The sequence below is a fragment of the Giraffa tippelskirchi genome, chromosome X, assembly GCF_054371585.1.
Source record: "Giraffa tippelskirchi isolate mGirTip1 chromosome X, T2T-mGirTip1v1.2.pri, whole genome shotgun sequence".
Taxonomy (NCBI): domain Eukaryota; kingdom Metazoa; phylum Chordata; class Mammalia; order Artiodactyla; family Giraffidae; genus Giraffa; species Giraffa tippelskirchi.
Genome location: NC_137289.1, coordinates 95,415,945 through 95,532,636, shown reverse-complemented (window position 1 = coordinate 95,532,636; position 116,692 = coordinate 95,415,945). Strand labels below are relative to the sequence as shown.

General features: G+C 41.3%; 1 protein-coding gene, 1 long non-coding RNA gene, 2 other non-coding genes and 2 pseudogenes across 6 annotated transcripts; 3 read left to right on the top strand and 3 right to left on the bottom strand.

Annotated features, from left to right (window-relative positions):
• Positions 1-24,270: 24,270 nt before the first annotated feature.
• LOC145537005 (uncharacterized) lies at positions 24,271-28,702 on the bottom strand. Its single transcript, XR_014076126.1, has 3 exons — positions 28,324-28,702; positions 27,361-28,215; positions 24,271-25,195 (listed from the first exon to the last, which is right to left on the bottom strand). It is a non-coding gene; the product is annotated as an uncharacterized LOC145537005 (long non-coding RNA).
• Positions 28,703-31,135: 2,433 nt separating this feature from the next.
• Positions 31,136-108,789, bottom strand: LOC145536998 (uncharacterized). Of its 3 annotated transcripts, XM_081567381.1 has the most exons (6): positions 108,667-108,789; positions 101,708-101,958; positions 98,314-98,486; positions 59,806-59,932; positions 48,318-48,413; positions 31,136-41,963 (listed from the first exon to the last, which is right to left on the bottom strand). In XM_081567381.1, the coding sequence occupies exons 4-6, from the start codon at positions 59,837-59,839 to the stop codon at positions 40,255-40,257; spliced, it is 1,839 nt and encodes a 612-aa protein (XP_081423507.1). In that variant the 5' UTR covers positions 59,840-59,932; positions 98,314-98,486; positions 101,708-101,958; positions 108,667-108,789; the 3' UTR covers positions 31,136-40,254. The 3 variants fall into 3 exon arrangements, with proteins under 3 accessions (XP_081423507.1, XP_081423505.1, XP_081423506.1); XM_081567379.1 differs by lacking the exon at positions 98,314-98,486; XM_081567380.1 differs by lacking the exon at positions 98,314-98,486 and having other exon boundaries at positions 108,687-108,789.
• LOC145537247 (U6 spliceosomal RNA) lies at positions 50,480-50,583 on the top strand. Its single transcript, XR_014076278.1, has one exon. It is a non-coding gene; the product is annotated as a U6 spliceosomal RNA (small nuclear RNA).
• On the top strand, positions 51,299-51,370 carry TRNAG-ACC (transfer RNA glycine (anticodon ACC)). Its single transcript has one exon. It is a non-coding gene; the product is annotated as a tRNA-Gly (tRNA).
• Positions 83,741-85,625, bottom strand: LOC145537000 (protein fem-1 homolog A-like; annotated as a pseudogene).
• LOC145537004 (ribosomal biogenesis factor-like) lies at positions 104,848-105,149 on the top strand (annotated as a pseudogene).
• Positions 108,790-116,692: the final 7,903 nt, after the last annotated feature.

Below are 116,692 nucleotides of genomic sequence, written 5' to 3'. Positions count from 1 at the left end.
TGGAATTGGGGGAGAGACGATGAAGGGCTGAGTATGGGAATGGGTTGATGAGGGGCAGAGTTGGGGTGAACAGGGAAGGGCAGAGAGAAATGGAAGTATCCAATAGAATGAGTTACTGGAGAAGAAACAGGTGAATGTAAGCAATGCCAGGGAGAATGGGAGTGAGTAGCTTGGGCAGACAGAGGGTGGATATTGGAAATGTGGACCAAGTAGAGTAAATTGGGAACAATATGCGGCACAGTGGGAATGACAGTGGTGAATGGGGCAGAGTGAAAAGCAGTCAGGCTCATGGCAAAATGGGGCAGAATGTTTAGTAAGTGCATAGAGGAAGAGTGTGGGTGGGCATCGTGTGGCAGACCACCAGACCAGGCGAGTGCTGGGTGCTATATATGGTGAATGAGGGGGATCTGTGGAGTTGGGCTGTAGGGTCTCAGAGTCTCAGTGATGCAGAAGCTTGTGTTGATGAGAACTGAGGGGAAGAAGTGGGAGGTGGTCTCAGGAGCTTCCCCAGGCCCCCCATTGGTGACCACAGGTATATGCGATGGGAGCAGCCTATGATCAGGACACACAGCTCAATGAACAGTTCCTCCATGTCAACAACATGCAGAGAGGGCAAGGCCCTCTGACAAGTGTATCCCTGACACCTCCCCCAAATCGACTTGATATTCACATTCCTATATTTCAGTAACTCGTGTTTCTTCCATAATAGATTTCATTTATTCTCTTTAATGCATCCTACAAGCTATTAACTTACTTGCTGACTATATTTAACACATCTTAGGAATTCTGCCTGTGTCAATATAAACATCAAGGAATTATGAAAAAACTCTGACAGTAAAGTTGATAATGTGATTAATAAAGGAGAAAAATATAATCACCTCTATAGATGTAGAGAAAGGACCTCATAAAACTCAACACCCTTTCCAAATATAAATTATTAACAAACTAGGACTAGAAGAGAACTTAAGTCTGATAAAGGTGTATTAAAAGAAACCGCAAAGACTTAATGGTGATATGGCAAAAACTTGTCTTGAGACAAGATATCTGCCAAGCCCACTCCTATTAAAGAATGTACTGGAGGCCTTGGGCAGTGAAATAAAGCAAGGAAAAGGAGTAATGACTGGAAAGGAATAAATAAAACTCTCAGTGTCTGCACATGACATGTACACACAGAAAATCCCAAAGGACCTACAGATACATTCTGAATAAGTGAATTTAGCAAACTTGCTAAATATAAGCTGAAATTACAGAAAGTGTTTATATTTGTAGTAGCAGCAAACAACTAGAAAACTGACACCACGGCTTCAATTTTGGGGAAGAGAGAAGCAACGGGGCCATATAATGGAAGTCCTTGAAAGTTTAAATTTGGATGGGGTGGGATCTGACTAAAACACAGGGAGAAAACACCTTGAGGTTTCTCACAAGGATGAGAGAAGCAGAAGAAATGAAAGTCACAAAGGTAAGGACAGCTCTTGAAGTGTCTGTGTAAGGAAAGGAATTGATGAGAGCTGGAGAGAGGGCAAGTGAAAAGACCAGGGAAGGGGAGAATGATCGAGAAAAGTTTGATTCAGCCAGAGGAGGCAGGGATAACATCCTGAAGATATGGCAGGCAGGCAGCGTTCTTTTTTCTTTTTATATGTTGATTTTATACTATTTTAAAAATTTTGGTTGCACTGGGTCTTTGTTGCAGCACATGTGCTCCAGAGCACACAGGCTCTGTAGTTGCGGCATGTAGGCTTAGTTGCCCCACAGCGTGAGAGATCTTAATTCCCCAACCAGGGGTTGAACCTGAGTCCCCTGCATTGGAAGATGGACTCTTAACCACTGGACGACCAGGGAAGTCCCAGGGTTCTTTCTCAAAGCTAAGCAAAGAGTAGGGGAGGATGCATGGAGAGGTCATTTAATCTAAGGAACTCCTATCCATGTCCTACATCTTCTCCTTTGAGGAATACTGTTGGCATGTCTGTAGCACGTCAAAGGAACCTCTTCCTCGCTAGCTGGAATCTTCCATCCACCATCCATCATCCCCAATCTTTCTAGTTCTCACTCACCTATGCAATTTTAGATTTTTCTCTGTGCTCTTCTTTCCCAAACATGAAGTCTGGTTTGGTAACTTGATACCCTGATAAGAGGACATGATTCAGGATTTAAGGAACCTGCTTGGGCTTGGGGCCCTCTGAAGACTGAGGAAGGGGCAGTTTCAGTGACTACATAATAAAGCTGCTCAATTTTATCCTGGCAAAGGCTGCCTGCCTATTTCCCTTGAAAGGTGAGAAAACAAAATACCCACTCCAGGGTCTAAAAAGGATGAGAACATTTCACTCCTGAATATGTTCAGCACTTCAGGGGTAAGAAGATCCCACATATCTTTTCCTCATCAGCCAGGGATGATGTTTCTTCACAAACCAGCCCCTGTACACAGAGGGTGGCCAGGGGAAGTGTTGGGTATCTTGGCAGGGGTCCCCAGTCTGACATATAGGGCTACAGGCCCTACTGGTTGGTCCTTCAAATTTACTGAAGCCTGGGACAATACTTCGTTCTACCCAGCCAAAGTGGTTTTACCTTTGGTTAGCAATTTAATCTACTGCTTTAACATTGCATGCTTTCTACCAGCCCTGTTATAGAGGAGATGAAATTCCCATTCAGTGTCATGATCTTTTGCCCCGTCTTTCACATTGTGACCTTTGAAACGAGACACCTGATCACTGTCTAGTTGATGACGGTATCTATTTGGTACTCAGTTTCTTTAATCCCTTAATGGTGGCAGCCTGGTTTGTGCAGTGACAGGAAAGCTTGGGTTAGGCCAGACACAGTGTCCACACAAACCAAGGCATTTTTAGAACCCTTGCTCAGAGGGAGGGAGTCAATATTATCAACTTGCCAATCCCTCACCACTTGGGAACTCCAGTGGATGGCCCCAGACCCCTTTGACAGCTGCCTTGGACATTAGGTAGAACACACAGGACATGCTGTTACTGCATTAACCAAGTCACTGCATTTCAAGGGCAATCCAGCATCTTTGGCAATATGCCATTCCACCTGGGTGCTATGGTAATGGCTTTTCCTGTGCACTCAATCAGTTGCATCTACTGAAGGGTCAGTTACTAGGTCACATACCTGAGCTAGGGCATCAGCTTCCTGATTGCCAAGGAGTGTCAGTGCCTTGTGAGCTGGGATCTGGAAGACAGTAAGGATGGACTCAGGCTCTTGCAGGTGAGCCCAAATGTCTTCACATATCCTGACTCCACAAGGACTTATTCATGATTATCTACCCCTCAGCTTTCCATTGTGCAAGTCATAGAGTTAACCCCTTTAGAACAGCCCAATTGTCAATGCAAAGGACTAACAGCCAGGCATCATGAGTGATCACCAGCTGAACTGCTCTGAGTTCAGCCCACTGAACACTTCCTAAGGAGCATATGATTTAGTCAGTCTGGGGCAAGGCCAAGGAATCTGTATTTCTACTATACTCAACTGTATTGCCCTCATGTCACCAGCAAATTAAACCAATATTATGTGTGTTAATATCCACTTAATGACAGCAATCATAAAATAGATAACCAATGGGAATTTGCTGTATGACTCGGGGAACTCAAACAGGGGCTATGTATCAATCTAGAAGGGTGGGATGGGGAGGGAGATGGGAGGGAGGTTCGGGAGGGAGGGGACATGGGTGTACCTATGGCTGATTCTTGTTGATGTTTGACAGAAAACAAAATTCTGTAAAGCAATTATCCTTCAATTTAAAAAATTTAAAAAGTATAATTCATGTATCTTTTTGAAAAAAAAATAAATTTTTTCTCTGGAAAAAAATCCTGTTTCCAGGCAACTGTATACTAGGCATCAGCTGGAATTTCCCCCACTCCCACTTTATAAGCTGCAGGGGTTACCACAGGAATAGAGATGAGGGCATCTGGAGGATCTACATACTCTACGTGGCCTAGTAGCACCTGCAATCTAAGGAGAGTGGGCTGACTGACAGGATGCTGCTTTGCTGTGAATAGGCATGCCACTTAGTCAAAGTGGGGGTGTTAAGCCATGACAGAGGTGGGTCAATGGAACATATTCTCAATCCACTCCTGGATAGGAAGGGAAGTTTTTCTCATGATGCTGTTCCTTTGTAAGAGGCTCTACCTGGAGAAGTGCTGTGCATGCTGCTAGGAGCTGTGGTTCTACGGGGGTATGTTGGGTTTCTGCCCCCTTCCAGAGCTGGAAACAGAATCCTAGGGGTACTCTCTCTTTTTGTTGTCTCTTCCATGGTGCCCAACCCATCCTTTCCAGAGCCCCAGACACATCTAACTCAAATGGTAGCCCTGTTTGGGAGATGCCTCAAGCTTTAATCTGCTTCACTAATATTTTTGCCTCTTAAAGGCAGTTTGCTGCTCTGATCCCCAGTGCCACGTGGACTTGCCTCCACAGATCATGCTAGCCACCACTCTCCATCACTGCAAATGAGCTTTCCACAGAGTCCCTCTTATACTAACCACTCTAGGATCACTGGTTTGGGGGGCAGTAGAAACAGTATACATTTGGGACGTCACACAACAATGAAAAGACCAGAGAGAGCTATGTCCACACAAATTAAAATAGCCGTCCAAGAACTGGAACTCTTGACTGAATCTTACCATAGTTTAGGAGCCATGGTGTTAGATAACCACATAGCCCTAAATTACTTATTGGTTGCTTGTCTGGGGATGAGAGTGGGGTCCTGCATACTTGCCAATGCGTCTCTCTGCATGTGAGTAGATAACACCAAGTTTGACTGAAAGTCAGGGATATACACCATAGAGGCCATAATATCACTCTACTGACTAAACATATTGAACAAATCAAAATCTTCTTTCCTGATTGATTCTCCTGGGTTTCCCTACTAAATTGGCAGACTGGCTGTGAAGGGGCTTTGAAATCTCAGTTTGTGTCTTTATAGAATTTTGGGTCTTGAGGATACTTTGCACTGGCTCCAAACTCATGTGTTAAGAAATAACATACAGGGGCTTTCCTGGTGGTTGAGAATCCACCTGCCAATGCAGAGGACACTGGTTCAATCCCTGGTCCAGGAAGTTCCCACATGCCACAGAGCAACCAAAGCCCCATGCACCACAACTACTAAGCCAGTTCTAGGGCCCATGAACCACAATTACTGAGCCCCTGTGCTTCAACTACTGAAGTCCACATGCCTACAGCCGTGTTCTACAACAAGAGAAGCCACTGCAACCAGAAGCCTGTGTACTGCAACAAAGACCCAACACAACCATAAATAAATAAATCTTAAAAAAACTAACATACAACTTGGGTTGCAAAACAACATGGGACCGGGGGATGAACTGTTACATAAATGAAACAAAGATGGCCCCAGTATACTAGCCCTATATTGTTTACTTTTTCACAGCAGGCCAATACCCTTAGCTGAAAAGTTGCTGATGCCAAACTCAAATTTTTACACATGCATTTGTTTTAAATATAGCTCCAATAAGCAGACTTTCAGCCATTTAGAAACTGCCTGCATTGTATACTCCTCAAAATTACAAGCAACATTTGCTAGCCATTTGAAAAGACAAATCCTAGGTCTATAAAAGATCCCAAACTACTTGTGCTCCTTAGGGTGGTTACAGAGAGACTTTCCACCTTGATATATAAGTCCCCTCTCAGATACCCCTCACACTGGAGTTGCCTTGTCCTTCTCCCCTTCTGAGTGGCGTGGTTCCTGGAAGGTCTTCAGCTATGAGGACATCCTCTTGCCTGTATCCTTTCAAAGCATTATTTTAAAGCTGTTGTGTGCTACTACTACTTTGTGGCCAATTTTTTTCCCTTGACCAGACCTGAAAACTCTTAAAAAAAACTTTATATTTTGTTCTGAGGCATAGCTGATTAACAAACAATGTTGTGATAGTTTTAGGCCAACAGCAAAGGGACTCAGCCATGCATAAACATGTATCCATTCTCCCCTGAACTCCCCTCCCATCCAGGCTGCTATATAACATTGAGAATAGTTCCATGTAGGTCCTTGTTGGTTATCCATTTTAAATATAGCAGTGTGTACATGTCCACCCCAAACTCCCTAACTATCTCTTCTGCTTGACCCTCCCCCTCCCCTGGCAACCATAAGGTTGTTTTTTAAGTCTGTGAGTCTGTTTCTGTTTTGTAAATAAGTTCAATTGTATCACTTCTTTTTAGATTCCATATATAAGGGATGTCATATTCCCCTTCTCTAACTTCACTCAGTATGATAATCTCTGGGTCCATCCATGTTGCTGCAAATGACATTACTTCATTCTTTTTAATGACTGAGTAACATTCTATTGTATATATGTACCACATCTTTATCCATTCCTCTGTCAATGGACATTTAGATTGCGTCCATGTCTTGGCTACTGTTAACAGTGTTGCTATTAACACTGGGGTGCATGTATCCTTTCAGATCATGTTTTTCTCTAGATACATGCCCAGCAGTGGGATTGCAGGGTCGTATGGCAACTCTGTTTTTAGTTTTTAAGGAACCTCCACACTGTTTTCCATAGTGGCTGCACCAATTTACATTCTCACCAACAGTGTATGATGGTTCCCTTCTCTCCACTCTCCATCATTTATTGTTTGTAGATTTTTGGATGATAGCCATTTTGACTGGTGTGAGGTGATATCTTATTGTAGTTTTGACTTGCATTTCTCTAATAATTAGCCGTGTTGAACATCTTTTCATGTGCCTCTTGGCCATCTATATGTCTTCTTTGGAGAAATGTCTACTTAGGTCTTCTGCCCATTTTTTGATTGGGTTGTTTTGATGCTGTTATGTATCATGGACTGTTTATAAATCCTGTCAGTCAGATATTTGCAAATATTTACTCCTAGTCTGTAGATAGTCTTTATTATTTCTTTTCCTCTGCAAAAGCTTTTGAGTTTAAGTAGGTCCTAATTGTTTATTTTTGCTTTTATATCATTTATTCTGGGAGACAGATTGAAAAGATATTGCTGTGATTTATGTCAGAGAGTGTTCTGCCTATGTTTTCTTCTAGGAGTTTTATAGTGTCAAAAAGAGACATGACTATTAATGCAACGTGTGATCCTAGATTGGATCCAGGACCAGAATTGGTGAAAACAAATGAGATAATATATGATACTGATGTTAAATTTCCTGATTTAAAATAACTACTGCATTGTATTCATGGTTGTTATGGACTGATTGTTTATGTCCCTCAACAAATTCATATGTTGACGCTGTAACCCCATGGTGTGGTGTGTTTGGAGATAGGGAAATAGGGAGAACAAGATGGCGGGGGAGTAGGTGGACCTGGAATACATCTCTCTCCATGGATACATCAGGAATACACTTTCAGACACAGAAGATATTGCAGAACACCATCTGAGAGTGGGCACGAGTACCTGATTGCCAGAAAAGAATACATAGGCCCATGCAAGACTTGGTAGGACGAAGGAAGGAGGTGGGAAAAAGAGGAGAGTGAGCAGGATGGACCTGGCACCTGGCAGGGGGCGGCTGTGTGTGAGAGGAACTGAAGCAGGGATCAGATCCCCACATTGGGGCATTGTTTGAAACAGAGAAACATTTGAGGCTGAGAGTGAAGCAGCTGATCTGTGACAGTCTGAATGGAATGAGAACCACACAATCCTTGTCACAGCCCCACATACGCTGGACAGGGATGCAAGTCCCTTAGAAAGCACAGTGGCCAGGAGTTGGAGCATAGGTATTGGAGAGCAATCCCAGAGCAAGGTCTGCTGTTGGCTGTGGGGAGATGGCCTGAGGGGATGTGAGGGAGGAGATCATGGGGGGGAAATGCTTCTGGAGGAAAACCAGGCAGCCTTGGAGGCAAGGCAATACTCCTGAGTCACGTGCAGGGGGTGGAACATTCACTGTAGCTTCTCTCTCCCCAAATGCCAGCACCAGCAGCTGAACAACAGAAGGACCCTGGCAAGGGTGGCCCTTTAAGCACCAGATGTGCGGAGAAATAGAGAAGGAGCCCAGCCAGGGTGGCCATTTAAGCACCTGACACGCCAAGCAACAGAAAAGGATCACAGCTGGGGGAACATTTAAGCACCTGAAATGACAAGCAACAGACAAGGGCCCCAGCCAGGATGGTCCATTAAGTGCTTAAGGTGCCAAGCAACAGAGAAGGATCCCCAACTAAGGGAGGGGGTCCCTTAAGCACATGACATGCCAGGCAACAGAGAAGGACCCCGGCCTGGGTGGACATTTAAGCACCTGACACACTAAGCAACAGAGCAGGACCCCAGCCAGAGGGCCCCTTAAGTGCCTGGTATGTCAATAGAGAAGGACCCCAACCAGGAGGTGGAGAAGGGAATGGCAACCCATTCCAGTATTCTTGCCTGGGAAATCCCATGGACAGAGGAGTCTGGTAGGATACAGTCCATGGGGTTGCAGAGAGTCAGGCACGACTTAGCAACTTAACAACAACAACCCACCAGGAGGACGTTTAAGTGCCTGCCACGCCAAGCAGCAGAGAAGGACCCCAGCCAGGGTGACCATTTAACCTTCTGTCGCACCCAGTAATAGAGAAGGACCCCAGGCAGGGTGGCCATTTAAGGGCTTGTCATGTCAAGTAACACAAAAGAACCCCAGGCAGGGGCCCTTTAAGTGCCTGATGCACTAAGGAACAGAGAAGGACCCAGCCATGTGAGCCCTTTAAACGCCTGATATACAGAGAAACAGAAAAGGACTCCAGGCATGGTCCCCTTTAAGTGCCTGACACTCCAAGTAACAGTTGAAGGACCCCAGTCGGGGGCCCTTTAAGTGCCTGACATGCCAAGCAACAGAGAAGGACCCCCCCAACTGCAGGTGGGGGGCCCTTTAAGCACCTGACACATTGAGCAATAGGGAGGGACCCAACCAGGTGGGCCCTTTAAATGCCTGATGCACCAAGCAACAAAAAAGGACCCCAACATGGGTGGCCATTTAAGCGCCTGATGCACTGAGCAAAAGAGGAGGAGCCCAGCCAGGGGCACTTATAAGTGCCTGATGTGCCAAGTAACAGAGAAGGAACCCCAGCCAGGGGCCCTTTAAGTGACTGACACGAAAAATAAGAGAAGGATGCCAGCCAGTTTGGCCATTTAAGTGCTTGATGTGCAAAGCAACAGAGAAGGACCCCAGCCAGGTGTGCCCTTTAAGCAGATGACAAGCCGAGCAATAGAGAAGGACCCCAAGCAGGGGGGCCCCTTATGCCCCTGACAGGGAGAGCAGTAGGGAAGGACCCAAACCAGGGGGGGCCCTTTAGTGCCTGATGCACCAAGCAACAGAAAAGGAACCCAGGGAATGTGGCCATTCAAGCTCCAGACACGCCAAGGAACAGTGAAGAACTCAAGCCAGGGGGGTCATTTAAGCACCTGATGAACTGAGCAACAGAGAAGGACTCCAGTCAGAGGCTCTTTAAGTGCCTACACACCAAGTAATACAGAAGGACCTCAGCCAGTGTAGGCATTTAAGTGCCTGACACACCAAGCAACAGAGAAGGACCCCAGACAGGGGGCCTATTAAGTACCTGACATGCCAACTAATACAGAAGGACCTCAGCCAGGGTGGTGATTTAAGTGCCTGTCCCTCCAAGCAACAGAGAAGGACTCCAACCATGGGGACCCTTTAAATACCTGACACACTGAGCAACAGAGAAGGACCCCAGCGGGGTGGGGGTGGGGCTTAAGCACCCGACATATTGAGCAATAGGAATGACCCCAACCAGTGTGACAATTTAAGCGCCTTACAACAGAGAAGGACCCCTGCCAGGGTGGCCTTTTGAGTGCCTGACGCACCAGGCCACAGAGAAGGACCCCAGCCAGGGTGGCCATTTAACCGCCAGATATGCCAAGTAATAGAGAAGGACCCCAGCCAGGGGACCCTTAAAGTGCCTGAATGGGCCGAGCAACAGAGAAGGACCAGACAAAGAGGCTCTCTGATTGCCAGCTGCCAGAAGCTAGGAAAAGACTAACAGGGCTATAGCTCCTTCCGCTGAGGCAGTCCATGTGCCTGCACACTTGGTGCCACCAGGGTCCCTGTGATCCAAGCAGCTGTGCCACCTCCATGCTCAGTCCTCACTGGAAAAGAGCTGCCAGAGAATAGAAAAAAACCTAATAGCAGCATATCTCCTGCACCAATAGCCATTGGTTTCCCTGCCATACCAAGTGTATCCAGGGTCCCTGTGACCCAAGGAACCATGCCACCTCCATGCTTGATCCTCATTGGGACAGTGCTGCCAGAGGCTAGAAAAACCCTAAGAGCACCATATTTCCTGCTGCCCTAGCTGCTGGCTCCCCTGAGTACCTGGTGCTGCCAGGGCTCCTGCAATCCCAGCAGCTGCACCACCTCCACACCCAGTCCTCACTGGGGCTGACCCAAGTCTTCCAGGGAAGCCTCAGGAGCAAACCCCTGTAGATGACTCACGTGCATAGGTGCACATAAAACCACAATTTAAGCCCAGAAGCAGTGTGGCTAAGGAAGAGGATTCAAAACAGTCCCACCAGCTGTACAAGCTGCAGATTAAATCCACAGGATCAACTAGGCAGACTCTGTGTCTATGGAATATATAAAAGGACAATGAGAATTCCCACAAAAGAAAACACAGTAGCTCTGGCAGCTGTGGACATTGGAGGCAAGAACACTCAGGAACAGGACCAATTAGAGTCTGAGCTGCCCCCACAGCAGGTCCAGAGACCAGCCCAGTACTGAAGGGCATCCTAAGGAGGTGAGGTGGACTGTGACTCACGGCAAGGGAAAGGATGCTGACAGCTGAGATCCAAGAAAACATTTATTATTATTTTTATATTTTGATTTGTTCTGAAGTTGCATCTGGATTTTTTCTTTTTTTTCTCTTGCTATAGTTGTTGACATTTTTAGTACTACTAAATCTATTTAACGTTTTGAGAATTTTTGAAATCACATTTTTTAATTTCCTTTACATACTGCCTGTGCATTGGCCTTCTGTGGTTCTGTGGGGGTTTTTCTTTAAATTTTTTTTTAAATTTATTATTTTTTTATATTTATTCTTTTGTTTGCTTTTCTTATTGTTCTTTATCTGGTGTATTCATATATATATATATATATATATATATATATATATATATATATAAATCTTTTTTATCTACCCTCTATTTAACTCTGCTTTTATATTCTTTCTTTCTTTTTGTGACCATGTTTGTTTGTTTTGTTTTCATTGTTGCATTCCCCAGTTGGCACCTTCTTTTGGTTTTCTTTTCTGGTTTGTACTTTAGTTAGTTTTGTTTTTAACTGGTTGATATCATTTTTGGTTTCCTTTGCTTGCTGGGTCAATCTCTTGTATTTTCTTTTTCTGGACTGTTTTGATTTTGTTTATGTGTGTATAAGTGTGTGTGTGTGTTTGTGTGTGTGTGTGTGTGTGTGTGTATTCCATTATTTTTGTTATTATTTGCCTGATTTTGTTTGTACTTACCATTAGTCTGGGATTAGTCTTTTGTTTCTTGTTTTGTTTTCTTTTTTTGTGTGTTTGTTTAATCCCCTTTAATGCCATAACAAACCACTTGTGGAATCTCAGTTCCCCAGCCAGAGATTGGGCCCTGAGTCTTTGGAGTGGGAGTGCTACCTCCAAGACCCTAGACTGCCAGTGAACTCCTAACCCTAGGGAGTATTAATTAGTGAGAACTACCATAAAGGCAACCGCATGTATAGAAGACCCAGCACTGCCCAACTTCCAGCAGCACACTGTGCAGGACACCTCATCCAAACAACAAACAAAAATCAAACCAAAAACACAAACCAAATCATGAGCAGACAGGATTATGACCTCACACACCCTGCCCATCAGAGGGAAAAAAAAAAAAACTCCTCCCACCATTAAACAGAAGTCACACCCAACACAAGGCCTACACAATCCACTGGACCAACCTTATCCACCAAGGACAGAAACCAAAAGGAAGAAGGAATTTGACCCTGAAGACTGGGAAAAGGAGACCTCAAACACAGTAAGTTAAAAAAATGAAAAGGCAAAGAAATATTGTGCAAATAAAGGAACAAGCTAGAAACACACAAGACCAAATAAACAAAGAGGAGATAGGCAAACTACCTGAAAAAGAATTCAGAGTACTGATAGTAAACATGATCCAAAACCTCGAAAATAGAATGGAGAAAATTCAAGAATCAATTACCATATTTAACAAGGACCTAGAAGAAATAAAGAATAAACAGAGACGAACAACACAATTACTGAAATTAAAAATACTCTAGAAGGAATCAGTAGCAGAATATTTGAGGCAGAAGAATGGATAAGTGAGGTGGAAGACAGAATGGTGGAAATAGCTGCCAAAGAGCAGAATAAAGGAACAAGAATGAAAAGAACTGAGGATAGTCTCAAAGACCTCTGAGACAAAATGCACTAAAATTCAAATTATAAGAGTCCTAGAAGAAGAAGAGAAAAAGAAAGGGTCTGAGAAAATTTTTGACGAGATTATAATGGGTAAGAAAGCTGTGGTACATATACACAATGGAATATTCAGTTCAGTTCAGTCATTCAGTCATGTCCGACTCTTTGCGACCCCATGAATTGCAGCACGCCAGGCTTCTCTGTCCATCACCAACTCCCGGAGTCTACCCAAACCCATGTCAGTCGAGTCAGTGATGCCATCCAACCATCTCATCCTCTGTCGTCCCCTTCTCCTCCTGCCCCCAATCCTACCCAGCATTAGGGTCTTTTCCAATGAGTCAACTCTTCCCATGAGGTGGCCAAAGTATTGGAGTTTCAGCTTCAACATCAGTCCTTCCAATGAACACCCAGGATTGATCTCCTTTAGGATGGATTGATTGGATCTCCTTGCAGTCTAAGGGACTCTCAAGAGTCTTCTCCAACACCACAGTTCAAAAGCATCAATTCTTCAGCACTCAGCTTTCTTCACGATCCAACTCTCACATCCATACATGACCACTGGAAAAAATGGAATATTACTCAGCTATAAAAAAGAATGCATTTGAATCAGTTCTAACGAGCTGGATGAAACTGGAGCCTATTATACAGAGTGAAGTAAGTCATTAATACAGTATATTAATGCATATATGTGGAATTTAGAAAGATGGTAACCATGACCCTATATGCGAGACAGCAAAAGAGACATAGATGTAAAGAACAGACTTTTGTTTTGTTTTTATGTTTTGGCTTTTTTTAAAATATAAATTTCTTTATTTTAATTGGAGGCTAATTACTTTACAATATTGTAGTGGTTTTGCCATACAGTGACATGGATCTGCCACCGGTGTGCATGTGCCCCCATCCTGAACCCCCCTCCCACCTCCCTCCCCATCCCATCCCTCTGGGTCATCCCAGTGTACCAGCCCCGAGCACCCTGTCTCATGCATCAAACCTGGACTGGCGATTCGTTTCACATATGATAATATACATGTTTCAATGCCATTCTCCCAAATCATCCCACCCTCGCCCTCTCCCACAGAGTCCAAAAGACTACTTTTGGATGATTTGGGAGAATGGCATTGAAATACGTATATTATCATATGTGAAATAGATTGCCAGTCTAGGTTCGATGCATGAGACGGTGCTCGGGACTGGTGCACTGGGATGACACAGAGGGATGGGATGGGGAGAGAAGGTCAGGATGGGGAACACATGTACACCTATGGCTGATTCATGTGAATGTATGGCAAAAACCACAATAGTGTAAAGTAATTAGCCTCCAATTAAAATAAATTTAAAAAAAAATTCCCCAACATGGGAAAGGAAATAGTCAATCAAGTCCAAGAAGCACAGAGTCCCATATAGCATAAACCCAAGGAGAAACATACCAAGACAAATACTAATGAAACTAACAAAGACTAAACACAAAGAAAGAATATTAAAAGCAGCAAGAGAATATTAAAAGCAGCAACAAGGGAAACTCCATACGATTAACAGCTAATCTTTCAGCAGAAACTCTGCAGGCCAGAAGATAATGGCAGGATATATTTAAAGTACCAAAATGGAGGTGGGGCCTCTGAAGAAGCGAAGTGAAGTGAAGTTGCTTCAGTCATGTCCGACTCTTTGCAACCCAAAGGACTGTAGCCTGCCAGGCTCCTCTGTCCATGGGATTTTCCAGGCAAGAATACTGTAGTGGGTTGCCATTTTCTTCTTCAGGGGATCTTCCCGAGCCAGAGATCAAACCTGGTTCTCCCACATTGCAGGCAGACTCTTTACCTTCTGAATCACCAGGGAATTCCTTCTGAGGAAGTAATTAAGGTTAAATGAAGTCTAATGGTGGAGATACCCTTGTGATATAAGGAGATACCCCACGTCCAAGGTCAGAGGAACCCCAGCAAGATGGTAGGTGCTGGAGTGGCTGTGAGGAGATACCCCATGTCCAAGAGCAAAGGAGAAGCCCCAGCAAGACAGTAGGAGGGGTGAATTAACGTTTAGAATCAAACCCCATTCCTGCCAGAGACGCTCAGAGGGCTCAAACAAACCTTGAGGACCCAGGATCCCACAGAGACTGAGACAGAACTGTGTTTGAATATCTGCTATGGAGGTACGGGTCGGTGGTGGTCTGCCGCAGGGACAGGGGCTCTGGGTGCAGCAAACTTGGGTATGGCATAAGCCCTCTTAGAGGAGGTTGCCATTAAAACCTACCATAGAGCTGCCAGAACTTACACAGGACTGGGAAATAGACTCTTGGAGGGCACAACAGAACCTTGTGCACCAGGACCCAGAAGAAAAGAGCAGTGACCCTACAGGAGACTGTACCGGACTTGCCTGTGGGTGTCTGGGAGTCTCTGGCAGAGGTGTGGGTCAGTGGTGGCCTGCTGCAGGGTTGGTGGCACTGAGTATAGCAATACATGCATGGATCTTTTGAGGGAGGTCACCATTATCTTCATTACCTCCATCATAGTTTGGCCTCAGGTAAATAGCAGGGAGGGAACATAGCTCCACCCTTCAACAGAAAATTGGATTAAAGATTTACTGAGCACAGCCCCGCCCATCAGACAAGACCCACTTTCCCCCTCAGTCAGTCTCTCCCATCAGGAAGCTTCCATAAGCCTCTTATCCTTCTCTATCAGAGGGCAGACAGACTGAAAACAACAATCACAGAAAACTAACCAATCTAATCACATGGACCACAGCCTTGTCTGTCTCAATGAAACTATGAGCCATGCCATGTAGGGCCACCCAAGACAGATGGGTCATGGTGGAGAGTTCTGACAAAATGTTGTCCACTGGAGAAGGGAATGGCAACTTCAGTATTCTTGCCTTGAGAACCCCATGAACAGTATGAAAAGGCAAAAAGACAGAACACTGAAAGATGAACTCCCCAGGTCGGTAGGGGCCCATTATGCTACCGGAGATCAGTGGAGAAATAACTCCAGAAAGAATGAAGAGACGGAGCCAAAGCAAAAACAACACCCAGTTGTAGATGTGACTGCTGATGGAAACAAGGTCCGATGCTATAAAGAACAATATCGCATAGGAACCTGGAATGTTAGGTCCATGAATCAAGGCAAATTGGTAGTGGTCAAACAGAAGACGGCAAGAGTGAACATCGACATTTTAGGAATCAGCGAACTAAAATGGACTGGAATGGGTGAATTTAACTCAGATGACCATTACATCTACTATTGTGGGCAAGAATCCCTTAGAAGAAATGGAGTAGCCATCATAATCAACAAGATAGTCCAAAATGCAGTACTTGGATGCAATCTCAAAAACGACAGAATGATCTCTGTTCATTTCCAAGGCAAACCATTCAATATCATGGTAATCCAAGTCTATGCCCTGACCAGTAATGCTGAAGAAGCTGAAGTTGAATGGTTCTATGAAGACCTACAAGACCTTCTAGAACTAACACCGGAAAAAGATGTCCTTTTCATTATAGGGGACTGGAATGCAAAAGTAGGAAGTCAAGAAACACCTGGAGTAACAGGCAAATTTGGCCTTGGAGTACAGAATGAAGTAGGGCAAAGGCTAATAGGGTTTTGCCAAGAGAACACACTGGTCATAGCTAACACCCTCTTGCAACAACACAAGAGAAGACTCTACACATGGACATCACCAGATGGTCAACACCGAAATCAGACTGATTATATTCTTTGCAGCCAAAGATGGAGAAGCTCTATACAGTCAGCAAAAACAAAACCAGGAGCTGACTGTGGCTCAGATCATGGACTCCTTATTGCCAAATTCGGACTTAAACTGAAGAAAGTAGGGAAAACCACCAGACCATTCAGGTATGACCTAAATCAAATCCCTTATGATTATACAGTGGAAGTGACAAATAGATTTAAGGGACTAGATCTGATAGACAGAGTGCCTGATGAACAATGGACCGAGGTTGGTGACATTATAAAGGAGGCAGGGATCAAGACCATCCCAAAGAAAAAGAAATGCAAAAAAGCAAAATGGCTGTCTGAGGAGGCCTTACAAATAGCTGAGAAAAGAAGAGAAGCAAAAAGCAAAGGAGAAAAGGAAAGATATACCCATTTGAATACAGAGTTCCAAAGAATAACAAGGAGAGATAAGAAAGCCTTCCTCAGTGACCAGTGCAAAGAAATAGAGGAAAACAATAGAATGGGGAAGACTAGAGATCTCTTCAAGAAAATTAGAGATACCAAGGGAACATTTCACAAAGATGGGCTCAATAAAGGACAGAAATGATATGGACCTAACAGAAGCAGAAGATATTAAGAAGAGGTGGCAAGAATACACAGAGGAACTGTACAAAAGGGATCTTCATGAGCCAGATGATCATGATGGTGTTATCACTCACCTAGAGCCAAACATCCTGGAATGCAAAGTCAAGTGGGCCTTCGGAAGCATCACTACGAACGAAGCTAGTGGAGGTGATGGAATTCCAGTTGAGCTATTTCAAATCCTAAATGATGATGCTGTGAAAGTGTTGCATGCAATATACCAGCAAATTTGGAAAACTCAGCAGTGGCCACAGGACTGGAAAAGGTCAGTTTTCATTCCAATCCCAAAGAAAGGCAATGCCAAAGAATGCTCAAACTACCACACAATTGCACTCATCTCACATGCTAGTAAAGTAATGCTCAAAATTCTCCAAGCCAGGTTTCAATGATACATGAACCGTGAACTTCCAGATGTTCAAGCTGGTTTTAGAAAAGGTAGAGGAACCAGAGATCAAATTGTCAACATCTGCTGGATCATCGAAAAAGCAAGAGAGTTCCAGAAAAACATCTATTTCTGCTTAACTATGCCAAAACCTTTGACTGTGTGGATCACAATAAACTTTGGAAAATTCTGAAAGAGATGGGAATACGAGACCACCTGACCTGCCTCCTGAGAAATCTGTATGCAGGTCAGGAAGCAACAGTTAGAACTGGGCATGGAACAACAGACTGGTTCCAAATCGAGAAAGGAGAATGTCAAGGCTGTATATTGTCACCCTGCTTATTTAACTTACATGCAGAGAAGTTAACTTACAGCAAGTTAACTTGCTTATTTAACTTACATCATGAGAAACGCTGGGCCAGATGAAGCACAAGCTGGAATCAAGATTGCCGGGAGAAATATCAATAACCTCAGATATGCAGATGACACCACCCTTATGGCAGAAAGTGAAGAAGAACTAAAGAGCCTCTTGATGAAAGTGAAAGAGGAGAGTGAAAAAGTTGGCTTAAAGCTCAACATTCAGAAAACTAAGATCATGGCATCTCGTCCCATCACTTCATGGGAAATAGATGGGGAAACAGTGAGAGACTTTATTTTTGGGGGCTCCAAAATCACTGCAGATGGTGATTGCAGCCATGAAATTAAAAGACGCTTAGTCCTTGGGAGGAAAGTTATGACCAACCTAGATAGCATATTAAAAAGCAGAGACATTTCTTTGCCAACAAAGGTCCACCTAGTCAAGGCTATGGTTTTTCCAGTAGTCATGTATGGATGTGAGAGTTGGACGGTGAAGAAAGCTGAGCACCAAAGAATTGATGCTTTTGCAGTATGGTATTGGAGAAGACTCTTGAGAGTCCCTTGGACTGCAAGGAGATCCAACCAGTCCATCCTAAAGGAGATCAGTCCTGGGTGTTCATTGGAAGGACTGATGTTGAAGCGGAAACTCCAATGCTTTGGCCACCTCATGCAAAGAGTTGACTCATTGGAAAAGCCCCTGATGCTGGGAAGGATTGAAGGCGGGAGGAGAAGGGGAGAATAGAGGATTAGATGGTTGAATGGCATCACCGACTCAATGGGCATGAGTTTGAGTAAACTTTGGGAGTTGGTGTTAGACAGGAAGGCCTGACATGCTGCAGTCCATGGGGTCGCAATGAGTCAGACACAACTGAGGAACTGAACTGAACTGAACTAAGGGTGATGCCTTGATCTGATAGGATTAGTGTCCTTATAAGAAGAGATATCAGAGAACGCTCATGCTCACTGTCTATGTGCATCCAGCCAGGAAAGGCCATGTGAGGAAACAATGAGAAGACAGCCATCTATAATGGAACTGAATAGAAAACCCAGAAATATGTCTATGCACCTATGGTCAATGAATGTATGACAAAGGAGGCAAGACTACACAATATTGGAAAGACAGTCTCTTCAACAAATGGTGCTTTAAAGAAAACTGGACAGCCACATGTAAAAAAAATTATTTTAGATCATTCCTTAACTCTATACACAAAAATAAGCTCAAAATGGATTAAAGACCTAAATGTTAGACCGGACACTATGAAATTCCTAGAGGAAAATATAGCAGAACACTTTATGACATAAATCACAGCAACATCTTTTTCAATCCATCTCCCAGAATAATGGAAATAAAAGCAAAAATAAATGGGACTTACTTAAAAGCTTTTACGCAGCAAAGGAAACAATAAACAAAATGAAAAACTACAGATTGGGATAAAATATTTGCAAATGATGTGGCCTATAAGGGGACGACAGAAGGGGACGACAGAGGATGAGATGGTTGGATGGCATCACCGACTCGATGGACATGGGTTTGGGTAAACTCCGGGAGTTGGTGATGGACAGGGAGGCCTGGCATGCTGCGATTCATGGGTTCGGAGAGTCAGACACGACTGAGCGACTGAACTGAACTGAACTGATAAGGGATTAGTCGCCAAAATTTACAAACAGCTTATGATGCTTCATAGCATCAAAACAAACAACTCACTCATAAAATGGGCAGAGGACCAGAATAGACATTTCTCCAAAGGGGACATACAGATGGCCAAGAGGCACATGAAAAGACATTCAACATTGCTACTAGTTATTAGAGAAATGCAAATTAAAACTATAATGAGATATCACCTCACACCAGTCAAAATGGCTATCATCAACAAATCCACAAACAACAAATGCTGGAGAGGATGTGGAGAGAAGGGCACCCTCTTACACTGTTGGTGGAAATGTAAATTGGTACAGCCACTATGGAGAACGGTATGGAGGTTCTCTAAAAAACTAAAAATAGTGCTACCATATGACCCTGCAATCCCACTCCTGGGCATATATCCGGAGAAAAACATGATCTGAAAGGATACATGCATCCCAATGTTCACTATTTACAATAGCCGAGACATGGAAGCAACCTAAATGCCCATTGACAGAGGAATTAATAAAGAAGATATGGTACATACAAACAAAGGAATATTACTCAGCCATCAAAAAGAATGAAATGCCATTTGCAGCAACATGGACCTAGAGTGTCATACTGAATGAAGTTAGAGAAGGAGAAATATCATGTGACATCACTTATATGTGGAATCTAAGAAGAAATGATACAAACGAACTTACAAAACAAAAACAGACTCTCAGACTAGAAAAAAAACTTATGGTTGCCAGGGGGAAGGGATAGTTAGTGTCTTTGGGAAGGTCAAGTATACACTGCTGTATTTTTTTAATTTACTTTTTATTTTTTTTAACACCAGAAGTGTAAGATCAGGGTTCTGGCTGAACCTTCTAACAAGGGCTTCCTTCTTGGCTTGTAGATGGCTGTCTACTGTTTTCCCCCTAAACTTTAAACTTTTTATTTTGCATTGGGATATAGCCAATTAACAATGTTGTGATAGTTTCAGGTGAACAGTGAAGGAACTCAGCCATCCATATACATGTGTCCATTCTCCCCTAAACCCTGCTCCCTTCCAGACTGGCATATAATATTGAGCAGAGTTCCATGTGCTATACAATAGGTTTTTGTTGGTTATCCATTTTAAATATAGCATATATAACCAACAAGGACATACATGCAACTCTGCTCAATGTTATGTTCCATGTGCTAGACAATAGGTTTCTGTTGGTTATCCATTTTAAATATACACACTGCTATATTTAAAATGGATAACTAACAGGGACCTACATGGAACTCTGCTCAATGTTATGTGCCAGCCTCGATGAGAGGGGGCTTTGGGGGAGAATGGATACATGTATATGTATGGCTGAATCCCTCTGCTGTTTACCTAAAACTATCACACATTGTTAATCGGCTATATCCCAATGCAAAATAAAAAGTTTAAAGTTTGGGGGAAAAAAAGTAGACAGCCATCTGCAATCCAAGAAGGAAGCCCTTGTTAGAAATGGAATCAGCCAGAACCTTGATCTTAGACTTCCTTCTAGTCTCCAGAACTGTACGAGAACACATTTCTGTTTCTTAAGTCACCCAGTCTATGGTATTCTGTTATGGTAGCCCAAGCTAAGACAGTGGTTATGTAGGAGAATGTACTTGTCCTTGGGAAATGCACACAGAAGTATCCAGAAACAAGGAACCATCATGTCTGCAACCTACTGTAAAGTGGTTCATAAAAAAAGAAATAATGCCTATATATATATAAATGTGTATATAGAGAGAGGATGGAGGGAAGGAAGGAGGGAGAATCACAAAGAAAATGTGGTAAAATACTAACAATTGTTGAATCTGGTTGAAGGGCTTATAGGAATTCTCTGTATTATTCAAAAAAATTCTCTCTCAGTTTGAATTTATTTCTAAATAAAAGGTTTAAAAAATTAACTGGTCCTTTGGGGGTATGGGTTCATTAGGAATTTGAGCAGTATTTTAGACCAATAATATTTATGGAATCTTTCCAATCTGATTAAGCTCACTTTATCAGAGACTATTTCCTTATCTGGGCACAGTATTGACTCCTTGTTGCCATGCTTCAAAGTTTCCTATCTTACTTCATTCTCTCTGTACTCCTGCATCTAAAGGACAAGCAACTTGTCAACATTCTAAAGATGAGGCGGTTGCAGTTGAAAGTGGCCTGCCTGGGTGACCTTCACCAATGACCCTGGCCTTCTTGGAAGGCCACTGAACCGAATGTATCCAGGGCACTAGAAAGCATTTCCCTGTTTCCCAAAGGTATGAAGCACTGAAACATCTCCCTTTTCTTTGTGTGACACAGAGCACATGCTTCTAGCCATGCTCACCCCAAACATGACAATGACTCTGGACACTTCCTCTTCTCACCTCCTCCCTCCATCCTGTATAAAAAGAAAGACAAGTCTTCTGATCCCAAACCATGCACCACCACCACCAACCTCACTGCCACCATCACACTTGGTCTCCTTTTCATGGGGAAGCAGAGTCCAGAATCTCCAATGCTCTGGCCACCTGGCATAGCTCGCTGGGAAGATGGGATGGGCTTAAGGGCTTCTCTGGGAGAACCCTGGGCAGCCCCCAGCAGCAGGCTCAGCCTTGGCCTACATGTCACTGTGAAACCTCTCTGCTGCTGAGGATGTAGTAGTGCTTTCTTCCACTCCCTGAGCTCAGAGGGCCTCTTAGGGCCCATTCTGAGGGGTCAGCCAGCCCTGCTACTCTCCCCATATGGTTCAAGAAACCCTGTAGGAAAAGTGTCCTCCAGCCAGTCCCACCTCAGCCCTTCCTGTGTTCCCCGCCAACAGTCCTCTCCACCCGCAGTGGAATTTACTTCTCCAAATTCTGGCTGAGTGTCCTCCTGCCTGAGCCCTTCCTGCACCCCCTTCTCAGCTTCAGCAAGCCCCTCTCATCCCGCTTCCTCAGGTCCCCACCCTGAGTGGCACCCAAGTGTAAAAAGTACTTTTGAGAAGCCTCTGTGCATTGGCTCTTGGAGCCATTCATCAGTCAGCCAAGTGCTGGATCTTGTGCTGGGTATGAGGGGTCACCCTCTGCCCCTGGGGAGCTGACAGGCTGTACTGGAAGTGTGCCTTGTGTGACACAGTCCCTCATGTGCCAGGAGCCCAGTTCTAGCCACTGTCCTGCTAATGGGACCTCTGTCCTTTCCCATGGGACCCAGGTGGGCCCATGGCCCAGTCTCTCCATGCTACAGATGAGGGTGGTGCCCTAGGAGGGTGGCAATGCTGCCCTAGTACCCACTACCCACAGAGGGCCCACCACTCACCCTGCAATCTTATGAGAGGGAAAAGGAACCTCTATCTTGTTTGGACCAAAGCACTCTGGGGTCTCTTCACTGCAGGAGTTCCATCTCCACCCTAACCCCTCCTCCGTTCCAAAGTTAGCAGCCTCAGGCAACATGGCCCCTTCAGAGCACACTTTTCTCTTCTTGGTACCTCATTGCACTAAACTCACCTGTTAATGAGAGTGTCCTCCACATTAGGTTTTTAAGCTCCTCCAGGACAGACTCCGTTTTATACTAGACTGTCTCCCTGCACTTAGCATAACCCTGGCACACCCCAGGTGGCCAAAGGATCTGCATTTCTAGAAGTGTGGAAGAGGAAGGAAATTTCCCACCTGGGCCTCAAAGACTTCCAGTCACTCCGCCTTATTTCTGTGGTCATTTTCTATACCTTATCATATGATTTTGGTGATTCCTAACAAGTTAGGACAGCTACAAGTACATTCTCTCTTCAATGACTCTCCAGTATATTTCAGCTTAGATTCCCACCCTTGTGAGGTGCCTCACCCAGGGTTTCCTGTCTTAAGACTCATGGATCATTTTAGTCCGTGTCAAGCCTCTTTCCTGAAATTTCCTGGTATCCAAAGTTAGTCAACTGAATCCTTCCCATTCTTTAAGAATGAGCTCAAAATGCTGGAGAGGGTGTGGAGAAAAGTGAACTCTCCTATACTGTTGCTGGCAATGTACACTGGTGCAGCCACTATGGAGAACGGCATGGAGATTCCTTAAAAAACAAAATAGAGCAACCATATGATCCAGCAATCCCACTCTTGGGCATATACCCAGAGAAAACTATAATTCAAAGACACATGCACCCCAGTGTTTACTGTAGCACTATTTACAACAGCCAAGATATGGAGGCAACCTAGATGTCCATTGACAGAAGAATGGGTGAAGAAAATGTGGTACATGTATATTAATTCAATAGAATATTATTCAGCCATAAAAAATAAAATAATGCCATTCACAGCAACAAGGATGGACCTAGAGATTATACTAAGTGAAATAAGCAAGACAGAGAAAGAGAAATAAAAAAAAGATACAAGTGAACTTACACACAAAACAAAAATAGACTCACAGATATAGAAAACTAAATTATGGTTACCAAATGGGAAAGTGGGGGAAGGGATAAATTAGGAGTTTGGGATTAACATATACACATTCCTATATATAAAATAGATAACCAACAAGGACCTATGGAGTTTCCCTGGTGGCTCAGTGGTAAAGAATCCGCCTGACAATGTAGGAGGTGCAGGTTTAATCCTTGGGTTGGGAAGATCCCCTGGAGAAGGAAATGGCAACCCACTCCAGTATTCTTGCCTGGGAAATCCCGTGCACAGAGGAGCCTGGCGGGCTATAGGCAATGGGGTTGCTAAAGAGTCAGAAACAATGTAGCGACTAAACAACAACAACAAAGGACATACAGTATAGCACCTAGATCTATACTCAATATTTTATAATAATCTGTAAGGGAAAAGAATCTGAAAAAGAATATATATATATATAAACTGAGTCACTTTGCTATACACCTCAAACCAGCACAACACTGTAAATCAACTATACTTTGATAAAAACAGTAAATTTCCAATAATATAAATGTAAATGATGGAGTAATAAGATTAATGATTTAGGATTAAGGGGATGTAGTTCTAGAAGTTTTTTTTTTAAGCTCTTGTAATTAATATTTTGGAAAATATCTTTTCCCTGATATAGTTTGTTCTATTTATCCTCTATAAACATTTAGTTGGATTTTAACATATTACCCTTTATGGTGGTATCACCAACTTCTTTCAGCTGGAGATAGCATAGCATAGTGAAAACTGCACAAGCTCTGGTAAAAAAAGACCAAGAAATTAACATATTTAAGTTAAGATATGGTAAAATGAATAAAGTCACCAAACAATGGGAATTTATGGAAAAAAAAATACAGAAAGTCTGTAGCTAAAAATCACAGTAAGTGAAAGTAAGAAATCAACAGAAGGTTTTACTAGGAATAAAACCACCATAAGACCCAGCAATCCCACTTCTAGGCATATACCTTGAGGAAACCAAAATTGAAAAAGACACATGTATCCTATTGTTCACTGCAGCACTATTAACAATAGCTAGAACATGGAAGCAACCTAGATGTCCACCGACAGATGAATGGATAAGTTGTGGTACATATACACAATGGAAAATTCAGTTCAGTTCAGTCACTCAGTCATGTCCGACTCTTTGTGACCCCATGAATCGCAGCACGCCAGGCCTCCCTGTCCATCACCAACTCCCAGAGTCTACCCAAACCCATGTCCATCGAGTCAGTGATGCCATCCAGCCATCTCATCCTCTGTCGTCCCCTTCTCCTCCTGCCCCCAATCTTTCCCAGCATCAGGGTCTTTTCCAATGAGTCAACTCTTTGCATCAGGTGGCCAAAGTATTGGAGTTTCAGCTTCAACATCAGTCCTTCCAATGAACACCCAGGACTAATCTCCTTTAGGATGGACTGGTTGGATCTCCTTGCAGTCCAAGGGACTCTCAAGAGTCTTCTCCAACACCACAGTTCAAAAGCATCAATTCCTCAGTGCTCAGCTTTCTTCACAGTCCAACTTTCACATCCACACATGACTACTGGAAAAACCATAGCCTTGACTAGACGGACCTTTGTTGGCAAAGCAATGTCTCTGCTTTTTGATATGCTATCTAGGTTGGTCATAACTTTCCTTCCAAGGAGTAAGTGTCTTTTAATTTCATGGCTGCAATCACCATCTGCAGTGATTTTGGAGCCCAAAAAATAAAGTCTGTCATTGTTCCACTGTTTCCCCATCTATTTCCCATGAAGTGATGATTACTCAGCCATAAAAAGGAATCCATTTGAGTCAGTTCTGATCAAGTGGATGAACCTAGAACCTATATACAGAGTGAAGTGAGTCAGAAAGAGAAAGATAAATACCATATTCTAATGCATATATACGGAATCTAGAAAAATGGTACTGAAAAAATTATTTACAGGGAAGTAATGGAGAAACAGACATAGAGAATAGACTTATGGACATGGGGAGAAGAGAGGAGAGGGTGAGATGTATGGAAAGAATAACATGGAAACTTACATTACCATATGTAAAATAGATAGCCAAGGGGAATTTGCTGTATGCCTCGGGAAACTCAAACAGGGGCTCTGTATCAACCTAGAGGGGTAGGATGGGGCGGGAGATGGGAGGGAGGTTCAAAAGGGAGGGGATATATGTATACCTATGGCTGATTCATGTTGAGGTTTGACGGAAAACAACAAAATTCTGTAAAGCAATTATCCTTCAATAAAAAAATAAATTAAAAAATCAACAGAAGGTTTTAGTAGCAAACTGGAAACAGGTGAGGCATGGATAGTGAGACCAGGTGATAAGACAATAGAAAATATCATTACTGAATTACAGGGAGCTAAAAGAATAGAAAACAATGAAAAGAAAGAGACTCAAGGCACATGGTGAAAAAAATCTAAAAGATGCAATCACAGAAAGGGAGGCGTTTGCTGCTGAGTGTTGGTGAGGATGTGGAACAGCAAGAATTCTCCTCCTCTGCTGGGGGGGATGTAAAATGGTATAGCCACTTTGGAAAATATCAATAGTTGCTTCAAGAACTAACAATACATCTATCATATGGTCCAGCCATTCGATTTCTATGTATATTCCAAACAGAAACGTGTATATATGTGCACTAAATAGCATGTACTAGAATGTCCAGAGGAGCCTTATTGATAACAGCCAAAAACTGTTTTTATTTCAGATTGATCAGCCACTGAATGGATAAAGGATCAAATAATTTTGAAGATGCTCATGGCAAGATACCCATTGTATTAAATAAAGCTTCCCAATTAAAAAAAATCATATAATGAACACCATACTATTGAGTATTCATGTAACAAACCTTTTTTGAACTCCTTTTATGTAGCTGGGGTTTTCCTGAGTGTTTGGGGACAGAAATTGCAGAATACACATTTCCTATCCTTGAAGGGCTTATAGCCAGTAGTGTGGACACCCAATTACTGCAAAGCTGTGGAAGAGGTATAAGTTTTGAAAGGTGCATTGTGTCCTTCAGGCTGATCTGGAAAAGGCATTTCCAGGTGGACACATCAGGCGGGACAGGGCACAGGTGCCAGATAAATGTGGCAGGTAACTACAGACACCTGGGAATGAAAGGCAACTGGAATTGGAGGGTGTGAGTAAGCTAACAGGTCACAGGCTGGGGCCAAGGCAGAAAAGGGAGCAAGGATGAGTTTGCCCCCATGTCTGTCAGCGGTAGAGCTGTCAGCATTTTGGGTGGGACAGTTCTGTGTTGGGCAGATCTATCCCACACCCTGCAGGATGTTTCATCTCCCTACCTCTATCGGACAAATGACTTCAGTCCTGCCTCATCTTGTGACAACTGAAAATGCCTCTTCACATTTCCATAGCAGTACAAATCCACACCACGGGGAGCCGAGAAAGGCACTCCTGGGTCACTGAGGATGTTTAACTTCTTGATCTCAGGGGTGGTTACAAGACTATGCTCTAAAATTCATTGAGCTATACTTTTAAAATGTGTATGCTTTCCGGGAAATGTTATATTTTGATTTAAAAGTTTATAGAGAAAACTTATGGGCTTAAAGGAACACATAGAGGAAAATTTATAATCTTAAATGAAAATGTAGGGGACAATAAAAATTTGCTAGCTAAGCGTCCTCCTCAAGAAGTTATAAACAGAACAACAAAGTGATTTCAAATAATAGGAGAAAGGTGAATGAAGAGACATTTTCTAAAAATATATACTTGACACATGAAACCAAAACACCACTGAAATAGGAAAGAGTCTATAGACCATTCACACTTGATTAAAATAAAGTTAAAACTGATAATAGAATCAGGAGAGAGAAAGGGAACATAATTAATGCATCCAGAGGAGATTTTTAAAGGACGAAAACACAATGTGAATCTTCCAATTAAATGTGGTAGACTGGCCACAAGCATTTAAGTCAGATTTTCTCTAAGACACAAAAATAACAACTGTAAACAAATGTTTGTTTTGATATATAAACTCACCATGTGAACAAAGGAGATGCTGTGAGCACACAACAGGTTTCTGGAAAGCAACCAAAAGAGTGGGCACAGACCCAGCCAAGCAGACCAGAGAAGATCCAGCCCCTTGGCCCAGCAGAGTCCCTGATGAGAATTGGTATAAATATTGAGGGCTCCCAGTTCTGGGTTATGAGGACTCAGTGTGGATCTGGGGTACCTCAGGATGGTTGGGTAGTGACAATAGAAAGTGAAGTTGCTTAGTCGTGTCCAACTCTTTGGGACCCCATGGACTGTAGCCCACCAGGCTTTTACTGTCTGTGCCACCAGGGAAGCCCAGTGACAAAAGAGACCTGGGGTCAAATGACTAGTTTAGATGCCTAGAAGATATTATTAATAGTGTTTTGAAGGTTTTAACTAAAAGAGTAAGTCAAGGAAAAGAAGTATATAAATTTGAAGGGAGTCTGGTGCTTCTCTGTGCATCCCAGATAATTGATTGAATCAGGAGAAATCACTATTGATATAGTTGTGAAAGTTTAGGTATGTGAAATGAGAAAGTGGAATAACTGATATAATTTTAGGGAGAGTGTACCATGCCCCCATTTTCTGGACCCAGGAGAAGTCAGAAAGTGAAATAACCCATACAAATGCAGTGTGAATAAACCCACACACTGCTTTGTGGTGGGTCTGAGTCCAGCCTGAGAGGGATCTATCTACTGTGGCCTTAGGTATCATGGTAGTACCACCAGGTCTGACTGCCCTTGTAATTCATGGGGATCTTCTTGTGCAGTCCCCACAGCCAGGCCACCCCCTTCACAGCTGCGGCAGGAACTCTCCACATCCCAGGGGGACTTGGAAAGCAGATGACTCACAAGCAAGTGGCTGTGGACACAGGAAGGGGCAGAGGTCAGCAGAGAGGCCCAGCACCTGGAAGTATTTCATGCACCACCCAGCTTGGAATGATAAAATGGAGATGATGCTAGTACTCACCTGGTACAGTGTTAGGCTGAGAAAATGAGCTGAAGAAAGTAAAGCACTTAGCACAGTGCCAGCTCATAAGGGCAGAACGCTAATAGTTGTTATTTCTGTTAGCACATGTCTGTGTGCTAAGTCGCTTCAGCCGTGTCCAACTCTGTGCGACCCCATAGACGGCAGCCCACTAGGCTCCCCCGTCCCTGGGATTCTTCAGGCAAGAACACTGGAGTGGGTTGCCATTTCCTTCTCCAATGTATGAAAGTGAAAAGTGAAAGTGAAGTCGCTCAGTCGTGTCCGACTCTTCGCGACCCCATGGACTGCAGCCTATCAGGCTCCTCCGTCCATGGGATTTTCCAGGCAAGAGTACTGGAGTGGGCTGCCATTGCCTTCTCCATCGATCTGAGCAGGGGGCCCAAATTTAGCATTTCTAGTCCCGAGAATGGATTAGCCACTGAGACTCCCATTACCTCAGTATACCCGAGCACCGCCCTTATCGCCCCTCCAGGGCAAGACTGAGTGGAACCAGATTGAACAATGGAGAGGTGGGAAGGGCCATGTTTTACAGAATTAGATGGGATTGCTGAGAACTCTAGCATGGAAGCAGGGAGAGGAGGAAAAGAAACGGACCAGTGGACACTGTGAGGGCTGTGTATGGAGCCCATAGGGAGCATACCTTGTGCAGGGGCAGGGCTCAGTGGATTTCCAATGAGGGTGGAGACGAGGGAGGCACAGGTGGAATACAAGGCAGGGGTGATGCCTAGAGTATGTGAAGGGATGGGGACATGGATGCAGGACTATGTATATAACGGCAATGTATATTCTCCGATCACAATGGAATTGGATTATAAACCATAACAATAGATGGGAATAGCAAAGTGTATTATAATCCAATACTACATTATGTATTGAGGTGAGGTGAGATATCCCACATAGGCCATCAGGGTGTGTTCTCAGTCCTGTCTAACTCCTTGCAGCCCCATGGACTGTAGCCTGCCAGGCTCCTCTTACCTGCTAGGCTCCTCTGTCCATGGAATATTACAGGTGAGAATACTGGAGTGGGTTGTCATTTCCTACTCCAAGGGATCTTCCCGACCCAGGAATTGAACCTATTTTCTTATTAAGATCAAGACAAAGGCAAATACTTCCACTCTAGTCACTTCTATTCAACATTGTACTGTAGGTTCTAGCGAGTACAATAAGACAAGAAATAAATAAAATGGAAAGAAAGAAGCAAAACTACCATTTCTTACAGACGACATGATTGTCTATGTATAAAAGCTTACAGGATCAAAAATAGCTACTAGAACTTATAAATGAGCTTTGCAAGGTTATAGGATACAAGATCAATATGCAAGAGTCAATTGTATTTCTCTATTTTAGCAAATAACTATTGGAAACTTTAAAATAACTAATATCATTTAGAATAATATAGACATATGAAATACTTAGGGATAAATTTGACAAAATGTGTAAAATTTGCATACTAAAAACTAGAAAACATTTCTGAGAGAAATGAAAGAAGACCTAAATAAATGGAAAGATATATCCTGTTTATGGATCTGAAAACTCAGTATATTAAAATGTCAACTATTTCCAAATAGATCCATAGATTAGATTCAATCCCAATCAAAACCCAATCAGGCTTTTTATAGTAACCAACAAGCTGATTCCAAAATTCATTTGGAAATATAAAAGACATATATGCCTAAGCAATTGTGGAAAAGAGTAAAGTTGGAGGACTTATACTATCTGACTTCAAGACTTATTATAAAGCTACAGGAATCAGTGATGTTACGGTAATACAGAAGTTACAGCAATGCCAATAGTGTTACTGGCAGTAAGACAAACAGAAAAATAGAACTGAAGTACTTCCAGAGGGACTTCCCTGGTGGTCCAGTGGCTCAGACTCCGCACTCCCAATGCAGGAGTACTGGGTTTGATCCACGGTCAGAGAACTAGCTCACACTTGCCACAACTAAAGACTCTGCATGCCACAACTAAGACCCGGTGCAGCCACATAAATAAATAAGAACTGAAGTATTTCCAGAAATACAACCAATCAACTGATTTTCTTTTAACAGAAATGACAAGGTAATTCAATGGTGGGAGGATAACTTTTTTTTTTAAACAAATGATTCTGGAACAACTGGACAGCCATATGCAAAACAAAATGAACCAAAATCCTTTCCATATACAAAATTAAATCAAAATGGATAGAACTACATGTAAGAACCAATATTATAAAATGTCTAGAAGAAAGCATAGGATAAAATCTTAGTGACTTTGAAATTTGCAAATATTTCTTAACAATGACTCAAAAAGCATGGACTATGAAAGAAAGTATAAATACACTGGACTTAACTAAAATTAAAAACTTTTGCTCTTCTGTTATTCAAATGAAAAGGCAAACTTGGGAGAAAATATTTGCAAAATATATATCCAACAAAGGACTTATATCTAGGATATATAAAGAGCTCTGACAATTGGGCAAAATAAAAGATACACCAACCAAGGTGATATAGATTGTAAATAAGCACAAGATGCTCCATAGCATTATAGGAAAATGTAAATGGAAACCACAGTGAGATACCATATGATTCCCACAAAAATGGCTAAAATTTAAAAGGAATAATTATACCTAGTGAGGGCAAAGATATGAAGCAAATGGAACACTTACATACTGCTGGTGGGAAAGTAAAATGGTACAGCACTTTGGAAAACAGTTTAGTAACTTCTTAAATAGCTAAATACACACTCAACATATAACAAAACTATTCATTCCCAGGTATTCACACAAGAAAAATGAAAGCTATGTGCACACAAAGACTTGCATTCCAATGTTCGTATCACTTTTATTTGTAACAGCCAAAAACTAGAAACACCATAGATTTCTATCAACTCATGAATGGATAAACAAATTTGGTATATCTATACAACGAAATACCACTTAGCAGTAAAAAGTAATTAATACAGACACATGTAACAACAAAAATGAGTCACAAAATAACTATGCTGAATGAAAGAAGCCAAACAAAACAAGGATACCTACAATATGATTCCATATATATAAAACTGTAGAAAATTCAAACTAATTTGTAATGAAAAACAGATCAGTGGTTGCCTGTGGATGGGGGGGCTGTAGGGAGGGAGGGATGAGTGTCAAAGGGTCATAAGGAAACTGTTAGGGGTAATGGATATATTCATTGTTTTTATCGTAGTGATGGTTTTAAAGGTACATACATACACCAAAACTCACAAAATTGTACACTTTAAATAATTTCCATTTACTATATGTTATTATACCTCAATAAAGTTGTAAAATATATTCTGGAGACAGTGAGAGAAATTTGAAAATGGACTGGATATGCGATATCATATTCAATATCATATGAGAACTAGATTGATTATGATAATCTAGGTATGGGGGTGAATGTCCTTATTTTTAGGAGATGGATGCTCAAGTATTTGAGTATAATGTTCTAATGTCTGTAATTTGCCATCAGTTACTCAGGAAAAAATTTATGTATACATTGTTGAATCTAGATGAAAGTTATGTGTGTTAATTGTACTGTTCTTTTGATGTTTGTACACGATTGAAAATTGACATAAATAAAGTGTGGGGAAAACACAATATTGTTATATTGATTTATTGCCTGTCCTCTTAGGAAGAGAGACATGATCTTTATTATCCTAGAATGTAAGTAAATCTTCTCCGTGAATGTCTCCAGGGAGGGAGACATCATCGATCTTTATTGTCCTGAAATGTAAATAAGTCCGAGCACACTGGCTATTAATGCCTAGACATTAAGAAACATGAGAGATTCATGGAGAAGAGCCAAACATAAACAACCAAAAAGAATAATGATATGAAATGAATGTAGAGCAGTACGAAATGGATGGAGATGACAAAGACACATTACATGTGCATAACTGATGTCCATGAAGAAAAGATAGACCAGATTAAAAAGTTCAGCAAAATAACACTTCCCTGAAATAAAAGGCTTGAATCATGATTGGAATATCTCACTATAACCCAGTCAAAATCAGTTTACAAAAATCAAGACTAAGGCATACACTTCTAAAGATCCTTAACTTCAAGCATAAAAAAAGAATCACATGGCAGAAACATACAAGAAAAATAGCAGGTTAATCTAAGACTTCTCAGTGGCACCACTCAGTTTTAGAAGAGTGATGTTTACCAAGTTCTCAGGAAAAGAAAGTGTAACGTTCACAATCACGGTTCATTTGGGGAAGTGGATTAATTATGAGTATAATGAAATAAGGAATTTTAAAATATGAATTAGACCATGCACAATTGTGGGAATAGCTGGGGAAGTAAAGGTATGGAAGGGGAAGTTGGAAGATTAGAGAAGTCACTAAACCAGCCTTTTTGAAACACTGGCATGGGTGGGTAAGTCAGTGCTTGCAAGAAAATCTGAGAAGCTGGGCACATTCAGCTGCTTAAGTAAGACTGTGAAAGGGGAGCTGATGTCTTTGTGGGCTGCAGCCAGTCATTGAGTGGCAGGCCGAAGGCCACTGTAGGTCAGCAGGGCTGGGAGACAAGTGAAAGTTGCTCAGTCTTGTCTGATTCTTTGCCAGACCATGGACTACACAGTCCATGAAATTCTCCAGGCCAGAATACTGGAGTGGGTAGCTGTACCCTTCTCCAAGGAATCTTCCCAACCCAGGAATCGAACCTGGGTCTCTGGATTGCAGGCGGATTCTTTACCATCTGAGCCACCAGGGAAGCCCAAGAGTACTGGAGTGGGTAGCCTATCCCTTCTCCAGCGGATCTTCCCAACCTAGGAATCGAACTGGGATCTCCTGCATTACAGGTGGATTCTTTACCAGCTGAGCTACCAGGGAAGCCCTGGCTGGGAGACAGAAAGGGCAGAATACAGAGTGGAAGAGAGTGAAGAAATGTTAAGACCTAGGTATTTCTGCATTTGTTCTTCTCTGAATCTAATCTAAAACTTCTGGAGTAATGGTTGCTCCTTCATTTTGACCTCCCAAATCTCATGCAATTTCTACTTTTGGCTGACTCTAACTTGGAATCACAAAGGACTCTTGAAAACACATTTCTCAGCATAACCTAGACAACAATAGAGTAATGCAGCCCAATAGCCTAATATCTTTTCTACTGGAAAAATTTTGTAGTGAAGAACACCACCTGAGTTCAGAAATCCCTTCAAATTTGCTCAGTAGTTTTCCTTAAATTCACTTCTAAATAACACCAAAGGTAATAATGACCTCCTTGTCACAAAATCCAAGAACCAGTTTTCCATCCTCATGTGAACTGACCTTTAGTCTGGATAGTCCCTCCACTCAAGCATTCCTTGGAAACACTCGGTTGTCTGAGTCACTTTCTCATCTGGTATGTTTTCTTCTCTCTGGCTGCTCCTTCCCATTATCCTTTATACATGAATCTTTCTTGACCTGGCCCTCAAAAGGTGGTAACAAGCCTTGGTCCTTGGCCTGCTTTTCCTGTTACTCTAAACATTTTCTTTAGGTAGTTGGAGACTAAGACACCACAGATAAGCCCTCAAATCCCGCCCAATCATAGAAAATGGCAGGGGGACCTTGGCAGGCTCAGGAAGTGGTGTGTATCTAGTATTCATCAAGAACTCCCCATGCATAGTTCTAAGTGCTTTATACAGGCAAATGCATTAATTTATTATGAGTAATTGTGTACCCCCAAAGATATGTTGAGGGGCTTCCCTGGTGGCTCAGCAGTAAAGACTCTACCTGCAATGCAGAAGATGCAGGTTCGATCCCTGGGTTGGGATGATCCCCTGGAGGAGGAAATGGCAACCCACTCCAGTATTCTTGCCTGGAGAATCCTGTAGACAGAGGAGCCTGGTGGGCTACAGTCCATAGGGTGTGCATAGAGTTGGACACTACTGAAGTGACTTAGCAGTAGCAGCAGCAAAGATACATTGAAGTCCTGCCAGTACCTCAGAATGTGAACTCACTTGATAATAGAGTCTTTACAGAAGTAATCAAGTTAAAATGAGGTCATTAGGGTGGGCCTAATCCAGTATGACTGGTATTCTTATAAAAAAGGGAAAATTAGACACAGAGACAGACACACAGAGGGAACATGATGTGGAGACACTCAGGAAGAAAATGGCTGTGTGACTGGAGTGATGCATCCACAAGCCAAAGAATACTTGAGACTACCAGAAACTAGGAGAGGAACAGGAAACAATTCTTTCTCCAGTGCCTTCAGAGGAAGTGTGGCCCTGCTGACACCTTGATTTCAGACTTCTGGCCTCACAATACATTTCTGTTGAAGCCACTCAGTTTGTGGTACTATATTATAATAGCCCTAGGAAGTTTATACTCATCTCACGTTGAATCTATGAGATAAGTACTACCATGAACATTCTTTACAGCTGAATAAATCAGTACACAGAGATTACTAACTTGCTCAAGGTCACAGAGCCAGTAACTGGTAGAGTCAGGATTGAAACCCTAGCCATTGGTTCCTGAGCCTATCTACACAGCCATTATGAAAACTGCCTCTTAATATTTTGAACAGCATTGGTAGGTTGAAAAAGGAGTATATAAATAAATCTTAATATGCAAATAGTTGAATAAGTTATTGCATATCCACCCTGCAAACTATGCAATTATTCAAAAAAGTTATTATTCAGTAATAAAGCAAGCAGAGATAATTGTGTGACATGATCTCATATTTGAAAGTGAAGGAAGAAACAATCCTTATACAGCTTCTATCTGACTTTAAGCATGTAACATATGTATATCTATATATAATTTATATGAGCACAGATTAAAACATGAAAGCATTCATAGTAGTTAATTAGTATTGGTTATCTGTTCTGGATAAATAGTGGAGGAAAGTCAGTAAATAATAAATGTATTAGGTAGCTTTTTCTGGGTAACAAGCCTCCCAAAACTTAGTGGCTTAAAACAATAAACATTTTAATCAATGATTCTGTGAGTTGTTTGGGATCAGTGGGGTTGATGGCAGACCTTTTCTAGTCTAGAAACAGATTGCCCTAAAATTTAGCAGCTTAAAACATTTACTCTCTTGTGGTTTCTGTGGGTCAGGAATTCAGGTGAGGTGCAGAAGTGCGTCTTTGGCTGAAGGTCTCTCATGAAGTTGCAGTCAAACTGTCAGCTAAGGCTAGTCATATCTGAAGACTAGATTGGGAGAACATGCTCCCAAACTCACCCACATGGGTCTTTCCATAGAGCTGTCTCATGCTTCCCCTAAAGTGAACCAACTGAGAGTGAGAGCATCCAAAATGGAAGCCCCAGTCTTTCTGTAACCTCTCTTGGAAGTGATATCCCATTACCTCTGCCTCATTCTATTCATTAGAACCAAGTCATTAACCTGGTGCAGACTCACGAACAGAATTATAGAAAGGTGTAGATACCAAGAGGTGGCGATCATGATGCAAGGTCATCTCAGAGGCTGCTGACCACAGCTGGCCTGACCATGGTTACATGGATAGAATGGCTTCATTCACATATCTTGCAGATGAAATCTACTCGGTCTAGGGTACCTCAACTGGGATGACTCATCTCTGCTCCACTGCTGTTCCATAAGGTCTCTCATAGCATAACTCAGGCTTTTCCACACTTGGGCTCAGGATTTCAAAGAGCAGCAATAGTGGGCAAACCTCAATGTGCAAGTACTTCTCAAGCCTCTGCTAGTGTCATATTTGCTAATATCCCATTGACCAAAGAAATGGCCAAATCCAGTTTCAAGGGCTGGAGAAATGGACTCTACCTCTTGGGTAAAGTGGTAAATTCATGTGGAAAGGGGGCATATATTCTGATAGTAGCGGCCAAAGGAGACCATCCAGACTTCTGGATTCTGGCTAGAATGCAGACACCTGGAAAGAGCTTAGCTCCCATTCTTACAATTAGAAAAAATCCAGGTAATCTACAAAATCATAACTTTCCTTGAATTCATCAGGGAGCGAATGCCATAGGGGAACAAACTAGTTTGATATATAAGACAAATGCCTCAAAGAAGGCAGGAAGTTATCACTGGGTTATCTGTGGCAGAGCAGGAAAGAAGATGGGTCCACCACAGCAGAAGTAAGAATTCAGCAAGAATCTTAAAAAAAGTTCTAAAAGTTGAGTGTGGGATAGTGTGAGAATATCAGAGCTCTGAGAGCTGGAGACATAGGCCCTCACTTGCAGGTTCTTCTCCATAGACCTCCACTGGTTGCTCATAAGAAAAATCAGGGGTAGGGTGGGAGACTGGAGAAAGCCTCTTGCAGTGGTGTAGGTCTTTAGGAGCACAGCTGCTGATACAGAAATGGCCAAAGCCCTGATGGGACTCTGCTCCCTCACAGAATAAAAACCTTAAGCCACTGGGTGAAGTGCAGCAAACCTTGTTGCTCCCAACACATAGGTAAAGATCTACTGTAGCTAGAGGAAAGGAAAAGGGAAGGGCAGGAAACCTTCCTAAGTTCAGACCATTTAAAGCCTTATATTAATACTAATGGGAAGGGCAGGATCACTGAAAAAGCTCCACCTTCCAAGATCTAGGGATATAGGGCCTAAGACTAAGGCTGGTCCCAGACAACTCCTGCCCTCCCACTCATCAGGTTACCAAGACCCAGGTAATAATAAAAGTCTGCTACTAAGGGAGAGGCAAGAGCAGACAGAGAGAGCCTCTCCATGGTGTAAGCATATTAAGAAAGGCCTAAAGGCAAGGGTGGTGCAGGAATACTGAGAAAAATTATCTGGAAAACCAGTGCCTACTGGAAGCATAAGGTAACACTAGCGAAATTTGAAGTCATTGATACATTGCAGGTAAAGAGAGCAACACCACCACCTAAAAACCAGAACAAATCCTGACTAGCTGGCCTCAATTCCTCTATGCCAATGACCTATAAGGTAAGTAACATGTCTACTCCCAGGAATTAAATATTTACCTCAGTTTCTACTATCCTACATATAACATCTGACATTCAGCCAAACATTACATGCAAAACAGCAAGAATAAACAATCCACTGTCAAGAGACAAAGCAATCAACAGATCCAGATTTAGTTGATCTAGTTGTTGAAACTGTCAAACAAGAAGTTTAAAATAACAATGATTAGTATGTTAAAGAGGGTAGTAGAAAATGCAAACAGGTATGAACATGTGGGGAATTTCAGCAGAGATGAAAACTCTTTCAAATTCAAATGGACAAACTAGAAATAAAACAAAAACATAACTGAGATAAAGATTGCCTTCAATGGGTTCATCAGTAGATCTGACAGAGCCAGGGTAGAGGTTAAAATCAGTGAACTTGAAGATAGGTTAATAGAAATTATCCCAACTGAAACACAAAGCAAAATAATGACTGAAAATAGGCATACATATAGGGATGGAAAATTGTAGTATTTTCTATCACAGTCTCTCTTCCGATAATAAATATTTACATTATCACACCAGGCAAAATATATTCACCCCCATTCCAAAACCTCCAAACATTTATCCCAAATTAAAACATCAGGCTCAAATCCAAGACCTTAAGTCTTCTGTATCAGATTCAGACATGGCTGAGGCTCCTTGGGTGCAGATTCTCAGTTTTTTTATCCAGAGACCTGTGAACTAAACGACAAGTTATATGACCACCTCCCTAACTCAACACACACACGTGCATACACATAAATATAAATATAATAGTGAGACAGGTGCAGGACAACTGTAACAGATACTTCCATTCAAAAAGGGAAGGAAAAAGAAGCATATATCAATCACTGTTCAATAACAATTCTGAAATCCCACAGAGCAAATATTGTCAGGTCTCTCTGCTCCAGGGGCAAAAATGTTTCTTGTTTAGGTCATAGTTCTGCCTGGGAATGGCTTACCAGCCCATTTTAGTACATTGTTCTTGGATCTTCTCTCTGAGATGGCCTTCTTTTCCCATAAGAAATGGCCCATGCTTGCAGCTGAGTAACTTTCACAGCTTGTTCCTGTTCACAGAAGTTAAGTGCGGGGAGTCCATTTTTCACTTTGGACTTTGTCAATCCTTTTAAGTCCAACCTGGAGGTAGTTTTGTTAGTAAAACTCTGTTAAAAATTTTGCAAGTTTTCTATGAATCTGGTTTGTATTTACTCTATGTCCCAAATGCAATATCAACAATTCTTTTAAAGATGGGCTCCTCTCTACTTTAAGCAGTGAGTCAGGCTATTGGGACACTGTTGAGAAGTTTTTAGGAGCTGTTTAGCTTAGCTAGCAGGGTCTCCCAAACACCAACTTAAATATTTTACACATTTTAACAAAGGGTCTTAGAGCCACATCTATGATTTGATCTCTACTCTGGAGGTCACTTTTTCACCTTGAGAATATTTTGATGGCTGGAGAGACTGGAGATGTGAAGCAGTTATTTTCCAACTCAGCCAAGTCCTTGGGTACTTCTTCTGAACTCTGCAAATGGAGCGGTTATTTACTTAGTTCATATTTTTCTTTCTGCATTTTATTATATGCAGCTAAAAGAAGCAAACAGATACTTCAACATTCTGTTGGAAATCTCTTTAGCCAGATCCACAAGTTCATTTGGTATATTCTCTATCTTTCCACAGAGCATGGTAGCTGTTTTGCTATTTTTTCCCTCACTAGACAACATGGACTGCCATCTTCTGCAGACTTTCTTAACAGTTTTCCTCATTGCTTTTCCAGTCTCCACCTGCTGCCCAGGCCCAAAGCTGATGCCACATGTTTTATATTTTGATACAACACCCCCAGTAGGTGTACACTTTTATGTATTACTCAGCATTTGCTGTGTAACAGACCACCAAACTTAGCAGCTTAAAACTAATCATTTTATGTATCTCATAATTCTCTAGGTTGGTTGGGATGACTGGTGTGGCTCTTCTGGTGTGCTGGCATGGCTGGGGCTGGAGGTTGAAGAAGACCTTACTCCCACGTCTGACATTTGGTCTAAGGGGCTTCATCTGGGTTGGTTCATCTCTGTTCCACATGGTTTCACATCCCTTAGTAATCTGAGCTTCTTCACATGAAGGTCTCAGAATTCCAAAGAGTGGCAAAAAAGGGTAAGTCTCAAGGCAGGCTTTTCACACCTCTCCAGCATCTTCTTGAATCTCTTTGTTTAATGTATATTGGCCCAAGCAATTCACATGGCCAAACTCAGAGTCAAGGAGTAGAGAGAGCGAGCTTTGCCTCTTAATAAGAGAAACAACAGTAATACTACAAAGAGGGGTGCATAAAAGGATGAGAGAGAGCTGTGGTTATTTTTGCATTGTACCACAATGAAGGAAGGTAAAAATATGATGTCATGGAAACCAACATGTATGACGGGATTATATTTATGTGTTTGTGTAAAATTATATCAGCAGATGAGTGTATGTATAAAACCATAATGACTTTAAAACTGTGGATTCACATGAGCAAAATATTCAGTAGCAAACATATTTGATAGACACAAATACATTAAATAAAAAAAAGAATTTCAGCTCAATTATTCCTTCCACTGTGCAATGTGTTTTGCTACAAACAGATATGAGATCAGGTCTATACATCAAATATATTATTTTGTTGTCCTACCTTTCATTTTGTTGTCACTTTAAATTGCTTAATACAACACAATAAACATTACTGTCATTTATATCATTTTTCATACTCTATCTATAAAGAATTTGGTAATAATTTGCCTTATAATACTTTCTACAAGAAGGCTTTTCCTAATGTCTCAAACTGATAACATTTTCCCCAGTATGAATTCAATTATATTTTGTGAGGCTGTGCAAATATGGAGATTCCTCATCATTCAATGCATTCTTAGAGGGTCTCTTCTGAATAATTTTTCTCATCTCAGGTGAAAGAGCATGACAAATTCTTTTTATTACACAATGCATTCAATATATGATCTGTCTTGGTTGAATTTTATAACACACACTTAGACCTGATTTCTGTGATAAGGCTTTCTCATTTTCAAGAAACAGGGTTACTTTCATGTATGAATATTGCGATGCATACTCAGAACTGATTTCTGAGTGAAGCCTTTTCCACAGTCACTACATTTATAGGGTTTATCTCCAGTATGAATTGTCTGGTGTTTATTGAAATTTGACCTGTCTGTGAAAGCTTTCCCACATTCTGCACATATATATGGTTTCTCTCCTGTGTGAATTCGCTGATGTACTTTGAGATGTGGTTTCTTTGAGAAGGATTTCTCACAGTCAGAACATTTATAAGGCTTCTCTGTAGTATGGATTCTCTGATGTGTAATTAACTCTGACTTCTGGATGAAGGCCCTCCCACAATCAGCACAAACATAGGGTTTCTCTCCAGTATGAATAGTCTGGTGTTTATTGAAATTTGACCTATCTGTGAAGGCTTTCCCACATTCAGCACATATATAAGACTTCTCTCCAGTGTGAGATTTCTGGTGAGTATTCAGATTTGACCTGTTGGTAAAGGCCTTACCGCAGTCATTGCATATGTAGGGTTTCTCTCCTGTGTGAATTCGCTTATGCATCTGGAGTTGTGACTTAGAAGGGAAAGATTTCCCACAGTCACTGCATTCATAAGGCTTCTCTCCAGTATGAATTCTTTGATGTGCAATCAAGTGTGCCTTTTGGATGAAGGCCTGCCCACATTCAGTACATATGTAGGATCTTTCTCCTGAATGAATTCTCTGATGCATTCTGAGTGTTGATTTTTGGGTAAAGGCTTTCCCACATTCACTGCACTTATGGTGTCTCTCTCCAGTATGAATTTTCTGATGTACACTGAGGGCTGAGTTCAGGGAGAAGCCTTTCCCACATTCACTGCATTCATAAAGTTTTTCTCCAGTATGGGTTGTCTGATGCCTTAGGAGAGATGACACTTGGAAAAATGATTTTCCACATTCATGACATTTATAGGGTCTTTCTCTAGTATGAATTTTCTCATGAATAATTAATTCTGAATTCTGGATGAATGCCTTTCCACACTCAGAACATATATATAGCTTTTCATCTCTATGAACTCTCAAATAAATACTGAGTAGTGGCTTCTGTGTAAAAACATTTACACATTTCCTAAGTTCATGAGGTTTATCCATAGTATGAATTCTCTGAGGTGCAAAGAATTGTGACCTCTGGGTGAAGATCTTCCCAAGTTCAGTACACATATTTGCTTTCCCCCCAACAGGAAATTTCAGATTGTGACTGAGTGCTTGTTTGAAGCGAAAGACTTTTCCACACTGACTGCTGTCACAGAATTTCACTCCAGTATGCGTATTTTCATGGTTAGTATAAGAAGAGCTCTGGGTGAAAACCTGATTGTGTCCAATAATTTTATCAAAGTTCTTTGTTGCATTGCTTTCACTATGAATATGTACATCTAAATTATGCTTTAAGTTCTTTCCAGATGAGTTACGTTTATGGGGTCTTTTCTGTGAAGGAATACAATTTGGGCCTGGATGAATGAATTTTCCACTGTTTTTATATTCATAATCCCACTCTGTATTCAATATTTTCTTATTGATGAAAGCAGCATGACTCAGAGGTTTGTTCTGCTTTTCCTGGTAGCTTTTTATCTGTTCAGCATCTTGCCACAGTACTTCTAAAACGGAATACAATGAATCATCTTTTGCATCTTCACCTTCCATGTCACCATGAAATGAAACTTTTTCAGAAATTCTTTTTTGTGAGGTTTTAATCCCAAACTTTCCATCTAAAAAGATAAAAAAAGTAAAATGACACAAAGAATACATAGCAGAAGATTAAGAGGTACACTTAAGTTAATCCAAATTGGTCACAGAGAAACCAGTAAACCTGATGATGATGATGATGACAATGATGACAATAACAGAAAATACATAAGTAGCACTTATTATGTGCCAAGCTCTTACATGACCTGGTGGTACAGGCATTGTTCTACAAAACATATATATATATATATATGAACTCATTTAATCCTTTCAAAAGCCCTATGAGGTGTCTTATCCACCACTGTAGATAAGGAAAGTGAAGTTCAGCATGATTACACATAAATTCAGTACTGGAGACTGGAGTTCAACATAAGCAATCTAGCTCTATTTTGGTAGCGGATATCAAGTAAGGTGGACTGAAGATTAAACAGAGAAGGGTTTTAAGGGGAAGCATCTATCCAAAAGACTACAAGCAATAAATGCTGGAGAGGGTGTGGAGAAAAGGGAACCCTCTTACACTGTTGGTGGGAATGCAAACTAGTACAGACATTATGGAGAACAGTGTGGAGATTCCTCAAAAAACTGACCCAGCAATCCCACTGCTGGGCATACACACCGAGGAAACCAGAATGGAAAGAGACACGTGCACCCCAATGTTCATTGTAGCACTGTTTATAATAGCCAGGACATGGAAGCAGCCTAGATGCCCATCAGCAGACGAATGGATAAGGAAGCTGTGGTACATATACACAATGGAATATTACTCAGCCATTAAAAAGAATACATTTGAATCAGTTCTAATGAGGTGGATGAAACTGGAGCCTATTATACAGAGTGAAGTAAGTCAGAAAGAAAAACACCAATACAGTATACTAATGCATATATATGGTATTTAGGTAATCGGTAAAGATAACTCTGTATGCGAGACATCAAAAGAGACAGATAAATAGAACAGTATTATGGACTCTATGGGAGAGGGCGAGGGCGGGACGATATGGGAGAATGGCATGGAAGCATGTAAATTATCATATGTGAAGCGGATCGCCAGTCCAGGTTCGATGCATGATACAGGGCGCTTGGGGCTGGTGCACCAGGATGAGCCAGAGGGGTGGGATGGGGAGGGAGGTGGGAAGGGGGTTCTGGAAGGGGAACACATGTACACCCATGGTGGATTCATGTCAATGTATGGCAAAACAAATACAATATTGTCAAGTTAAAAAATAGATAAATAAGCTAATTTAAAAAGTCAAAAAAAAAAAAAGAATTAATGCCAAACCAAATCCCAACAAGTTTTTTTGCAAAAAACTAAAAACTGATTATAAAATTTATATGGAAATGCAAATGACCTAGAAGAGTCAAAGTAATTTTTTTGAAACGTCAACCTGGAGAACTTACTCTACTTGATTTCAAGATTCATTATAAAAGCTATAGTAATAAAGTATGGTTGAGGACAAGGAAGCCTGACGCTGCTGGGAGCCAGCTCACGAGATCCCACCCATGACAGAGTCATGAGGAGAAGACCTGACGAGCAGAGCAACTCAGGCCTCAGGGAAATCTTGGAAGGCTGCTTCAGCGCTCACCTTAAAGATGATATCTATCTTTCTGATGTTTCCTATAATAAACCTCTTCTTATTTTCTGTGACTTAGGCAGAAGGTCTTTCCTTATCTTTTCCCAAAATAGATCAATCTGAAACCTTGATCGACAAGGCCCCCGAACGGTGGCACCCTATTAGATTATCTAGGATATAGAGTATTTTAATCTAAACTTCCCTTGCTAGCATTTTAGTCTGTTTAACAAGTGTGCCTGCGCCTTTGGAGCTAATGTGCATGACTGCTCCTTAACAATAAAACAGTATTGAGAGCCTCCACATAGAAAGCCCCAATGGGCACAGAACCCTTCATAGGAAAAAAGGCTTATTAGGAAATATAAGAAATATTGCTTTATGAAACTGTTACTTAGTCTATATTTACTATGTTTTTGCTCTTAACGTATTTAGCCTATATAATGAAAGCATAATAGTTAGAGATTTATATAAATAGAAGTTTAGCTTTAATACAAATAATAAGGCAATTGTTGATTTAACTGATGATTCTTACTTAGAGCTGACCTTTAGCTTGCTGTTCTATGACTTTATGGAACCACATTCTTTTCTGTTAAGCTCAAGGCATAGGATAGATTACTGAAAACAGGTTTTACCTTGAAACTTTCTGTTGATAAATTCTTTCCTGCTGTGCCTGATACAAAAGTGTTCTGGCTGATCAACCCTTATCAGTAAAGAGTCACAAGATGTTAGCAGGCCCCCAGGCCAGAAGATGATGTAAACAAAATGAAACTTTTTGTAACTAAGATAATGAAACTTTTTGTAACTAAGATATGCAAACGGTTTCAATAAGGGTCAAAACTGCTGACCCATTAAGCTGATTTGGTATGACTCTACACGTTACATTTGTTTCTATGTACCACTAAAAATATAAAAAAGTTGTCTTGAAAACAATAAAGTCAGGAGACACTTGGAAACGCTAAGACTCGCTGTGTCTTCTCATTCGCATCGCCGACGCCGTCCATCCTGAGGGAACGCTGGACCAGCTGGAGCAGGACTCCGGCATGACGTGCTGCAGTCCATGGGGTAGCAAAGAGTCAGATATGACTGAGTGACTGAACAACAACAAATAAAATAGGGGTCTGCCAAAAGGACAGTGTATTAACTATATTTTCTTATTTTCTGTATTCTTGATGCTCTAGCATCTGATGCCTGGCTGATCCTGGAGAGACTGCCTCTCTCAGAGCTACTTATTTCCTAGAGACAGCAAGTGACTTCCATATAAGTATACCTACCATATGCAAACCAACAAATCCAGAGCCCATATCCACCAACTATCTCCTTTTTCAAGATCTCACAGGATGAGCCACTAGACCCCTGCCCTAATCACTTCAGGCTGGGTACCAGGCAACTAAGGATAGTCTCTACACTACACCCCAGAGTCCACTGAAATTACTCAAACTAACTAACTCTAAACCTTTCCAGCCTGCTTATTCTACCTCACCCATTCTTTCCTATGAAAATCATAATAAAAGCTGTTGCCCATGCTTTCCCCCTACAGCTTCTACCTCCTGATTGACCTTAGTGCTCCCTGGTGTGACTCTGCACGGTGTGGTATGCCTTTTCCTCTTGGAAGCTGTTACAAACTATTTTCAATGGCAGTTGTCTCCAGATATGTTGGCCTCACCATACCTGAATAATAATAAAACCTTCATTTTAAAATAGAAATGGCTCAGCAGTAAAGAATCTGCCTCCCAATGCAGGAGACACAAGAGATGTGAGTTCAATCCCTGGGTCAAAAAGATCTCCTAGAGGAGGAAATGGCAACCCACTCCAGTATTCTTGCTTGGAAAACACCATGGGCAGAGGAGCCTGGCAGGCTACAGTCCATGGGGTCACAAAGAGTCAGACATGGCTGAGCATAAGCACGAGTTGAGTTGAGTTGAATAGGTCAATTAAACAGAACAGAAAGTCCAGAAATAGGTTCACATGTGTGAAATCAATTGATTTTAATAACTGTGTATAGGAAATTCAGTGGGAAAAAAAGTCTCTTCAACAAATGGTTCTGGAACAACTGAATATCATATTGAAAAAAATGAACATCAACCCTTACATTAAACACAAAAATGGATCATAGACCTAAACTTAAAAAGCTAAAATGATAAATGGTATAGAAGAAAATATGACAATATCTTTGTGACCTTGCAGTGTTGTTGTTCAGTCGCTCAGTCATGTCAGACTGTGCGACCCCAGGGACTGCAGCACACCAGGCTTCCCTGTCCTTTACCATCTCCTGGAGCTTGCTCAAATTCATGTCCATTGAGTGGGTGATGCCATCCAACCATCTTGTCCTCTGTCATCCCCTTCTCCTCCTGCCTTCATTCTTTCCCAGTATCAGGGTCTTTTCTAATGAGTCAGCTCTTTGCATCAAGTGGCCAAAGTATTGGAGCTTCAGCTTCAGCATCAGTCCTTCCAATGAATATATCAGATTGATTTCCTTTAGGATTGACTGGTTTGATCTCCTTGCAGTCCAAGGGATTCTCAAGAGTCTTCTTCAACATCATAGTTCAAAAGCATCATGGTGCTCAGCTTTCTTTATGGTCCAACTCTCACATCCATACATAACTACTGGAAAAACCATAGCTTTCAGTATATGGACCTTTGTTGGCAAAATAATGTATTTGCTTTTTAATATGCTGTCTAGGTTTTTTTTTTAATTAATTAATTAATTTATTTTAAATTAGTTTATCTATTTTTTAATTTTACAATATTGTATTGGTTTTGCCACACATTGACATGAATCCACCATGGGTGTACATGTGCTCCCCCTCAGGTTTGTCATAGCTTTCCTTCCAAGGAGCAAGGACTTGCAATAGGCAAAGATTTATTAAATAGATCACAAAAAATACTAAAACTTTTTTTAAAGATGATAAATTAGACTCCATAAAAATTAAAATGTTTTCCCTTTGATAGGCACCAGTACTCCAGTACTCTTGCCTGGAAAATCCCATGGACGGAGGAGCCTGGTAGGCTGTAGTCCATGGGGTCTTGAAGAGTTGGACACAACTGAGGGACTTCACTTTCACTTTTTACTTTCATGCATTGGAGAAGGAAATGGCAACCCACTCCAGTGTTCTTCCTGGAGAATCCTAGGGACGGGGGAGCCTGGTGGGCTGCCGTCTATGGGGTCGCACAGAGTTGGACATGACTGAAGTGACTCAGCAGCAGCAGCAGCAGTAAGAATAAAACTGTAAGGTACAGATTGCAACAAAATATTGGCAGTACATATATCTGGCTTAGAACTTGTATCGAGCAAATCTAGAAAACTCTTATACCTCAATAAGAAGAATACAAACAACCACCCCCCCCAAATGGGAAAGATATTTCAATATACACTTGACAAAAAATGTACAAATGATAATAAGCACATGAAGATACTTAACATTATTACTCATCAGAGAAATGCTGTTTACATTCATAAGATACCATTACATATCCATTCTAATAGCAAAGTTTAAAGAGACTGATGATAACGAGTATAAGCAAGGATTTGGGGCAATAGAATTTCTCATGTATTGCTGTTGGGAATGTAAAGCCATTTTGGAAGACAGTTCGGCAATTATATGAAATTATAAGAAAGGTAAGAAAACACTGATTATAATATAAGAGCAATGCTAATCCTAGGCATTTACCCAAGAGAAATGTAAACATATGTTCACACAAAGACAAATCAGAATGTTTACTGCAACTTTATTCATAATAACCAAATAATGATCACTTGCCATTAACATGCATAGAGATAAAAAATTATAATGGAACAATATTCACTATTTAAAAGGAATTATTTAATAGTCACACCATGGAATAGTATCCACTATTTAAAAGAAACAAACTAGTGATATACTCAATAACATGAATGAATTGCAAAATCATGCTGAACAAATAAAGCCAGACCCAAAAAGGTACATACAGAATGTTTCCATTTATTTGCAACACTAATAAAGGCAAATCTAATCTATAATAACAAAAAGTAACTCAGTGGTTGCCTGGGGCCGAAGTGATGTTGAGTATTAACTACAAGGGGCATGAAAGTGCATTTTTGTGTGATGGAATGTATCATGATTGGGGTGGTGCTTACACCAGTGTGTACCTTTGTCAAAACTCACCAAACTAAACACTTAAAATGAATACCTATTATGGTATGTAAATTATACCTTAATAAAGTTGATTTTAAAAGAGAAAATGCTAGGTGACAGGGATCATAAAGTGAGAAGATGGAAGACAGGCATGGAGATTAGGGGAGGTGAAGAGAAGTGAGGAATCTGAAAGCAATATCTACAAAGAGAAAAGGAGGTGGTGCTGGTTGTAAATGACAGTTTGTTGATATCTTAGAGTGAGAAGATGAAAACAAGAAGGAGAAGAAGCTGAAAGGGAACCAGGTAGAACAGGAGTGAGGCAACCAACTGATCTTCAAAGAAGGCAAATCCATTAAAACCTGAATGTATATGATAAGGATCTAAGACCTTGGAGTGGGGTTTCAGTACTAAAGCATAAAAATGTGATGGAAGCAGAAAACATCCAAGAAAGCCAGATCCATAGTGAGGAAGTCTGGCATATGATCTAGAGTATAGGTACTGTAGCAATTCTCCTGGAGGGAAGCTAAGCCAAGAAGACAGTTGATAGCAGTAAGGGAAATAGAGGGAAGAGCAGTTTGGTACCACAGAGGCCAAGGAGTTTCTAAAGTTTTGAACCTTCAAGAAGGGCAGCAATCACAGTACTTTAAAGGTATTGGCCTCAAGTATTTCCATGTCTCCCTTCTGCCAGGATCACACTCACCTGAGCAGCTGTGATGTAGGGTTTTTTCCTTCAATGCCCAAGGCTCCTCTCCTTGCTCCAACTTTAATATGACCTCTGGTTTGGGAACTTCATACCCTGTTAACAGGAAATGACAGAAAATGGGATCCAGCTAATTGCTTTCCACGTGTTCTTTGGAAAAGTAACCACATTTCATTGGAAAAAAGTATTAAGCACGAATGTGCAAAGGGACTGAAGAATCTCAGGCAAATCAAGGATGACACCATCACACACTTCAGATGCCCCAGAGCACTTAGCAGCTGAGAATGGAAACCACCTCACTGAGGTTCTGTGTTAGTTCCCTAGGGCTTCTGTAAGAAAGTACCAAAAACTCCATGGAGAAGGAAATGGCAACCCACTCCAGTATCCTTGCCTGGAAAAGTCCATGGACAGAGGAGCCTGGCAGGCTGCAGTCCATGGGGTTACATGACTGAGCATGTGGGCATGAGGGTAGAGGGAGATGGGTTGGCAGCAATAAACTGGTAGAACTAAAAAAAAAAAAAGTACCCAAAACTAGGTGACTTAAAACAACAGAAATGTATTATCTGACATTTCTAGAGGCTAGAAGTCTGAAATCAAGATGTTAGCAGTGTCACGCTCACTCCAGCAGATATAAGGGAGAATCCTTCCTTGCACTGTCTAGCTTCTTCTGTCTGCCAAAAATCTCTGGTGTTCCTTGGCTTGTAAACATATTTTAATCCAGTCCCATGGCTATCTTTTCCCTGTGTGTCTTCTTACTGTCTTTCCTCTATGTGTGCCTATTTCTGTGCCCAAATCTCCCTTTTTTTAAAATAATGATACCACTCAGGTTAGGGCCCACCCCAATGACCTCATTTTAATTTGATCCCCTCTGTAAAGATACTACTTTCCAATAAAGGCACATTCTCAGGTACTGGGGGTTAAGATTTTGACATATCTTTTTTTGAGGGGACACTATTAAACCAATAAGAGTATGCCCCCTGACCCCTCCAAATTCACATCTTTCCCATGTATAAAATACATTAACCCCATCCCAATATCCCCCAAAGTCTTAATCATCCCAGCATCAACTCTTAGGTCTAAAATCTCATCTAAACATCAACTCAGAGTCTCAGATCTCATCATCTAAATCATCTAAATCTTATGGGTAAGACTTGAGTATGAGTCATTCTGGGACAAAATTCCTCTCCATGAATATCTATAAAAGCAGACACATTACCTGTTTCTAAATTATTTCAAACACAATGGAGCCACAGGCATAAGATAGATACTCCCATTCCAAAAGGGAGAAATTAGAATTTAGAAAGGTATGGCAGGTCTCAAGCAAGTCTGAAACCGAGCAGGGTAAATTCCATTAGATTTTAAATGAAAGTGAAAGTCACTCAGTCATGTCTGACTCTTTGCAACCCCATGGACTATAAAGTCCATGGAATTCTCCAGGCCAGAATACTGGAGTGGGTAGCCTTTCCATTCTCCAAGGGATCTTCCCAACCCACGGATTGAACCCAGGTTTCCTGCATTGCAGGCGGATTCTTTACCAGCTGAGCCACAGCTTGACAATAATCCTCATTGGTTCAATGCTTTGTCCTCCAAGCCCACCAGGATGGTAGCCCCACCCCCTCAGCCCTGGGCCAGGAGTGGCACCACTTACTAACTCCTAGTGGCTCATTAGCAAAAATTTTGTTTCCTGTACTGGCAGTCTTATGCTCTGCTGTTCCACATGCCTTAGTTCCAAAGGAAGGAATACTTCTACCAAGAGACACAAGAATGATTCTATTGGACTGGAAGATAAGTCTGCCACCTGGACATCTTGGTCTTTTCACGTCTCTGAATCAACAGGCAAAGAAGGGAGTTACTGTGCTGGCTGGGGTGGTTGATTCTGACTACCAAGGGGAAACTGTGGCCTGCTATATCACCATGGAAATAAAGAAGTGTATGTCTTAGTGCTTGTTTCAGCAGTGAAGTGAAGTGAAAGTCGCTCAGTCATGTCTGACTCTTTGAGATCCCATAGGCTGGAGCCTGCCAGGCTCTTCCATCCATGGAATTCTTCAGGCAAGAATACCGGAGTGTGTAGCCATTCACTTCTCCAGGGGATCTTTCTGACCCAGGGACTGAACCTGGGTCTCCCACGCTGCAGGAAGATTCTTTACCATCTAAGCCACCAGGGAAACCTAGCAGTACATATACTAAAACTGTAATGATACAGAGAAGAGTAGCATGGCCTCTGAGCAAGGATGACACACAAATTCATGAAGTGTTCCATACTTTTATGGAATCTTAAAAAAAAGGATTCAAATGAACTTATTTACAAAACAGAAGTAGAGTCATGGATGTAGAAAACAAACTTATGGTTACCAGATGGTAAGAGGGGAGGAGAGATAAATTGAGAGATTGGGATTGACCTATACACACTACTACAAATAAAATAGATAACTAATAAGGACTTACTGTATAGCACACAGAACTCTACTCACTACTCTGTAATGGCCTATATGGGAAAAGAGTCTTTAAAAAAAGAGTGGATATATGTATATGTATAACTGATTCACCTTGCTGTACACCTGGAACTAGCACTGTAAATCAATTATACTCCAATAAAAATTTTTAAAAAAGAAGAGTGTGTCTAGAATATAGGAGATCCCATTAAGGCATACTATCATGCCCTGCGATTGCTTCTCCAGTGGCCTGGGGTAAAGAATCTGTCTGCAATGCAGGAGACACGGGAGAGATGGGTTCAATCCCTGGGTCAGGAAGATCCCCCAGAGGAGGAAATGGCTACCCACTCCAGTATTCTTGCCTGAAAATTCAATGGACAGAGTAGCCTGGTGGACTACAATCCATGGGGTTGCAAAGAGACGGACACAACTGAAGTGACTGAGCACACACACAAGCATGCCCTGTGATTGAAGTCAATGTAAAACTACAATGATACAATTCAGGCCTGGACCCTTCAAGAATAAAGTTTTGGGTCACACCACTGGGCTTCCCTGGTGGCTCAGCTGGTAAAGAATCTGCCTACCATGCAGGAGACCTGGGTTCAATCCCCGGGTTGGGAAGATCCCCTGGAGAAAGGAAGGGCTACCCACTCCAGTATTCTGGCCTGGAGAATTCCATGGACTGTATAGTCCATGGGGTGGCAAAGGGTTGGACACGACTGAATGACTTTTACTTTCATAATGTTTCTTTGTATTTATGGGCTTCCCTGATAGCTCAGTTGGTAAAGAATCTGCCTGCAATGCAGGAGACCATGGTTCAATTCCTGGGTGGGGAAGATCCCCTGGAGAAGGGATAGTCTACCCACTCCAGGATTCTTGGGCTTCCCTTGTGGCTCAACTGGTTAAGAATCTGCCTGCAATGTGGGAGACCTGGGTTTGATCCCTGGGTTAGGAAGATCCCCCAGAGAAGGGAAAGGTTACCCACTCCAATATTCTTGCCTGGAGAATTCCATGGACAGAGGAGCCTGGTGGGCTACAGTCCATGGGGTCACAGTCACATAGAGTCAGACACGACTAAGTGACTAACACTTTCCACTTTCATTAGGAAAAAACCACAACTAGCTGAGTTGCCTGCTGAGGGCAAAGGGAACAAGGGACGGGTAATGGAAAAAGGAATTATGCCTCAGGACGGTGACATAGAAATCTGCCTAGCTTGCCCTGTGAATTTCAGATTCAAAAGTTCAACATCAACTCACCTAAATTTCGAGCCTGCTGGCCTGCCCTTCAGACTTGCCAGTCCCCACAACTGGGTGAACCGGTTCCTTAAATCTCTCTCCCCTACTTTGTATTTATGTACACACATGCATGCACAAGTGTGTGTATACTCTCTATATGTATATACCTATATCCTAATGGTTCCATTTCTCTGGAAAACTATAATACAGAGTTTGATACTAAGAGTGACTCTAGAGTAGTGGTCCCCAACCCTTTTGGGACCAGGGACTGGTTTCATGGAAGACAATTTTTCCACGGATGGGGGTGGGGGGATAGTTTCGTGATGATTCAAGCGCATTAGGATTCGTGCTCTTATGAGAATCTAATCTGACAGGAGGTGGAGCTCAGGTGGTAATGCCAGCAATGAGGAGCGGCTGTAAATACAGATAAAGCTTCACTTGTTCAATGCCTCTCACCTCTTGCTCTGTGGCCCAATTCCTAACAGCAGACCATGGACCAGTAACGGTCCATGGCCTGGGGGTTGTGGAGACTGCTCTAGAGGAACAGAATCTCAAATGTGAGTTTTCTGAATTGGTTACGGGATTTCTGGAATTGATTCTTTATTCTGATTAAATTCAAAAGCACTAACGACTCTATTTCCAGTAGGAAGTAGAGCGGTGTGACACGACGAAAGAGATATGCAAACATTGGATACTCCTAATTAAATGCCTGTAAGAGGTGAGGTTCTAGATGACCTTGTATTTGATACTTGGAAATTTTGTCAAATTTACAAGTAAAGTAAGATCGTCTGGTTGCTCCTAATTGCACTGGACAAAGTGGAGAAAGAAAAGGATGACCTCAGGGGTTTGATTTTCCAGATCAAGCATAACATGAATGACCTGAAAATTTCTCAGTCTGTCCTGAAAATAACTGTTAGCTTCCGGAGCTGCAGAGCTGAGCTTACTGAAAACCAAACCCAGAGTCTCAACCTGTGAGTAGCTAAATTACAACACAAATTGAATTCCCAACCTCACAGGTTGTCTGCTGTTAAAGGAAGGCATTGATGAGGAAGGAACAGGATCCTGAAAAGTGGAATGGGAACATATGAGGACACTGAACCTCTAAATTTGGATGAGTCTTTGCCAGTAGAAGCAGCTCTTCCACCTTCAACTGAGAAGTTAAACCCCCGTCTGCCTGAGGAGCCTGCAATGGCTTCCCCTGAGGGACTTGCCTGGTAAGGCACTGCTGATTCCCCTCAGGACCTACGCCACCACCTGTCTTTGCTTCTAGAACTGTAACTAGACTTAAATTCACCAAGCTCCAACTCAAGGAGATCAAACCAGTCAATCCTAAAAAAAAGTCAATCCTGAACATTCACTGGAAGGACTGATGCTGAAGCTGAAGCTCCTATAATTTGGCCGCCTGATGCGAAGAGCTGACTCATTGGAAAAGCCTCTGATGGTGGGAAAGATTGAAGGCAGGAGAAGGAGGCAATGGAGGATGAGATGGTTGGATGGCATCACCAACTCAATGGACATGAGTTTGAGCACACTCCAGGAGACAGTAAAGGACAGGGATCCCTGGCATGCTGCAGTCCATGGGGTTGCAAAGAGTTGGACATGACTTAGTGACTAAACAACAACAAAGGCCCAAAGGGTAAGGTACAAAGTGTGCCTCATGAGGAGATGTGAGATACTCGTAAATAACTGCATGCTTTGTCCAATTTATAAGGACATAAATCTGGGTGATATGTGTGGGATAATGGAAGGAACAAAGATGGATCAGACTGAAATTTTTAATGTGTACACTAAGCAGATTCTGAATTTCATGCTGCCACTTGAGGGGTTAGGAAGAGTACAAACAGTATATTTGGCTGGTTGGCTGGAACATGAACCAAATCGCAGCCCACATAAATGCAGCTGGAATGCCAGGACTGCTTTGGTGTACTACAGAGAAAGGCATCTAAAGGCTTAGGGACATTGGAATGTTAAGAGTAGATTTATCATGAAACATCTGCTCACTCACACCAGGATGGTCCAGAGACACACCAGTCATGACAACTGTGACAAATAAATTTGTGAGGGGGCCCCCGATAATCCATGATTGTTCTTCACTGAAGGTCAGAAGTTTCAGCGGGAACTGCTGCCACTGAACTGGAAAACCTAAATGCAGTGGGAGTAATTGGAACCTGGGGTGAAGTGAAGTGAAATGAAGTGACGTGAAAGTTGCTCAGTCATGTCTGACTCTTTGTGACCCCATGGACTATACAGTCCATGGAATTCTCTAGGCCAGAATACTATAGTGGGTAGCCATTCTCTTCTCCAGGGGATCTTCCCAACCCAGGGATTGAACCCAGGTCTCTCACATTACAGGCAGATTCTTTAATAGCTGAGCCACAAGGGAAGCTCAAACCTGGTGTGGCAGGGGCCAAATGGAAGCAATGAATTGCCAAATACAAGGTGGATGTGGTTAGCACAGTGTCAGAGTAGTAATCAGAACAGTCCAATTCACAAATAAGAGTAGAAATTTTTATAATACTGTTTTAATTCATTCTACAACTCATTAGACATCAAACATCTTTCAAAACAAACCTTTACCTTGCGTGTGTGTATACTAGGTCACTTCAGTCATGTCCAACCCTTTGTGATCTCATGGACTGTAGCCCACCAGGCTTTCTGTCCATGGGATTCTCCAGGCAAGAATACTGGAGTGGGTTGCCATGCCCTCCTCCAGGGGATCTTCCCGACCCAGGGATCAAACCCCTGGTTCTCTTACATCTCCTGCACTAGAACACGGGTTCTTTACCACTAGTACCACGTGGGAAGCCCAAATCTTTACCTTGGTGTTTCATTATTTAAGAGATAACCTTCTTTGAAGCCAGCAGAGTTAGGACAGTCTAAGAAAAGCAGGACAGAAACAGTGTATTAACATTTAGCAGAGGATAGTTTTCAGATATTTAAGAAACTATGCTATACACCCATATGTGTTATATGTCTATACCTCTGTATCCTTCTAACACTATATGAGAATGGGGGAATAGCATTAAATGTAACACCTGTTTCAGAGTGGTTCACCTGCTCATAGACAGGCATATAAACAAATTAAGAGCAAAAAAATAAAAGAATATTGAGTATTTACTATGTACCAGACACTGCCCTGGGCACTTTAGATGAATTAATCCATTTAATCTTCAAACCAACTCTCCTCTTATTCCCCTTAGCAGACAAGGAAACTGAGCCTCAGAGAGGTAAAGTTCCAAAGTCACACAGCTAGTAAGTGGCTTAGTTATTCATACAGCAAGTGGCCAGGTAGAGATTTAAACTTCTTTCTCTTATGCTATCCTACTGCCAAATAGAAAAAAAGAAAGCATACATGTCTTATATATATTAGATAGGGATGAACCAAACCTTCTGTGCTGTCAAAAAGATAATCAGTCTTATTCACAGAGACCTGTGAATTTGGCTAGTTGATCATGACTTCTATAGGAAAGAAATAGGTGGGCAATCTACTAAAATCTTACTTGATCTGTACAAGGAAAAGAATTCTAGTTCAAGTGAAAAGAAGTCTAACTTGAAACATCCAAACACAGAATCCCAGCTCCTCAATCAACTCTCAGACTTGAGTTAGTTTATACACCGAGAATGAACACTTCTGAATGAAGGGGAGGCTGGGTCCCTGGAGGAATGAACCCATGACAGTGCCAAAAATTTACAGCACTAATATTTCTCTCAACTTTTCCTAAAAGGACCTACAGCCCTTTACCAGGGTACCTCTGCATTGCGGAAAAAAGCAATGAGGCTTTCCAGATATTACCAGACAGGACACTGGCTCTGATCTGACACTAATTCCAAAAGACACAAAACATTACTGTGGCTCACCAGACAGAGTAGGGGCTTATAAAAGTGAAGTGATCAATGGAGTTTTAGCTCAGGTCTGTGGATCCCTAAACCCATCTTGTGGTTATTTCTCTGGTACAGGAATGCATAATTAAAATACTCAGCAACTGCAGTATGCTCATATTGGTCTCCTGACCTACGGAGTGAGGCCTCTTATGGTGGAAAATGCTAAGTGGAAGCCATTAGAACTGTCTCTATCTAGGAAAATAGTAAACCAAAGCAGTACTGCTTTCCTGAGGGATTGCAGAGGTTAGTGTTACCATCAAGGACTTGAAAGATGCAAGGATGGTGATTCCACTACATTCAACATGCCTATTTGGCCTGTGCATAAGACAGATGGATCTTGGAGAAGGACAGTGGATTATCATAAACTTAACCAGGTAGTGTCTCCAACAGCAGCCCCTATACCAGATACAGTTTTGTTGCTTGACCAAATAAACACATCCTTTGATACTCGGCATGTAGATATTTATCTGGCAAATGCCTTTCTTAAAAACAGTACTGTTAGTAAAGACCAGCAAAAGCAGTTTTCTTTCCACTGGCAAGGCCAGCTGTATACCTGCACTGTCCTGCCTCAGAGGTAGCTCAACTCTCCAGTCCTATGTCATAATTTGATCTTTGAGACCCCATGGACTATAGCCTGCCAAGCTCCTCTGTCCACGGGACTCTCCACGTAAGAATACTGGATTGGGTTGCCTTGACCTCCTCCAGGGGATCTTCCCAACCGAGGGATCGAACCCATGTCCCTTAAATCTCTTGCACTAGCAGGCAGGTTCTTCACCACCAGCACCACATGGGAACCCCACATTGGTCCATTACATGGATATTATGCTGATTAGACCTAGTGGACAAGAGTAAGAAACTACTCCAGACTTATGGATAAGACATCTGTGTGTCAGGAGATGGGAAATGAATCTGAAAATAAATTTAGGGACCTTCTATCTCAGTGAGATTTCTAGGGGTGCAGTGGTGGGGGGCTTGTTGAGATACTCATAACCTCTTGAAGAATAAGTTTTGCATCTGGCTCTTCCATAAGCAAAAAGGAGGGACAACACCTAGGGCCTCTTTGGACATCAAAGGCAACACAGTCCTTATCTGGATGAGCTATTCTGGCCTACTTACTAGGTGATTCAAAAAGTTGTCATTTTGAGTGGAGATCAGAATAGGAGAAGGCCCTGTGTGACACGTCCAGACCGCTGTACAAGCCACCCTGTCACTTGGGTCACATGACACATCAGATCCAGTGGTACTTGAAGTGTCAGCGACACAGGGATGGAGCCTTTGGCAGTTCCCCTGAGACGAATCACAGCGCAGGTCCTAGGATTTTGGAGCTAAGCTCTGCCATCCTCTGCTCTCCTTCTGAGAAACAACTTTTGGTTCGCTACAAGGTGTTAATTTACTCACAGAACTTAAGCATTTTAGTTAGTGGAGGAAAATAAAACTTAACAAAAATTCCTTCAGTAATGGTGAGTGAACACAGAAGAAGCCAGCGCTGACACAGAAAATGTGGCAAACGGTAGACCTGCCTTCCAGTGTTGCTCGTAAGGGGCTCAAGTTCTTCTGATGGAGGCTCAGCCAGTGGGTGGCGTGAGGCCAGGAGCCACCCTTGGAGCACTGAGACTGGGTCTTCCCAGAGGTGAATTGCTTGAGAATGTGCCCAAAGTGGGCAGTAAACTCCATGTAATCTAAATGTTGTTGTTTAGTTGCTAAATCATGTCTGACTCTTTACACCCACGGACTGTAACCCGCCAGGCTCCTTTATCCATGGGATTTCCCAGGCAAGAACACTGGAGTGGGTTTGCCATTTCCTACTCTAGGAGATCTTCCCCACCCAGGGATCGAATCTGTATCTCCTGCTTGGCAGGCGGATTCTTTACAACTGAACCACCAGGGCTTGGTGTAAGGCTAAATAAAAGGAAGTGAAAGTATTAGTTGCTCAGCCGTGTCTGGCTCTTTGAGACCCCATGGACCTGACAGGTTCCTCTGTCCATGGAATTCTCCAGGCAAGAATCCTGGAGTTGGTAGCCATTCCCTTCTCTAGGAGAATCTTCCCAACCCAGGGATTGAACGCTGGTTTCCTGCATTGCAGGCAGGTTCTTTACCATCTGAGCCACCAGGGAAGACCCAAAGCTAAATACTGGAACAAAACGGATAGCCAACAAGTACCATAAGGGAAAGGTGAAGAGAGAGTTCAAGAGAGCATGTCACTGTTAAGAGATGTGACCTCAGATCCTATGTGGTGACCTTACACCCTCATCCCTGGGTGGTGGCCTTGCCCTCTTAGCCATGGAATCAATTAGATGGCTCACCTTCTGGAAGCAAAGAGGTGACAGCTTGTCACCCTGCATCTTCCTAGTCTGTGCTCTCTGGGCCTGTGGTGGCAGTGAGAGCTCTGCTGGCTTCTGAACCATTTGGAGGGTCATTCATCCCTTTTCTTAAAAGATATTCACAGCCAAATAGCTTTACTGACCTGTTTCCTGGCTGGAGAATCCCAGAAACCCAGCCTTCCTTCCTTCCTTTTTTCCTGCCTCTGCCTTGTTCATCCCAAGCTGGCAGTGCTTCTTCTGAGATGGCTGATTGGATCTACAAGTCACATGTCTAATCATTTTAGCAACTGGTTCTCCAGCCACACACTTGGTGCCCTTTCCAGAGTACATCTTGCATTTTGCAATATGGACAGGCTGAAAATTTTCAAAATCTTCATGTTCTAGTTCCTTTTTACTAACAATTCCTTCTTCAAATTCTCTCTTTCCTCTAGCATTTTACTATAAGCATTAAGGACAAATCAAGCCTCACTTTTAACACTTGGCTTAGAAATCTCCTCAGTTAAATATCCCAGTTCATCACTTACAAGTTCTTTCCACCCAAGAGAACAAAATTCAGCCAAATTCTTTGCCACTTTATAAGATTCACCTTTACACCAATTTCCAACAACATATGCCTATCTTCCATCTGGCAGTGTGTGTGTGTGTGTGTGTGTGTGTGTGTGTGTGTGTGTGTGTGTGTGTGTGTGTGTGTGTGTGTGTGTGTGTGTGTGTGTGTGTGTGTGTGTGCGTGCGTGCGTGTGTGTGTGTTCACTCGTATCCGAATCTTTGCGACCCCGTGGACTGTAACACACCAGGCTACTCTGTCCATGGGATTCTCTAGGCAAGAATACTGCAGTGGGTTGCCATTTCCTCCTCCAGGGGATCTTCCTGACTCAGGGATGGAAACCGCATCTCCTGTACCGGCAGGTGGATTATTTATCACTAGTGCCACCTAGGAAGCCCATCTGAGATCTCACCAAAAACACCTTTAACATTCCTACTTCTACCACAAGTTTCTTTGAGGCAATCTAGACTTTTTCTATCAAGCACCTACAAATCTTTCCAGCCTCTGCTTGCTGCCCAATTCAAAGCCACTTCCATGTTTTTTTTAGGTGTTTCTTATAATATCACTCCACTTCCCAATACAGAAAGCTGCAGTTTCCTAGGGCTGTTGTGACAAAGTACCACAACAGAACAACAGGAATTTCTTGTCTTGCAGTTCTGGGGGCCAGAAGTTCAAAATCAAGGTGTCAGCCAGGCCATGCTTTTGTTGAAGGTGCTAGGGAGGGATGTGTCCATGCCTCCCTCCTGGTTTCTGGTGGCCTCAGGCACCTCTTGTCCTATAGATGCATCCCTCCAATCACATGGTCATCTTTTCCTTGTGTGCCTCCGCACGGTCTCTCTTGAGTGTTTGTGTTTATCTGTGTCTACCCTTTTCTTTTTCATAAGAATGCCAGTCATATTGGTTTAGGGCCCAACTAATGACCTTGTTTTAGCTTGATTACTTCTGGGAAGATCCTATTTCTAAATAAGGTCACAGTCAGAGACAGTGCGGTTTAAGACATTAACATATTTTCTCGAACGGACAAAATTTTACCCATACAGGTTCCTTGCAGATTCACATTCTGGCTGGGCTTACCCAGTGAGAGGAGGTGGCTGTAGTTTTCCAACATCACATCCTGGTACAGGCGCCTCTGAGCAGAGTCCAGATGCTGCCACTCCTCCTTGCTAAAGTCCACAGTCACGTCCTCAAAGGACACTGACACCTGTAAACACAATTCCATTCAGGATGACCAGGTCAGCATGGGGGGATAGGGGAAAGATAGAAAAATGCTTTTAGGATTTTTACCATAATACCCCATAGGCTATGCCTCTTAAACACCTACTTACACGTAATGTATAGAATAAAAATATCTACTCATAAATTTCTGCCATCCATTGTATATGAGTCTTTCATTTTAAAAAAATAATTTTCATTAGTTTTCTATAGTAGTATATAACTACTTATACATAGTAGTGTGTATAGCTGATTTACTTTGCTGTACAGCAGAAACCAAAACACTGCAAAGCAAATATACTCCAATAAAAATAAATAAATAAAGTAAATAAAGTGATCAAAAGGGGGAAAAATGATAATTTTGTCCAGGATTTGAAGTTTATGTTATCTAGTTGCTCATGTTAATGGGAAGTTAGTGTTTTATTGCTTTTTGAAGGAGGCATGTACGTTTGTGCTGGGTCTTTGTTCCTGTGTGTGGGCTTTCTCTAGTTGTGGCAAAGTGGGGGCTACTCTCTAGTTGTGGTGCAAAAGCTTTTCATTGAAGTGGCTTCTCTTTTTGCAGAACACTGGCTATAGAGTGCACAGGCTTCAGTGGTTGGGGTGCACAGGCTCAGAAGTTGTGTCTCCCGGGCTCTAGAGCAAGGGTTCAGTAGTTGTGGTGCACAGGGTCAGGTGAACGTGATCCCCTGCCTTGACTAGCAGACTATTAACCACTGGACCACCAGGGAAGTCCAGCATGTACACTTTTTTCTCACTTTACATAGCTCCCTGTACTACTGCTTTCATTTAGTCTTCAAAAATATAGGCATTTTCTCTTGATGCCCTTTTGTTTGATCATTTTTAATTCCACAGTTGTCAGAACACACTGTATGATTTCAACATATGGTCTATCTAGTAGAATGTTTCAGGTATCCCTAGAAAAGAATGTATATTCAGCTACTGATAGGTTCAGTGTTCTCTAATATTTAAATCAACTTGATTGAGTGTTGTTGAAATTTTATATCACTTTACTCATTTGTCTTCTACTTCTTCAACCAATTATTTGTCAATGTTTTGTTAAAAACTGAAACAGAGATGTTAAAAGTTTATATGGCTATGCAAAGGAACTAGAATACACGAAGCAAGGATTAGCATGGAGGATTTATACTATGTAATATTAAGAGTTACTATAAAGCTACAATAATTCAGACAGAATGGCATTGATGTAAGTAGAGACACATATATCAATGAAACAGAATAGAGGGTCCAGAAACAGATTTGCACACATATGGACAACTGTTTTCTGACTAAGGTGCCAAAGTGCTTCAATGCAGGAAAGGAAAGTCTTTTTTAAAAACTGTGCTGGAACAAATAGATATAATAAGTTTTGAAGGAAAACACAAACCGTGATCGACACCTCACACCATATACAAAAATTAACTTAAGTGTTCTAACCACATTCCCAAGCACACACACACAAAGTAACTCTGTGTGGTGATGGATGTGTTAACTAACTTGACTCTGGTATAAAAACAGACATACAGATCAATGGGACAAAAGAGAAAGTCCAGAAATAAACCCACATATTTATGGTCAATTAATTTATAAGAAAGGTGCCAAGAATATAAAATGGGGAAAGGACAGTATCTTCAGTAAATGGTTTGGGGAAATTGGACAGCCACATGTAACAAAATGAAACTGAAACACTCTCTTACACCCCCACAAAAGTTAATCCAAAATAGATTAAAAACTTAACTATAAGACCAAAAACCATACAACTTCTAGATGAAAACATACATGGTAAGCTCCTTGATGTAAGTCTTGGAGATGAATTTTTGGATTTGACACCAAAAGCAAAGGCAACAAAAACAAAAATAAACGGTGGGAATATGCCAAACTAAAATGTTTATGCACAGCAAACGAAACCTTCCACAAAATGACAAGGCAGCTTACTGACTGGGAAAAATATTTGCAAAGCCTATGTCTGATAAGGGGTTAATATCCAAAATATGTAGGGCTTCCCTGGTGACTCAGACAGTAAAGAATCTGCCCGCAATGCAGGAGACCCAGGTTTGATATCTGGGTTGGGAAAATCTCCTAGAGAAGGAAATGGCTACCCACTCCAGTATTCTTGCCTGGAGAATTCCATGGACAGAGAAGACTGGTAGACTACAGTCAATGGGCTTGCAAAAAGTGGGACATGACTGAGTGACTAACAGAACAACAACAACAACATCCAAAATATGTAAAGAAATCATACAACTTAACAGCAAAAAAAAAAAAAAATCTGATTAAAAAGCAGGTAGAGAATCCGATTAGACATTTCTGTAAAGAAGACACACAAATGGCCAACAGGTACATGTAAAGGTGCTCAACATCACTAATTATCAGAAAATGCAAATCAAAACCACAGTGAGCTATCACCTCACACCTGTTAGAATGGCTATTATGAAGACAATAAATAACAAGTGTTAATGAGAGCATAGAGAAAAGGGAACTCATGCACTGTCGGCAGAAATGTAAAATTGGGCTTACTGGGTGGTTCAGTGGTAAAGAATCTGCCTGCAATGCCGGAGACCTGGGTTTGATCCCTGGGTCAGGAAGATCCCTTGGAGGAGGACATGACAACCCACTCCAGTATTCTTGCCTGGAGAATCCTCATGGACAGAGGAGTGTGCCGGGCTACAGTACAGTCCATAGGGTTGCAAAGAGTCAGACATGACTGAACGACTTTCACTTTCATTATGCAAAACAATACAGAGCTTCCTCAAAGATTAAAAACAGAACCACCATATGATCCAGCACTTCTACTTCTGTGTATCTACCTAAGAAATGAATACATTAACTTAAAAAGATATATGCACTCTCATGTTCATTGCAGTATTATTTTTTTTAAAGATTGGGTTTTATTTATTTTGGTTATGTTGGGTCTTAGTTGCAGCATGTGGGATCTTTGTTGCATTGTTCAGGAACCTCCTCAAGGTATTTGGGCTCAGTAGTTGTAGTGCATGGGCTCTCTAGTTGTGGCAAATGGGCTTAGTTGCTCTGCAGCATGTGGGATATTAGTTTCCCAACCAGGGATCAAACCTGCATCCCCTGAATTGCAAGGAAGATTATTTACCACCGGACCACTAGGGAAGTCCCTACAGTATTATTTATAATAGCTAGGATATAAAATCAACCTAAGCATCCTTAAATGGAGAAACGGATAAAGAAAATGTGGTATACATACACATACACAATGGATTATTATTTAGCCATAAAAGAAGGAAATCTTGCCATTTGCAACAACATGGATGTACCCTGAGAGCATTATGCTAAGTGAAATAAGTCTGTTCAGTTGCTATGTCATGTCCGACTCTTTTCCACCCTATGGACTGCAGCACGCCAGGCCTCCTTGTCCTTCACTATCTCCCAGAGTCTGCTCAAACTCATGTCCACTGAGTCAGTGATGCCATCCAATCATCTCATCCTCTGTCATCCCCTTCTCCTTTTGTCTTTAATCTTTCCCAGCATCATGGTCTTTTCCAATGAGTCAGCTCTTTGAATCAGATGTCCAAAGTATTGGAGCTTCAACTTCAGTATTGGAGCTTCAGCATCAGTCCTTCAGTAAATATTTAGGGTTGATTTCCTTTAGGACTGACAGGTTTGATATCCTTGCAGTTCAAGGACTTTCAAAGAGTCTTCTCCAGCACCACAATTTGAAAGCATCAATTCTTTGGCACTCAGCTTTATGGTTCAATTCTCATTTCCATACATGACTACTGGGAAAACCATAGCCTTGTCTATATGTACCTGATACATGTGGTTCACTGGAGGAGGCAATGGAAAACTGCTCCAGTATTCTTCCTACAAGAACCCGATGAACAGCACGAAGAGGCAAAAAGATGTGACACTGGAAGATGAGACCCCCAAATCTGTAGCCCCCTTTGCTACTGGGGAAGACTGGAGAAACAGCTCTAGAAAGAATGAAAAGGTAGGTTGTGCATGTATCTGGTGGTGAAAGTAAAGAATGATGCTATAACAATATGGCATAGGAACCTGGAATGTTAGGTCCATGAATCAAGATAAACTGGAAGTGGTCAAACAGGAGATGGCAAGAGTGAACATAGATATTTTAGGAATCAGGGAACTAAGATGGACCAGAATGGGAGAATTAAATTCAGATAACCATTACATCTACTACTGTAGGCAAGAATCCCTTAGAAGAAATGGAGTAGCCCTCACAGTTAACAAGAGTTCGAAATGTAGTACTTGAGCACAATCTCAAAAACAACAGAAAGATCTCAGTTCATTTCCAGGGCAAATGATTCAATATCACAGTAATCCAAGTCTATGCCCCAAACACTAATGCCAAAGAAGCTGAAGTTAAATGGTTCTGTGAAGCCATACAAGACCTTCTGGAACTAAAACCCAAAAAAGATGTCTTTTTTCATCACAGGGGATTGGAATGCAAATGTAGGATGTCAAGAGATACCTGGAGTCACAGGCAAATCTGGCCTTGGAGTACAAAATGAAGCAGGACAAAGGCTAACAGAGTTTTTCTCAAGAGAATACACTGGTCATGGCAAACACTCTCTTCCAGCAACACAAGAGACAACTCTACATATGGACATCACCAGATGGTCAATACTGAAATCAGACTGATTATATTCTTTGCAGCAAAAAATGGAGAAGCTCTATATAGTACACAAAAACAAGACCAGGAGCTGACTGTGGCTCAGATCATCAGCTCCTTATTGCAAAATTCAGGCTTAAACTGAAGAAAGTAGGGAAAACCATCAGGCCATTCAGGTATGACCTAAGTCAAATCCCTTATAATTATACAGTGGAGGTCATGAATAGATTCAAGGGATTAGATCTGGTAGATAGAGTGTCTGAAGAACAATGGACAGAGATTTGTAACACTGTACAGGAGGGGGTGACCAAAAATATCCCAAAGGAAAAAAAATGCAAGAAGGCAAAGTGTTTGTCTAAGGAGACTTTACAAATAGCTGAGGAGGTAAGAGAAGCAAAAGGCAAGGGAGAAAGGGAAAGATATACCCAACTGAATGCAGAGTTCCAGAGAATATCAAGGAGAGATAAGAAGGGCTTCTTAAGAGAACAATGCAAAGAAATAGAGGAAAACAATAGAATGGGAAAGACTAGATACCTTGAAGAAGATTGGAGATATCAAGGGAACATTTCATGCAAGGATGGGCATGATAAAGGACAAAAAGAGTAAGGACCTAACAGAAGCAGAAGACATTAAGAAGAAGTAGCAAGAATACACAGAAGAGCTATACAAAAAAGGTCTTAATGACCTGGATAACCATGATGGTGTGGTCACTCACCTAGAGTCAGACATCCTGGAGTGTTAAGTCAAGTGGGCCTTAGAAAGCATTGCCACGAACAAAGCTGGTGGAGGTGATGGAATTCCAGCTGAGCTATTTCAAATCCTAAAAGTTGATGCTGTGAAAGTGCCCCACTCAACATGCCAGCAAATTTGGAAAACTCAGCAGTGGCCACAGGACTAGAAAAGTAGGGCAATCCTAAAGAAGCGCAATGCCAAAGAATGTTCAAACTACCATACAGTTACACTCATTTCACATGCTAGCAAGATTATGCTCAAAATTCTTTAGGCTATGCTTCAGCAGTATGTGAACCTAGAACTTCCAGTTGTACAAGCTAGTCTTAGAAAAGGCAGAGGAACCAGATATCAAATCGCCAACATTCACTGGCTCATAGAGAAAGCAAGAAAATTCCAGAAAAACATATACTTCTGCTTCATTGACTACACTAAAGCCTTTGACTGTGTGAAAGACAATAAACTGTGGAAAATTCTTAAAGAGATGGGAATACAAGATCACCTCACTTGTCTCCTGAGAAACCTGTAGGCAGGCCAGGCAGCAACAGTTAGAACTGGACATGGAGCAATGGACTGACTCAAAATTGGGAAAGGAGTACGACAAGGCTGTATATTGTCAAAAGTTTGTTAACTTTTGACTCCTTCGCCTTTTGTCCACCACCCACTCCTGCCTCTGGCAACCACCAACTGTTCTCTGTATCTCTGAGCTCTGTTTGTCTTTTGTTTTTCTTAGTTTCACATAAAGTGAGATCATATGGAATTTTCTTTCTCTGTCTGACTTATTTCAAAAGAATCAGTTCTTCAGTGCTCAGCCTTCGTTATGGTCCAACTCTCACATGTGTACATGACTACTGGAAAAACCATAGCTTTGACTATATGGACCTCTGTTGGCAAAGCAATGTCTCTGCTTTTTAATATGCTGTCTAGGTTTGTCACAGCTTTCTTCTCAAGGAGCAAGCGTCTTTTAATTTCATGGTTGCAGTCACTGTCTACAGTGATTCTGGAGACCAAGAAAATAAAATCTGCCACTGTTTCCCCATCTATTTGCCATGAAGTGATGGGACTGGATGCCACGATCTTAGTTTTCTGAATGTTGAGCTTTAAGCCAACTTTTTCACTCTCCTCTTTCACGTTCAAAAGGCTCTTTAGTTCTTCACTTTCTGCCATAAGGATGGTGTCATCTGCATATCTGAGGTTATTGATATTTCTCCAGGTAACCCTGATACCAGCTTGAGCTTCATCCAGCCCAGAATTTCTCATGATGTACTCTGCATATAAGTTAAATAAGCAGGGTGACAATATACAGCCTTGACGTACTCCTTTTCCTATTTGGAACCAGTCTGTTGTTCCATGTCCAGTTCTAACTGTTGCTTCCTGACCTGCATACAGATTTCTCAGGAGGCAGGTCAGGTGGTCTGGTATTCCCATCTCTTTCAGAATTTTCCACAGTTTATTGTGATCCACACAGTCAAAGGCTTTGGCATAGTCAATAAAGCAGAAATAGATGTTTTTCTGGAACTCTCTTGCTTTTTTGATGATCCAGTGGATGTTGGCAATTTGATCTCTGGTTCCTCTGCCTTTTCTAAAAGCAGCTTGAACATCTGGAAGTTCATGGTTCACATACTGTTGAAGCTTGGCTTGGAGAATTTTGAGCATTACTTTACTAGCGTGTGAGATGAGTGCAATTGTGCGGTAGTTTGAGCATTCTTTGGCACTGCCTTTCTTTGGGATTGGAATGAAAACTGACCTTTTCCAGCCCTGTGGCCATTGCTGAGTTTTCCACATTTGTTGACATATTGAGTAGGGTACTTTCACAATATCACCTTTTAGGATTTGAAATAGCTCAACTGGAATTTCATCACCTCCACTAGCTTTGTTCATAGTGATGCTTCCTAAGGCCCACTTGACTTCACATTCCAGGATGTCTAAGTTTGCTAATCAACTGACCTTAAAACAAGGAGATTGTTTGGACTGTCTGGGTGGGGGCAATGTAAAGAGTTCTTAAAAGTGTAGGAGTGAGGTAGGAGAGAAGTTTAGAGTGATGTAGCATGAGAAGAACCAAATGACTATTGCTGGTATTAAAGATGAAGAGAACGATATCAAGGAATATGTGTGGCCTCTAAAAGCTATAAAGAGCAAAGAGATTGATTTTTCCCTTGAGCCTTCAGAAAAGAACCCATCTGGGTTTCTCTGGTGGCTCAGTGGTAAAGAATCTGCTTGTCAATGCAGGAGACAAGGTTCGAGCCCTGATCTGGGAAGATCCCACATGCTGCAGAGCAACAGGCCCATGTGCCACAACTACTGAGCCCAGGCTCTAGAGCCTGGGAACCGCAACTACTGAGCCCATGTGCCACATCTAAGGAAGCCCACACACCTGGAGCCTGTGCTCTGCAATAAAAGAAGCCTCCACAATGAGAAGTCCAGATACTGCAACGAAGAGCAGCCCCTACTTGTCCCAACTAGAGAAAAGGCAATGCACCAACGAAGACCCAGCACAGACAAAATAAATAAAATTGAAAAAGAAAAGGAACCCATTCCTGCCAACATCTTGACTTTAGCCCAGTGAGATCCATTTAGGACTTCAGAACTACAAGATTAAAAATTTCTGTTGTTTTAAGCCACTGATTTTATGGCAGTTTGTTACAGCAGTGATAGAAAACTAATAGAGGCAAATTAAGGAGATTTGAGAAAAGTCTTTGGAATCAGTAGTGGAAATGTTGACCAAATTGTATGTTCAATAAATGGTCCTTCACTTTATTGCCAGTCAATGAGGAGAACACTGACTTGATGGATATGAGTTTAAGCAAGCTCAGGGAGCTGGTGATGGACAGGGAAGTGTGGTGTGCTGCAGTATATGGGGTCGCAAAGAGTTGGACCCGACTGAGTGACTGAACTGAACTGAATGAGGAGGAACTGAAGAAATGATTACATACCAAGTACCATGAAGTAGGTTTAAAGACAGCTACCTGAACACAGTGTTACGGTTAGTCCTAATTCTCATCCAAGTGGGGGATTTCCTCACCAATGTTGTGTTCAGTCTCAAGTCCACCTTATGTGACAACTAATACAGGCATTCCTCAGAGACACTGTGGGTATTCAAGATCACCAAAATAAAGTGAATATAGCAATAAAGTGAGACACATTTTTCAGTTTCCCAGTGCATGTAAAAGTTATATTTATTGTAACTGTATTCATATTGTAGTCTGTTAAGTGTTCAACAGCACTGTATCTTTAAAAACAATGTAAATTAATTACTTAAAAATACTTTATTCCTAAAGGTTGTTTAGTTGGTTTCTCTTGTTCCTTGAAGTAGGCTTATATTGGTATGAACCTCCCTCTTAGCATGGCTTTTACTGAATCCTACAGGTTTTGGATTGTTGTGTTTTCATTTTCATTTGTTTCTATGCATATTTTGATTTCCTTTTTGATTTCTTCCATGATATGCTGGTTATTCAGAGGTGTGTGGTGGTTTAGCCTACATATGTTTGTGTTTTTTATAGTTTTTTTTCCCTGTAGCTGACATCTAATCTTATTGCATTGTGATCAGAAAAGATGCTTGAAATTATTTCATTTTTTTAAAATTTACCAAGGCTAGATTTATGGCCCAGGATCTGATCTATCCTGGAAAATGTTCCGTGTGCACTTGAGAAAAAGGTGAATTCCATTGATTTTGGGTGAAATACCCTGTAGCTATCAATTAGGTTTAAATGGTCCATTGTATCATTTAAAGCTTGTATTTCCTTGCTAATTAATTTTCTGCTTGGTCGATCTATCCATAGGTGTGAGTGGGGTATTAAAGTCCCCAACTATTATTGTGTTACTGCTAATTTCCCCTTTCAAACTTGTTAGCATTTGGCTTATGTATTGAGGTGCTCCTATGTTGGGTGGATATTATATTTATAATTGTTATTTCTTCTTCTTGGATTGATCCTTTGATCATTAGGTAGTGTTCTTCTTTGTCTCTTATCATGGTTTTTATTTCAAAGTCTATTTTATCTGATGTAAGTATCGCTACTCCAGCTTTCTTTTGGTCTCCATTTGCATGAAATATCTTTTTCCAGCCCCTCACTTTCAGTCTGTATGTGTCCCCTGTTTTGAGGTGGGTCTCTTGTAGACAGCATATATAAGGGTCTTGTTTTTGTATCCATTCAGCCAGTATTTGTGTTTTGGCTGAAGTATTTAACCTATTTACATTTAAGGTAATAATTGGTAAGTATGATCTTGTTATCATTTACTTTGTTGTTTTGGGTTCAAGTTTATACACCCTTTCTGTGTTTCCTGTCTAGAGAAGATCCTTTAGCATTTGTTGAAGAGCTGGTTTGGTGGTGCTGAGTTCTCTCAGCTTTTGCTTGTCTGTAAAGCTTTTGATTTCTCCTTCATATCTGAATGAGATCCTTGCTGAGTAATCCTGGTTGTAGGCTTTTCTCTTTCATCACTTTAAGTATGCCCTGCCATTCCCTTCTGGCCTGAAGAATTTCTACTGAAAGATCATCTGTTATCCTTATGGGGATTCCCCTTGTGTCTTATTATTGCTTTTCCCCGGCTGCTTTTAATGTTTGCTCTTTGTGTTTAATTTTTATTAGTTCGATTAATAAGGGTCTTGGGGAGTTTTGCCTTGGGTTTATCCTGTTTGGGACTGCCTGGGTTTCTTGGACTTGGGTGGCTATTTCCTTCCCCATTTTAGGGAAGTTTTTGACTATTATCTCCTCAAGTATTTTCTCATGCTCTTTCTTTTTGTCTTCTTCTTCTGAGACACCTATGATTCGAATGTTGGGGCACTTAACATTGTCCCAGAGGTCTCTCAGATTGTCCTCATTTCTTTTAATTCTTTTTTCTTTTTTCCTCTCTGCTTCACTTATTTCCACCCTTCTATCTCCCATAGCTAGGACACAGAAGCAATCTAGATGTCCACTGGCAGATGAATGGATAAGAAAGCTGTGGTACATATATACAATGGAATACTGCTGCTAAGTCACTTCAGTCGTGTCCGACTCTGTGCGACCCCACAGACGGCAGCCCACCAGGCTCCCCCGTCCCTGGGATTCTCCAGGCAAGAACACTGGAGTGGGTTGCCATTTCCTTCTCCAATGCATGAAAGTGAAAAGTGAAAGTGAAGTCGCTCAGTCATGTCCGACCCTTAGCGAACCCATGGACTGCAGCCTACCAGGCTCCTCTGTCCATAGGATTTTCCAGGCAAGAGTACTGGAGTGGGTTGCCATTTCCTTCTCTGCAATGGAATACTACTCAGCTATAAAAAAGAATGCATTTGAGTCGGTTCTAATGAGGTGGATGAAACTGGAGCCTATTATACAGAGTGAAGTAAGTCAAAAAGAAAAACACCAATACAGTATATTAACACATATATATGGAATTTAGAAAGATGGTAATGATGACCCTATATGCAAGGCAGCAAAAGAGAGACAGAGGTAAAGAACAGACTTTTGAACTGTGGGAGAAGGCAATGGTAGGATGATATGAGAGAATAGCACTGAAACATGTACATTACCATATGTAATATAGATGACCAGTGCAAATTCATTGCATGAAACATGGCACTGAAAGCCAGTGATCTGGGACAACCCAGAGGGATGGGGTGGGGAGTGAGGTGGGAGAGGTTTCAGGATGGGGGGACACATGTGTACCTGTGGCTGATTCATGTCGATGTGTGGCAAAAATCACCATGATATTGTAAAGTAATTATCCTCCAATTAAAATAAATTAATTGATTTTAAAAAAGAAAAAAAATACTTTACTCCTAAAGGGCTTCCCAGGTAAAGAATCTGCCTGCCAGTGCAGGAAATGTAAGAGACAATGGGTCAGGAAGATCCCTTGGAGCAGTAAATGGCAACCCACGCCAGTATTCTGCCTGGAAAACCCCATGGACAGAGGAGCCTTGCGGGTTACAATCCAAGGGATAGCAAAGAGTTGAACACTGGGCATAGCACAGCACTTATTCCTAAAAGATGCTAACCCTCATCTGAGCCTTTGGTGAGTCATAATCATTTTGCTGATGGAGGGTCTTGCCTTGATGTTGATGGGTGCTGACTGATCAGGATGGTGGTTGCTGAAGGTTGGGGTGGCCGTGGCAATTTCTTAAAATAATACACAAATGAAGTTTTCCTCACTGACCCTTCCTTTCATGAACAACTTCTCTGCAGCATCTGATGTTGTCTGACTCTTTTTACCCATAGTAGAACTTTCAAAATGTGAGTTAATCCCCTAAAACTCTGCCACTGTTTATCAACTAACTTTATGTCATACACTAAACCCTTCATTGTCATTTCAACAATCTTCACAGCATCTTCACCGGGAGTAGATTCTATTTCAAGAAACCACTTTCTTTCCTCAGACATAAGAAGCAACTCCTCATCCATTCAAGTTTCACAATGAGATTTCAACAGTTCAGTCACATCTTCAGGCTCTACTTCAAATTCTAATTCTCTTGCTATTTCTAATATCTGCAGTTACTTCCTTCAGTGAAGTCCTGAAACCCTCAAAGTCAACCATGAGGTTTGGAATCCACATCTTCCCAACTCCAGTTAATGTTGATGTTTTGACTCCTCCTCCCATGAGTCATGAATGCTCTTAATGGCATCTAGAATGGTGAATCCTTTTCAGAAGATTTTCAATTGCCTTTGCCCAGATCTATCTGAGAAATCACTACCTACGGCAGCTAAAGCATTATGAGATGTATTTCTTAAATAATAAGACTGAAGCTGAAATTATTCCTTGATCCATGAGTTGTAGAACTGCTATTGTGCTAGCAGGCACAAAAATATTAATCTCATTGTACATCTCCATTTCAAATCCTAAAAGATGATGCTGTTCAAGTGCTGCACTCAGTATGCCTGCAAATATGGAAAACAGCAGTGGCCACAGGACTGTAAAAGGCCAGTTTTCATTTCAATCCCAAAGAAGAGCAATGTCCAAGAATGTCCAGACTAAGGTACAATTTCATTCAATTCACATGCTATCAAACTAATGCTCAAAATTCTCCAAGACAGGCTTCAACAGTATATGAACTGAGAACTTCCAAAAGTTCAAGATAGATTTAGAAAAGGCAGAATAATCAGAGATCAAATCACCAACATCTGCTGTATCATCGAAAAAGCAAGAGAATTCCAGAAAAACATCTACTTCTGCTTCATTGACTACACTAAAGCCTTTGACTGTGTGGATCACAACAAATTGGAAAATTCCTAAAGAGACAGGAATACCAGACCACCTTACCCACCTCCTGAGAAACCTGTATGCAGGCCAAGAAGCAACAGGTAGAACCAGACATGGAACAACAGACTGCTTCTAAATTGGGAAAGGAGTACATCAAGGCTGTATACTGTCACCCTGCTTATTTAAGTTATATGCAGAGTACATCATGTGAAATACTGGGATGGATGAAGCACAATCTGGAAGGAAGATTGCCAGGAGAAATATCAATAACCTCAGATATACAGATGACACCACCCTTATGGCAGAAATCGAAGAGGAACTAAAGAGCCTCTTGATGAAGGTGAAAGAGGAGAGTGAAAAAGCTGGATTAAATCTCAACATTCAAAAAATGAAGATCATCGATCGTATCCAGTCCCATCACTTCATGGCAAATAGATGGGGAAACAATGAAAACAGTGACAGACATTATTTTCCTGGGCTCCAAAATCACTGCAGATGATGACTGCAGCCACAAAATTAAAAGACACTTCCTCTTTGGAAGGAAAGCTATGACAAACCTAGACAGAGTATTAAAAAGCAGAAACATTACTTTGTCTACAAAGGCCCATCTAGTCAAAGCTATGGTTTTTCCTGTAGTCATGTATGGATGTGAGAGTTTGAACCATAAAGAACGCTAAGCACCAAAGAATTGATGCTTTTGAGTTGTGGTGTTGGAGAAGACTCTTGAGAGTTCCTGGGGCTGCAAGGACATCAAACCAGTCAATCCTAAAGGAAATCAATCCTGAATATTCATTAGAAGGGCTGATGCTGAAGCTGAAACTGCAGTACTTTCACCACCTGATGTGAGGAGCTGATTCATTAGAAAAGACCCTGATGCTGGGAAAGATTGAAGGCAGGAGGGGAAGGGGACAGTAGAGGATGAGATGGTTAGATGTCCACCACTGATTCAGTGGACATGAATTTGAGCAAGCTCTGGGAGATGGTGAAGGACAGGGAAGCCTGGTGTGCTGCAGTCCATGCGGTCACAAAGAGTCAGACACAACTGAGTGACTAAGCAAGAACAACAACATCTCCATTACAGCTTTTGTGTACTGCCACATTGCCAGTGAGCAGTAATATTATGAGAACAATCTTTTCTGAGCAATAGTTCTCAACAGTGGACTTACAATATTCAGTAAACCATGTTGTAAACAGATGTGCTGTCATCGAGGTTTTGTTGTTCCACCTACAGAGGACAGGCAGAGTAGATTTACCATAATTCTTAAGAGCCCTAGGATTTTCAGAATGGTCAGTGAGCACTGGCTTCTTCTTAAAGTTACCAGCTGCATTAGCCCCTAAAAGAGAGCCAGCCTGTCCTTAGAATCTTTGAAGTCAGGCATTTCTCTCCAACTATCAAAGTCTTAGCTGGTGTCTTCCTCTGATATAAAGCTGTTTCATGTACAGAGAAAAACTGTTGCTTGGTGTAGCCATCTTTATTAGTTATTCTAACTAGATCTTCTGGATAAGTTGCTGCAGCTTCTACATTAGCACTTGCTTCTTCATCTTGCACTTGTATGTTCCAGAGACAGCTTTCCTTAACCCTCATGATCCAACCTCTGCTAGTTTCAAACTTTTCTTCTGCATCTTCCTTCACCTCTCTCAGGCTTCACAGACCTGAAGAGAGTTATGGCCTTGCTCTGGACTAAGCTTTGGCTTAAGGGAATGTTGTGGTTGGTTTGATCTTCTATCCAGACCACTAGAAGTTTCTCCATATCAGCTACAAGGCTATTTCTCTTTCTTATCACTTATGTGTTCACTGGAACAGCACTTTGAATTTCCTTCAAGACCTTTTCATTTGCATTCACAACTTCACTAACTGGTACAAGAGGCCTAGCTTTCAGCCTACCTCAACTTCTGATGTGCCTTCCTCAGTAAGTTTAATCATTTCTAGCCTTTGATTTAAAGTGAGAGACTCTCCCTTTCAATTGAACACTTAAGAGGCAACTGTAAGTTTATCAACTGGCCTAATTTCAATATTATTATTTCTCAGGGAAAGAGAGGCCTGAGGAAAGGGAGAGAGACAGGAAGCAGGGCAGTTTGAACATATATTTATCATCTAAGTTTGCCATCCTAGACTCATGGATTGATACGAACATCAAAGATCACTGGTTACAGATCATCAAAACAATTATAATAATAATGAAAAAGTTTGAAATATTGTAAAAATTACTGTAATATGACACAGAGACAGGCAGTGAGGAAATGCTATTGGAAAAATGGTGCCAGAAGACTCGCTGAATGCCGGGTTGCCCACAAACCTTCCAATTGTTAAAAAAATAAAATAAAACACAATACAGAAGCAGACACAGAACTCAAACTTAATGGCTACCAAAGTGGGCGGGGTTAATTGGGAGTATGGGATTAACAGATGCACATACCATACCTAAAATAGATAAACAACAAGCACGTACTATATAGCACAGGGAAATATATTCAGTATCTTGCAATAAACTATGATAAAAAAGAACTGAAAAAAAGAGAAAGCTCCTATCTGTAAAGCACAATAAAACAAAGCACAATTAAAATGAGGGATGCCTGTTCTAAGAGTTGGGGAAGGTCAGAAATGGTTCGCAACACTTCCTCAGAGAATAGTTTCAGAGGTGAGCATCCATACACAGGGCAGGGGGAGAGAAACTCATGACCAGTATGAGCAGAAGCCAAGCACATGGTTACAGCTTTGGCTGGATGGTTGAGCAAGGAGCAGGAGGGGATGTGAAGCTTGTTGCAAAAGAATGGGAAGAACTGATATGTCTTATGTATGGCTCAGTCCCTCTACAGTCTATCATGCCTACCTCAGATCCATTGAGAAACCACACCAAAGGACTCAAGAGGTTTTCTGCAGTAGATCCTGCATGCTATAATTCCAGCTTCTTGGGGAGATTTCAGCAAGACAAACTTCTGTAGGAAACCATAGATGAGGCAGTGACTGGCATCTGGGCTCTTACTGTCCCATACTGGATCTATAACGCTGATGAAGAAGACCTGCTGCCAAGTGAGAAACTAACCCAAAAAATTCTAGATAATTTTTTTTAATCTTAATTTGTTTTTAATTGAAGGATAATTGCTTTACAGAATTTTGTTGTTTTCTGGCAAATATCAACATGAATCAGCCATAGGTGAACACATGTCCCCTCTCTCTTGAACTTCCCATTCATCTCCCCTTTTGAGATCAGCCCCACTGCCCTGAAAAATTTCCATAGACTTTATCTTAAAAGTGAGCAAAAACTTAAGATACAGTATTACAGATGTGTTTCAGGATGTGTTACCTCCAAATATGCACCTTGTTATATTGAATACTTTAAAATGAAGGACTTTGAGAAGACAGCAGAAGCAGTGAGGTCACTCTGACCATTCCCCCTACCCTTCTTCCCTGATACAGGTCATTAAACCTTCATGTTGAAGGTTCCCTGCTTACACAGAGAGGAAAGGAGCATCCTTATCTCAGAAAACCAAAGGGACCCTAAGAAACAGTTTGTGCTAAGTCTCTCCCAGTTACTAACTTCCTTCATATTCTCTGACTTATCATATTCCTCCACAACCATCCAGTCTTCACCAAACTCAGCCCAGAACTCCCAAAGTCTAACTGTTTCTTCATGTCTTCATTTCCTCATGAAGGCTCCCGTGTCATGTAAAACTTCTGTTAATCTGTCTCTGTCAGTTTAATTTTTAGATCCTGCCAGGGACCCTTCGAAGGTGGAGAAAACCTTTTCTCTCCCCAACTATCATGAAAATGGGTAGCAAATGCCCCAGATTAAAGTGAACATCTTTAAAGGTTGCCATTGCACTAGTCCCCCTTCATGGATCACAGCCTTGAGAGTCCCTTGGACTGCAAGGAAATCAAACTAGTCAATCCTAAAACAAATCAACCCTGAATACTCATTGGAAAGACTGATGCTTAAACTGAAGCTCCAATACTTTGGCTACCTGATGTGAAATGCTGACTCACTAAAAAAAGAACCTGATGCTGAAAACACTGAAGGCAGGAAGAGAAGGTGACGACAGAGGATGAGACGGTTAAATCGCATCACCAACTCAATGGACATGAATTTGAGCAAACTCTGGGAGATAGTGGAGGACAGAGGAGCCTGGCGTGCTGCAATCTATGGAGTCACAAAGAGTAGGACATGACTAGTGACTCAACAACAGCAGCAACTGCACTAGTAATGCCTAAGCTAGCCAATGGGTACGACTAGAAAGCAATATGGCCATGGCTACAGAATCAAGGCATCCTCAAATCTGAAAGAGATGGCATCAGTCACAAGGACCTTGCCATCTGATACAAAGCTCTGGGCATACTGAAAACAAGAGATCCTTTGGTTGAGGCCCAAGCAGCTGTTGCATTGTTGTAAACTAAACATAAAGACGTGCCTTCTGGCCTGTAGCTACCCTCTCAATCCACTCCTTGTCCCTCCCTTCCCTTGTATTCTGAAATCGACCGCTTTGAAGAAATTATTGGAGTGGAGTAGGGAGGATCCCTGTTCCCAAGAGGGACCAAAGGCCATGCACTCCCCTCTGAGTATGCTGGAGAACTTTGAAGAAGGGGGAGATCAGACTTTTAAGGCTCTGTTGGATACAGGCACCTAAGACCATTTTATCTGATCTCAAGGGAGCGATGGAGCACCCAGATTCAGTTGATGGGGTTTAGGTACAGATAAGTGCAAAGTGTCCCTGGGGGTTGAGGTGGCCTGTTAAGCCAATTTAATGTACACTTGACCCTTGACCAACATGGGTTTGAGTTGCATGGGTCCATTTATACATGGATTATTTTTAAAAAATCTATTGAAAAAAATTCTTGGGATTTGCAACAATTTATTTGAAAAACTCATAGATGAACTGCGTAGTCTAGAAGTATCGAAACGTTTAGAAACTGTTAGGTATGTCCTGAATTCATCAAATATGTGTAGATAATAGTCTCTTTTGCTATTTAATATCATAAAATGTACACAAATTATAAAAAGTTGCAATTTATCAAAACTTACGCAGTTACAATAATACATGCGCTATTCACAGTCAAGAGAAATGTAAGCACATGGAAAAAGTCAGCAATAAATTATAACTGCATAAATTTAACTGTCATCCATACTGTACCACTGCAATCATTTCATACCCACCTCCTTTTGCAATTTTGATGAGTTCAAATGATGCAGGTATCTGCTTAAAACACCATGTGATATTAATCATCTGTGTGAGCAGTGTGTCTCTCCAACAAATTGTGTATTGAAGTAACAAGTCATCTTCTGTGGTTCTCATGTATTTTTCATCATGCTTAGTGCAATACTGTAAACCTTGAATAACACCATGAACCAAACCAAATCACTAGTGATGCTGGAAGTGCTCCCAAGAAGCAGCGAAAAGCTACGGCATTACAACAAAAAGTTGAATTGTTTGATATGTGCTATAGGTTGAGGTCTGCAGCTGTGGTTGCCCACCATCTCAAGACAACTGAATCCAGCATAAGGACTACTGCGTTTTTTTTTTTTTAAAGAAATTGATGAAGCTGTCACTGCGGCTATACCAACAGGCATGAAAACCTTGCACATTTTGTGAAACATCTTATCTCATCTTGAAAATGCAGCTTTAATGTAGATGCAGGATTGCTCTGAGAAAGGCATACCAAAAGCCTCTATATGATTCAAGGAAAAGCAAAGTCTTTCTACAACAACCTAAAGCAAAAGGAAGGTGAAGAATCTAAAGCTAGAGAATGTAATGCCAGCAAAGAAAGGTCTGATAATTTTAAGAAAGAGGTTTGTTTGGCTTTTGAAATGTCAAGACAAAAGGAGAAGCAGCTTGTACCCACCAGGGGGCAGCAGATGAGTTCCAGATACCATGTAGAAAAATCAGAGGCGAGGGATATCTGCCTGAAGAGGTTTTGAATACAGACAAAAGTGCCCTATTCTGCCGGAAATATGTGAAAAAAGACATTTATTAGTATGGAAGACAAGCAAGCACCAGGATTTAAGGCAGGAATGGATAGGCTAACGCTACTGTTTTGTTCAAAAGGAGCTGAGTTTATGAACAAGACTTCCTTATCTATAAAGATGCTAATCCTGAGACCTGGGTGTGTTAGTCACGACTCTTTGAGATCCCATGGACTCTAGCCCTCCAGGCTCCTCTGTCCATGGGATTCTCCAGGCAAGAATACTGGAGTGGGTTGCCATTTCCTTACACAGGGTATCTTCCTGACCCAGGAATCTAACCTGTGTCTCCTGCATTACAGGCAGATTTTTTACCATTTGGGCCACCAGGGAAGCCTTGATGGGAAAAGATAAACACCCGCTGCCAGTCTTTTGATTGTACAACAAGAAGGCCTGAAGAACCAGAACTCTTTTTCTGGATTGGTCCCATGGATGCTTTGTCTCTGAGGTCAGGAAATATCTGGCTGGTAAGGGACTGCCTTTTAAAGTCATTTTGACCTTGGACAATATCCCCTGGCCACCCAGAACTCCAGCTCTTCAACACTGAAGGCGTTAAAGTGATTCAAGTGTCCCCAAACAATACATTTCTAGTTCAGCCTCTAGATCAGGTGGTCATAAGGACTTTAAAGGCTCATTACACACAATCCTCTATGGAAAGGATTGTCAACACGATGGAAGAAAACTCCAATAGAGAGGACATCTTTAAAGTCTGAAAGGATTACATTATTGAAGATGCTATTGTTGTTATAGAAAAAGCCACGAAGGCCATCAGGCCCAAAACAATAAAATTCTGCTGGAGAAAATTGTGCAGATGTTATATATGACTTCACAGCATTTATGACAGAGCCCATCAAGGAAATCAGGAAGTTGTGAATGTGGCAAAAAAAAAGGCAGGGGATGAAGGATTCAAGATATGGATCTTGGAGAAATTCAAGTGCTAACAGACATCACACCAGAGGAATTCACAGAAGACTACTTGATGGAGATGAGTGCCTACTTCCCAACCAATGCCCGACAATGAGGAGGAAGAAGATGAGAAGACATAGAAGAAGCAGAGTCAGAAAGCAAACTGACATTAGACAATCTGGTAGACTCCTCAAGACTGCTTTTGACTTTTTTTATATGGAATCTTCTATGATACAGGCACTGAAACTAAAGCAAATGGTGGAAGAAGGGTTGGTACAGTATAGAAACATTTTTGGAAGAATGAAAAAGCAAAAAACTCAAGACAGAGATCACGATGTGTTTCCATAAAGTTACACCATGTGTGCCTGCCTCTCCTGCCTTCCCTTCCACTTCCTTCACCTCTGCTGTCCTGGAGACAGCAAGACGAACTCCTCCTTTTCCTCTTCCTCCCCGACCTACTCAACACAAAGACGGGCATGAAAACCTTCATGATGATCCACATCCACTTTAGCAGAGAATCATCATGCCTTAGGGTTATAAAACATATCTGTTGTGCATGTGTTTTGAGTGTCTTCATGTGAAAATCTAATAACTGTATGACAAGAACTGTATGGGATCTTTTTCTGGCCATTCTCATCTTCTAGGTATGAATCATATAGAATATTGTGTGCAAGATGTATTGCAGTGGACAGCCTATCCTTACATAGGCAGAAGATGAGTGATATTCAATATAAAATTATTAGTGTGTCAGTTTTCTTACTGTTTTACAACTTTGCTCTGAAAGAATACATTATTGTATGGTATACCTCACTCTCTCATGTAAATGGGAAAACTACATATAAGCCAGTCATCAGACCTGTTTTTTAAAGTAAAAATGCTCCTGATACTGATTATGAATATGACTATGATACTGTATGCCACAAAAATTTTGTAACAATTTATTCATTAGCATATAGGCTTAGCTACCATAAAGCAATCATATTGCTGTTTCTTCATTATCAGGGCATGAATCATAATTGTAAATAAATATGAATTTCTTTTTCATATTATCTTTTCATTTGTCATATCTAGTGTTAATAAAATGTAAACCATCTATAGTGTTTGTATCACATAAAACAATACTGATGTAGCTACTGACAGAAACTCCTCTGTCAGGATACATTTAACAGGAGGCTTCCTGTGTGCTGTTTTCAGTCTTGCATGAATTCTATGTTTCTTTTTTTTTTAAATAAATTTATTTATTTTAGTTGGGGGCTAATTACTTTACAATATTGTAGTAGTTTTTGCCATACATTGACATGAATCAGCCATGGGTTTACATGTGTTCCCCTTCCTGGACCCCCCTCCCACCTCCCTCCCCATTCCATCCCTCTGGGTCATCCCATTGCCCCGGCCCTGAGCATTTGTCTCATGCATTGAACATGGAATGGTGTTCTGTTTCACATATGATAATATACATGTTTCAGTGCTATTCTCCCAGAACGTTCCACCCTCACCTTCTCCCTCAGAGTCCATAAAATTGTTCTATGCATCTGTGTCTCTTATTCTGTCTCGCATATAGGGTTATCGTTACCATCTTTCAAATTCCATATATATGCATTAGTATACTGTATTGGTGTTTTTCTTTCTGGCTTACTTCACTCTGTATAATGGGCTCCAGTTTCATCCATCTCAATAGAACTGATTCAAATGTATTTCTTTTAATGGCTGAGTAATATTCCATTGTGTATATGTACCACAGCTTCCTTATCCATTCGTCTGCTGATGGACATCTAGGTTGCTTCCATGTCCTGGCTATTGTAAACAGTGCTGCGATGAACATTGTGGTACACGCGTCTCTTTCAATTCTGGTTCCCTCGGTGTGTATGCCCAGCAGTGGGATTGCTGGGTCATATGGCAAACCCACTGCTGGGCATACATATGTTTCTTAACAGCACCTGAATACAGGTGCCAGAGAGCTGGCAAGCCGGCTTTCAGGGATAATAGAAATTCATGTATCTCATTCGTATGGAAATTCCATACGGTGAACAGCAGCCATTTCACAAGTCTCCTCCTTTCTGATATTTAAAGTTACTTTTACAACCCCCTCTCTAGAGAATAATTCTAGCCTCTGGCTTTCTAGATGACTTGTTAGATTTTTGATCCCTGTCTCTAGTAAAAAGGGCTATCTTGTAAGAGAGTATATACAATATGTTGAATAAATCGCCTTTGTTCCATCAGAGCACCGGTACCCATGTCTCTCTCTCTCCTCTGTCTCCTTCATGTGGCTCAGCCTCTTTTTTTCTTTCTTTCACTTTTTTATCGGTCAACTCTGTACCCCCAAGTTCCGGTCCATTAAAGGACCACAACACTCCTCTTGTAAACAGATGACAAAAACTTACAGTATCAATGAATACAGGACAGTACTGTGAATGTTTTTTCTCTTCCTCATGGATTTTTTTTTTTTTGCTACTGCCTCATTTCTTTATTCCAGGCTACTAGAGGGACAATGATGGCATTTCCTGCCTTGACAGAAGGTAAAAACCTGGTCTAGAAAATAAAGACCATCCTAACACTGCAAATCCAAACAAGAGTTAGTTCCCTTAGAGGGACAGAATATCCAAGCACCTACTGTGGCTTCTGGAGGCTTCTGTGTCGCTTCCTGGAGACAGGGCTGGAGGAGAGGCACAGGGTGGGAATGGCCTCTTTCCTGAGCTGTGGGGGTGGCGGCTCCAGTCCCCTTCTGCTCTTGACTGCTTTCCCAACAGGCCAAAAACACTCTCCTGCTGGCGGCCATGGCGCACGGAGGATACCTCCCCCACCCTGCCTCCACACAAGACAATCTTGCAGGGGTTGCTTCTCCAGCAAGAGCACTTGATCGCCTTCCCCATTCCCAGTGATGGGAGACCAAGATTTTGTACTACTTTATTCAACAACCTATTTCCCACACCCACCGTCTTATCTAGCTGACTCAGTGCGTTAGTGTGTGAATACTTGGATTGTCTCAGGGTCACGTTGATCACGGTTACCAAGCATCTAAAAAATGGCTACAGACGCTTGGGTTGTTCACCACACACCTGTGTCCTTGTGCGTGATTTGTGAGGCAGAGGTGACCTGCAGTTTGAACTCAGAAACTGTGAAAATCAAAACCCAAACCAACCAACCTATTAATAGCTCTTGTTGGGTGGGAAGAGGCTGGCAAGCCGACCCCTTCCATATCTGGCCTGCTCCTCGTTTGGAAAATGACTTCTCTTTCTAGTGAGAATGGGAAGTTGGGCAGCCCAATTAAAAGGCGAATGAGTCAAGTGTTCAGAAATGTACGATCACCCTTGTTTGGGGGACTGTTACCTCCTGAACTCCTCACAAAATATAGCTCACTCTTGCTGGCTGAGGCCGTCTCAGGCAAGATAAAACCTTGCTGCATGAAATGAACTTAGGGAGCCTGACACCAAAATCTTTTTTAAAGAGTGGGAGAGGGAGGTGGGAGGAGGGTTCGGAATGGGGGAACACATGAACACCCACAGACAATTCAAGTCAATGTGTGGCAAAACCACCACAATACTGTAACATAATTAGTCCCCAATTAAAATAAATAAATTAATTTTAAAAAGTATAGGGCAGAAAAACCTCCTGCACCACACATGTAAGCTGCCGATGCTGGTGTGTGCTCAGTCCTCTTGGACTCTTTGAGACCCCATGGACTGTAGCCCACCACATTCCTCTGTCCATGAGATTGATTCTCCAGGCAAGAATACTGGAGTGAGTTGCCATTCCCTTCTCCAGGGGATCTTCCCAACACAGGGATCAAACCCCCATCTCCTGTGTCTCTTGCATTTGCAGGTGGGTTCTTTACCACTGAGCCACTGGTAAGCACCAACTCCCCTCCCCCAGGTAAATAAACAGAACACCAAACCACAAAAGCTACCCAAGGGGCTGACAGCTCGGGGGCAGAGTCCAACCCACAGCAGGGCAGAAGGAGCAGGTGCAAATGTGCCAGAAGGGTTGATTCTCCAACTTTGCCCCCTCGAGCCTCCAGTTCTAACACTGCCTGGGTGCCTGGGTCTTTCCGGTTTGGTACATAAAAGGTAGAGGCCAAACCCAACTCTTGGCTTGTTGTGTTTCTAGTAGGGGAGGAAGGCAATGGCTTCAATCCCTCTGCCCCAGGGCAGAGGCAAGATTCTTTGAAACTCAGGCAGATGGGATGTGTGGGAGGTTGAGCATCTTCTCCTAATGGAGCATGAGTGTGCTAACCCCTAGAAAGAGTTAGTTCTCTGAGCACGTGGTCTGGAAGCTTCTACCACCAACAGCTCATTGATTCTTGTCCCCTCTCCCTGATAAGGGGAAGGGGCCATGGAGGCCCGTGAGCTCTTCCCTGGTTTCCAGCCACCAGAAGTGGTCTCCAGAGACGGGGTGGGGACAGGTGTGGGCCCTGCCCCTCCTGGGTTCTCCTCTCCAACCCCTTTCAGTACAGCTGGATGAAAGCCTCTAGCTCTTAGGGAATGAAGCCCTTGCAAGAGATCTTGTTCTTGTCCAGGGTGCAGGCTGAAATGCACTACAGGGTCACATAGTTGAAGGGCTGAATGGTGCTCTTGGCCAGCAGCTTCTCATGCAGCAGCTCATAGGCTGTCTTCTTAAAGGCAGTGGTGGTATCCATGTGGGCCCTCGCCTCTATCAGGGCATTCATGATCCCCAGGCAGTTGTTCTGCTTTGCGATGTGCACTGGGGGTGTTGTCAAAATTGCGGCTGTCTGGGTCAGCCCCGCAGTCAAAGGCACCTTGACCACCTGGATAGAGGGGAATCTGCCCACTTAGAAGTGAACCATGTTCATGGTCGGTGTCCACCGTCATGTGCAGGAGTGAAGACATTCTTGCTGTGAGGGACACACTTGAGCAGCAGCTCTGGTGCTTCATGTCCTCCTGATCCGGCCTGCACTTCACTTTCTCCAGCAGGTAGAGCAGGTGGAGGATGATGGCCAGGGCCTTGGTGAACTGGACTGAGTCCCTGGGCTCCTTGGGCCCGCTCCACTTCCCAGACCTTTGCCATAGCACCCGCATTAGATCTGCGAAGCCAACTGGCATACCCAGGCTGCCCCTTGGCCAAGCAGTTCTGGAGCACTTAGGAGAAGAGTTCATCAAAGGATAGGAAGCTTCTGGTGGTCTGAGGCTCCAGGTTGTTCTCCTGCATGTCCAAGGTGTACTTCCAGTAGTGGATGCAGCACTAGACGCTGTCCAAGTTGGCCTACACCACATCCTGGTAGTGCATATAGTGGGAAGTGTCCGGGTGGGAGGGACCCAGGACCACTCTCAGACCAACAGTGCCTGCATGTGCTTCTCATCCCCCTGCGTGATGAGAGCCTCCAATTCCTCGGTGGTGTTTACCTCCCTGGAATAGTCAGAGGCGAGGACTCGGGTTTAGGCAGACACGTGCCCCCTGGTGACGCAGCTCCATGGTCCCTACCAAGAGTTTCAGGACTCTGAGCAGATCCTGCCTCTTAGCCATGTAGGTGGCTCCCAGCAACTCCAAGGCTGCCAGGCGGTTTCCCAGCTGGTGCTCAGGTGTTCCCCTTGGGAACAGCTGCAGCAGCAGGCGCCCTGGGGCTGCATATATGCCTGGCTGGTGGAGGGGCCTTCTAGGGCCATCCCTGGCCACGTCTCCTCCCCAGCAGGCTGCTCCTGGCTGAGGTCCTCCATGATGCTGGTGTGGTCCATCATATGGGCAGCCAGAGACGGTGTGCCATAGCCATCTCATTCCCTGTGAGCCTGGCACCCAAACAGCAGCTGCAGGACACCCGGGCTGCTGGCCTCGGTGCAGTCACGCAGGGCCACATTGTCCTTCATGTTGCACAGGTTCACCTAGGCGCCCTGCAGTAATAGGTAGCGGGTGATCTGGCGGTGGCCTGTGTAACAGGAGATCATGAGGCACGTGTGCCTGCACCAGTTGGCCACCTCCAGGTCCACCTGGTGTTCACCCACCATGTAGCGCACCACCTCCACGTGCCCACTGAAGTAGTCAGTGCGCAGGTGCTTCGTGCGTGTGTGCGTGGTGCAGCTCACCAAGGCCCCACAGCACAGCAGGCTCTGCACCAGGTCCAAGGGGTCAGTGGCCGAGGTGGCCGAGGGTGGCTGCACACCCTTGATGGACTTGTCACTGAAGCGTACCAAGCCACCTGCCTCCAAGCTGGCGCCGCACGGTCCGCCTTACTCAACCACATCTAGGCGGCTGTAATGGGAGGTGATGACAAGCGCTGTCCCCACCTTAACCCCCTACCCCCCATCTCCTGTTGGCCAACTCGTCTGTCAGCTTGTCCAGCTCCTCCCTGTCCAGCCACTAAGCAGCCTCTGAAGCATCTACCACGGACTGTGTTGTATATGGTGGTGTGGAGGTTCACCATCTGGGCCTCCGCCAGGACATGGGCTGGCCACAGGGAAGGTTGCAGGGACAGGGGACTGAGGACTGAGCCAAGAGGGGCAGGCTGCAGCCTTCACCATCTCTCCTGCTACCATCCTAGGTGTGTCTCCTTATCAATTTTCTTAATAACATTTTTTTTTCTCCAGCTTACTTTAAGAATACAGGATATAATCCATGGGTGTGAGTGTGTGCTCAGTCATGTCTGACTTTGTGGTTCCAGGGAATGTACCCTGCTAGCCTCCACTGTCTGTGGAATTTTCCAGGAAAAAGTACTGGAGTGGGTTGCTATTTCCTTCTCCAGGGGATCTTTCCCATCCAAGGATCGAACCCACCTATGTGGCCCATCTACTACACTGGCAGGTGGCTTCTTTACTGCTACCACCCAGTTAATGCATATAACATACAAAATAGGTGTTAACTGTTTGTGTTAACCGTGAGGCTTCCAGTCAATTGTAGACTTAGTAGTTAAGTTTTGGAAGAGTCTAAAGTTATACTTGGATTCTTGACTCAGAGGGGGCTTGGTGCCCCTAACCCCTACGTTGTTCAAGGGTCAACAGAACTGTCATTGTTGCTTCCATGACCCAATACATCACTGGGACAGTGTTTTGCATGCTTGTTCTAGGAATGCTGGATAAAGACCAAAGGGAATTCTCTGGTTCAGGGGCTGCCACGTGCAGAGAGATGACAGCAGAGTGTGCAATTCACTCCCCAACTCATCTACCTATCCTCTCCCAGGTGTCCGAAGAACAGCAGAGAATCCCTGGAGGACAAAGACAAGTCACGGCCTTGACTAAGACTAAAATGCGGCAGGTAGATTAGGACAGTAAAGCATCAATACAATGGCCCAGTCTGGCCAGTGGGAAAAACCAGCGCGGGGTGCAGGCTCACTGTGGATTACCACCAGCGGAATGTATGTTGCTCCGGTGGCCCTGGCCATTTGAGACTTTGTGGCTGTAAACAAATGTACAGCACAGAGATAGGAAGATGGCGGAGGAATAGGACGGGGAGACCACTCTCTCCTCCACAAATTTATCGAAAGAACATCTGAACGCTGACCAAACTTCACAAAACTACTTCTGAAGGCTGGCTGAGGACGTCAGGCTTCCACAAAAACTGTGCATTATCTTCAAAAGAGGGCGGAAATTAGATACTGAAGAGATCTCCAAACAGAAGCCAAATAAACAGAGGGAAGCGCTTTGGAAGGGACAGGCCAACAGATTAAGATCCCTGTAGTTAATACCGACTGCATTGAAAAGGACCTATAGATCTTGAAAAGTATAAGCAGGAATAAGGATCTATCTAAAACTGAGCAGATCCCACACTGCTCACAACAGCTCCAGAGAAAGTCCGGGATATATATATTTTTTACTATTATTATTATTATTTTTTTTTAATTTAAAAAAAATTTTTTTCTCTTCTTTCCTTTTTCTTCAAGTCCTCTATTACACCTTTAACTTTCATTTTCATAACCCACTATTAACTTGCAAAAAAAAAAAAACCCTATTTTTGAAGCAAACTACATACATATATCTTATACCTTTTGTGTTTTCTTTTTTTTAATGTTTTTTTCCTGTTCTACATTTTTTTACTGTTTCTTTTTTTACTGTTTTACTGCTTTTGTTTCTTTTTACACTGTTTCTTTTTTTTCTTTTTTTTTTTTAGATTGTAAGTTTTATAAGAGTCTAACCTCTACTCTAGATTTTTAATCTTTGTTTTACATATTTGATATCAACTTTGTACATTTAAGAACCCAATCTTTAGGACCCATTTTTACTCAGGAGTGTGATCACTGGCCTGATCACTCTCTCCCCCTATTGATGCTCTTTCTTCTCCCTCAGGGAACCTCTATCTCCCACCCTCCTCCTTCTCTTCTCAACCCAATTCTGTGAATCTCTGAGGGTGTTCTGGGTACCGGAGAACACTTCAGGAACAGGATACTGCCCAGATCTCTCTCTCCCCTCTTAATTCCTCCCTTTCTACTCATGCTCACCTCTGTTACCTTCCTCCCCCCTCTCTATGTATCTCTGTGAATCACTCTGAGGGTTCCAAACTGTGGAAAGCACAGAGGGAAGTGCTTACTGGCTAGATTGCTCTCTCCACATTTGAATTCCCCTCTTCCCCTCCTGGTCACCTCAACCCCCCCCGCCACCTCATCTCTCCATGTAACTCAGTGAACCTTTCTGGGTATCTCTCACTGTGGAGAATCTTTTCACCATTAACCTAAAAGTTTTATTATTGAGGCTGTATGGAAGGAGAAGTCTTGAGGCTACTGCAAGAATAAGACTGAAAGCCAGGGGAAACATTAATTAATAAGAGACCATCCAATAGCCTCCATAAATTCACTGAAACCAAGCTCCACCCAAGAGACAATAAGTTCCAGAGCAAGACATACCACGCAAATTCTCCAGCAACGCAGGAACATAGACCTGAGCATCAATATACAGGCTGCCCAGAGGCACACCAAATCCATAGACATCTCAAAAATTAATACTGGTCACTCCATTGCACTCTAGAGAGCAGAAATCCAGCTCCACCCACCAGAACACCGACACAAGCTCCCCCAACCAGGAAGCCTTGACAAGCCAACTGTCCAACCCCAACCGCAGTGAGGAACCTCCCCAACAAAGAGGAACTTCATACTACCAGAATACAGAAGGGCCACGCCTAACACAGCAATCTAAACAAGATGAAAAGGCAGAGAAATACTCAGCAAGTAAAGGAAAATGAGAAATGCCCACAAAGCCAAATAAAAGAGGAGGAGATAGGGAATCTATCTGAAAAAGAATTTAGAATAAGGATAATAAAAATGATCCAAAATCTTGAAAGCAAAATGGAGTTACAGATAAATAGCCTGGAGACAAAGATTGAGAAGATGCAAGAAATGTTTATCAAGGACTTAGAAGAAATAAAAAGGAATCAATATAGAATGAATAATGAAATAAAGGAGATAAAAGACACTCTGGAGGGAACCAACAGTAGAATAATGGAGGCAGAAGATAGGATAAGTGAGGTAGAAGATAGAATGATGGAAATAAATGAAGCAGAGAGGAAAAAAGAAAAAAGAATCAAAAGAAATGAGGAAAACCTCCGGGACCTCTGGGACAATATGAAACGCCCCAACATTCGAATCATAGGAGTCCCAGAAGAAGAAGATAAAAGGAAAGGCCATGAAAAAATACTCGAGGAGATAATAGTTGAGAATTTCCCTAAATTGAGGAAAGAAATAGTCACAGAAGTCCAAGAAACCCAGAGAGTTCCAAACAGGATAAACCCAAGGCGAAACACCCCAAGACACATATTAATCAAATTAACAAAGATCAAACACAAAGAACAAATATTAAAAGCAGCAAGGGAAAAACAACAAATAACACACAAGGGGATCCCCATAAGGATAACAGCTGATCTTTCAATAGAAACCCTTCAGGCTAGAAGGGAATGGCAGGACATACTTAAAGTAATGAAAGAGAATAATCTACAACCCAGATTACTGTACCCAGCAAGGATCTCATTCAGATATGAAGGAGAATTCAAAAGCTTTACAGACAAGCAAGAGCTGAGGGAATTCAGCACCACCAAACCAGCTCTCCAGCAAATGCTAAAGGATCTTCTCTAAACAGGAAACACAGAAAGGATGTTTCAACACGAACTCAAAACAACAAAGTAAATGGCAACGGGATCATACTTATCAATAATTACCTTAAATGTAAATGGGTTGAATGCCCCAACCAAAAGACAAAGGGTTGCTGAATGGATACAAAAACAAGACCCCTATATATGCTGTCTACAAGAGACCCACCTCAAAACTAGAGACACACACAGGCTGAAAGTGAAAGGATGGAAAAACATATTCCATGCAAACGGAGACCAAAAGAAAGCAGGAGTCGCAATACTCGTTTCAGATAAAATAACTTTAAAATAAAGGATGTGAAAAGGGACAAAGAAGGACACTACATAAAGATCAAAGGATCAATTCAAGAAGAAGACGCAACAATCATAAATATATATGCACCCAACATAGGAGCACCACAATATATAAGGCAAATACTAACAAGTATGAAAGGGGAAATTAACAATAACACAATAATAGTGGGAGACTTTAATACTCCACTCACGCATATGGATAGATCAACTAAACAGAAAATTAACAAGGAAACACAAACTTTAAATGATACAATAGACAAACTAGATTTAATTGATATTTACAGGAGTTTCCACCCCAAAACAATCAATTTTACCTTTTTCTCAAGTGCACATGGAACTTTCTCCAGGATAGATCACATCCTGGGCCATAAATCTAGCCTTGGTAAATTCAAAAAAATTGAAATCATCCCAGCCATCTTCTCTGACCACAATGCAGTAAGATTAGACCTCAATTACAGGAAAAAAACTATTAAAAGTTCCAACATATGGAGGCTAAACAACACGCTTCTGAATAACCAACAAATCACAGAAGAAATCAAAAAAGAAATAAAATTATGCATAGAAACGAATGAAAATGAAAACACAACAACCCAAAACCTATGGGGACACTGTAAAAGCAATACTAAGGGGAAGGTTCATAGCAATACAGGCGTACCTCAAGAAACAAGAAAAAAATCAAATAAATCAACTAATTCTACACCTAAAGCAACTAGAGAAGGAAGAAATGAAAAACCCCAGGGTCAGTAGAAGGAAAGAAATCTTAAAAATTAGGGCAGAAATAAATGCAAAAGAAACAAAAGAGACCATAGCAAAAATCAACAAAACTAAAAGCTGGTTTTTCGAGAAGATAAACAAAATTGACAAGCCATTAGCCAGACTCATCAAGAAACAAAGGGAGAAGAATCAGATCAACAAAATTAGAAATGAAAATGGAGAGATCACAACAGACTCCACAGAAATACAAAGGATCATAAGAGACTACTACCAACAGCTATATGCCAATAAAATGGACAACTTGGAAGAAATGGACAAATTCTTAGAAAAGTATAACTTTCCAAAACTGAACCATGAAGAAATAGAAGATCTTAACAGACCCATCACAAGCACGGAAATCAAAACTGTAATCAGAAATCTTCCAGCAAACAAAAGCCCAGGACCAGACGGCTTCACAGCGGAATTCTACCAAAAATTTAGAGAAGAGCTAACACCTTTCCTACTCAAACTCTTCCAGAAAATTGCAGAAGATGGTAAACTTCCAAACTCATTCTATGAGGCCACCATCACCCTAATTCCAAAACCAGACAAAGATGTCACAAAAAAGGAAAACTACAGGCCAATATCACTGATGAACATAGATGCAAAAATCCTTAATAAAATTCTAGCAAACAGAATCCAACATCATATTAAAAAGATCATACATCATGACCAAGTGGGCTTTATCCCAGGAATGCAAGGTTTTTTTAACATCCGCAAATCAATCAATGTAATACACCACATTAAGAAATTGAAAGAAAAAAACCATATGGTTATCTCAATAGATGCAGAAAAAGCCTTTGACAAAATTCAGCATCCATTTATGATAAAACCCTCCAGAAAGCAGGAATAGAAGGAACATATCTCAACATAATAAAAGCTATATATGACAAACCCACAGCAAACATTATCCTCAATGGTGAAATATTGAAAGCATTTCCCCTAAAGTCAGGAACAAGGCGAGGATGCCCACTTTCACCACTACTATTCAACATAGTTTTGGAAGTTTTGGCCACAGCAATCAGAGCTGAAAAAGAAATAAAACGAATACAGATAGGAAAAGAAGAAGTAAAACTTTCACTGTTTGCAGATGACATGATCCTCTACATAGAAAACCCTAAAGACTCTACTAGAAAATTACTAGAGTTAATCAATGAATATAGTAAAGTTGCAGGATATAAAATTAACACACAGAAATCCCTTGCATTCCTATACTCCAATAATGAGAAAACAGAAAGAGAAATTAAGGAAACAATACCATTCCCCATTGCAACAAAAAGAATAAAATACTTAGGAATATATCTACCTAAAGAAACAAAAGACTTATATATAGAAAACTATAAAACACTGATGAAAGAAATCAAAGAGGACACAAACAGATGGAGAAATATACCGTGTTCATGGATTGGAAGAATTAATATAGTGAAAATGAGTATACTACCCAAAGCAATCTATAGATTCAATGCAATCCCTATCAAGCTACCAATGGTATTTTTCACAGAACTAGAACAAATCATCTCACAATTTGTATGGAAATATAAGAAACCTCGAATAGCCAAAGCAATCTTGAGGAAGAAGAATGGAACTGGAGGAATCAACCTGCCTGACTTCAGGCTCTACTACAAAGCCACAGTCATCAAGACAGTATGGTACTGGCACAAAGATAGAAATATAGATCAATGGAACAAAATAGAAAGCCAAGAGATAAACCCACGCACATATGGACACCTTATCTTCGACAAAGGAGGCAAGAATATACAATGGAGAAAAGACAATCTCTTTACCAAGTGGTGCTGGGAAAACTGGTCAACCACTTGTAAAAGAATAAAACTAGAACACTTCCTAACACCATACACAAAAATAAACTCAAAATGGTTTAAGGATCTAAATGTAAGACCAGAAACTAGAAAACTCCTAGAGGAAAATATAGGCAAAACACTCTCCGACATAAATCACAGCAGGATCCTCCATGACCCACCTCCCAGAATATTGGAAATAAAAGCAAAAACAAACAAATGGGACCTAATTAAAATTAAACGCTTTTGCACAACAAAGGAAACTATAAGCAAGGTGAAAAGACAGCCTTCAGAATGGGAGAAAATAATAGCAAACGAAGCAACAGACAAACAATTAATCTCAAAAATATACAAGCAACTTCTGCAGCTGAATTCCAGAAAAATAAACGACCCAATCAAAAAATGGGCCAAAGGACTAAACAGACATTTCTCCAAAGAAGAAATACAGATGGCTAACAAACACATGAAAAGATGCTCAACATCACTCATTATCAGAGAAATGCAAATCAAAACCACAATGAGGTATTATTTCACACCAGTCAGAATGGCTGCTATCCAAAAGTCTACAAGCAATAAATGCTGGAGAGGGTGTGGAGAAAAGGGAACCCTCTTACACTGTTGGTGGGAATGCAAACTAGTACAGCCACTATGGAGAACAGTGTGGAGATTCCTTAAAAAACTGGGAATAGAACTGCCATATGACCCAGCAATCCCACTGCTGGGCATATACACCGAGGAAACCAGAACTGAAAGAGACGCATGTACCCCAATGTTCATCACAGCACTGTTTACAATAGCCAAGGCATGGAAGCAACCTAGATGTCCATCAGCAGACGAATGGATAAGGAAGCTGTGGTACATATACACAATGGAATATTACTCAGCCATTAAAAAAATACATTTGAATCGGTTCTACTGAGATGGATGAAACTGGAGCCCATTATACAGAGTGAAGTAAGCCAGAAAGAAAAACAAAAATATAGTATACTAATGCATACATATGGAATTTGAAAGATGGTAACGATAACCCTATATGAGAGACAGAATAAGAGACACAGATGCATAGAACAATTTTATGGACTCTGAGGGAGAAGGTGAGGGTGGGACATTCTGGGAGAATAGCATTGAAACATGTGTATTATCATATGTGAAACAGAACACCATTCCATGTTCGATGCATGAGACAAGGGCTCAGGGCTGGGGCAATGGGATGACCCAGAGGGATGGGATGGGGAGGGAGGTGGGTGGGGGGTCCAGGAAGGGGAACACATGTATACCCATGGCTGATTCATGTCAATGTATGGCAAAACTATTACAATATTGTAAAGTAATTAGCCCCCAACTAAAATAAATAAATTTATAAAAAAAAAAAAAAGAATCAACCAAACATTTCCTGGAAATTTTCAGATAATTCTCTGGCAGACTCTCCAGGATGAGATTACAAAGAGGTTTTTACTTTCTATGCATTATTAAGCACTTTTTGCAATAATAATGATCATTGGAAAAATAAAATTTATATGTTTAAAAAAATTTTAAATGGACTTCAAAGGATTTCAGAGTTTACCACCCTTACCTGCTTCTGGTTCATACACCCTATTATGGCAGTTGAGTCAATGAATATGGCTGGAAAGGAATCAGCTCTTTTCAGCTACTCCCTGGGTAATTAATTAAGGTCAGGGGTCTTATGGACATATTTTGACAACGTGGGATCCTCTGTTGAACATCCTGGGTATAATCTTTCTTTCACCGAGCGACCTAGACCACCCTGGCTGGTAACCCTCTGGATGGCAGCCCAGCCAGCAGTGGGGGAGCCTGAGAGATTGAAATTTAATTCTGGTTCAGCTACCTGGATTCTCTCGTTAGATGGACACTGTCCTAGAGCAAAAGGCTAATTACTACTTGGTTCAGTACACTTCTTACTATGTCCCGCTACAGCGACCCACATAGGCCAAAGTACACAACCTAACAGATCTCTGTGAATACATGAAAAATGTCCTTGTCTCTCTTGTACATGATCCATTCAGATAAAAGGTCTGGTAAGTAGCAGGAGATAATTGGGGGGTAAAGTGAATTTATAGCTACTAGAATGGGCCATAATCATTTTGTGTCAGTAGAAGACGAGCAACAACACAGAACCTAAGAGGAAACACCTTTGACCTCAGAAGTACAGGAAAGTGAAAGGCATTAATGATCTTTGCCTTTCAGAACCACCCCCTGAAGCCTTCTTCACAAATAAGAATGACCTGGCACATCTCCCCCAAATTGCAAGAGCCTTAAATTTAACTGACTGTCAGGCCTTCCAATACCTACGACCAGGATATTATCACCATTCCCCTTTATCTTGCTAAGAAGTCTGTCAGAAACAGCAGGGAGGGCCCCAGCTCCTGCATCGAACACTCAGAAAACCTGTGAACACCTCCAAATGTTTTCCTGAACCATTTCCATTGGCCATCACTCAGCAATTCTATGGGGCAGAAGAATACCATGTGTCTGGTGGCATGGACATCTAGGACTAGACTCAAGTTTTCAAACAGAACTGACAACCTGTGACAGTGATGAACTTCACCTAAGCCTTGAAAACAGTGACAGTCAAGAAATCCTCACCCCTCATCTGTGTTCCTTTTTGAGAAATGACTTACCACAAAGAACCACTCTTCCCACATGACTTAGGTAAGTCTGGCTGTCCACTCTTTCCCATGACCCCATACAACTTGGAAATGACTCCTTTGTTTACCTGTGACAAGGCCAAATGCAGAGCTTTCTCCTTGTGCCTGAATCTGTGGACAAGGCCAGACACAGACCCTTTAATTCCCCATTATCTGTCTCATGAATGATTAACTGAGATTAGACATTTGTCTCCCTTACATATTTACTAATGATGCGACCAACAAGGGCTTAATTTCCAAAATATCCAGACAGCTCATACAACTCAGTAACCAAAAAACAAACAAACAGCCCAAACAAAAGTAGGCAGAAGACCTAAATAGACATTTCTCCAAAGAAGACATACAGATGGCCAACAGGCACATGAAAAGATGCTCAACATCACTAAGTATTAGAGAAATGCAAATCAAAACTACAATGAGGTATCACCTCACACCAGTCAGAACGGCCATCATCAAAAAATCTACAAATAATAAATGCTGGGGAGGATGTGGAGGAAAGGGAACCGTAACTGTACACATGTTTCTCTAATAAGGTCTATCTATATTGTTCTTCTGAACAAGAATAAGAGAACCATAGGATTCTTCATTTTTCCTTTTACTCGCTCTCCAACTACCTCTTATGTGTACCTCTTCATTTTAGTTCCAATTTGTTATGATATACATTCATATACATTTGCATTGTAATTTTTCATTTAGATAACAGAAACAAGCACTGATGTCAAAAATATACTTGAAGAAAACTTTCTCACGCTAATGGAAAATGCAAAGATCACTTGAAGAAAATACATACATAAACTGTACTTTAGCAATAAATCTGAATTATTATAAAGAGACAAATGGCTCTCTTAAAATACAAGTTTAATGCAAACTCACTGACAACAAGAGGATTGTTTTTAAATTTGGTAAGCACACTATAAATGGTGTATGGAAAATAAAACAGTCAAGGAAACAGTAAATTTCTAAAAAAGAAGAGTAATCAGAGACTTAGCCCTCCTATTTATTAGAATAAACTATAAATACAAAGAAATTAGAATCATATAGACTATGACCATTAGATCAATAGAAGAGAATAAGGTCCATAAATACACACACAATTATATATTATAATGTGTGCATATATGTGTGTAATGAAGTACTGCGTGTTAGTGGGGAAACTATAGGTTATTCAACAAATAGTGTTGGGACAAATGTGAAAGCATCTAGAAGAAAATGAAGACTGATCCCCAGCCAAGACTTTACAACAACCATCAAAATTCCAGATAGTTACAGAAGTAAAAGCAAAACCAAAGACATGAAAGCACTAAAAAGAAAATGCACAGGACTTTCCTGGTAGTCTAGTGGTTAAGATGCCCTGCTCTCGATTCAAGGGGCACGGGTTTGATCCCTGGTCAGGGAACTAAGGTCCTACATGCCACATGGCATGACCAAAAAAAAAAAAGACAGAAGAAAAAAAAAAGAAAATGCAGGATTTTTTTTTTTTTTTAAATATAGATGAGCAATAGGGAAGGCCATCTACTTATGGCACAAAACTTGGAGGACATAAAAGATTGATAAGCACAATTTTGGGAAATGCATGGAGAAAATGCCAGAATTTTTCCCTTAAAAGACAATTGAGAAGTTGAGGGAAAATATTTGGGACACACATAAAAGACAAAGAGCCACTGTCTTTAATATATAAATAGCAACAACCTAATAGAAAAATGGGCAAAGGAAATTTAAAATCAGCTTAGAGAAAATAATATAAATGGGTCTTTAAACACAATTACATGTATTCAACATCAGTCATGATACAAGACATGCAAATTAGATCTGTAGGATGAAATAAGGATTTTCATTGCAGTATTGTTTGTAATAGCAAAGGCTGGAAATATCTTGCTGTGCTTACTTGCTCAGTCATGTCTGACCCTTTGTGACCCCAAGGACTGTAGCCCGCCAGGCTCCTCTAACCATGGGGATTCTCCAGTCAAGAATACTGGAGTAAGTTACCATTTCCCTCCTCCAGGGGATCTTCCCAAGCCAGGGATCTCACTCAGGTCTCCTGCATTGCAGGCAGATTCATTACCATCTGAGCCACCAGGGAAGCCTGGAAATGTCTTAAATGTCTATTAACAGGGGGCTGGTTATATTGTGATATATCCATATAATTGAATAAGATTCAGCCTTGAAAAGAATGAGGCAACTTCTTACATCTATTGACATTTAATTATCACTAAGATTTATTAAGAAATGAGAAAAGAGAAGTTTAAAAATGGATACAGCAGTGTGTGTGTGTTTGCATGTGTGTGTCCTTGTAGCTGCCCTTGGAAAGGGTATATGGGAGATTAAGGTCAAAATTGGAGGGCATGTATTCTCTTCTTTTTCAAAAGATTTTTACAAAATATAACATTCACACAAAAATTCATGCAACATAAATATTTGGCCTAACTAATTATTCAAGGCAAACACCTACCTAATTCCCACTCTGGCCTGGAAACAGAACATTGCCAGCTCTTTGCCCAGGAGCCTCCTCATGCCTGAGGTCAAAGAGTTGGACACGACTGGACAACTGAACAACAACAACCTGATACATTAGCCAAGGATTTCTCTTGGGTATTTTCTAGAAGAGTTTCTGCATATGGTCTACACATGCTTTGATGAAGAAAGCTAAAATGTTTTCCAAAGAGACTGTACCAGTTTACACTCCCACCAGTAGCCTATGGACTGCTGATATGAGTTAATGTATCAGCAACTATATGCACTGAGATGAGTATATGAGCTACTGATACAGACCCTTATCCTTGCTAACAATTGTCATTGTCAGGCTTCTTAATTTTAGCCATTCTGGTGGAGGTGTGGTAGGATTACATTGTGGTTTCACTTTTGCATTTCCCTGATGACAAACGCGATTTGAGTACTGTACTCAGGTGTTACTAGCCATTTGGATTTCTTCACTTGTTACACACCTATTCAAATAATCCCTCTGACTGCAGGGTCATCTGCTTTTTCTTATTGTTCTACTGTTCTTTATACATCCTGGGTATAAGTCCTCTGTTGTCTGTCTCTTCTTCCACTCTGCAGCTTGTGAATTTCTTTTCAATGGAAATAAGTTATCATAAAAGTCAGGAGAGTAATTACCTTTGAAAGTAGGGGAATTCTGGAATGCTAACTATGGACATTTTCTAGACCTACATAGTGAAAAATTACAGAGCTGTACATGTCTGTTTTGTGAACTTTTCTGTACATATGTTATATTTCACAATAAAAATACTTTTTAAAAGATAGGCTGAATCTAGGACCCACTAACTCCATCCCTATGTATACAGTCAAGAGAGGGTGGACACACATACATGACGTGAACAAAAATGTTCATGGCAGCATGGTTTATAACTCATATTCTATTTTACCACAAGATTTAAAATTACCAAAAACTGATGAGAATTTGTTTTGTGGGATACCTTTCATGAACTAAAAAATGAAAAAATAACAGTGTGCTCTCAACTGTTCTTACTTACATAAAGAAATTCGTGCAGAGAAAAGTAACTTGGTTATATGTATTAAAGAGAGGTCAACAGCGAGTTCCCTGGTGGTCCAGTGGTTAAGACTCTATGCTTCCACTGCAGGGGGCATGGGTTCAATCCCTGGTCAGGGGACTCAGATCCCACATGCCCCATGGTGCAGCCAAAAACTAAATAAAAATAAAAAATAAAGAGAAGTGAATAGATAGGAAAAAGATAAGAGAATTTAGACTGTATATAGCTTTTTATATTTAAAAATTTTTATTTTTGAGCGATGTGACTATATTATCATTTAAAAATACGTTTAAAAAAGATTACTAATATAAGAGTGATAAGATACTGAACAAAAATTCTGAAAAGAAAAAGAGCTATTTAAAACAAAAACATGAGCTTCCCTGGTGGCTCAGTGGTAAAGAATTCGCCTGCCTTTGCAGGAGACATGGGTTCAATCCCTGGTCCGGGAAGATTCCACATGCCACAAAGCAACTAAGCCCATATGTCACAACTATTGAGCCTGTGTTCTAGAGCCCAGGAACTGCATTTACTGAAGCCCATACGCCCTAGAGCCCCTCCTCCACAGCAAGAGAAGCCACTGCAATGACAAGCCCGAGCACTGCAAGTAGAGAGTAGCCCCCACTCACTGCAACTAGAGAAAGCCCTTGTGAAGCAACGAAGACCCAACACAGCCTAAACAAATAAATAAATAAAATTATATATAAAAAAACATATGTATAGTTGTTATAATAATAGATGCCATCTTGGGCCTCCTCACTGACCCTGCCTAGGGCTGTACTGTGTAGTAAGTCTCCTCTCTGTCACCAAGGGCTTTGTATTGATAGTTAATAGATGTTGCTTAATGATCATTAGGTCTTGTGGCCTCTAGGCTCTATTAGTCTTTAAATAATAATGAAGACCTTCACTGAGGTATTCCCAGTGCCCATAAGACTAGTTGCCCATTCATAAATTTTGACTTAGGAATGTACTTCCTGTTTCCAAGTACATACCCCACCCAGACCCTAGGTTAACTGTGAAATTGTCTCAATCGTCTCTCAGCTGTGTAGGAGGCAGCTGTGAATGCTTCTGGTTCATCGGCCCCCTGATCCCACCCTGTGAGTAAGTTACCTATAACAATAAACTGATCCATTGATTATACGGAGTTGCCTGTCTCATTTTTCAGTCTCAAGATACCATCCCAGTATGCTAGGAACTTTTCATTCCATTTCCCAAAAATATAGAACAGCATTAATGAGAGACACAGAAGATGATTTGGGAGATAAAATTAAAAAAAAAAAAACTTTTAGAAAGGAGAGCAAAAGAGAAAGAAATGGAAATCAGTAGAGCAAAGAATTTAAAATATGGAGGATCAACAACTGAAATAAGAAGAGATTTTTGAAAAGCAGAAAAAAATGTGTGTATGAGTGGGAAAAGGACTAGACTGGAAACAGGTTTGTAAAATTCTACACAAAAATGATTTCCAACCTAGAATTCTACACTCAGCCAAAAAGATAAATTTATTATCAGGGTCAAATAAACATATTTCCATGGTATTTATTACTTTTTTATTTCTATAAATGTATTTATACAATTATATATATTACATAAATACATTTTACATGACATTTTCAGATATGCAAATCTTTGTAAAGTTCACTTGTCACGCATCCATTTTCAAGGATATACTGAAGGATGTACCCCACTCCCCCAAATTAGGGGGTAAACCAAGAAAGAGGAAGACACAGGATCTAGGAAACAGGAAGGAAAAAACAGGATTCTCAGGGAAGGGAATCTGATACAAGACAGAGGTAAAAAGGATTTCCTGATAAATGGTGAACAGAAGACACCAAAGTCATAGCTGTGTGTGAAGGTGAGAGAGCAACCAGACCAGCCTTCAGCAAGTCAACAAGGTCCAGGAGAGATTTTTTCAAAGAGAAGACACTAATAACCAGAGTTGAGATAGCACTCCCCGCTATTACTTGCTGTGTTAACTTGGGCCAGATAGTTTTTCTCTATGCCCCAGTTTCCCCTTGGAGAAGGAAATGGCAATCCACTCCAGCATTCTTGCCTAGAAAATTTCATGGACAGAGGTTGCAAAGAGTTGGATACGACTCAGCAACTAAACAACAAACAACAACACTTTCCCCTTATATAAAATGAGAATAACAATGGTACCTACTTCTCCAGATTGTAACGAAGACGAGTTAGTAGATGCAGTGTGTGTTAACAGTTCTGGGCTCATAGTAAACATGGTATGAGTATTTATAAGTAATGTCATTATGTGTGTGTCTGACTCTTTGCGACCCCATGGACTGCAGCCCACCAGGCTCCTCTGTCCATGGGATTCTCAAGGGAAGAACACTGGAGTAGGTTGCCAGTCCCTTCTCCAGGGGATCTTCTTGACTGAGGAATTGAACCTGAGTCTCTCACATTGCAGGTAGATTCTTTAACGTCTATGTCTGAATATACAGAGAGGAGATTTAAATAACTAGAAAGAATTTGGAGTTGAATTATTGATATGTATATAGTAAAGCAAAGAAATGATCAATCTATTAAAAAATAGTTAATTCCAGGGAAAAGTAAAAGTTGTGAAGAAATATAAGCATGGATACTACACGACTCAACTATAAACAGTCACAATAATAAACACTGATGACAGATCTAATCAGAACAGTGATAGGTAGAAGCAAATGTGTATATGAGTGGAGGTGTGTGGAAAAGCTATATCTCTACCTTCCATAGTGGAAAGTCGATAGATAATGTTCAAAACTAAAAAGAAATCCATTAAAAAGTTTAAGAGAGCTTGTTTCTAGGGAGCTGGAATCTGGGAGAAACAAAGCAGGGAAGAGACATTGTTTTAAGAAGACCTGGAGAACTATTTGGCACCTTTTGTCACTTATAAATAAACTAGAAACTAATTTCAAATTACAAAGTGGCTTCTGGAAGGGGAAAACATGTACACCCATGGTGGATTCATGTCAATGTATGGCAAAACAAATACAATATTGTAAAGTTAAAAAACAGATAAATAAACTAATTAAAAAAAATTACAAAGTGGCAAAAAATATTCACAGAAATATTGGGTTAACCAAAAAGTTCATTTGGGTTTTTTCCGTAACATCATACAGAAAACCCCGAACAAACTTTTTGGCCAACCCAATATATAAGAATGATAAAAGGTTATTAACCTTAGTCTTCAAAAAAAACTCTGTAAAAATCCTTACGCTAATATAAATAAATCAACAATGGACAGAAGGAAATTCACATAAATAAATCAGCAATAAAAATCCCCTGATTATGCTGCCTGATTAAAAAAAGTCATACAAATTAAAATAATGAGATATTATCTTTCATTCTGGAGAATTTCTGTCCTTGGGTGCCTCTTCCTACTCCTTACCTCACAGAATTTGTCACGTCCCCCTGTAGTCAGAGTCAGGGACGGCCCAGCAGCACTCCGACTGCCTGGCATCTTCCTGCTGGGCTTTACCCCCAGGTTCTCTTGCTGACAACTCTGCTCTTCCCAGGAACCCGAGGTCAGGTGGGCACCTGTGGACTTAACCACAGCTGCTGATGCTGGAAATGGAAGATCCTGCACGCAGCCTTCACTGTCGGGTCTGTCCCAAGGGCTAAGCAGAGATTCCAAGAAACCTGGAAAGACAGTGTTTATGTGGTCAGTTATTCTGCATTCACCCCACAAGTGCTTCTTGAAAGCACCAAAGTATTGTTCATGGCACTGGATACTGTGGAGTAGACAGTCACATCAACACCTACTCAAATCATTCATCAAAAGGGAATATGAGTGTGACCATGAGACTTAGACTAAAATTAACAAAAGCTTCATTTCTAGCTCTGTCATCCTTTAGCTATATATGAATATGAAAATGTTTCTTCAGGTTTTTTCTTCCCCAAAACAAATCAAAACTATTTATTTCAAGGGACTATGAGAATTAAATGAGTTGATGTTTTTAAGGAACTCAGCAAGAGACTGGCCCAGATAAATATTTAATTTGTATTAGCAAGTACGGTTATTACAAGGAATCATGTAATATGCAGAAGGAGGTATCTCATTTAACGTGCATATCAATCACATTATTTGTGTACTGCTGTAATTATTATTATATCACTGTATGCATATAGAACAGAGGTTTAGTGATGTTAAATTGAAGTCAGTCTACCTGGCTTCCAAGTTCACATTCTCAGTGGTATACGAGTGAACCAGTGAAGTTGCTCAGTCGTGTCTGACTATTTGCGATTCCATGGACTGTAGCCTACCAGGCTCCTCCATCCACGGAATTTTCCAGGCAAGAGTACTGGAGTGGGCTGCCATTTCCTTCTCCAGGGGATCTTCCCAACCCAGGGATCGAACCCACATCTCTTGCATTACAGGCAGATGCTTTACCGTCTGAGCTACCGAGGAAGCCCCATGGTACCTTATATGTGGGAGGCTAAAAATAAACATGGTTCTGTTATAAAATAGATGTTGAAAACATGATTATAATTTGGAAAAAAATGTTAAGTAAAGTTTCTTAAGACAGAAGATATATGCCATAAGGAAATTACTAACAGTCTGGGACTACAATTTTTAATTACCACAAGAATATCCAGGGGTAAAAACTGTTTTTCCTGTTGAGGGAACTAGGGAGGGGAAGTTGTCTCCCTGTCCAAGCTGAGGTACAACTTCATTATGATCAACTAACCCAGGCACTACAGATTTAGTCATTCTTGTTGGGAAAGGGTAAATACCACATAAAATGAGGAGGAACTTAAGAAACAAGATGAAAAAGAAACAAGAAAGTAAATGAAATAAAAAGTAAAATAAAATTAAAAATAGGTTAAATTTTAAACACGTAAAGATGATGTTATGTTAGAGAAAGAGAGAATATGCTTTCTTTTCTTATGCCTATAGAACTTTTTACAAAATTCTATCAAATAACTTGGCCACAAAAAAACCTGGTAGATGTCTGAATGTTGGGAATGGACAGGCTGCATCCTCTGATAACAGTATAAGATGCTCAATATCATTATGCCTTAGGAAATATAATCAAAATCAACAATATTCTATTCACTAGCAAATCATTTCATATACACTAGGATGGCTAAAAAAAAAGACAGTAACAAATGTTGGTGAGATGTGAATAAATTTGAACTCTCAGACACTACCGGTAATATTTTAAAATGGTGCAGCCACTCTGAAAAATAGGTTGGCAGTTCCTCAAAATGCTACCCATAGAGAGTCATCATATGACCCAGCAGTTCTACTCCTAGTATCTACCAAGAGACATGAAAACCCATGTCCACTCCAAAACTTGTACACAAATATTCACAGCAATATTATTCATAGTAGCAAAAAAGTTGAAACCACTTAAATGTTGACCAACTGCTGAACAGATAAACAAAATTTGGTGTGTGCATACAATGGAATATTATTTGGCAGTAAAAAAGAAGTACCAATATATGCTATAACATAAATGAACCTTGAAATCATTATCTTAAGGGAAAGAAGTCAGTCACAAAAGACCACACATTTTATGATTCCATATATATGAAAATGTTCAGAACAGGCAAACACATGAGACAGAAAACTGATTAGAAGTTGCCTAGGGCTGGGGATGCGGGGTGGCATGAATGATGAATGTCTGCTAATGTGTGAAAAGTTTCTTTCTGGGGTATTGAAAACGTTCTAAAATTATATTGTGGTGTTGACTAAACAATTTTGTGAATGTACTAAAAATCACTGAACCGTACGCTTTAAATTGGTGAGTTTTAAGTTATTGAATATACATAAATGTCTCTTTTATATAACTAAATAAATAAATCTGCTTTAAAAGATAAAGAAAGTGAAAGTCGCTCAGTCATGTCTGACTCTTTGTGACCATACGGACTATATGAGTCCATGGAATTCTCCAGGCCAGAATACTGGAGTGGGTAGCCTTTCCCTTCTCCAGGGGATCTCCCCAACCCAGGGATCAAACCCAGGTCTCCCACATTGCAGGCAGATTCTTTACCAGCTGAGCCGCTAGGGAAAAAGAAAAAAGAAAAAGAACACTTTCCTAAATAACCCAGGATCAAAGTCAGAAATCAATACAAAAGCTACACGATTTTTACCAGAAATCTTGGACCATACTAAAGTTGTATACAGAGTGAAATGTATATATTTTAATGGCTTTATCTTTAATTAAAAATAAATATAACGGGTGCTTTCATGCATTGGAGAAGGAAATGGCAACCCACTCCAGTATTCTTGCCTTGAGAATCCCAGGGACGGTGGAGCCTGATGGGCTGCCGTCTACGGGGTCGCACTGAGTTGGACACGACTGAAGCGACTTAGCAGCAGCAGCAGCAGCTGGAGAAGGAAATGGCAACCCACTCCAGTATTCTTGCCTGGAGAATCCCAGGGATGGAGGAGCCTGGTGGGCTGCCATCTATGGGGTCGCACAGATTCGGACACGACTGAAGTGCCTTAGCAGCAGCAGCAGCATAACAAGTGCAGATGGCCTCACCTGGAGCTTGAGCAGCTGCATGAGGGTATCAAAGACCATGGCCATGGACAAACTAAGAAGGAAGAAGTCCAGGAGTGTATTCCATAGAGCCAGCCAAAAAACTTTAAGGTAAAAAATACACCAAAACCAGTTACCACTAATTTAAAGAAGATAAATATTGTGAAAGATGAAAAATCTAATAGAGTAGAAAAATCTTCTTTAGGTATACAAAAGGAACTTGCACATTTCTCAAAAGGTTTTTATCTTTAATCTCTACAGAAACAGCTGATTTTTCAGCAGTGCCGTAAAAATGAACCAGTTAACAGTGGTGAAGCTACAAGATTAATGGCTCAGCTGTAATACACTGGTGATGTATCCAATTGCCCCCAAAGACCACCAAAGTAAATATTCTATACAAATAAATAGATAATACAAAAGAGAGATACATGTGTCTTTTTCAACCCTGGTTTCCTCAGTGTATATGAGGTGGATGAACCTAGAACCTATTATAGAGAGTGAAGTGAGTCAGAAAGAGAAAGATAAATATTGTATTCTAACACACATATACAGAATCTAGAAAAATGATTCTGAAGAATTTATTTACAGGGCAACAGTAGAGAAACAGACATAGAGAAGAGACTTAAGAACATGGGGAGAGAGGAGGAGAGGGTGAGATGTATGGAAATAGTAACATGGAAACTTACATTACCATACGTAAAACAGATAGCCAAAGGGAATTTGCTGTATGGCTCAGAAAACTCAAACATGGGCTCTGTATCAACCTACAGGGGTGGGATGGGGTGGGAGATGGGAGGGAGGTTCAAAAGGGAGGGGATATATGTATACCTATGAGAAGGCAATGGCACCCTACTCCAGTATTCTTGCCTAGAAAATCCCACGGATGGAGGAGCCTGGTAGGCTGCAATCCATGGGGTCATGAGGAGTCAGACACAACTGATCGACTTCAGTTTCACTTTTCACTTTCATGCATTGGAGAAGGAAATGGCAACCCACTCCAGTGTTCTTGCCTGGAGAATCCCAGGGACGGCGGAGCCTGGTGGGCTGCCGTCTATGGGGTCGCACAGAGTCGGACGCGACTGAAGCAACTTGGCTTGGCATGGCTGATTCATGTTGAGGTTTGACAGAAAACAACAAAATTCTGTAAAGCAATTACCCTTCAATAAAATAATAAATTAAAAAATGAACAAGAACAAAAGAGAGCTAAGTATTCACTCTAAAACATCAGAAGTAGGAAAAAAAACAAAATTAAGCAAACTCCCCAAAAGGAAAACTGTAATTAATAAAAACCTTAAATAAATCAAATGAATATAACAGGAGTTTAAAGAAAACAAAGAGCCGGTCCTTTAGAATGACCAATGTCACAGATAACTCCCTAGCAAATGAGATGAAGAGTTAAAAAACATATATATTCTCACACACACACACACACACACACACATGCACACATATACAAAGAGAGAAGACAGAATGAGAATCATTCCCAGATAAGGCAGTGTTTCAAAGTAGTTATTGTAGGATATTATGCATAACTGTATAGCAACATATTTTATATTGATGTGAAACAGGTGCTTCCCTAGCAAAATTTAAATTAACACAGTTAATACAGGAAAATGCAGATAGAAGAGAATAATGAATGTGGAAGAAACCAGGGGGAAAAATGACATAACAACAAATACAAATAGAAAGACTCAAAGTTAAAAAGAAAAGGCACAGTCCACAGACCCCAGGGCCTAAGGAACAACTGTAGTTGGGTTTCCTTTTCCTTCGCATGTATCACAAACAGGCCACTAGAGAAGCTTATAACTCAGAACCATCAATAGGCACAGACAACAAAGCTCTAAGAAAAAACTGCACCCCTTAATCAAAGGACCAAGAAAAGAGTCCTAACTGAACATATCCATCCTACTCCAGCCAAACACTAATAGAATACATATTCTCTTCAAGCACCTGTGTGACACTCTCCAGGGTCATAAAACAAACCTTAACAAATTGAAATCATACAGCTTATGTTCTCTGATTACAACAGCATCAAACTAGAAATCAGTAACAGGTAACAGGAAAGTCGCCAAACTTTGGAAATTAAACAATACATTTCTATATAATCCATGGATCAAAGAGGAAGTCTCAAGGGAAATTAAAAAGTAATGAATGAAAATGAAAATATCACAATTTGGGATGCAGATAAAGCAGTGTTGAAAGGTAAATTTATAATCCTAAATGTTTATATTAGAAAAGAATTAAGGTATTAAATCAATAAGGTAAGCTCCCACCATAAGATACTAGAAAAAGAAGAGCAAAGAAAAACCCAAAGCAATCAGAAGGAAGCAAGTAACAAATGTAAGAGCGGAAATCAATAAAATTTTGAAAATACAGAAAAATCAATTAAATTAAAAGCTGGTTTGTTGAAAAGACAATGAAATTGATAATCCTCTAGCAAGACTGACAAAGATAAAAAGAGAAGACACAAATTACCAATATCAGAAATGAAACAGGAGATATAACTATAGATTCTGTAGTCGTTGAAAGTAAGGGAATATCACACACCACTTTATGCACATAAATTCAACAACTTGGATGAAACAGTCCAATTTTCTCACAAAACATAGACTCCTACAACTTACCCACTATTAAACATGTAGATACTCTGAACAGACACTAAATAGATAACCTGAATAGTTATTTAACTACTGCAGAAATTAAAGCCATAATCAAAAGCTTCCAAAAGGAAATTTTCAGGCCCAGATGGTTTCACTGGAGAATTCTACTGAACATTAAAAGAAAAAATAGCATCTACATAATCTCTTCCAGAAAATAGAAGAGGAGAACACTTCCTAACTCATTTATTGAGATCAGTATTATCCTAATACTAAAACCAAAGACAGGACAAAAAAAGAAAACTACAGACCAATGTCTGTCACAAACTTGGACACAAAAATCCTCCAAAAAAGCATTAATTAATAATTCCTGCAATATAAAAAAAGAATTATACACCACAAGCAAGTGAAGTTTATTCCAGGAATGTAAGGCTGGTTCAATATTCAAAAATCAATAAGGGGATTCCCCCATATTAACAGGCTGAAGAAGAAAAATCATATAAATTCATACAGTATTGACAAAATTCAACGTACTTTCACGATAAAAGCAGACAGACACATAGACAAATGGAACATAACAAATAATTTAGCTGCACAAAAGTATGGCAAATTTATTTTTGACAAAGGTACAAAAGGAGTCAGTGGAGGAACTGCACTCTTTTTAACAAATGGTGCTTAAGTAATTGAACATTCAAATATATGCACCTCGATCTCAGACTCACAGCTTCATACAAAACAACTTAAATTGGATCATGGACAGCAGAAGAAGAAATGAATAAAATCATTATCACAGTGAAGACTTAAATCTCTCCTTTCTCTGTAAGAGAATAAGCAAACACAAAAGTACAAATTTTGTACAACACAATTGACAGCTAAACAATTAAATATTATTTTCGAATTATACACGGAACACTTATTAAAAATTCATCAAGGACTAGGCCATGAGTCCCCTAAGATTTCAAGAAATGAGCTTCACGCAGACATTTTTCTAACCAAAGAAAACTTAGAAGTCTAGTAAAAAAGATAAACTTTTGTAAAATGAAAGCGCACTTCTAAATAATTCATGGACCAAAAAAAAAAAAATCAACTCTTAGAAAACACTTAGAATATAATGCACCAAACCTGTGGGTCTTAGAGTGAACTTTAAGACCTTAACATTGATATGAGAAAAGAGGAAAGCCTGAAAAATAAAAAGCGAATCATCCAGCTATATCCAGACAACCGATTCCATCACTGACCAGACAGAATTTTCCAACACTTACCCTCCCCGGGTCTCCTTTACCTTCACACCGCTCCGACACAGAGAACCGGGATCCTCTTCAAAACAACTATTAAACCGAGACTGAAAACTGCAGCCGCTTCCGGTCACCACCCCTAGCACCGCCTCTTCTCGGGGTTTGGGTGGGAGGTTCACACGAAGGGGCGTGGCTCTGCACAGGCGCAAAAAAACGTTCGAAGCCACAGTCAACCAACAGTCAACATGGCGATGTTACGGAGTCGATGTTTTGGGGCATTGAATGCCCCTTGGCAGCGTTGTCAGACGGGGAACGTGGCCGCGCCCGAGTTGCGCTTACCCGTGGGGTACGCCATGTTGGAAGAGTGTCCATTCCGTACAGAGGATGAGGCAGCTTCTACTCACATTGCGGAGCGGTGGCCCTGTCTCGCAGGTGGTGGGGAGCAAGAATGGGGGCGTTTCTCTGGGCGGGCTTCTTGGAGAAAGGGTCTTTGGCTCTGAACTCTATGGATCTGTGTAATGATGTTCGGAGAAGCTGAGAGGCCTCTGGAAAGACACAGAGATGCCAGTGGCTGTTATTGCCAGTGGCTGTTATCTCCTGGCAGATAACAGGATGAGAAGTCGGACTGCTTGCAGGCTTCTCCTGGAACATACCACGAGGGGCGAAAGGGAAGGCACCAGGGACCTACAGGCCCTCCTAGGATATAGTGCTGGAGGAAAAGGGGAAGGAGTCAGTGTAAGATTCCCCTCTGCTGGGCTTGTGGGGTTGGCTGTGGGATTTGGATGCTCCCCAAATCGACATTATCGACATACCCACTCCAGCCACCCCAGCTAAAATAAGTTTATACCAATTAAAAAAAAATCCCTCAATCTAATACAATATGTTAATAAAAATATTTCAGGAAAATTTGCTTTTATTTTTTCATAAATAAAATCTAGATAGTAATAGTGCCTTTACTTTGCAAATGTAGCTTTAAGACAAGACGGCTTCTTCCCTTTAACCAGTTTGTTGCCCCTTATCACCTCCAGTAAGGAAATCCTGGAGATGCCCTTGCCCTCTGGGAGATGTCACTGGGACAGATGAAGAAGAAGTCATGCTGCCCTTCTCCTGGGAATGCCTACGTATCTTTCAAAACCAAGTTCTAATATCTCCTTCATGGAATCCTCCTGACAGAGGTAGAGGGCTCTGTATCCCACTGCAGGCCCTTCTGAATCCTCAAGTAAGGAAGGTGTTTGGAGGAGCTCAGGTATGCACTTGCTGGATGCTCTCAGTCCAGTGACATTCCATCTGGGCCTCAGTTTAACAATCTGGAATATAAGGGTGTCCTATTCCAATTAGCCTAAAAACATCTGGGATTAATCTGAAGTCTGAAAAATTTATCAGTCAGTGAGGGAGACCATACACCAGAGGAACCATGGAGTGGTTCACTAAACAAAAGAAAAAATGGAGTTATGAAATTTGAAAAATGGTAACGATAACCCTATATGCGAGACAGAATAAGAGACACAGATGCATAGAACAGTCTTATGGACTCTGAGGGAGAAGGTGAGGGTGGGACATTCTGAGAGAATAGCATTGAAACATGTATATTATCATATGTGAAACAGAACACCATTCCAGGTTCGATGCATGAGACAAATGCTCGGGGCTGGGGCAATGGGATGACCCAGAGGGATGGGATGGGGAGTGGGTGGGAGGGGGGTTCAGGATGGGGAACACATGTAAACCCATAGCTGATTCATGTCAATGTATGGCAAAAGCCACTACAATATTGTAAAGTAATTAGCCCCCAACTAAAATAAATAAATTTATTAAAAAAAAAAAAGAAATTCTGAGAAATGGTGAAGTTCAGATGAAACGTGAATGAAGCAGTGTTTTGGTAAACTCAAAGCAAAGCAGGGCTGTATGTGGACTATAAAGTGAACTCAGAATCCTGTTTCCTTGGAAACCATAAAGTTAAGATAGATATGGAATTTTGTATCTAGATACCCCGTCTCTCTGCACTGAGGTTGGAAACCTTAGCTGCTCTTTTGTGTATAAGTGACTTAAAATCTTCAGCAAGAGTAGGATGCTTTATCTGTACTGATATCAAACAGTTTCTGATAGTTTATGATTATAAAGAACAAAGTTTCTCAGTGAGTAAAAAAGCAGCAGTCACTCAAAGCAAGAGTTCTTTATGGCATTACAGGACATCCTTGAGAGAAATAATGTTTTTGATTAATTTTCATCTGACTTTATCTGTGTCTGTTCCCCCAGCCTTATGATTGGCAGAGCATACTTTTACATTCTTAGCTAATTTTTACTTTCTTAGATGAGTCTCTGATTATCCCAGATTCTCTTTCTGCTCCTATAGTCCTGGTCTGGGTGTTTGTTGAATGAATACATGAAAGAAATGGAATCAGTGGAAGCGTGTTTGGTATGCATACAAGTCTAATACAGCAACAGGAATCATTGTTAATGTCAGTGTCATAATAGTACTATGGTTATGTTTTTAAAAAGCTAAGTCTATTAGACTATTTCAGAGAAGAAAGAAGGAGCCAATAATCATATGAAGGGATGTTCAAAGTCATTAGTGATCAGGGAAATACAAATAATGAGATAACATTTTACACCCATGCAACTTGCAAAAATTAAGTCTGACAAAACAGAATGTTGGAGAGGATGTATACATACAGGATCTTCTTGCCCTGTTGAAGGAATATAAATCAGTGTGACCCCTTCAGAAAATAGTTGGCATTTCCTCTTGCAGTGAATATTTACAGACCTCACAATCTATCCTGTCCATGCTTAGGAATATATCTAAGAGAACCACTTGCACATGAAACCTGGAATATGCATGGTATCTTGTTCACGATCACAAAACCTGGGAACAAAAGTGAATGGAGTCAAAGTGAATGAACGAGAACAGTACCCAACAATAGGGATAAATTTAAGGGGGGAAAAAAAACTGTGATTCCTGAAATAGTATAAAAAGTGTAACACACTTTTATAAAATTGAAAAGTATTATTAGGATTTTGTATATTTGTGATAAAATTATATTAAAATGAAATAAAAAGTTGATGACCTTGGTATTTAGGATGATGTTTACCTCAGTTGAGGACAGGCGGGGCCAGGAATTTGAGGAAAGACATGGTTAGAAGGAATTATTGTTAAGGCCATACATTTTCTTTTGTGTGGTAGGTGCATGAGTGCTAATCATATTATTAAAACTAAATGTTTAAGTTAATCTGGAAAATTAAACTGTTAGATGATGAGATGGACAGGGAAGCCGGGCATGCTGCAGTCCATGGGGTCGTGAAGACTCAGACACGACTTGGTGACTGAACAACAACAACAAACTGTTAGATAAATATCTAAATGTAAAAAGAGAAAGTCTGCATGGAGAAAAGTACAGTCCTATCCTTGAATGGGCTAAGAAAATCTTTGGCCCCAGCCCAAAGACGCCACCCAGTGGTGGGATGATCAAGAAGGCAGGCGCTCCATGGCCTTGACACTTAACTGTGGCCCCTGCCAAAGGTGCTCTGCCTCTAAGGCTCACTCCGTCACACCACTAATGTACCTGCTCAAATGTCTTTTTTTGTTTTTTAAAAAAAATTTTATTGAAATGCAGTTGATTAGCAATGTTGTGTTAGTTTCAAGTGCACAGTAAAGTGATTCAGTTATACAGTCATTATTTTTACATTCTCTTCTATTATAGGTTATTATAAGATAGGGAATATAGTTCCCCGTGCTATATAGTAAGTGCCTGTTGTTTATCTATTTTATGTATGGTAATGTGCATCTGTTAATCCCATACTCTCAATTAACCCCTCCTACTTTGAAAGTGAAAGTGAAAGTCGCTCAGCTGTGTCTGACTCTTTGCAACCCCACAGACTATATAGTCCATGGAATTCTCCAGGCCAGAATACTGGAGTGGGTAGCCTTTCCCTTCTCCAGGGGATCATCCCAACCCAGGGATCGAACCAATGTCTCCTGCGTTGCAGGCGGATTCTTTACCAGCTGAGCCACAAGGGAAGCCCTCCCACTTTGGTAGCCATTAATTTTGAATCACCTGGTAAATAGGCCAGAGTAGCTCATCCAGATGAGGACTCTGATGTCCAAAGAGGCCCTAGGTGTTGTCCTTCCTTTTTGGTTATGGAAGTGCCAGATGAAAAACTTATTTTTCAAGAGGTTAGAAGGAGTATCTCAACAAGCCCCCCACCCCTAGTAATCTCTCTGATACAGAAGGCCCCTAATTTTTTTTTCAGATTCATTTCCTGTCTTCTGACACACAAATATCTTATCCACAAGTCTATAGTAGTTGCTCACTCTTGTCCACTAGTTCTAATCAGCATAATACCCATATAATGGACCAATGTGGGGTTCCCAGGTGGCGCCGGTGGTAAAGAACCTGCCTGCCTGCTGGTGGTAAAGAACTTGCCTGCCAATGCAAGAGACGTAAGGGACATGGGTTCGATCCCTGGGTTGGGAAGATCCCCTGGAGAAATGAAGGGCTACCCACTCCAGTATTCTTACCTGGAGAATCCCATGGACATAGGAGCCTGGCAGGCTACAGTCCATAGTGTCACAAAGAGACAGACATGATTGAAGTGACTGAGCCTGAAGACGTATGACGTGATGTCTTGTGGAAGGGAAAGTTGACCAAAATCCCTACAAACTAAATTATGATATAGGATTGGAGAGTTGATCTACCTCTGAGGTAGGACAGTGAAGGTATATAGCTGGCCTTGCCAATGGAAAGAAAACTGCTTTTGCTGGTCTTTACTAACAGTACTGATTTTAAAAAAGGCATTTGCCAGGTAACTATCTACATGCCGAGTATCAAAGGATGTGTTCATTTGGTCAAGCAACAAAATTGTATCTGGTATAGCAGCTGCTGTTGGAGACACTACCTGGTTAAGTTTATGATAATCCACTGTCCTTCTCCAAGATCCATTTGTCTTCTGCACAACGTGACAAACAGGCATGTTGAATGAGGATGTAGTGGAACCACCATCCCTGCATCTTGTAATAACTTACAATGGAAGAGAATGTAAAAATAATGACGATATAACTGAATCACTTTACTGTACACTTGAAACTAACACAACATTGCTAATCAACTGCATTTCAATAATTTTTTTAAAAAGAAAAAAAAGACATTTTATCAGGTACATGAGTGGTGTGATGGGGTGAGCCTTGGAGGCAGAGCACCTTTGACAGCTGTTGCTGCTGCTGCTAAGTCGCTTCAGTCGTGTCCGACTCTGTGCGACCCCATAGACGGCAGCCCACCAGGCTTCCCCATCTCTGGGATTCTCCAGGCAAGAACACTGGAGTGGGTTGCCATTTCCTTCTCCAGTGCATGAAAGTGAAAAGTGAAAGTGAAGTCGCTCAGTCGTGTCCAACTCTTTGCGACCCCATGGACTGCAGCCTACCAGGCTCCTCCATCCGTGGGATTTTCCAGGCAAGAGTACTGGAGTGGGTTGCCATTGCCTTCTCCGAACTTTGGCAGAGGCCACAGTGTGCATGCCTTTTTGATCATCCCACCACTGGGTGGCGTCTTTGGGCTGGGGCCAAAGATTTTCTTAGCCCATTCAAGGATAGGACTGTACTTTTCTCCATGCAGACTTTCTCTTTTTACATTTAGATATTTATCTAACAGTTTATCGTTGTTCAGTCACCAAGTCCTGTCCAAGTCTTTACTACCCCATAGACTGCAGCTCGCCAGGCTTCCCTGTCCATCTCACCATCTAACAGTTTAATTTTCCTGGTTAATATAGTAGAGCTTTGTTCTTTATTTTACTTATAGTATTATATATAATTTAATCTCAAACTTCCGATTTATCCCTCTTCCCCACCTGCCTTTGGTAGCCATAAATTTGTTTTCTACATCTGTGAGTTTATTTCTGTTTTGTAAATAAGTTCATTTGTATCATGTTTTTAAAATCCACATATAAGATATTATCACTCAAATGTGTTTTCCTCAGATGTTTTTCTTCCCTGACCTATCCCAAACTCTCTAACTCCTCACCATGCATTTGTTTTCTTCATAGCCTTCCTTTTTATCAGAAATTATCTTATTCATTTCCTGTTTGCTCATTTCTGTTCATGCTGATATTGCAGTGATTTCTGCTTCTCACATATGTATTCAGCTGCTTTATTTTTAGTATCTTTACCACACATGTAGAGAGCAGCAAAACATATATGTGCTGTATTCATTTTGTTAAAAGATTAATTATTCCTTCTAAAAGACTCTACAAGCATCTCTGGATGGCACAACTAGTTATAATATTGATTTTGTAGAGTAATGCAGAAAATACTAGAGATGGAGAACTTCTGAGTATATAAGACCCTATTTATTCATTCACCAATAATCTATTGATCACCAGTCACTGCTCTTTATACTTAATGTTTGGTTGAACAAAGCAACCCCCAAACCCTTAACTTCCTGGACCTGACATTCTGGTGAAGAAGAAAGGCAATAAACATTATAAACATTGTTAAAAGGTGATAACTTCTAAAGAGGGTTGGATAGGACAGAGTGATGTGAATTGAAAGTGCTGGAGAACTGCCACTTTAAATAGAAAGAGCAGTCTCCTCTTAAACTCTACCACTGACTGCTCTGCATTCTGGAGCAGAGCAGTCTCAAATCTTCACAAGTATGTGGGCATCTAGTTGAAAACAAGGAAGAATGCAAGGTCAGAATATTTTCATATCTGCAGCTAAGGATGTAACAATGAGTATCTTTTTGTCCTACAGTAGATGCAAGGAGTGGGCTTATCCAGTGACTCAGTGGTAAAGAATCCACCTGCAGACTCGGAATCCCACTGAGAGGAGACTTGGGTTTGATCCCTGGGTCAGGAAGATCCCCTGGAGGAGGAAATGGCAACCCACTCCAGTATTCTTGCCTGGAGAATCCCACGGACAGAGGAGCCTTGTGGGCTACAGTCCATGGGGTCACAAAGAGTCAGACACAACTGAGTGATTGAGTACACACACACACACACACACACACACACACACACACGCAAGGAGTAATGTCAAGTCTTCTGATCAGTCTTGTTTTGCATGCCTTTCTTTAGTAGGTGAAAAATATTTTACAGTATTTACTGAGCAGGGTTTCCTGGTGGCTCAGTTGGTCAAAAATCTGCCTGCATTGCAAGAGACCACCTGCAGTGTGGGAGACCTGGGTTTGATCCTTGGGTTGGAAAGGTCCCCTGGAGCAGGAAATGGCAACCCGTTCCAGCATTCTTGCTGGGGAACCCCATGGACAGAGGAGCCTGGCAGGCTACATTTCATGGGGTAGCAAAGAGTCAGACACGACTTAACAACTAAACCACCACCACTGAGCAGGGACCTCTGAACCAACAGCTACAATTATTTGCATGTGTCAGTAGATACAAGGCAATGATAGTTTATTTAATTTACACCCAGATTTTTAATGGAAAAATTTCACACTATTATTGGGTAGTCACAAAGTCCAGCCCTCTACTGCCCAGAATGTAGAATTGGGGCCCAAAATAGATGTGACTGGTCTGAAGGCACAAAGATATAGAGAACACCAGAGCACAGAGCCAGATCCTTTCAAATAGGATAATTATTAGATTTTATTTTATAAGGAATTATGAATAATAAAATGTCCTAGAAGATGTTTTTATTGAAACATTACATTAGACAGAGAAAACATCCATTGGTCATATCAATTTATAACTAATTTTGGGGGAGTTCCCTGGTGGTCTTGTGGTCAGAATTCCAGGCTTTAGCTGCTATAGCCCAGGTTCAATCACGGCTTGGGGAACTGAAATCCCACAAGCCACACAGCAGGGCCAAAACATAAATAAACTAATTTTTGTTGATAGCGCTTACTATTTCATTTGGAGGGACTGGTGTTGATCTCAGTGAGGCAGAAGAGTGGCATGAAGCGAGATCTTAATTCCCTGCCCACGAATTGAACCTGGGTAGCCTGGATGAAAACCAGGAATCCTAGCCACCAAACCAGCAAGGGCTAGAGGCTAGAAGCTAATTTTCCCTGGATCTTTGTCCCCAGTGGAAAATGCATTTATCATGGAGGCA

Bases quoted from the DNA above. Each gene is read 5' to 3' on its own strand.
- LOC145536998 (XM_081567379.1), bottom strand. From the start codon at position 101,779: ATGCCAGGCAGTCGGAGTGCTGCTGGGCCGTCCCTGACTCTGACTACA. The intron at 59,933-101,707 runs GTAAGGAGTAGG...TTGTGTTTACAG, and splicing joins GACGTGACAAATTCTGTGAG to GTGTCAGTGTCCTTTGAGGA. The intron at 41,964-48,317 runs GTGAGTGTGATC...TTATCTTTTTAG, and splicing joins CCTACATCACAGCTGCTCAG to ATGGAAAGTTTGGGATTAAA.